The sequence below is a fragment of the Paramormyrops kingsleyae genome, chromosome 11 (assembly GCF_048594095.1).
Source record: "Paramormyrops kingsleyae isolate MSU_618 chromosome 11, PKINGS_0.4, whole genome shotgun sequence".
Classification (NCBI taxonomy): domain Eukaryota; kingdom Metazoa; phylum Chordata; class Actinopteri; order Osteoglossiformes; family Mormyridae; genus Paramormyrops; species Paramormyrops kingsleyae.
The window spans coordinates 10,568,702-10,695,424 of NC_132807.1; the positions used below are offsets into that span (position 1 = coordinate 10,568,702).

At 42.7% G+C, this 126,723-nt stretch overlaps 5 protein-coding genes, 2 long non-coding RNA genes and 2 pseudogenes across 13 annotated transcripts in view; 3 read left to right on the forward strand and 6 right to left on the reverse strand.

Moving 5' to 3' along the window:
• Window positions 1-1,088, reverse strand: part of LOC111840989 (sorting nexin-1-like) — a 12,806-nt gene extending 11,718 nt beyond the window's left edge. Inside the window, exon 1 of the mRNA XM_023806393.2 lies at window positions 920-1,088. Within this exon, the coding sequence (XP_023662161.2) occupies window positions 920-1,036 (117 nt within the window). The 5' untranslated portion in view covers window positions 1,037-1,088. The remainder of the gene's footprint in view (window positions 1-919) is intronic.
• Window positions 1,089-4,084: 2,996 nt separating this feature from the next.
• On the reverse strand, window positions 4,085-14,366 carry LOC111840293 (cytoplasmic polyadenylation element-binding protein 1-like; annotated as a pseudogene).
• Window positions 14,367-15,920: 1,554 nt separating this feature from the next.
• On the reverse strand, window positions 15,921-51,864 carry LOC111841468 (AP-3 complex subunit beta-2-like). 6 transcript variants are annotated; one of them, XM_023807242.2, is made up of 29 exons: window positions 51,648-51,864; window positions 40,930-41,005; window positions 38,866-38,940; window positions 38,436-38,531; window positions 36,437-36,597; window positions 35,739-35,805; window positions 34,479-34,661; window positions 34,225-34,404; window positions 34,052-34,149; window positions 33,556-33,610; window positions 33,281-33,352; window positions 33,005-33,067; window positions 32,720-32,852; window positions 32,524-32,633; window positions 31,983-32,159; window positions 30,445-30,631; window positions 27,617-27,735; window positions 26,551-26,610; window positions 25,625-25,663; window positions 24,712-24,826; window positions 24,262-24,430; window positions 23,799-23,973; window positions 23,481-23,553; window positions 23,097-23,206; window positions 22,294-22,525; window positions 20,806-20,890; window positions 20,386-20,483; window positions 18,846-18,984; window positions 15,921-18,295 (listed from the first exon to the last, which is right to left on the reverse strand). In XM_023807242.2, the coding sequence occupies exons 1-29, from the start codon at window positions 51,758-51,760 to the stop codon at window positions 18,145-18,147; spliced, it is 3,411 nt and encodes a 1,136-aa protein (XP_023663010.2). In that variant the 5' UTR covers window positions 51,761-51,864; the 3' UTR covers window positions 15,921-18,144. The 6 variants fall into 6 exon arrangements, with proteins under 6 accessions (XP_023663010.2, XP_023662983.2, XP_023663018.2 ...); XM_023807215.2 differs by lacking the exon at window positions 51,648-51,864 and adding an exon at window positions 47,344-47,567; XM_023807250.2 differs by lacking the exon at window positions 51,648-51,864 and adding an exon at window positions 41,532-41,798.
• Window positions 51,865-54,820: 2,956 nt separating this feature from the next.
• On the reverse strand, window positions 54,821-63,187 carry LOC111840361 (RNA-binding protein, mRNA-processing factor 2a-like). The gene is made up of 8 exons (XM_023805105.2): window positions 62,593-63,187; window positions 60,279-60,356; window positions 59,774-59,812; window positions 58,504-58,566; window positions 57,706-57,856; window positions 56,337-56,476; window positions 55,860-55,930; window positions 54,821-55,382 (listed from the first exon to the last, which is right to left on the reverse strand). The coding sequence occupies exons 1-7, from the start codon at window positions 62,644-62,646 to the stop codon at window positions 55,865-55,867; spliced, it is 591 nt and encodes a 196-aa protein (XP_023660873.2). The 5' UTR covers window positions 62,647-63,187; the 3' UTR covers window positions 54,821-55,382; window positions 55,860-55,864.
• A 2,380-nt stretch (window positions 63,188-65,567) lies between these two features.
• LOC111840368 (uncharacterized) lies at window positions 65,568-73,433 on the forward strand. The gene is made up of 4 exons (XR_011993777.1): window positions 65,568-65,803; window positions 67,210-67,299; window positions 70,663-70,730; window positions 72,905-73,433. It is a non-coding gene; the product is annotated as an uncharacterized lncRNA (long non-coding RNA).
• On the reverse strand, window positions 73,408-83,404 carry LOC111840589 (uncharacterized). 2 transcript variants are annotated; one of them, XR_002837454.2, is made up of 3 exons: window positions 83,374-83,404; window positions 75,075-75,161; window positions 73,408-74,587 (listed from the first exon to the last, which is right to left on the reverse strand). It is a non-coding gene; the product is annotated as an uncharacterized lncRNA (long non-coding RNA). The 2 variants fall into 2 exon arrangements; XR_002837455.2 differs by having other exon boundaries at window positions 73,408-74,702; window positions 83,374-83,403.
• Window positions 83,405-88,562: 5,158 nt separating this feature from the next.
• Window positions 88,563-96,303, forward strand: LOC111841331 (ornithine decarboxylase antizyme 2-like; annotated as a pseudogene).
• Window positions 96,304-99,751: 3,448 nt separating this feature from the next.
• On the reverse strand, window positions 99,752-104,679 carry psma4 (proteasome 20S subunit alpha 4). The gene is made up of 9 exons (XM_072718033.1): window positions 104,572-104,679; window positions 103,679-103,717; window positions 103,386-103,428; window positions 103,018-103,180; window positions 102,844-102,921; window positions 102,630-102,718; window positions 102,412-102,542; window positions 100,246-100,369; window positions 99,752-99,999 (listed from the first exon to the last, which is right to left on the reverse strand). The coding sequence occupies exons 2-9, from the start codon at window positions 103,679-103,681 to the stop codon at window positions 99,845-99,847; spliced, it is 786 nt and encodes a 261-aa protein (XP_072574134.1). The 5' UTR covers window positions 103,682-103,717; window positions 104,572-104,679; the 3' UTR covers window positions 99,752-99,844.
• Window positions 104,680-111,806: 7,127 nt separating this feature from the next.
• LOC111841246 (cellular retinoic acid-binding protein 1) lies at window positions 111,807-120,553 on the forward strand. The gene is made up of 4 exons (XM_023806854.2): window positions 111,807-112,122; window positions 114,094-114,272; window positions 117,911-118,024; window positions 120,256-120,553. The coding sequence occupies exons 1-4, from the start codon at window positions 112,053-112,055 to the stop codon at window positions 120,304-120,306; spliced, it is 414 nt and encodes a 137-aa protein (XP_023662622.1). The 5' UTR covers window positions 111,807-112,052; the 3' UTR covers window positions 120,307-120,553.
• Window positions 120,554-126,723: the final 6,170 nt, after the last annotated feature.

Below are 126,723 nucleotides of genomic sequence, written 5' to 3' on the forward strand. Positions count from 1 at the left end.
GGCACAGGGCGCAGAAACTGAGCATTTTAAGAACATATTCTATATGGAAGCCTAGGACTACTCAACAGCTGCCGATTATGAAAGCAGCATTAAAAACTGCTGGTCAGTTGCACAGCCTACTTGTCACTCATTTTTGTTGTCACTCAAAAACATTTAATTTTGTGATATAAATCTTATATGTTTAGTGTTACGGTCTGTGTTACTTATCCGGTTGTCATTAATGTCTTGTTATTGTTTTATGTACCGTCAACTGACAGTGTACAGAAGGCATGCAAGGGTCTAATTTCAACGACTAAATGTAAGCAATAAAATTCATATAATCTGCTATAGAGATAAACGTGTATCAGAAGATGCTAACGGATTTTTAGCAAATTGCAGAATATAACCTAGTAATACTCATTCTAATGTATATAGACAATCATCAATTAGTAGAAGCATTTCAACAAGTAGTGTAAAGGCACGGTCTTAAGAAGGATTCACTGACCCTGGAGGGCTACAAATGTCTGCCGATACCGGCATGATCTGCAAAAGTCGCGGCTCTGTCTGTAAGATATATAGCAATAAAAACTAATTCGCGGAGAAATATCTCATTATACTACACGGTTAGCCGGCAGTCAGTTGACTACCCGTTTGTTTTGTGCCACCTTTAGGCTTCCAAACACCACACCTGCACAGCGCGGTGCGATGAACGCACGATGTCACCTTCCTCCTTCCTAAACCCATAATGAGTCGCCGCGGCGCCTGTCCAGCATCACCGAACCGAAGGTGAATCCCGAACGATCGGGCCCTGCGAGCCGAGCTGGCGGGCTGCCTCCATAACACGCTACAATGCAGGTAACGCCACTTAACCGGGGTAACTCCGCACGTACGCCGCTGCCTTTTTAATGCCATCGGGAGCACAGGAAGGCGTACTGCTTACGGCATAGGTGAAGATGTCCTCTCCTTCATCGCTGTCGTCGCCTGGAGCGCCGGGGTGCTGTCCGTGGTCTGCGGCGCCGGCGGAGGGAGCGAGACCTCGCTGGGAGCTGGCCGCCATCTTTACGCGGAGCGGCCCGGACGGAAACGGCGGGGATTAATAAATGTACCGACATCTGCCGGTGACGCTGGCGCCCGGTGCGTCACATGCACGGTACCGTATTTACATATGAAGGCATAGCCGAGAAACAACAACAAAACAGCAACAACAACAACAACAACAATAATAATAATAACAATAATAATAATAATAATGTTTATTATCGTTTAGTCTATATTCTAAATTGCTGCTTTAGCAAACTATATCTCTAATATTTATATACATACAGCTAGAGGGAGTTAAAGTTGTTAAGCATAGTAAGTTGTTAAGCATTCAAGGTCATGGATGAAAAGGTGGTAATCGGAGTCATGGGATGTCACTCAGTTCTGGTGGGAGTTTGACTTGCTCTGCTGTATTAATAAACCAAGAATTTTTCTCTTTATAGTTAAGTGTAATATGGCCCAATCAAATGAGATTTCGGGGGACCTCAGACGAAGAACTGTTTAAGCTCATGAGACTGAGAAGTACTACAAAGGGATAGGACTAAAGATTTTTAAAGACATCCATCAGTCCATGGTCAGACAGGTACACCCAACAGAAATTCAGCACTGTGACTTCTCTCCTTTGCGGTGTCTTTGTTAATTATAAGTACAACTTTATGTAGATCAGGTCATATTTTATGAGTCATTCATATCGAAATCTAATCAATATAATAATGCTAATGCATGTTGATCCTCATTTCTATATAAACATGCGTTCAGAGTAGTAAGCTTCTGTAATTCAACTATAATAGCTTAAATTTATTAAAATCTTGTCTATCTCTGATTTAAAGGACCCCAGGGTTTTAGCTTGCGCTACACTAACAGAAATACTATTCTATACTCTAACCACATGCTGTGTAAAGAAATGCTTTCTCCAATCCAGTTAAAAAATGTCTCCCGCTAATTTCCACCTATGGCCACGAGTTCTTGTATTTGAACTAATATCGAAGTAACTATTTGGCTGAACAGCATCCAGACCTGTTAGAATCTTATATACCTGGATCATGTCCCCCCTTAGTCTCCTTTGCTCGAGGCTGAACAGATTCAGCTCAGCTGACCTCTCCTCATAAGACATTCCTCTAAGACCAGGAATCATTCTCGTAGCCCTACGTTGACCCTTTTCTAAGGCAGCAATGTCCTTTTTAAGGTATGGTGACCAAACCTGCACACAATATTCTAGGTGGGATCAAACCAAGGAACTGTATAATCTTAGCATCACCTGCCTCGATTTAAACTCCACACACCAAGAGACGTAACCCAACATCCTACTGACCTTTTTAATTGCTTCCCCACACTGGTGAGAGTGGGACATAGAAGCATTAACATAGGGTGACCAGATAATCCATGTCAGGGAGGACACTTTGAGCTACTTCGGGTTTTACAAACTACTTCCAAATTAAAAGGCTCCTGTGCTCGGCTAAAGAGTTCAGCGCTTCTTGTGCTTTGACTGGTTTGTTTCCTTGACTGAAAGACTCATCCAGCTGTTTTACATTAGCATTAGTGACACATGCATGCTTATAGGAAACTGACCAATCAACACACAGCAAGAACTCGGTGCTCAAGTGAAATCCAGGTCCGTTTAATTGAAATGGTAATTTACAATTCCTGTCCTAGCTCAGAGTGTCCTCCCTGACATGGATTATCTGGTCACCCTAATTAACATAAACACCAAGGCATTTTTCATAATCGGCTACCTTTATTTCAGTGGAACCCATAAAATATCTGTACTTTGTATTTCTGCTCCCTGCATGGATGACCTTACATTTATGTACGTTATTTCCGGCTCGTTGTGCCAGGTATCAGCCCAGTCGCTAATTAAATCAAGATCCCGTTGTAGCCTCTGTGCTGCATGTTCAGTATCTGCTACACCACCCACCTTGGTGTCATCTGCAAATTTAACCAGTTTACTGTACGTATTGGTGTCAATATTGTTAATGTAAGTTATGAATAAAATTGGTTCTAAAATTGAACCCTGCAGTACCCCACTATGAACGCAGGCCCACTGTGACATTGTGCTTCTGATAACTACCTGCTGTTTCCTGTCTGTTAACCAGTTTTCGATCCAAGCTGCTACAGTTCCTAAAATCCCTGCAGCTTTGAGCTTAAGCAAGAGCCGTTTGTGGGGGACAACAACAAAGGCCTTCTGGAAATCTAAGTAGATCACATCATATTTAGAGTAGTGCTAGTTTCTATATTCAGAGTAATGTTCGTTTCTGTATTCAGATTAATGTTAGCTTCTGTATTTAGAGTAGTGTTAGCTTCTTTATTCCGAGTGTTAGCTTCCGTTTTCAGAATACTGTTAGCATCTGTATTCAGAGTGATAGCTTCTATATTCATAGTAGTGTTAGCTCCTGTATTCAGAGTGTTAGATTCTGTATTGAGAATCTATGGAGATAGAAGTGTATGGAGAAGATTTTCATAAACATGAAAAATTTCTATGTAATTTATTTGCCTAGAAACAAAACCAGTATGGTAACATTTAAGGCTGAAGTTGAATTTGCAGAATTCATGAATTTAAATAACTTGACTGGGGTTGTTCAGGTGGCAGAAAACAGCAGAGAAGAGCACGACTCTGTTAGGTTCCCTCTTCATTCTATGTTTTATTTATACACACTTACAATTCCCCGGAACTGGTTGGTAGCATTAGCCACATACATGAATCCGTCAGGCTGGCGAATCTCACTGTGCAATAACAGTGAACATTCATAGCTAGTGAAAGTGACAATGCATATGCTGTGCAAAACATTTTCAGTGCGGGGCTCCTGCTAGAAACCACCAAAGGCGAGGCGAATGCTTCCACACTTTTATTGTGCCAATTCACATCATCCTCCAGATTTGTAGGTAAATGCAGCAAGGACAGTAGACAACAATGAGGTAGAGACTTTGGAAACTCTAAAAAGCAGCTGAGGCAAGTGACACAAGCGATGGAAACAGTCTGAGGGGAAAAAAACACCAGGTCTTTGGCACACAGCTTCATAGATGCAAAAACAAGCAGTGAGGGGGTGGGGGGGGTGGGGGTGGGGTGTGGGGTAGGGGGTGAAGGTTAGGGAGGTTAGCTGCATAAGGCCTACTCTGGATCTTTGTTCACTCTAGCGAAGTTAGTGTTCTCTATATTAAACAGGAAAGAAACCGTCATAACCAGGGCTGAGCCCTTGATAATACCTGCCCTTCTGCACAATTACAAAAAGGAAAAATGATTTAAAAACATATTTTACCCCTTTTTGAAGTGCAAATTAAAAGTGCAACAATTTAAAACTGTACAATCTCAAAGATCAACGTCCATTCCCATTTCAGAGGCATAATTTTAACTGGTTTTAAAACTTGATGGTCACTCAGGTGAACTGGCAGCCAACAAAGATTGTTAATATTAACTAACTGGATAAATAATGTAAGCAAATAACTGCTTTAACACTTTTTTTCTTCTTGTGCTGGAGAAAAGACTTGATTAAAAACCTACACCAACAGCTTCAGACAAGTGCGCTGAGGGGTGGGGGTGGGGGGGGGGTCATTTAAAAGCCACCTCTCCGATTTTCAGCGTCACGACTTAAAACCGCTTGTGTACAAAATTAGTTAAAAACTGCATCACAATGTCTGAAATGCAACCGGTTAAATGAAGCATAACTCATTTTCTCAAAGTAAGAAACTCCAGCTTGCTACCTGGGAAAAACAGGTAGCCAGCTGGGGAAGAAAAAAGAATGCGAAGGCACTAAATGGCCAGAAGGCCACTGAGAAAAGGCAAATGGGTCTGCAGAGGTGTTTACCAACATGCAAGGAATGTGAAACAAAAAAATACACAAACAAAGAAAAAAATCATTAAAAAAATCAAGGAGAAGGTGGTTTTTTTTTTGTCAACACCTTCTGAACCCTGACCTGAATCACCTTTCTCTCTCTGCTTACACCCAGGGCTCTGTGATCTGCATAAGTGGTGGGTTCAGTGAGTCATCCTGACGCCTCGCTGTGCATAGTGCCACCGGGGACAAATAGCAAGTGCAATCATGAACTTCCGACGGCATGCCCCCCCCAGACTCCACGCTATTGCAGCCAGCTTTCTAGTTCTGCTTCCTTTTTTTGAGGGGGGGGGGGTAGGGTATGTGGGAGGAGCGTTGTGGGTTTCGGGGGAGGGGGGCGCTTGCGAGGTCATGAGTGAGCTGTGACTACTGGGCAGCTGCTTAGCTGGAGTCCTGGTTCTTCTGGTTGCGCATCATAGGCCGGTGGCTGCTCAGGGCGTCCATGGAATGCTGCCAGTGCCAGCAGGAGCGGCAGTAGTACTTGAAGCAAGCCTGAGGAGAACATGGAGCACATTCACCTTGCCAGCATCTGTATAGCCTAAATTGCAGCAGCCATTCCTGACCCATAGGAGGTGCTCAATCCTCGGTCAGATGTACAAAGTTATCGTAATTAACTATTGGTGCATTTCTCTAAGCATGTTTTTTGATGGATTTTAGTGAGCCGACACACTATTTAAACTCATTAGTGTACATTTATGTAAAAAGCCATAGTGACGCCCCTGCTAGATGGCAGGACTTTTTTGGGGTTTCACGCACCTGGTCTCTACAGAAGAAAGGTCCGGGCTGCCGATTGCACACGTGACACATAGAGTCCTCCAGATACGGGTCGATCTGAACCTGATAGAGAACAGCACCAAACTTTGATCCCCTTAAAAAAACTAGTGGCCCATATTGGCCACTTAGATTTTAAATTTTCTCATACCTTCTTGGTAAACTTGGGCGTCTTGATCTCCACAAACGCTGCGCTCACCGCTTTCAAGTAGCTACGCTGGTTGTTGAAGGTCACACGTCCAGACCCTGTCACAATAAATGCCGGCTTTAAATATGACGCGCATTTTGATAAGCAGCGTCACAAACAGCGACCGCTCGGTGAACAGGGGCTGCATTATTTATGACGAGCATAGCGCTAGATGGCATCCATATCATGTGTCGTTCAAAAATAAAGCGGCCACGCAGACGTTTCGTAGTGTGCACTTAGAACAAAACCGCAGGAGCTCTGTGTCAGCCTGCATTCATCCACAGATGTTCAGGGTCAAAGATTTCTTACTGGGTTATTTTCCCAGTCTGTCCACTCTGAGCCTGTGCCACACGCTGCCCTTTTCCTCACCCGTCTGCTTTGGACACGGTGAATTCCTCAGGACTGGGTGTAGCACGTATCCAGTTTGGCTGGCCTTATCACTCTGCTCTGCTCGGGCTGTTTCCTCTACATCCTGTTATTTGTAGTAAGGCTATAGGCATCTCATAATGCTTCTCATCAGAAGCTCTTCCAAGGCTGCACCTTTCATGATAAATCTCATAATAAAATTCCTGCTGGTGGAGTTATTGGGATCCAGCCCAAAATCCCTACATGCAGGAGTGTTAAGTACACTGTCAGACAGCTGAGAAGGTTATTCCTATTGTAGAGCATTCTCAGGGTTGGACCACAGCTCTAACTTGTTTCTGCTGTTGCTGTCTCTTGACTGACTAACTGAAATGAGGTGTATCCCTGGTATATCTTTGGTGTACCCCTGGTATATCCATGTTGTATCTCTGGTGTATCCCTGGTGAATCCCTAGTGTATCCCTGGTGTATCCCTGGTATACCCTGGGTATGTCTCTGGTGTATCCCTGGTATATCCATGGTGTATCTGTGGTGTATCCCTAGTGTATCCCTTTTGTATTTCTGGTGTATCCCTACTGTATCCCTGGTATATCCATGGTGTATCCCTAGTATACCTCTGGTGTATCCCCGGTATATCCATGGTGTATCTCTGGTGTATCCCTAGTGTATCTCTGGTGTATCCCTGGTTCATCCTCGGTATATCCCGGGTGTATCCCTGTTGTATCCTTGATATATCCCTGGTGTATCCCATTGAAACAAGCAACATGTGTTGAGAGCAGAGACCATTGTTGGGAGTGGATTAGCTGACGCTTTCGAATTGCAATTAATTGGAAGGTTGGAAGGTAGGAAGAAGGTAAATGTTCCTTACCTATTGGATATTTGTGTTTGTCCGTATCAATCCCAGCATACATCACTCCTCCGAAAAGGGCGTTCATGATCATGGCCAGTGCCTCAGCATTGAGCATGCCATGCAGAGCTCCCACAAACACTGTCTTACTGGGGTCCAAGCGTTGTGATGGGCAGCGCACATAGTTACTGTCTGAAATCACCCAGGGAATCACTTGTACCTGTTGGGAAGACCTTATCAATGATTGCCACTTTTACTGCTGTTTCACTGCTTTTTCAGGGTTCATTAAAGTCCAAGACAAGGTAGTGACCTGTATATCTAGGTCCATTTGGAGCATATTTTTTTGTAGAGTAATTGTATGTGATAGGAACAGGCTGAGATCTGTTTGGACGACCCCACTGATCAGCACAAGGTGCCATGCAGACACTCACATCCTTGCATCGCATCCTGCGGCTGGACATCCTGAAGTAGTACTCGCTATAGTCCTCTGGGTGGAGCATGTCCTGGGTGCAGGCCTGCAGCAGCCCACGCACGGACTTCTCCGACTCAAACACCAGGTAAACATACCCTGCAAGAACAGTCAGTAGAGGCCACACAGTGCTTACAGCACAATCAAAAACATGGGAAAAACAATGCTGTATGAATATAAACGATATGAGTAATGTGTTATGTTTTGTGGGGAATAATAATAATGATGGACCTGTGACCCTGACCGTTAGATGATTGTTGGAATATTATAATAGAAAAATTGTGCTTTAAGAATGACACCATTAGATCACCAGTAATGCCTAGCAGTGTCCGAGTACAGGAAGTGCCCATGTACAGTGCTGCCTGGTAGTGTCCGAGTACAGGAAGTGCCCATGTACCGTGCAGCCTGGTAGTGTCCGAGTACAGGAAGTGCCCATGTACAGTGCTGCCCGGTAGTGTCCGGGTACAGGAAGTGCCCATGTACAGTACTGCCCGGTAGTGTCCGAGTACAGGAAGTGCCCATGTACAGTGCTGCCCGGTAGTGTCCGGGTACAGGAAGTGCCCATGTACAGTACTGCCCGGTAGTGTCCGAGTACAGGAAGTGCCCATGTACAGTGCTGCCCGGTAGTGTCCGAGTACAGGAAGTGCCCATGTACAGTGCTGCCCGGTAGTGTCCGAGTACAGGAAGTGCCCATGTACAGTGCTGCCCGGTAGTGTCCGGGTACAGGAAGTGCCCATGTACAGTACTGCCCGGTAGTGTCCGGGTACAGGAAGTGCCCATGTACAGTGCTGCCTGGTAGTGTCCGAGTACAGGAAGTGCCCATGTACAGTGCTGCCCGGTAGTGTCCGGGTACAGGAAGTGCCCATGTACAGTACTGCCCGGTAGTGTCCGGGTACAGGAAGTGCCCATGTACAGTGCTGCCTGGTAGTGTCCGAGTACAGGAAGTGCCCATGTACAGTGCTGCCCGGTAGTGTCCGGGTACAGGAAGTGCCCATGTACAGTACTGCCTGGTAGTGTCCGGGTACAGGAAGTGCCCATGTACAGTGTTGCCTGGTAGTGTAAGGGTACAGGAAGTGCCCATGTACAGTGCTGCCTGGTAGTGTCAGAGTACAGGAAGTGCCCATGTACAGTACTGCCTGGTAGTGTCCGAGTACAGGAAGTGCCCATGTACAGTGCTGCCTGGTAGTGTAAGGGTACAGGAAGTGCCCATGTACAGTGCTGCCTGGTAGTGTCCGGGTACAGGAAGTGCCCATGTACAGTGCTGCCCGGTAGTGTCCGAGTACAGGAAGTACAGATGATCTGGCCATTCATATAAGCAGTACATTCAGCATTAAGCCAGAAGCACTTACGCTGAAAAGATCCTCATACCTTAGGACTGGACGATATGGCAAAAATTTATATCACGATATATTTCTTAATTTTGGTCGATACGATATAATTCCGATATCGATATGGACAATATTAAAAAGCCTCAGGAAAAAACTGCCGAGGACACACACAATGGATGTCTGCAAACTGAATTTGCAAAGTCTATAATACCTCCAGGCTCCTCCTATTGAAATTATATAATTTTTTTTAAAAATAAAAACAGTACAAAAAAAAATAAGGTTCACTTTTTATTTGTATTTAGCCTTTACAAACAAGAAATGTGAAATAAACTATCAAATAAATAAAACTCTCAGACTCAGCTTATTAACAATAATATATTTCCATTTAAACTAAAACAGGCTGATTATTCATATACTGTATATTATATGATACAGTATATATGTATATCGAAATATCGGAAATGTGTTTAAAAATCGAATCACCGTTATTGAAAAAAATTATATCGCGATATATATTGATATCGAATTATTGTCCAGCCCTATCATACCTACAATGAAATATTGTGGTGGAGGCTTCTGTATTTTTTAGTATCTACTAAAAAAAAGTCTGGGGTCCTTATTAAGGTCAACAAAATCATGGTCTTCAGGAAGCAGTGAAACATTTTGCCAAATAGCCTGACTCCCCTTCGCCAAGAAGCTGAAACTTGACCCCAAATAGATCTTTCAGTAAAATGATGACCTCAATATCAATGAAGAAACGGTTACCTAACCACAAAATTACTGCTTTGTAATGGTCGTCTCAGGCTCACACACGGAACCCGATCAGCCCCCCCGGTGTCTTCAATGTAACGAACACCGTGGAAGATGACTAAACTGCAGTGGGCGGGGTGCCGAGCAGGATCCTGCCCCAGCCCTCGCCTGATGTTCTCTGAGGCTCCGCACCTCTTCCTCTCTGGCTTTTTTGCACCTTACCTTTGGGTGGGCAGCGCGGGTGCTTGCCGTCCTTCCCGGGCCACTCGACACTCAGGGGCCCGTATGCGCTGAATGTGTTTATCAGTCCGGCTGGAGAAAGAGCCAGGGAAGCTTTAGCGAGAGGCAGAAGCTTTAGCGAGAGGCAGAAGCTTTAACGAGAGGCAGAAGCTTTAGCGAGAGGCAGAAGCTTTAACGAGAGGCAGAAGCTTTAGCGAGAGGCAGTGCTGAGTGGCGAGGGTGGGGCACGTACACAGCCCTGACTCACCTTCGGTGACGTCCCAAGGAACGCCCCCCAGGAACACCTTGCAGGAGTACTGGGCATTTTTATTGCTCCTGGAAGGCAGCTGTCCATTCCATGTCAACGTGGCCTCATTCACAGCTGGAGGGAGCGCAGGGATAGGTGATTAAGGTATGTCAGAGTAACAGGGGAATAGTCAGCATTTACCAATCTCATGTGCTCTACATGCGCGTAGCTTTGGTTTCAACACTAGTAGGGATCAAATCAGCCCCGAACCCCTGCCCCCCCTACACACACGGTACTCTCACAATATTGGTAGGGACATGCCCCCACCCTCCATACCCAAATCAATGCCCTTGCTGCTGTATAAATGTATAGTTTATATATAAATAACAGCATTTCTATATTATATCTATATCCATCCATCCTTCCATTCATCCATCCATCTTTCAAACAATTTATCCAATTTCGAAATGCCTCTGTAAAGGATTTTAGGTAACACTTTACTTGAGGGGGCACAAATAACTTTGTTACTACTTAAGTAAGAATCACAGACAAATATATTAACTCATGAAATGCATTAACTTTTATGATGTTTAATGAAGAACGAACATGGGATCAATGTGTAACTGACACTTAATTTTTGTTTCATTAACACATTAAGTAAGCGTGTACTACTACATTATTTGTGTCCCTTCAAGTAAAGTGCTACTGGATTTTATTTCCATGTTCTGAGTACAGAAAGGTGCAATATCTGTTTGGGAATTATGGATAAAATAATTAAATATTTTGAGAAAATTTCTTGGAGGCTGCCGATTTCAGTGTAAATTTTTTTCTGAAATTTGAAAACACAATGTTGAAATCTACAAAAATAATCGTAATGTAAGGAAACATCTGGTAATCCCTGCCAGTGCAATGAATGACTTCAAATAGGCTTCAAAGCAGAACCATTATGCTGCTTAAGAACAAATTCAACTACAGCCACACTGTGACTCTGTATGTTTTAAAAAAAACATTTTAGAAAAATATGTTTTGTTTGCGCAGGCATCCTAAAGACGGCTTAATTGTGACATGTTGAAAGTAGGTGACGGCTTTGCAGTGAAAATGTGGAGCAGTGATTTTTTTGTCCCTCGAGTTAAGAACTAAATCTCATAAAGGAATAAGCATGTCTGTCTGCCGCTCTTGGCTGCCTGGTTTGGTTTGTCTCACAGATGCAGCACAGAACCCAAACAGCATTATCTGAGAGGTCCAGGGCAGCAGTTTCAAAAGCCATGTTACCAGCAGCCTGTCTGTGAAGTCGAGCTTCTCTCTCAATGCTGAACGGATCTTCTGTTGCCTCCTGGATGTCCGGGCCTGGCCACACAGAGGCGCCAGGCCACCGCTTAGGTGGGGCGTTGGCGTATCCGGGGCTTGGGGAGGGGGCCAGAAGGGAACTGTCCTGGTCCAAATGAGAGCTGACAGCCAACTTGAGGGCATCCTTTTGCATGCTGGACATGAGGAACGGCAGTGGTGGGGAGATCCTCAAGGAGGACTGTGGGGGCGAGTAAGTAACATGCACTGACAGATCTTTGTACAAAGGAAAATGACAAACGGGGAAATGCATTCTGTAGACATGAATAATCTACCTGGGCTTGAGACAACGAAACAGACTGCCAGCTCTTTGCTTAGGCGAGCATCGACAGGGATTTTGGCACTGTCGAATGCTGCATCGCACACACTCTGACAGGACATGACTCAGCAGCCGGAGGACTAGAAAAGCCAGCTGATGTGAATCCAGAAAAGCAAGGAGAATTCCGCATTTACCAGCAAGTCGCAGAGGTGGTCGGACCCTGAGCTGAAGCCACTAGTCTCCGAGTCCACTGGGCTGCTTGAGCGGGAGTCCAGCAAGGAGTGGGACTCCAGCCGCGAGCTGAGCCGAGCCATGCTGGAGAACCTCTCCTGGAAGTCGGGAGTGCTGACGGGTGCGTTGAAGGGGAAACCGAGGGGTTTTCCCAGGATGTTACCCAGAGGGCTGCTGGGCATGCCTAACACTGAAAGGGAATCAAATTAGACACCTGGGCTATTCTGAATGGGCCCTACACTTGCCCAGATTCCCCCTAAGATCCTGTGAGTTAGTCTGGCAGCCATGGCAATGCCCTGCGATGCTTCTAGAAGCATCACTATTACTTTTAGCGCTACATTCCAAATACGTAATAAGTATATTTTAAGTTTGCGTGCAAATAAGTGGAACCTCATTAAGGTGGTAGCCCACCTCAGGTCAGTTAATCAGACCTTAGTCAAACCAGCGTCGTGCTCCTGGGTGGTGGTATCTGGCCAGAAGGACCAGCATGGTTTCACTAGCATCTTTTACCTTTTACCTACGTGACTCATGTGCCAAAACGAAGGCCCCATCGCCCGGCTAAGCTGTGGAACAGTGAACTCAGTGTGTTGGGTCAGCTGTAGGGGAGCTGCCTCCCGGCGGCTCAGGCTGCCCAAGCAGCGCACTCAGGCCACAACAATGTGAAGCATTTTACTGTGGCCCAGTAGTTGGTGGTATTAGCCAGGCCCTGTAGAGCTCAGCCTGGCAGTCAGATCCAGCTCTGAAATCCGCAGGCCGCTCTGCTGCCTGCCTACGGCAGTCGGCTCATTCACACAGGGCAGATGATAGGTGTGATGCAGCATATAGCCCAAAAGTGGGTCAGACCCAAACCAAAGGGCAGGAAACTTTTTAAGGACGTTTGGACATAGGAATATTTCACATTCTACATCTTAACAGAGGCCAGTTTCCTCCAGGAGCTGGGAAGCAAGTGCTGACGGTGATACTTGAGCCAGCAGCACCCATGCGAGCGATGACATAGATCACACCTGCATTTCACATATTTATGGCTGCGAATAATATGACAGAGCCAAGTCACAAAAGGCACCAGAAAAGAACAAATTGGAACAGAAAGACATCGGATCCACTGTAATGAAACTGAGGAGTGAGCCGTGGTCAAAGGACAGCTATACGCAGCAGCCAATAAAGCGCTCACTGCGTGACCCAATAAGCTCGAGCTCAGGCGATGAAGTGTAAAAGTCACTAAATTTTATATTTCCTTTGAGCACGGGGTGCTTTTTCATGTCCTAAAATATTAATTAGGTCAGCCATTTTGTAGCATCTCTGCTCCTAAAAACAGATGACAAATTAGCCTGAAGAACCCTTTACATATAGGCTTACGGAGGTCATGTTGCAAATTACCCTGCACAGAAAAGGGACAAGCTGTCCCAATTGTTTTTGCTCGGATTAAAAGGGCACAAAGGAACAAGCGAGTTTAGACAGGTGAAAAACACTGAATTGGCACGTCAGAATTGTAAAAGTTTCACGGTATCAAGGGCAATCTTATATTTGGCGTGAAGGGCTAATCCTCTTTTGCAGTTACGTTGGGAAGGTTACATTTTGAGGAGAGACGAGAATTATCAAGAAGCATGTTAGAGGAAAGACTGTAAAAGCTACGTGTTCCTGAAATAAGCACAGTACACAATTCCCACACACCCCGAAAGACAATACAGTCTCATATTCCATAGCATTTTTAGATTTTAGTTTAATAACCTGGTTATATCTATAAAAGATGGTTTAGCCCCATGGGCGACAAAAACAGCTAGATGCATCTCAAATCTTCCAGAATGGTCCATTTTAGAGGACCAACAGCTGATGCACCACGCAGAAGAGTGAGGCAAGTTAGAGGCAAGACCCACTTCTTTCTAGAAAGAGGGCAACAGGGAACTAAACCCTGTCGGAGCAGAGATCTATGGACAGCTGCTGATTATTTGCCTCAGAGCCTGGAAGTCACTGCACATTTGTTGTGGCTATCTGAGCAGACATAGGCAAGGCTTTGACAGGCTCCTGTTTTCCCCGACTGAAAAGTTTACTCACTGGAGGGGGTGCCCTTCTGCAGCGACGTCTCTGTGCTGTGGCTGCTCCGGGGGCGATCCCACCCAGGCAGGCTGAGTGAGTGCAGGCCCCGGCCGCGGTCCCTGGCATCGGGCAGCACCCGGGCAGAGTCCTGCGTGTTACTGGGGAAAAGCATCCTGAGCAGAGGACTGCAGTGGCGTCCGAGTCCCGCAGGTCTGTGGGCGTGGGCTGGGGACTGAGGACAGCCTGCAGGCGCTGTTCTCCAGCCGAGGATGCAGGGGGAGGACGAGGCTCCTTTAAATACCGCGGACGAAGGCAAGCGCACTGCTCCTGCTCCTCAGGTACGCCGGAGAAGTCTGGGAGACAAGCTGCAGCCACGCCTGCTGAGACTGCCATGCATTTCCATTTGCATCACTGACCCATCGAGCATGTGACCAGGCTGCTGATGCGCTCTCGTCCTCCTGCTAATGACATCACCACCCCCCGCCCCCCCCATGCACACACCCACCCCCCTTGCCCCACACCCTACTGCCCTCCTCTTTCACTGGCTTCCGAAAAGACCGAAAAATTCCGGTTGGAAAATTCCCAGGCTGTCAAACGGCACGGCACAGATCCACAGAAACGACAGCAGCTTCTGCTAAGGGCTGGTGGAGATAGAGAGAAAGCGAGAGAGACAGGGAGAGAGAGAGAGAGAGAGAGAGGGAGGGAGGGAAGGAGGGAGGGAGCTGCCCGCTCGTGTCACAGACGGCAGACAGCGGCAGTGGCCCAATGATCAGACGCTGGGAAAGGAGCCATCGGAGACCCGCTCCCCGCCACTGGACGGCCTCCAAATGCTGGCGACAGCCCTGATTCAGCAACTGCCGTCGGTGCAGCATGGGGGGGGGGGCTGGCACGGCCGCTTTGGGCCGAGGGTGTCATTGCCTGACTGACTCTGCATTGTTTACCAGGCAGCATCACGCCACTCCCCAGAGGCACAGCTGCCATTGTCACGGCTTTGGGTGGGGAACCGCGGGACAAGGTGACACTGGAGGTGGACTGTTCCTGTTTGCTCATCCCTGCTGCACCTCGACGTGAGTGCGGCCGCAGTACAAACAGGCCTGGGCTGAGACCAGGCCAATTCTCATCCTGCTCCTGCTGCTAAGTTTGGCTTCAGCCACCATTCTGCTACATACAGATATTGCACTGTTTCTATTACATTTTCAAAGGACCTTTTAAGAGATATTTTTTCGGTATTGATGGGATTTTTAACTGTGATGCTATTAATAAGCAATGTATCATTTTCACATAGTTACATTATTAACTTATCTTCTTCAAATGTTTCATATCAGAGAGAGCCATTAGTGAGGACTTGTGCACTATGTAGTGCATTGTACAAAAATGCCACCATTTCCCAGCATGACGACAATAATAATAAAATAATTATAATTCCCAAGTAAATATTTCAAAATGCAAATGAGCTGACTAATGACTCAGCTTTGTCTAATGCAGTCAATTTGCAGATTGATTTATGAAGCTTTAGGGTAGCTGACAATCAAGTGACCATGACGGGTGTGTCACCTGGATAAAGCAGGCGGTCATAAGCAGTAGTGTCCCATCTCTGTTCTACATAAAGAACCATTGCCGGAATGTTCCGAGTGCCTCTGTGCAAGTTCCTCAGCAGGAGTTGCTATCTTGGGACGGCACGATATCTTCTACAGAAACTTCAGAAAGTGGAGTTTAAATCAGTCTGAGGTCTAGGGGGATAATTCCATTACATGATTCCATTATATTCCTGCAGTGGTGTTCTGGAGAGGTTACACAGACCTTCATTCTCAATATCAGACTGTGGAAGCATAATGGCCTCACCTTTAAACCATGACATTAGTGTTCCGGCGCATGTAGCTGGCTCATGGTTTTGTAACGTGTTCCAGGTGATACATCATAAGTAAACAGCTCAAAGGCTGAAGAAAGAACAATCATATACTATATATAATTTTAAATAATGTAATGGAGCACATTCCATAATATTACCCAATCACTGTAATGATGGTGGTCAGTCCATATTCACCTTTTATTAATATACTGGTTTTTCGTCATAAAGCTGTACTCAGACACATTTTCCACAATCACGCAGGGGTTTACTGACACAATATACTCTCACTCTTTCAGGAGGAACTCATCAATTTCCTCACCTGGGGAAAAAAAACTCCATCCACATGAGAATGCGCATAACAAAAAACACAAGTAGCAGATAATAATAATAATAATAAATATTATACAATCTGATGCTAAGCTAATTACACTAATGTACATTTATTTCAGATTTCAAAGGGTTGTGATTTTTACTGAGCCTACAAATCTTACATGTAACTGAATCACACAAAAGCTTTTTGAAGACATCTTCATGACAGAGTAATGTCTCCACGCTGCTACAGCAGGCTCAGTCCCCTCCTAGTTGCCTCTGCAGAAGATGCATCACAGTCTGCGTCACTGTAAACTGCAGGAATTGAACTAACGGGATTCTCTTTGCTCCGAAGAAACAGAATCGTCTTGAATTATTCAATGTAACATGGCAATACAATTTAGGGTTTGTAGACCATATAAAACAAGTAGTATTAAAAAAAAGAGGCATGTGACATAATTTCCTGTTTAGAATTGTTCTAAAGAACATAGAATTTAGTATTTATCTATTATTTTAATACAGTTATTAATGGTGATAAAAAATGTACAAGGTCATTGCAGGGAAATAGAGACAGCACTGCACTGAACGACCAAAACAGTTAGGAAAGGAAAAAACCACGAGAGTGAAGCGTCAAGCAAGGGCTATGTGAGGGGAGGGGCACGCTGAAAGGTCCTGCCCCTGAAGGCAGGGCCGTGTGAGGGGAGGGGCACGCTGAAAGGTCCTGCCCCTGAAGGCAGGGCCGTGTGAGGGGAGGGGCACGCTGAAAGGTCCTGCCCCTGAAGGCAGGGCCGTGTGAGGGGAGGGGCACGCTGAAAGGTCCTGCCCCTGAAGGCAGGGCCGTGTGAGGGGAGGGGCACGCTGAAAGGTCCTGCCGCTGAAGACAGGGTCGTGTGAGGGGAGGGGCACGCTGAAAGGTCCTGCCCCTGAAGACAGGGTCGTGTGAGGGGAGGGGCACGCTGAAAGGTCCTGCCGCTGAAACGCACCGAGTTAGTGGACGCAGAGCTGAGAAAGGGGCTAAAAGTGGATTAAACACTGAAATGCTGCATTTTCCATAAGGGCAATCGAAAGAAAAGAGACATTGTGACATTGGTCATAATGAAGCTGCTTGCCATAAAAGGGCTCCTTAAACGATGTGAGGCCAGTAAAGGCATCAGCCGTGTGAGCTTAGAAACACAGTGCGATTACATGAGGCTGTTTTGCACTGGTCCACATGCTACATTCAGGCTGGCCTCACAATGAGCGATTCAGGCTCCCGCTCAGCGCAAACAGGGCCCCTTTCAGCCGTCACATAATACTGCATATTGTGTACAAGATGCAGATATTTTTTTAACCACATGAAAACATTTGTAGGCAATAAGTGATTCTACTTTGGGTGAGATTTATAATGCAATAGAACAGTTGTATTTGAGTCATTGTACTTAAGAAAAAATGTATTCATTTATTCTGTGGGTTTAAATTTAATTGGCCAATAAGTCTAATTTAATTTCACCTGCATGTGCTGTTTTGTATAACAGCAGAATAATAATATAATTATTAAAATGTGAGATTTATGTACATTCTAGTACAGGGGTGGCCAATCTTACCCGCAAAGGGAGAGTGTGTATGCAGGTTTTTGGGACGACCTTTAGGTCAACTGTACAAACCCAGGTGTGAGGACTCATCAGCCAATCACTCCTCTGATTAGTGATCTAATTAGGGACCTGCAGCGAAAACCCACACAATTAACGGCTCCTGAAGGGTAAGACTGACCCCTGTACTATCTATTTAATATTATGTTAAAATCTCCCCTGCTGGTTGTCCGAGTTCAAGGAACCTCGTGCTTATCTGAAGCATGCTTTCTACCGTCTTCCATAGAATTCATTTTTTTGTCTCATAATAAATAAAAAAGGAAATAATTTGTTTTTATGGGAACATTTTTATGTAGGAATGAAAGTAAGCACAAGAAGTGACATACGCGATCACACAGGCACAAAGCGAAGCCGTTCTCAGGGGGAGCTGCCAATGGGGGGGGCGGGTGCTTGGTGTTTGGGCGCAGAGATTTGGGAGCAAGATGTGAGGATGAGGGCAGACGAGAGGGGCCCTCAGTCAGGGCCGTCACTGTGAAAGGGCCTGGAGGATGTCCTTCACCAGCATCGTGCCAATCAGCATCTTCTCGCAGTTGACTGTCAGCTGGGCCACGAGCTGCTCTCTCGTCACAATCGTAACGAGTACCAGGCTGCCGCTGGTCACCGTCTTACCCGCGAACCTGCATATCGGCGGTGGGGGGGGGAACAGGAAGGAGGTTGACATCAGGTCAAGATTGGAAAGGAGAGCAAAAATGGAGGCAGAGAGTGCATGCGACCATTAGTCGGACATCATTACATGAAAAGAACAGAATAAGTTTACAACTATGAAGCAGTTTTTCCCAGCCTGGTCCTCGGAGACCCGCATCAGTCCATGTTTTAGCTTTTACCGGGAGCTGGGAGGGAGCAAAGATGTGGACTGTCTGGGAGGGAGCAAAAATGTGGACTGTCTGGGAGGGAGCAAAAATGTGGACTGTCTGTGGGTCCCCAAGGACCGGGCTGGGAAACACTACAAAGGATAAAGGCGTTGATCCTCCAGCTGCTGGGTAACCAAAGCAGTGTAACACATGTCACAGAGACGCGCTCTGCAGACTAAAAGTCTCCTGGGTTTGAATTCAGCACACATGGAGCAACATGGCTGTGTACACAAAGTAGCTGCAGATACTGGATACCAGATACAGGGAGGATAGGCTTTCCCCCGCCCCCCAAGACCTCAGAAGGCCGGTGTCTCACCTGCACTCCATCTCTGAACCACAGGGCACCCGGCTAAGGCTGGCTGTAGAGGTGACCCTCTGCACAATGGCCGCATCGCCCTGGCACGTCTCTCCCAGGGTCAGCTTCTCTGTGATCTCGTTCATGCCCGTCAGCTGGCCTGCGATTAAGGACACGCCACTGTGTAACTAAGTCAGCTCCCGCTGTCTGAGGCATCCTGAGGATATCGCATCCGGCGGCCTGCTCCACACTCAGCCAAACACATCACTTTGTCATTCACTTGAAAATATTTTGCTTGTACAATATATAACCATAAAAAGCTTTTACAAAATGGGCAATTTTCATTTTTTTAAATTACTCAGCTAAGCTCTAAGCTCTAAATACTGTGCAACTTAAAGGATTGAAAATAACATCTGAATATACAGTGAATTGTTCTACTCTGGCTTTGATGGTCATAATGGAAAGAAGTTACACAATCCCACCACAAAGGTGTAAAACAGTGACTTGTTTTTTGAATCGGCTCCAAGGCATCTTATTTTTGCTGAAATACCAAGAATAGATGAAAACTCTGAGGGGTTTGCTTCTGCTATAAACAACCATGCACGTTTCTTTCACCCATGGTCTATTTTGGTTGCTCTTCATAGGTCAAAAATAGCTTTTCCATGCAATAAAAATGATGAAAAACATTTAACTGCATGTACTGTAACATGTTTGGCTATGTGCTGTCGCTCTCCTATGGCTACGTGTTGTCTCTGTGTTCTGTTGGCGTGTGCAGTTGCGTGCTGTTGCTGTTGCTGTATGCTGTCACTGTGCTCTAGCCGTGTGCTGTCACCGTGTGCAGTTGCATGCTGTCGACGTGCTCTGGTAGCGTGCTGTTACTATGTGCTGTCCCTGTGCTCTGGCCGCCTGCTGTCACTGTGTGTTGTGGATGTGCTGTCACTGTGTGGTGCACAGTGCTCTGGCTACATGCTGTCACCGTGTGGTGCACTGTGCTCTGACTGTGTGCTGTCACCGTGTGGTGCACTGTGCTCTGACTGTGTGCTGTCACCGTGTGGTGCACTGTGCTCTGACTGTGTGCTGTCACTGTGTGGTGCACTGTGCTCTGACTGTGTGCTGTCACCGTGTGGTGCACTGTGCTCTGACTGTGTGCTGTCACCGTGTGGTGCACTGTGCTCTGACTGTGTGCTGTCACCGTGTGGTGCACTGTGCTCTGACTGTGTGCTGTCGCTGTGTGGTGCACTGTGCTCTGACTGTGTGCTGTCACCGTGTGGTGCACTGTGCTCTGACTGTGTGCTGTCGCTGTGTGGTGCACTGTGCTCTGACTGTGTGCTGTCGCTGTGCTGTATGGCAATTTCCCTCCTGATTGTCTCAGCCCTCATAAACCAGCTTCCCTGGGTCATTGCTGTTCCTACATGGCGTGTATTGCTCTGTGACAGACTCAGCCTCCTGCCCTGTGTTTCCTGTCACAGCCTGCAGATTCACAATAACCAGCTCCCACGTCTTCACCCCTGGCTCCGCCCACATTCCACCCTTGTCTCCGCCCACCCCAAGGCGCTCTCACCTTGCTCCTTCTTGAACTCATTCTCTGTCATGAACACTGGCATCATCAACTCCCCCACCGGTGGCTGAATCGTCAAGAAGAACTTCCTGGTGTGGGTGCTGGTGGGGCAGTACAGAGGACATGGAACAAATGCTGAGTCAAGACATGCACACTGTGCAGAGCCCATCACTGTAGTATAAATGTTGCACCATATATGATGTGCACACTCATGTGTCCTTACTGCCAGACATACATGACTCACTTGCACCTCTAAGGGTCACTGTCTAGTGTTCATTAGTTATGTATACACTGTCAGTTGGTGTTTGTACTTGGGTTTAGCTAAATGAGTAGTAATCTGCTGCACTTAGCGCACACGACTGATAAAACATGGTGAAGCTCCTGCGTGCAGCACGCCATGGACGGAGGGCAGTGTGCACTTACCAGAGCTGGAAGTTGGCGGCCTGTGTGGAATCAGAGAAATCGATCCCCATAACCATGGTGACTGTCTCACCTGGAGGCAACACATCTGAAGACACATAGGAGGCAACTTCAGAGAAGGTCTTAAAGGCCTTCAATCATGTGCCCGTTTAAGGTATGTCAAGGTCTCTCAGGATTATCATATTTCTATAATTACAGAATACATTAACCAGGGCCTGTGAATCTCATTTGGAAAATACACTATGTAGACAAAAGTATTGGGACACCTGGCCTGACCCACAGGACACGGCATCCCATTCTAAATCCATAGGCATCAATACAGCTTTACAGCTGTAACAGCTGCCACTCTTCTGGGGAGGCTTTCCACAAGATTTTGGGGTGTGTCTGTGGGTATTTTTGCCCATTCATCAAAAAGAGCATTTGTGAGGTCAGTCACTGATGTTGGATGTGAAGGCCTGACTCACAATCTCCATTCTAGTTCATCCCAAAGGTATTTGATGGGGTTGAGCTCAGGGCTCTGCATGGGCCAGTCAAGTTCTTCCACACCAAAATCATCCAACCATGTCTGTGTAGAACTTTGCTTTGTGCATTGGGGTACAGTTATACTGGAACAGAAAAGGGCCTTCCTCAAACTGTACCCACAAAGTTGGAACCATAGCACTGAAAATGTCTTTGTATGCTGAAGTATTAAGAGTTCCCTACACTGGAACTAAGGGGACTAGCCCAACTCCTGAGAAACAACCCCATACCATAATCCCTCGTCCACCAAGCTTTACAGTTGGCACAATGTAGTCAGACAGGTATTGTTCTCCTACCATCCACCAAACCCAGACTCATCCATCAGACAAAGAAGACCACCAGACAAAGAATCCTGATTTGTCACTCCACAGAACACTTTTCCACTGCTCCAGAGTTCAGTGGCGGCGTGCTTTACACCCCTCCATCTGACGCTTGGCATTGCGCTTGGTGATGTGAGGCTTGCATGCAGCTGCTCGGCCATAGAAGCCCATTCCATGAAGCTCCCGGTGCACAGTTTTTGTGCTGGAGTTAATGCCAGAGGAAGTTTGGAACTCTGCAGTTATTGAGTCGACAGAGCATTGGTGACTTTTACACACCATGCACCTCAGCACTTGGTGACCGCGCTCTGTTACTTTACATTGTCTCTGCCACTTTGTGGCTGAGTTTCTGTTGTTCCTAAATGCTTCTGCTTTGCAATAATACCACTTACAGTTGACCGTGAAATATCTAGCAGGGAAAAAAATCACAAACTGACTTATTGCAAAGCTGGCATTCTTGAATTAACTGAGCTCTTCAGAACAACTCATTCTTTCACAAATGTTTGTAAATCTGACTGCATGGCTAGGTGCTTAATTTTATACACCTGTGGCAATGGGTCTGAATTGAGAGGTGTGTCCCAATACTTTTGTCTATACAGTGTATCTGTACAGAAACACAGGTGTGGTATAAAGGGACAGGGCTGCCATTCCTGACCGATCTCTGGGAACTCTGCGATGCGCATTCCAGACTGCAGCTTGGGCTCCTGGATGCGTAGGTTGCGTGCCTCCGTGTCGCCGTTGTTGGTGAACTGCATCTGCACGGAGACCATGTGGGGATCATGGCTGAAGGGCTGTCGGCTGAAGCAGTAGCTGACAGAGAGGCCCTCGCCCGTGATGCGGTGCAGTAGCTCGTAGCTCTTCACTGGGCCCGACGCAGGGCTGACGGCCTGTTGGGACGCGGAAGACAAAAACAGCTTCCTCTCTCATACACACCAGCCTCACTTTGAGAAAAAATTTATGGCCATTTCCACACGGCAAAGTATTTGCTAATGAAATGAAAGACTTTGCTGAGGGGAGTGTGGCATGCTGGCCTATCTGACCAGTAACGGCATCTTTTTGAGAAGTGCTTAGTCATTCTGTCTCTGCTACTTCGTCTCTGAAGGCACATCAATTACCGCCTGGACAGTTAAATCAGGACTGACTCAAATCAATTCACAGTGACTACAGAAGTATTTTTTCCTGCTAGTAAGTGTTTATTAGGGAAAAAAAAGCTTGTATAAGCTCTAAGCAGCTGTAAAGTCCCGGGCAGCTGGATCCCAGGTTTCTGGTTCTCTGTAGGGGAACGGCTCTGTGATGTGTCACTTGTGTGGAAAGTTAAAGGCCCGTGGCCGATAGAGGGATCATATGGCCTTTGGGCCTGGGATACACACTGACCCTGCTCTTTGATCCTCACTGGTATGTCGCTTCGGGCAAAAGTGTCCTCGGAAAGTCTACAGGTGCGTAGCTGAGCTTACTTACCGCCGGGGACAGTGCCGAATCCGACAGGGACAATCCCTCAAGATCTGTCACCAGACTGCTGGACACGAAGTTATTCACAGGGGTCACCTGTGGGGATGGTGTGGGTTCGACTGTACAGTGACAGTGACACAGAGGCAGAGGGTTGTCAGGGCAACGGCCAGAAATGACACTTAACACTGGTCACAAATAATGCAGATTCTCAAGTGTGTCTTTTTAATTCATTTTGTTTAATTAATATGTATAAATATTAATGCAAATATCTTGGAATCTTGATTTAGACAATATGTATTCCATGTTCATGTACATTTCAATTCATTAATTTTTTTTTTACATGAAAATATTTATAATTTGATAAAATTTTAGTTTTTATATAGATACACTTACAATCATCAAGATCAAGCAGAGACATTTCCGTCTCTTTCTTCGGTTGTCTTGGGGGTGGTTTGGAAGCACAGGTCTGTGAAAAGAGTGGACAGAGATCCCTGAAAAGGCTCTGTAAGCATCTGTGATGCAGAGAACAGGGCACCTCGTCACTGACACGTCTCTCAGTGCTTTATGTCTCATAAATGGCAGTTCCTGTTCTAGCAGGTCAAACAGGGTGAGTGTGAGAATCACGGATGCTAACATAGACCGTCACTGCGCTGGTGGTTTTTGAAGGTATCTGGCTGTGTTTGCTGCCTCCGCAAGCTGAGCTTCCCCCACCTTCTGCTTCATCCTGGTGTCTGTGTCAGACTCCGACTCCCCCTCGGACTCGCTCTCGCTGCTCTCCGAGGAGCTCTCCTCCTCCTCTTCCTCCTCCTCCGACTCGGAGTCTGACGCAGCCTTGGGCCCTTTGCCCTTTGGCGGTTTCTTCCTCTCATCCTCGCTGCTGGGCTCGCTGCCAGGGAGAAGGTGCCGTCTGTGAGCTGCAGCCATCTCCCCAGACAGAGTGACTACTAGCAGACAAGCTGGGAACTCAGCCGTGGCCATGTACTTAAACCGGCTCACGTTGCTCCCCATAGTTAATCAACATGAAAAAAGCAGAAATACTAATTATATGAATTGAGAAAAAGAATTATTACAGTTTATACTGTAAATGAACTGCAAGCCTCACCGTGAGGATAATGCGATATTCTATATTAATATTCATTCTCTGCTGACTGCTTGCTTCTTAGCCAGTCATTACCTTCCCTCGCTTTCCTGTGTGCTCTTCTTGGCTCTGCTCTTACTCTTCCTCTTGTGTTTCTCCTCCTCCTCCTCCTTGTCTGACTCCGACTCGCCCTCGCTCTCCTCGCTGCCCGACTCTGAGCCGCTCTCCTCGCTGCCGCTGCCAGTCCCGCTGCCCGTGTCCGAGTCTGGAGGGGAGAGCGGAGGCTGGGACACACACAGACACAACTGCGCCCCCAGCCCCCACCCCACGCATCACCCCTGCTCGTGACCTTGTACTGCGAAGGGCTCACAGCGCATGCAGGTTAAAGCAACATGCTTATGATGTTAAGAAAGAGGTGCTGAATATGGCAAATAAAACACAAAATAAAAAACAGAAAAATCCCAAAACACAAGCAGCTATGTGATATCTGAGGCCAGCAGAACATGGCAGACTCTGCTGTCGCTATGGAACAATGGCCTCAGTTACCGCTGTCTGCCGACTCTGTGGGTCCGGACTCTCCCTCTGAGTCCGAGTAGAAGGGCTTTTCCACCTTCTTCTCCTTTCTCTTCTCACGGCTGCTGCACTTGGTCCACTCAGGAACCTGCAGGCAGTGCAGATGTGGTCAGCACCTGCAATCTCCACGGCCTTTTTCTGTCAGCTATGCAGCCTAGCACAGCCCCCCCCCCCCCCCCGTGACCCTGTCAGGATAAGCGCTTGGAAGATGGATGGATGGATGGAGAGAATAATAATAATAATGATAATAATAATAATGAGATGACAATAGTAAGGCTAAAAGCATTTCTAAATAAGTGGCCATGAGAGTCTGACTCAGGGTTACCAAAATGGACCAGGATGCACCTGTGAAGAATAACGTAACAGGTCTTTAAATTGATTGGTTCTTCTTTTTAGCGATACAGATCTAATGGATCCAGCAATCTGAGTGATGTTCATTCAGAGTTCAGGGACACAAGCAGCATAAAAATGAGAACCAGGTGTCACCCTCATGGCCAATTCTGAGTATTTTACCAGGAGAGCTCCAGCGGAGACATGGGTCATCATTGAAAAGTACTTAAAGTTCTCTAGTTAACAGAAAAAAATGTGCGCGTATATAAATAGAGCAAGCCAAACAAACCACACATTAAAACCAAAGATTGCCGTATGTGGACATACAGAACTATATAGCCACTTCTCAAAATGGCTTGTTGTCCACAAAACAATGAAATTGATACGTAATTTGAAAAGAAAGACAAGGGCAATAAGGTAAGAGAACACTAAATACTTTCAAGGAAATAGCTTTTGGCAAATTAAGCACGAAGGCGGAGTTCTGCAGTAAGTACTGCGTAGGGTGGGAAGGAGCTGCAGTGACTGCTGCCCTGTGCTGTGCCACTGACTGACTCACTCTGGTTAAGGCTGTGACTCTTTCGAGCAGCATAATAACCTGCCAGATGGGAAAGAAAAGAATGGCATGGAATTGAAATGAATAGTCAAAGAAAAGACAGTACAGAGAAGTGCACGGTACAAAGGACGGGGGGTGGGGGGGTTTGTCTGGCGGTCCCGCCGGCCCATGTAATTACCAGGCGGGCTCACTAGCGTGGACCTCTTTACTGAAACACACACAAGCTTTACTGCAACCACAGAAAACAGTGCAGCGGCTGGGAGACTTTCAACTTTCAATACTAAGAAGTTTCTTCCTGTTATTGTGCCACAAGATGCCCCAGATGAGAGCGGTACAGCCGGCTTCTGCAGAGACACCCAGGGGTCCTGTGATTCTACGTGATCAGAGCAGCAGTGTGCGAAACGCTCGGGGACCGAGCTCGCTTATGTGGCCTGAGAACACACACGGACATAAAAGCCATTCTAAACCAGCAGCAGTGCATCTGGACATCTGCAAGTCAAGTCAGCAGTCAGCCGTGTTTCCATGCAGCTCGGCTCTTACGTACTAAAGCACAAGACCCACTCACACCATTAGTCAGTGCAAGTCAGAAACATGTATGAAACATCTCACAGCATCATTTCATCATATCTGTAAAAACCCATTCAGACTAAATAACAATATTCCATTTACAACCTGACCTACAGATACCTGTGGTAAATTCCTTCCTAATAATTATTCAGTTGGTTAAGAGAAATCTGACTTTCTGAATAAGGCTTGTTTTTTCCTGAGACCACTTATTCATTAACAGCCTTGAATGTACGTGATGGAATTTATTAAGTTGTTAAAAAAGTTAACTTCCAAAGGCGTTTTCTGCTCTGTATGTGTCTGTGTTCTGAGCCTCCCTGGCCACAGGTAAAGAGGAGGAATCAGACAGCAATCCCAAGGGGCACCTCTGGCCAGCCTCCTAGCGAGCCGATCCGCCCCCTGCTGGTGGAAATGACCTCCTGTAGCTGCAGGCCAGGGCAAAGAGAGAGACGGTCAGCGAGAGAGGAATGACACACGGGGGTGGTGGAGGGGAGGGGGGGAGGCGGGAGTCGAGGAGGGGAGGGGAGGGGGCTTTCATATCAGACACACAGCGCTCCGCCCTGTCTTGGCCTCACTGGGAAAAGTCTGCATCGTCTACAGGACGAGACAACCCACAATGGAGGAGAGGGATGAAATCTCTGAGAGAGGAAGCACCCTGCAGAGCATCAGCCAATCAAAACCCTCAGACACCCAATGAAGAAGCCAACCCAGAAGGTTTCAGGTATTCCGGGGATTTGAACAAAAGTTTTGATTCGATCTTGGATCTTGATTTATCACACATGGAGATGAACAAACAGCGCAATGAACACAGACTAGGTGGCAGACCAGGCCCGTGTCTGACTCACAAAGTGTTTCTGTAAGGCTGTGAGGTTTACAGAGAGGACGGTTCTGGGGGCTTTGTCCTACAGAGCACAGGACAGGGCGTGGTCTCCTGATGCACACTCTTCAAATGCAAGGAGATGACAGGGCCAAGCGGATTCCAGCAGACTGGAATTTCACAGCATCTTGAGCAAAGCTTGGTGTGATTCAAAAGCCATGCCGATTCAACCCGCGTAGCCTCAGCCCTCAAAGACATGACAGTATCTCTGCGTGTTTCCATGGACACCACTTCCCTCCTTTCATGTAGGAAGATAATCGAAAGATAAGGTGCATTCAGCTACAACCTTGACTAGAACAGGGCGCCATTATTCTGAGGAGCAGATGTTTCTCAGCATGTAACTGGGGGAAGACAATCTTACTGGATGGGCACTTGTATTTGGCAGTACTGTTCTAGAAAAGCATGGAGGTGAACAGAATATGATGCAGGTGTCAAGGGGTGCTTCCGTATGGGGTTGGTGAGACAGGAATTGAGGTTGGACACAGACAGAGCTCCCACAGGACTGTGCCGAGAGCGTCGGCGAGCGTGGCCGAGGACACGGCCATAAGCGTTACCTCCACATTGCGCACAGATGGATCTGGGGCCACCTCGGGCCAGTCGGGCAGCTCCTGGTAACCGCCGGCCTTGGCGTTCAGCAGGTGGGAGAGCGAGCCCAGCTGGAAGTGATCCCGGTCTACAACAGCGACACACAGGAACAACACTCCGCTTAGCCAGCTGCTCCAGCCATTTCAGTCTATAACAAATCATTAGGCTTTCTGGCAATTTCAAAGCACTTAATTACACTCTACCGAGGTTTATCCATGATCCATATGGCCAAAACACAAAATGCTGATATTTCACTGCATTTACAGTAATGGCTCATTCAAAAATACACTCCTATTAAGTCAGCTATTATTATTACTATTAGTATTATATTATTATTATTATATTAATGCACAGTGGGAGGAAGCTAGTGCAGGGAGGCAGGCTTCATAAGAGGCTATTCCTGAGTCTGGGTGAGCGGCCAGGCAGGCTCCCATATCTCTCAGCAGATGGCAGTATAGTGAGCGCAGAGTGGCTGGGTATAAGAGGCACTAAGAGCCCTCCAGAGGCTGCTGTTGCTGTAGATGCCCTTAATGTCTGGCAGCTGTAGACCAAGGATATGCCCGGCTGACTTAGTGACTTGCTGAAGGGCTTTTTGAAGAGCGGCCCAGCCATGGGCGTAACACCCTTTTACACACTGGGTCAGGATACTACAACAGCCTGCCTTTAAACATGAGGCAAGTTGGGAGAACAGTGATTCTTGGCAGTGCTGGTACACAAGGCACTGCTCACGCAGGGCTCTCTTTAGCTCTTCAAAGGTTTCAGCCACTGTGGCTAACAGTACTGGTTTCTTAGCCAGGCATAAAACGTGTTAGCCATGAAATCATTCTCACACTGAAAGCAGGACTGCTTCTACAGACACAAAAAGGTCAAATTTGTGTAGCTGTGATACTGTCTCTGTAGACAAGAAGCCTGACATTGTCTAGCAATGTTTCCATTGGCATCATGCATTTTGGTGCGTATTTTATTCTTCCTTGCACACAAATTCTACCAATGCATCCTTTAGTTCTTAATTAACCTAGAAACCACATATAGCATGAACAGGTTTATATCAAACCTAGAATGCATGGACTGAAATTTAATATCCGGCAGCCTGTGGCCCGTAATCGCCCTCTGTAGCACGCCGACCTGCCCTATAGCATCGGCATGCTGAGTGCTGTCTCTGCTTATCGGTATGAATCATGATGTCAGACAAACTACTGAAGCTTTTTGAACCCTTTCTCTCAGTGACGCCTGTATGATCTTTATCATAGTCGTGGACTGATTAAGAGCATGCTTTCCTGCTTAGAATAACATACAGTGCACTGGATTATGAGCATGGCTGTATTTCTGAATAAAGATAATCTTTATTGTCATTGTCACTTGGACATGAAACTGAAAATGCAATTCGACTCAATGTGAGGCATAAAAAGAGTAATAAAATATACTCCCTTATCCTCCGCAACATGAAAAGGCTGGAAATCGCTGACATTCATTAGCCAATTCCTGATCTATTGTGTTTTGCTGGAGTCACAGTCTTCAGCATAAAGTGGCTCAGAAAAACATATGGAATATCAATAAACAAAAAAAACAAACTCTTAGAGCCGTCTCGTTCACAAATGACCCATCAGGTTGGGAACCGACAACCGCTATGGTTGGGACTGAAATGATGAGAAATAAACTCACCACACTGGCTTTTTGATCGCCGGTGGAGACGTGGCGAACGGCTAACGAGAACCTAGCTTATATGAGTGCACACTCCCCCTCCTTTGCTTTTGATGAAGTAAACCATTGTATCAGCGATGTAAGCCAAGTAGTGTGCCAGCTCAATAACAACATCCGGGATGTTGCTGTTTACTGTCACCTCACTGTGAAAATCGTTTTGTGCAAAGAAATTCTCAGCTGGAATTCAATGATCTTTCTGATTAGCAACCGGGCGTTTGCTAGCAGGAGGGGCCTTAAGGGGGTGGGGCTCCGTAGCCTGGCCTGAATCTCGTCACTCTTCCCTCGCTCTTGCTCCTTTAGCCTGTATCACCTTCTCGCTGACATGGTAAGCCACCTGTGCTCCGGTGAGCGTCAGCTCATCTGGCATCTTCTTCAGTTCACAGGAAATGAGCTGAAATTTTGTTTTCTAATAATAGGAACTTCCTTATGTCCATATGATATGTGCGCTCAGTACACAGACTTTAAAGACTTAAGGCTAGCTAAACAGCACTAAACAAACACACAGTATGTGCATAGCCTCTGTGCCATCATCTCTATACGGTTATACAGCTGTTCTCCTTATTCTTATAGCTCTTATAACCAAAAGGTACATAAAAAATGTATATTTATGAGGTCAGATCTCACGTCAATCGATGAGATGCTTTTCAACAAGAAAGGCCCGTGATTTGTAACTATTAAACCTGAGGTACGCTGATATATAAATGTATATATGTGGTAAAAGACCACAGCAAAGCCTGTAGCCCTAACCCTATAAAAAGCCAATTCAAGAAGCCACCTTACTTAGACCTATAAGCCAACAAGGATCCTCTACCAATAAGGGAGAGTGCACACAACGGCAAGGCATTAAAGGGGACAGCAACCAGTGATGCTCATCCATTCTGTACCTGCTTATACAACACAGGGCTACGGTGAACCTGGATGCAGCCGGTCCATATGAGGAGAACATACAAGCCCCACACGCAAAGCGGAACCCGACCTACCAACCCTGCACGTGTCAGGCGCACCCACATTATGAGAGGATAAAGCTAAATGCTAAGACGCCAAGTGTGGGAATTACTGCGGTATGGGGGACTTGAGAGGGGCGTTCCTGCCCTACCTTTGAAGGGAGACTCCAGCACAGGGGCTGGCTTGAGCGCCAAGAACAGCTTCTTGGCGTACTTGCTGAGCGCGCCACTCTTGTCAGTGGGCACGATGAGCTGCCGGATGAAGCGAGCCCGGTCTCGGATATCATAGTTCTGGTCATACTTGGCCAGGTTGAGCACGTACTGAGTCAGCAGCTTGGTCTGTATGGTACACAGGAAGGAGGAATACTATAGAAAAACACTGAGGGGAGCAGATTTACTGGTAAGAGGTAGCAGTGGCTGTGTGTGTGTGTGTGTGTGTGTGTGTGTGTGTGTGCGTGTGCATGTCAGCTATATATATATTACATTGTGGGGACATTTATGTTATAAAAACCTGTTATTTTGACATTGCAGGGACCATTTTTCAATCCCCACAAGAGGAAACTCAATTTAATAAAAATCTGTGAATGTGATCAAAAAACTAAAAATGCCAGAAGTCTTGTATTGTTTGGTTCCTCATGGTTAAGGTTAGGGCTGGGTAGGGATTAAAGCTGTCATTGTTGTGATACAGTAAGGGTTTTTCCCATAGAAATGAACAAAGAATCCTGATAAATATATGAATACACACGTGTGTATGTGTGTGTGTGTGTATGTTCATGCCTGTGTATGTATGCATGGATTCACCCCTGGTTTTCCATGGACATGTCCACAATGACAAATGAGGCCCATCCAGAGAAAATGCAGGCTGCAGATTACATGCCCAGAGCGCCAGATTGTGCCGCGAGATTAAAGGCAAATACCTCACTGCATCCCCCTGCTTTGATCGCCACACCCTGGCATTTTCATACTAATTATCCTCACCCCTGAAGTTGACATCACTGCTCAACTGTGAAAATAATGTGCTGCTGTTTTACGAGGGCCTATTATGGCTGAGAGTCTCAATTTCAGGACCATAGACAGCTCTACGCAGGGCCTTCATGGAAGAACAAAGCATGAGGCTTTAATGTTGAAAACAGCTGAAGGTCACCTGCTGTGTCATTCTCTGGGACACAGACAGGTTGTTGTGCAGCCTGTTCAATTTTGCATTTAAAATAAAAACAGATTTATCGCAGAGATGCTGACGGAAGTCAGCTCTGCCGTACACGAGGCCCTTGATCATAAAGTGCACTCGGCACATTAAAGTCACAGAGCACTCTGGCTAATTACACAGAAGGTTTACCCTGCCTTTGCAGGATGCTAGCATTTGAGAGGCAAATTGGTAAGGGCCATCTGCGACAGGGCTGCACAGAATGGCAACCAAGCGGAACTGAGGAGAGAGAGGCTGTAAAAACAGACAAACAACCCCTCCACCTGTCTCGCTGGATTCCAGCACGTTCCACGGGTTTGATTTAGACCATATGGCTGCTTCAACACAACCTTTCCTTGATGAGGATCTAGAATAATCTGCTTTCCCCCTGTGTGTTTCTCTCTGCTACCTATCCAAACATGGATGTTTTTCACTCTTTTTAAACCACAATACAAACCACTATTTAAACCCAAAGTCAAAGTCTCCTTAGGTCACCGTCTCATTCACCTGCTTGGAGTTGGTCAGGTAGAGCTTGGCAGCCAGATTGAGGACCTGCAGCTTGACAATATCCTCCTCATTGGTGAAGGACTTGGCCATCTTCCTCAGCACATCGGGAGCGATTTTCGGGATGTGCTCGCAGTACTCACCGATGAGCCACAGGATACTGGCTCGGGCCATGGGGACCTGGACACCGGGGAGAAGGTGTGCGACTGGTGAGGATTCCGACTGGAAACCCTGGGATGAACTCAGTGGCCTAATTAACGGAAGTCAGTTTCAGCTGAGACCCTTTAATGGGCGGCCACCTCCGGCCCTGGGAAACTGTAGGGTGTCTGTATTATGGTTTTATTCTCTCGTTTAATTAAAACCATTATATGGTCAGGAGTTAGCGTCACAGTCATACACATACGCTAAGCGCATGGATCTCTGACTCAGAGACCCGCAAACAAAGGTGGGTCCTTCTCCCCACTGCTCAATGTCCTGCTGGCCTCGAGCTCACTCGCTTCAGAGCTCACTGGCTGAGCCGAGCAGGGAGACCCAGCCGCCTTACCTGGATGTTGTCCGTCAGCTTGGCCATGTGCTTGATGATGTCGCTGTGCCTCTCAGGCTGCATCTGCAGAAGCTTCTTAATCACCACAACTGACTCGGCCACCACCAGCTCTGTGACAATGGAGCGCAGAAGGGATGACAGTCCATATCATGTCATTCCGCTGGGAGGCTTGGAGAACTTGGCCAGGAAAACTCACCATCCCGGTTGGACAGCAGCTGAACCAGCCCGTTGAGACAGGTGTCCCTAACCTCCCCAATGCTGGTGGCACAGCGGCCAATCGCTTGGATGGTGGCAGCGACAAAGTCTTTGTCCATGCTTTTAATATAAGTCTACAACCGGAGGAATCAATGCGGGACATTACACAGAGCATGCATGTGCATACAGGATATAACTATGTAAAAACATCATGAACGAATGTGTTGTTACATAGTCTGAAAAAGAAACCGAAATTCTAGAAATATTTCTAAATAATATGCCAAACCTGAAATTCTCTCAGAATAGTGGATATGTTGGTTTCATTTGCCAGGTTGGTCAAAACTTCTAACTGCAAATACAACAAATAAGTCAGGTCATCATGTGCAAGGAAATCCATCCATCCATCCACCTATAATTTAACAGGGTAAGGGGGCCCGATTTTCTAATTTACAGTGGTGGCACCTGAATACATTTGGCTACTGAGGGTGTCACTAATGGGCCCTATGAATAACTCACTGGTACCAATGTATCTCAGCACAATCTACAATACACCTGCAATTACCTTGAGGACCTTGATCTGGGTTGGGTCTGTGGACCGGATATAGAAGCTCTTCAGATAGGGTTCAAACATCCCCTTTGAAAAGAGAGACACACACATTTTCTTTTATATATGGAAGTCAACTTCACTTTTATAACATAACTACAAAAGTCTCACTCGAAAAGTCAATTCAACGGCAACTTGATAAGTACATTCACAGTATTTTTTTGTTTCAAAATGAATTCTCCTAAGAGCCTGAGCGTGTAAATCAATTGCTCATAAATGAATATTCTACTTACTCTTCGCTTGATGGACATGGTTGCCACATTCTGCAACACGACGTACTGGACTTCGCTGTCGGATAAGTATAGCATTCAGTAATCTCGCTTCATTTAGGGGTGACGGTCTGCTTTACTACAAAGCTCCTTCACTGGACTGAATAAATTCGACAGAATATGCACCAGTGACTAGTAAACATACCAAACAATGTAGGAATCCATGAAAAGCAAATTTAACAAAGCTGTTGCATGATTTACTGCTGGCTGCTGCTCCTATATTTCAGTACATTGACTGTGAAATTGTTTGTTGCAGAAGAGTTTCTGCTTTAACATCAGTCCCTCGTTCACACTTACAGGACTTCACAACCACATGAGGAAGGAAAACTCAGCAAGCCCCCCTAGAACATTCTGCGGACCTCGTCCCAGTAAGAGAGCAGCAAGCTGGCCGGTAGCTGGGAGGGGAAAGGTAATAGGTGGCTTTTCATTCTTATGAAATGGTGCCCCTCACAGCACCTACCTGTGGCTCCTCATGAGGCGAACCAGCGCCTTGGCGATGACCCCAACTTCTGCTTTGGGGGCCAAGTGGAAGTACAGCTGGGCCACAGCCATCACCACCTGGGGATGGATGGTAAAAGGATGAAGCCTGTCTGGAGCTGGTACTCCTTCAGACCAGGTTCAGGCGGCACTCACGGCTGCATTACGGCTCTGCAGAAGGGGCTTGGTGTTGCGTAGCAACAGCCTGTGGTCGGGATCCATCACGTAGGGCTTCCTCTTGGCCACCAGGGCGGCAGCTTCCACCTTCTCCTCCTTCCCCTCGTCTTCGTCGGAGCCGTAGAAGGCCTTCTCCGTGCCCTCCTCCAACAGGGACTCCTGCTCAGAGAGGGGATGAGATTACGGGGGCAATCCCCTCTGGGTGGGCACAGTGGGAAGGTGGGCACACTCACGTTGGCGTTGGGGTTGAGGAACTGCGTGCGGGCGTAACGTGTGAGCATGTTGATGATCACCACTTGGCCCCATTCCTCCACATCGATCAGCAGGTTGCAGAGCTTGCGGTAGTTCTTGTGGATGAGGTCTATGCGCTCAGGACAGACCTCCTCGAATGCCATCACCACGCTCCCCGCCACCAGCTGGGGGCACAGAGAGGGACGATAAGCAGCCTGACCTTTCACCTCCAGGCAAAACTCAAACATATCAGAACGGCAATGCTTAAAAGATTACATTTACGTGTTACTACATTTGAATATAATGAAACCAAAGTACGCAGAAGGATTAAAATATCAGATATGAAAGTCAACTGATAATTTTGTTCGTGGATTTAGTTGATTTACTTTTCTGTTTATTAATATTATTGTGCAGTTTTGAATACATAATATGTTGAGTAAGTTATTATACATTTTTGCCTTGTTCACATATTTTCTGTATAACTGCATCAGTTACAATAAATGTGAATAAAAAGTAACACAATCATTCCAATGTGACAAAATACAGCGTTCTTCATCCATCTTACACCCTACTCCAGTACAGCTCTGTGGTGGTGTCTATTCCAGGCATCACATGACACAATAAAAAACACCCCGGATGAAATAGCAGTCCACTGCAGAGCAGGCAAACAGCAGCTTAGAAACACCACACACATGCACGTCGTTGTACTGCAGGAAGAAAACTCTATACACACAGGAGGAGGGGCAGGCATGGAAGCTCACACGCCGGGGCGTGAGGTGATGGCGGTATCCACTGAGCCAGGACACCGCCGGCCCTTGGTTCCTGTTCGATGATTGCAGTCAGCAAAAAAAGTGCCAAAAAATAACCCATCTCAATGGGTTTAATGAGCGTGAAATGATTTCTCTTTATATTAAATATGTACTTATCACATATGTGCAATTTCAAAGGCTATATCCCAAAGATAGCTAATATAGGCTTACATTAGGAGGACACAGCTACAGAAATACATCCACAAAAACACACTACACCAAAAGACAAATAATCAAATATCTCAAAAAGTTGATATAAATCTGACAAACAGTGACTCAACGTTCATAAAATCACCAAATATTAATTAGATCAGTGTTTCTCCCCAGACAGCCCCCGTTTTTGCTCCCTCCCAGCTAGGCTGCCTGTGGGTCCCCAAGGACCCGGCTGAGATAGTCTGAATTAGACATCGGCCATAAATATGGCAGAGCGTTTGGATCAAAAGATGTCCTTACCGTAGTCTTGTCAGCGAGGAGTTTCTCGATGACTTCGATCAACTGGTCTTTCTGGTCTGGGTCTAAGCTAAACATGGTGAGAACAAGGAGGGAAACAGTTTAAGAAGATGAGTTAAGAGAGCAAAGCGAGAGCAAGGAGTATCAGGTGTGCATGGAATATCAGGCCCCAGCCAGATGGGTCTGTTCTGTGATGACATGGCAGTGTGTGCATACACACACACACACACACACACACACACACATGCACACACGCACACACACAAATAGGTCTACCCCTGTCCGCTGAAGATTCCTAAAGCAAATTGTGTAAAACTGTTATCAGCATTAGGCTGGAGCATGCAGTCTTTAAGACAGTGGTCTGCAGCAAAACTATAGTGGGTTTGTGAATCATTAGCAACACATTTTTGTGAAATTGTATAAAATATGTCTGCAAATAAATATTAGATAATCTCAAACCAGAAATAAGTCAAACCAATGATAAATAATGACTCTCACATGCTCTATGGATTACACACACACGCCTGGTTGTCATCCAGATTCTTTATTCAGCTGACATGCTGGCACGGGTGCCTCACTGGGACAGCAGAGACTAACGTAACGTAAGCTGAAAACACAATGCTATACCAGTATAATTCACTGAGGGGAGGGGAGGGGAGGGGCCCGTACAAATGTGAAAGGAATGTGCGCATGATTGGTACCTGTAGAGCTTGGGGATGGCGTGGGCGGCGGTCTTGCGTACATAGGGCGACATGTCTGATGCAGCCTCCCTGATGGCCAGCATCATGATGGGCACAATGATGGTGACCCTGATGCTGGAGAGGACCCGCAGAGCGCTGGCTCGGATCAGCTGGTTCGGGTCCTGGAGACAGAACAGGCAGGCATGCCGCTGGTAACGCGCCCACATCAATACGGCATCAGGGATTCATCCCTGAAATTGCTGTTGTGGCTGTTCAAGGCTGAACATTTTGATTTATTCATTTCTATATTTTTATACCAACATAATAAAACCAACAGTTACTCTTGTTTTACTGGGTTTCTAGTTATTTTCTTTACCACACAAAACAGCAAAGATATTCATACAAAACATACACAACTTAAATTTATGCACAAATCATTCTTGATGCTTCATGACGTACATCAATCAAGGTACAATTATGATGAACCTAAACATTTTGAAACGGATTGTTACTGACATTATTTAATTTGACTTTAGGTCTTACATTAACCCTCTGGGAACCTGGGGTAGGGAACACACACTCACTGACTGGGGCAGGATCACACATTTCTTTCAATATCATAAACTTAATTCATGGCAAATAAAGTATTTCTTATATATTTGTTTTGCCATTACGCTCATCTTAAATGTATCTTTAATGTATATTGTAAATATGTCAGATTTATGTTAAGTTTGTAATCTGACATCAAAGTATAGACATTGCAAAATGCAGTTTGGAACACTTGCAGAAACATTATAAAAGTACATAGTAAACAATGGTGCCAGTTTGTTTTGATCCCAGATATCTGATCACCAAAGTCTTGGCTACATGAAGATGACTAAATGGTGTAGTTGCAACATTCAGATGGATAAATAAATAAGAAAAACCTAACTCATGTCACTATTTCTGGCCTCCTTCCAATGAATATGTAGGAGCTCTCATGTGTATGAATGAGCCATTGACACCTGGCCACGTCCCTACCCCCCTTTTATGGTGCTGATGGGGATGTATCTGGATCACGTTTCACCGTTGTGTTGTTCATCAAATTACCATGCGAATGCGATTTGAATACGCGGTAAAGCGGCTATTTAGTATACGAATGGCGATCTTCAAGGTGAGGGTGGCACTACACGCCCCCGATGCAGGTAAAACAAAGAAATGTGACATGGTTTACTTTTTTTGCCGATTTAACCTAATTTAAAAACTTTAATACTTCCGACAATGGACGTTTTGAAAAGAAGACAGATTGCAGATTTAATCAGCGTTTTTTTCATAATTCTACATAAAGATGTAAGTTAGAAATAAACTGAAATAGACACGAAAAATATGTTGCATTGCCAACGATGCGCTTGTCCCCAGAGTGCAGTCACTCTGCCAGCCACAGGATTTGAACTCATGACCTTCTGGTCACGGGTTCAGAGCCACACACCACCTTTCTGTGACAGAGATCAAAAGCCAAGTGTAAATTTGTTCTGTACCTCTGCCTGTACAATCTGAATAATGTTCAACAGCCTGGAGTCATTGCTAAAAATAGCTGGAGTGACATTAGAACGTCCTCTTTGCGATCTGGAATGAGCAGATATAAATGCAGGTAAGTCTCTGTGGGAGACGACAAGTCCTATCCAGAGCATCAGGCGAGACAAACGTCTGTGATGACGAGGCCCTTGTGTACACAGATGTCTCCGAGGGTTTTGTTTTCAGTCCCTCAGTGCACAAAGAACAAAATTGCTTTGGTGAAAACAGCTAAAAATCGCCCAACATCCAGTTTTACACTAATCTCTCTGAGGAAGCCACAGGAAGTCATTTACCATATCCTGTAATCTTCAGCGAGTTACAAACACAACATATTGGAAAAAATCACAATTGGGAATGTGCGTGATTGTTCGTTTTATCTGCTAGCCGTTTAATTCAAAATGTGATCAGTAACCTAATATTCCACATATAACCCATTCTTAAGGTTATTTAACTTCGCGAGACTGACCTTTAACCCCCTCTGGAAGGTGGAGATAGAGAGCAGTGCAAGGTCCTGTTGCTCCTCAGCATATCGGACCAAATACACATAGACCAGCTTCTTCACCTGGAGCAAAAGGGACAAACCCAGGCAATCATAGACCAGATAGATCATCATTTTTATCTTTTTGTTACAAAGAGAAATTGGAGAAAAGGCTGTTCAACCCTGAAGAGGAATGTAAAACTTCCTAATCTCTTCCAATGTGAAACATGGTCATAATTTTGGAAAAATAGCATCTATACATTTTTGCCAAGACATAACAAAATAGTGCTATATACAGGTCATCGTATCTGGAAAATGGCCAACTGCAGAATGCATTATTTTAAGTGTTACATTCAGTCACTAATAATTTGGCAGGAAACAGGCATGCGAAATAGGGCAGTCCTGCTCAAGAGCTCACCTCGATATTCTTACAGGCCACATTCTTCACCACTGCCGGGAAGAGGTCTGAAGCGTTTTTCCCCCTGGCTATCATCTAAAGAAAATGCATAAATCGGTAAGCAGCTCCGATTGACGACTACATCCACACAATAATCTCCAGCAGAACCAGATTTGTTTGCAGTCATATGGAGCATGTTAACAAGCAAGAGGACATAAGAACAAATACATTCACACTTACTGTTACATTTTTACACTTCACTTATTTAGCAAATGCTGTTTCCAAAGCATACATGTACTGATTACATGAAAAATGTGAAAGCTGGGCACTGTAAAATGTCTGAGCTTATACAAGCCAGTCTGACTTGAGAAGCTTGAATAGGGACCTTCTTAGTGAATAAGTGACTTGTCTGCACTCCTGAAGCTGGACGCTTAACACATAAAAATGTAAGACCTTCTCTGTGGCTGCCTCTACATTGTTTTACCATGTCCTTTATAGTTTGAGCACCACTAGAAAATATATTGATCTTTCCAGCTATAAATACATTTCTCTGAAATAAATAATTCAGCCATATGCACCTTTAAAATGAATCAGTTGACAAATATTTAACACTGGACTGTTCATTCCCTTTCAATTACAGTTGATTGTCACATTAATGAGTCTGCAGACATCTTTGCAATCTTCCCTGGTGTGTCAAGAGGTTCAAAGTACAACAGATCAATTGGGGCCAACTGTCAACATGAAACCTACTTCAGAACTAATGGTCTAACTGACACTTGCTAAAAGACTTCCTATTCCCTTGCTGTTCATTACTTCTGCCAAAATACTGTGCTTTAATTAAAGCTGAATTGCCGTTAATTAATTAGCAGAGCTTTCACATACATATAATGTGCATAAACAAGTATAACACAGAACAATTATAATGCAGAATCAACAAGTACAATTTATTAAATCCATGAAAATTTAAATTCATGGGCTTAATCATGGCACCTGACTCTTGTCAGTCTTAAGCATAATCATGCCAAGGGATGAGCACTTTGTGAGCTGTACCTGCTGGCCAGTGTTCCCATGGTGCCACTGCAGCTTTTGGGTTCCCTACCAGTACACAAATGACTCCAAACAGTAACTGCAGCCTTCAACTACCTTTGCTGCTGCTGTGCCTCCCACCTTCACTGTTGTCCACTGGTTAATGGCATCCTGTTTATTCCTGTTTTTCTTTTGCTCATGTTGAACCACTATCACTGGTTGATGTGCTTCCATACCTACTTGTCCATCACTATGTCCATCCCATTAGTTCCACTAGCTTCTCTCTCACCCCCTGGTTACTGCCACTACCTTAATAGGCATCCCCATGGAAACCAGCTGTATTAAGAAGAGGCGGGCCAAACGTCAAAATGATGCTATAACGACCGGATGAGAACTCATTTAACTTCCAAAAGAAAGGAGAATAAGGTAAGGTACAGACCTTTTCAGACTGACTTCAGCACCAATTAAATAAGTCACATGTGATCAATATGTGCAAGTGACTTAAGATACAATCTTACTCAATTAATACTGTACAACTGGCTTTAAATATTATCCGTTAGTCTTGTGTTCGGAAAGGCTACACAAGACCGTGATTTAAAATTCGGTAAGGGAAATCAGACTGATGTGAGTCTGCTCAGTGCCTCCTACTTCAAACAAATCACCGTGAACTAGTTTAGTATTTAAAAAAGGAAACTGCGCTACATTTACTGGAGTGTGGCAACTGGGTGGGAATTGAGTCCCTGGCATCTGTGACACAAGAAGCAGCTGCTGAAAGTAACAGACTGGATTAAAGTTTGCAGGATTATCCCAGTGGCTGGCTGACCGATTGTCTTTCTGGTATAAATGCAGCAGGGCTAGGTGGCTGATACAGTTTCATGGGTACACCTTTTACACTCTGGGGCTGGTTCAGTCATCCTTCATCACTCTGACCCACCAAATGACACCACTGGGTGGATGCACTTCACATAATAAAAATTAATAATAATGACCTGGGAAATGCATTATGGTTGGCACTCACTCCTTGTTGCTACTCAAAAGCCGGCATAAGGGGGAACTTACTGCAACAATCCTCTTCATGGCCTCGAGCTTCAGGGAATCTTTGTTGCTATCCAGCATTTCCTTCAAGTCATCATGTCTAGGGGTAAGAATAGGCGTTTCAATTTTTATTCACTTATCTTTTCCTCATGCACACACTGCAGTCTGTTACATAATTGGTTAGAAATGCTTTCAATGCAATGACATGGTTTTTTAATTTTCCTTTGTTATTCACTATCCATGTTTTCTACACCACCTTCATTTCTAAATTTAAACATTACAAGGAAAAATCCCCAGATGTATGCCTGAGATACAGGAATAACGCACATTTTGTTCTGAAGTATTTACATGAATGGAATTACTCTTTCTCATGAAGTACACGAAATGGAGATGTGAATCTCTCTAAGTTACAGTCTTTCATCATGTCTGATTCCGCATGCTGTGTCCGCGGCGTTTCTTAATAGTCTATGCGGCATCGCTCCATCTGTACAGCAACACACTGGGGGAGCAGAGCATCTAATGCGCCCCCAGAGCAAAAACATGGCCCATGGAGAATTCCCAGAAGTGACCATAAAAAGCAGGACTCGGGAAGGGAACCGGTCATTCCTAACAGTAATGGACCGTACCTAATGTAGCCCTTGAAGAAGCACTAAGTTACTATGGTAATGGGCACTGATTCAGATTCGGTGGCTAAGAGTGAAGCCATTAGCGGGCTCCTCCATTTAGCTGTGAGTAATAAACGGCAGATTTCTGCGCGTTATTTTGTCTCCCTGCAGCACCAGCACCTGCTCCATCCCAGCAAGCACTATTCACTAGCCGTGCTATGCTATCGTGTGTGCACTAACGGCTATTAGCCAGTAGCCATTAGCAAAGCATCAGCGGCGCGAGACCTTCTCGCGAGTCACGTGACACCGGACGGCGCGTGAAAGCGCGGCACGGTAAAAGGCCGTCCGAAAGCGTGGCTGAGCCAGGGATGGCAGGTTCTCACTCAGGAATCACAGCCGAGCCAGGGATGGCCGATTCCCAGGTAGGCATCCCAGGTTGGTATATGATTAAAAAAAAAAAAAAACTTGCCGAGCGCGCGCGTGTGCGTGTTGGGGGTGTTGGCTGCTCGATTCCCCTAGTGTATGCCCCCCATGGTCAGCCCTGCCGCCTATAATAATAATAAATAATAAACATTTAGATTACTAGGTCATAATCCATATTTTAAAGTCTGAATCGATTCGATTCTGAAAATGAAAACATATACATCAAAAGAATCGATATTTCCGCATCGATCCGCACACCCCTTCCCGGTGTTATGCCGAAAAAGGCATCCCTGCCGTAGAATGCATGCCGGTGTTCTGACCAGTTGAGCTTTTAGGGTTTTTTTGGGGATTAGGGTTTTTTTGGGTTAGGGTTTTAGGGGTGTTTTGGGATTAAGGTTAGGGCTATCGATTAGCACTACGGTAGCCTAACTCGACAAAGTAGCTCAACTCGTTTCAGATCAGCGACCAATCGGTCATTTAGAGACAGGCATGCATTCTATGGCGTAGGGATGCCTACGGCATAACACCTGCGCTACTTCGGATACCTTAATCAAGTCTGTGCCATATAGGTCTGTTGAAAAACTAGCCTGTTTTGACGGGACCTAAGCTAAATTATTTTTAAAAAGGAAATTGATGACGTACCACATGACGGTCGAGGTCCCAGCTGACCGGAGCCATACTTAAATACAGCATATCCCATATTATTCTCACCAAATTAATCATTTATTTATATATTACCCACGTACATGATAAAAATTACAGATATAAAACTCAAAAAACGCAAATAGTAAACCAGAACCAACAATCTGTTAACAGATGCAATACCTTCTTGCCGACGTCGATCTGCTCTGCGCAGGTATTTTTTGTGCCAGTAGGCTCACGCCAGACCCAGTAAGATTACCGGGCAAGGATGCTTCCACAAATCACCTGCTCAGCCTAACTCGGATTATTAAAACGTGAAGTTAGAAAGCCACAGTCAAGAATGCTTTCAAAGAATGTGGTTGACTAGACAATTTATAATTCAACAGCTTTATTCTTGTATATGGAGTTACATCCACCTGGTGAAGGTTGTGGTGTTACATTCATAATACAATATTACAAATAATATTCTGTAAGGTTTTTTAGCAGTTGTTACTGCAGAGTAGTAGGAATCTTTGAAGTTTTTGCAATTAATGGCTACAATACTGCAAGACATCTTTAATACAAATTACACAAATCATTTCTGATAGAAGAATTAACATTTTGTCCTTAGTAAAACTGCTTCCTCGGTTGCCGCCCTGTTCTGGGTTGTTCCCAGCCCTGCAGCCATAGTTTCTGGGATAGGCTCCAGACCCCCACGACCCTGCACAGGATTAGCGGGTATGGAAAATGGATGGATGGATGAAACAGCTTCTATAGCTGTTTAGAAAAAACACCTTTATATCTTTAAAGACGACAAAAAAGAGTAAATTTCTTGAGTCATCCACTGTGAGATGTTTTAGTTGCAATTCAATAATGTAAGTAATGTAAATGTAGACATTTTTCTTTCCTGTATAGAAATTCGCTGATTGTTTTTGTTTCCAGTGTATTTACAACCTCCAGTAATGAGAAGTAGGTTTGAAAAACAACCTGAAAATAGCAAAAAAAAAAAACAAAACTGAAAAACACTGCAATACCTAAAACTTCACCATGTTTCTTTGCTCCAGTATTTTTCGTCTGCTGATATGGACGTCATTAAAAATATAATTTTAAAATCCTCCTGGGTGCTGAAATTCCAGAGTCTACCTGGAGGAAAACACCTTTTAAAAGCTCCGGTTTGCAATAGGTTTCCAAGGCAACAGAAATTAATAAAGAGAAATCAAAGAGTTTTTTTTTTTCTCCCCAGTCATTTCAGAGTGATGTTATTTTCAGGATGTTAGTTTAAAAATGGAAACATACAGAAAAAAACAATTTTCTGTATAAACCTGAGCGCTCTGGCCATTTTGCAAGATTTTCCCACTATCTGTCAATGCAGTGGCATGTAAGACCCTTGCATCTATTGCCTCTTCTACAACTGATATAAAAAAAAAATGCAGAAGACACCCCAGCCATGGATCACAGAGGGCTGTCAGGCGTATTAAACCATTAACAGGAAAAACGGCATTTTAAGTCTGTAGCAGCAGCTAAATTATAATAACTTCTTTGCTGTGGCTTACGGACCTTTGGAATAAAATTACAAAAAAGTGACTTTCTAAAGTGAAATGAAGAGAAAGAAAGTGCAAAAAAAAACAACTGAAAAGTTTTGCTGTGAAAACACACTGCACTGGTCGCATGACACCTGTGTGGCTGTTGACTCATTTGGAGAACTTTCAGATGCAGAGTCGAGTGTTTTTGCTGCTTTCCCCCAAAGTGGGGACAAAATAAAGTAAATTTAAAAAAATGAATTGGGAAGCAATTCTGAAATGCTGCTCTTCCTTATGAGGGTGAGTGCATATCAGCTGGCCACGATAAGCATGTTAAACTACACAGAATCAGCAAAGTCAAATATACATATATAATCAGTTACTGCAGCAGACCAGACCACATGTAACAGAGAGCATAAACAGGCTACAGTCAGTGCTGTCATTACGTGTGAAGACAAAGCAGTGTTTCTCCTACCACTATATTTGGGGGGCGCCCCACCCCCCCTTGAAGGTCAAGTTAATTTTATTTTATTTTATTTTCTATATAGTGCCAGATCACAACAGAAGTCATTTAAGGTTACCTTTCCTATATAACAGGTCTATACATTGTCCTGAGAGCACGCATCGGTTAATATGTCACGTCAACCACCTGAAAAGCAGACAAAAATATCTGCGTTTTTTTTTTATTGCTGTCATTAAAAGAAACACATGAACACCATGAATCCTGTCTGTGTCCTTCTGTCCCCCCCCAAGGCTGTAAACCTAGGGGAAACACGGCACAGGTATACTGCCATAGCCACAAGACATTAAAAGGCAAACTGAAAGTGACATGTTGTATTATACTAAACCCAAATCCACCTTAAAATGTAATATACTGATATACTGCACATATATTTCTCTTCGAAATAAGGAGGACAGTGAGACTGTGAAAGAAAACGTAATAAGACCAATGGAAAAGAACAAGATGTCTCATAAAAAAACAACAAGCAACCTACTGGTATGACACTGGACCCCCCCCCCCATCGGGCTGTCTGCGTGTCTGTTTATCACAGAGGCTGAATTTCATGTCTACGGCAAATAGTAGCTGCCCAGTAGGCCGACATAGTCTCTCCTCTGTGCTCTGTATTAAAGTTTTGTGGCATCAAACACCTACAGCCTGCAAAAGAGCTACGCCCACCGAAGTCCTCTCATACTCTGAGGAACAAGAACTGACTTCAAATATTCAGGCTCTTAATATGTACTTTAGGTCTGCTTGTCTCAATATTAAGACATATTCTTTAAATCACAGGCAGAATATATAAATCACAGAGTAATCCTTTCTGCTGAATTACAATGCAATGACTGATGCTAGTAAAAACACATCTATTATTGTACGGAACTGCTATCAATTTACTAGTAAAATTTATCCATAACTGCTTCATCCTTTCTATAAATGAGGGCCCTTGAAGGTACAACCTGAAATGTTCACGCCACCTTAAAAATTTCACCCACACCTTAATCTATAAACGTAAATAAATCCCTATCAGGGGCAACTTTATATTTTAATCAGGGTTGTCAAAATTAACGGGTTAACGCAGATTAATCCATCATCATGATTAATCTGATTAAAATTTTTAATGCAATTAGCCCATCTGCAGTGCAGAATGACTCAAAATCCCCGAAATGTCTCTGTCAACCCATTTTGGGCAGTTTTGGTGAGTTCCATTTGCCCTAGGAACTCATAATCCGAGCCGGATTCCGAGTTTTGAAGCCGGAAGTGACGACATGCGCGCTCCCGTTTCTCAGAGATCCGCGAAATATCTCGGAGCAGCACAGAGGATTCCAAGTTCAGAATCCAAGATGGCTGCGCCTTTTATCAACAGAAGGGAAAGTTGTAGTTTTATACTGTTTAAGCACTACTTCTCATTTGTGGCTCATTAAATCGGTCGCACACACTATACCGTCCAATTTATCTGTGGACGTGTTGCTACGGAGTTTTATGCGTAAAGCACCACACGTAATGTGTTATCAACTGATATTGCTAACAATGGCAATTAACCGGGCTAGAGTTGGATTTCATGATTAGTTGGATTATTTGTCAGATTTACAGTAGTTCGGGCTAAAATGAATGAAGATAAAGACCATTTAAACTGAGGTACCTTAAATCCGACAAGTTGTCCAGCTAAGCAAAAAACATTGCTTTTTGATGGTATTGCACTTCTGTGGCAGATGGAATGCATCCGACTCGTGTTCAAGATGTTCAATAAACATGTTAAGTGCATATATATTCCCTTTTTTCTTGAGTCTGTTTGCTCATGCAAAATGAAATGCGATTAATATAGATTAAAAAAGAATATTTAATCGTGATTAATCGAAATTAATCCACAGCAACCCTGTGATTAATCTGATTAAAAATTTTAATAGTTTGACAGCACTAATTTTAATGCTGCTTTCTGGTAAAAAGCAAAAAAAATGATGTGTGCCATGTGGTATACTGTGGTATTATACAATTCAACAGGTACTGGATTATACTGTGAGTTCAGCCTGTGGCTTGGGCAGTGGAAAAGCATGGATTTATATAAAATAAAAGAAAGCAGTGTCACTTTCACACTGTGAAAAATACAAAAAAAGTTGTTTTTCAAGTCCTATAATGAAACACATGCTCTGCACTGCATTATCTTAACAGGGCTGAGGAGCGCTGGGCAGAACGAAAGTTGCCCTGCACTGCATTATCTTAACAGGGCTGAGGGCCACTGGGCAGGACGGTATTTGCCCTGTACTGCATTATCTTAGCAGGGCTGAGGGCCGCTGGGCAGGACGGAAGTCACACTGCACTGCATTATCTTAACAGGGCTGAGGGCCGCTGGGCAGGACGGAAGTTGCCGTGCGCTGCATTATCTTAACAGGGCTGTGGGCCACTGGGCAGGACGGAAGTCGCCTTGCACTGCATTTTCTTACAGGGCTGTGGGCCACTGGGCAGGACGGTATTTGCCCTGCACTGCATTATCTTAACAGGGCTGAGGGCCGCTGGGCAGGACGGAAGTCGCCCTGCACTGCATTACTGCTGAGAAGCCTCATCAGCACCTCACCACCATTACAGACTCTAATTAATTAAAGTTGTCAGGAGCAAAACTTTAACCCTACAATGTCAAAGGCTTCCCTTAGAGTTTTGGCCACAGAGAACAGTAATGTCTTGTGAAGAGCCCCATGTCAGCTCCTGAGGCTTGTGGACAGTCTCAAGAATGACGCCTGTGGGGTCGGCTGGCGGAATCCCCCCCGTGTCGCCCTACCGCAGAGGCTGTGCCTGGGCGCTGGAGCTTCTCTCCTCCGGCGAGCACTGCTCTTCCTGCTCTTCCTGCTCCCTGGCCTCCTTGGGCCGCACGGTGCTATAGCACGCCTGCTGGAGGCCGTCGGCTGTCAGCACCGGGCTCCTGGCCTCCTCCTCGCCCTGCGTCGCCTTCACCATGCCGACCGCGTTCACCGGCAGCTGCAGCAACCTCTGCATGGGCGTCATATTTACAGCCCCCCCCCCAGCCCACCCCACTGGGCCTGTGGCACTAGCGCCCTCTGATGGACAAAGCTACTTTCAGGGATGTCGGTGCTTGTTGCCGCCCTTCTCGTCACGCCTCCTCTCCCGGCGACTATCCTTCAGAACCGACTGCTTCCCTCCCTCTGCTTCCCTTTGTTCAGCACTGCTCAGTCCCCCACTGCCCACACCCGCCACGTTTACAAACCCACCCCTCTGCCTCTCTCATGTGCCTCTTTCCCTCTCTCTCTCTCTCTCTCTCTCTCGTTCTCTGTCCTGTCACCCCTGCCCCCCCCCCCCCAGCCCCTTCTCCTGGAGCTTCTGCAGCTTCCTGACATGACTCAGCTATCGTCGACTTTTGCTGGAGTGAGGGCTCCTCCACAGACTGTGACAGAGGCAGTGAATGTGACAGTGACCAGATTCCATTCAAAAGACTCAAAGTCACAGATAATATTGCACTGTTTGCACCAAACAGCCTCAAACAAAGATATATACCAACAAAACAAAGCCATCATCTGTTTTCTACAGTTTTTCATTCGGCCTCTTGGAATTATCAAAAAACCCCAGCCCCTACCAGCTCGGCTCAGAATCTCACACTGGGATGTGGGACCGGGCAGCCTTTTGCAGATGGACAGAGCAGATATCTGCTACCACACAGCACAAACAACAATCCACCTATACATCCCTCAGTTACAAAAGCAGTAGTACAGATTCACCTTTGCCTCACAGGGCTGACAGTGAAACAGACACAGGCACAGAAGAAAAATGAATCATCACTAGCAAAGTGCATTTGTAGGAGCACAAGCAGGGAGGAGGCAGCTGAATAGAGAATCTGCTAACAGGTTGGTGCTTCATTTTATTACAACACTATGAAATGTCTATGAAATTACGAGGTTATCTGAGTGATACATTTTGTATTTCCAAGGAGGTTTGAGGTGATGATTAAATTTCTTTCATATCACAAGGAGACAGTGCTAAAGAAATCACTTTATGGTCATTATTATGTGATTTTAGTTATTAAAAAGGGACAAGTATCGTAAAATGTATTAGATTTACAAAACTGCTATTTTAACATGTCACTTTAACTCTGTCACTTTAAAAGCATTGAAGCAACAGTGTAAATTTTGTTTCAGCTAACATTACAGATCAACAAGGCTTTACAATATAGGGCTGCTCAATTATGCCAAAAATCGTAATCACGATTATTGTGGTCAATATTGAGATCACAATTATTTAACACGATTACTCAATGACTGGAAATATTATGGCATGTACTGAACTAAAATAAAAGGGGCTGGAAAGGGGGCACTGGATTTATAACACAAGACAAAAGGGGAGCATCACTGCAAAACAAAATGCCGCACAATAGCAATTTTATCAGTTATTTTGGTTTGATAATCGCTGGAAGCCAAAATCGTAATTAAAATTAAAATTTGATTAATTAATTGCCCAACCCTACTATAATACAGCTTGCATTCTTCATGATTTTGTCATTGAAACTTGAATAGGTCATTAAAAGCACACGGACTAAATAAAGAACAAGAAAGTTGTTATTGTAAGTTCTTTAAACTAATATTTCTCAAAGACTTCTGCCTTATTTTGTATTACAAATGCGTGATATACATCACTAAAAATATATACCTATTGTCCATTTGGTTAGCCTCTCGGCTGTAGCCTGGAGCATGATCACTCACCAACTGGCTGCTTTTTGAAATCTGATTCTGTGCTACATTATCTCAGCCATGGAATACTCCTCAAATGACTTGTAGCAGCTGCTTGTGGCCAGGTGCACATAAAGCAAGCAAACAAGGTGTACAACACTGCCCCACCCTGGTTCCGATATGCAGTGCATTTATATCCTGTGTCAATAACTATAAAAGAAATGATATGAAATTAATATCACATATCATTCATACAGGCTACTGAATAAGCTTATGTCCCATCCAGTATTTAAATGCTTAAACAATATTTTTTTAATATTTACTGGTTAGTATATATATTATAAATATTATATAAATATAATTAATTATAAGCTTTGTGATTTATGATAACAATTAAGCTCCTGTCTAGCAACTATATACTAGTTTTAAAAATATGGCTTAAATCATGCATATAAAGATTCTGGCCTCATTCTAATGTAGAATTCATGACTTACTGTCATATTTATGCAGAACTGGTTTATAGGGTTTTATCCAAAATATTCACAGCCACGGACTTAAGAGAGGGACTGTACATAGGTCATTCTCACTGCCGGGGGCCTGTCCGGAGGCCTGCAATCTGTTCCATCACACGTTTCATGGCACACGGTGGTTGCTGCTCACAACTGTTCTCAGAATGAGATGTGACCTCAGGAGGAGGACTCGATACCAATCAGACGGTCCTCTTTTGTGGCACACTAAAGATTTTATCATGGGATTTGTGTACTGACAGAGGCAAAAGCTACAATACAGACATCTGTATATCAGTCACTGAACTTCAAATGCTCTCAAAAAGCGAGGTGTATTCAGATGAAGTGATGCAAATACAGAGGTATTAAACAGGCCTTTCCAGTGTGGACTGGGTTCCCATTCATCTCCAGTGCAGGGAGCTCTTTGCCTCTTCACACACACATACAGCAGCTTCTAAAAATAGCTGCGCCACAGAAATTGGCAGGCCGGCCGCAGCACCAAGCATGCAGATAAGGTTCAAATGTAAAAAAACGAATTATTTCTGTAATGAAGAAGAATAAAACAAAACTCCACCTGACTCGTTTTACAGTAAGAAATTTTAGATTTTTTATCTGAAAAGTCTTATTTACATCAACGATCCATCCATTTTCCAAGCTCTTATACAGTTCAGGGTTGCAAAGTATCATCGAACCATGAATAGTGTTTTATCATTTTATAAACAAACAGACATAGATAAATAGATAGATAAGAATATTTGGTAAAAAAATAAACCAAAATCTATCATTACATTAACTTCTCAAATATTTTTGCAAAGTACAATGACTTTCAAAGTACAAAACGCATTTAATTTTTACAAATGACCTCTTGGTATATCAAGTTATACAAAGAGATGATTTACAGGCACTGATTTTGATAGCAACCAGACGGGTGCTCCTCCTAGGAATGGAAACTGCGGTTTTCTGGCGATCGTTACATATCCGTAACTACCGCGTACGTGCTCCCGTTCTCACGAGAAGGTCGGTGAAACTAGATTATTTAAAACGCAGTGTACATCAAACGAGGCTAAATCCACGATTTGCTTAGTTTGACCTTGGGTTTAACAGATCTGTATCTATGCATATAACATTTAAGTAGCTTGGCACATTTTTCATTTCAGTTGACATGATTATCTCCTTTTCTCAAGGTGCAGGGGATATGAATATGAGCGTTTGTGGCTGTCAGTGGCGCTCGCCGGGACGCGGTCTGTGCCCGCGGAGTCTGCAGCAGCGCTGCGCTGTCCAGCCGGCGGTCCTGAAAACGCACCGGGCCGCCAGCGAGGGCCGCCCTTCAGCCTATAAGGCTCAATGCAAGTATCTTATTACCGTTCGCTTTTACCAGAGCAATATGTCGCATATTTAAGCCTGTTTCATGAGGCCGACGGCAGTTTTTTGCTGTGATTTTGGTTGGGAAATTACCACAGCTTTTCGGATTCATAATGTGGGATGTGGCCTATTAGGCAACATGAATCAGTGGCAACACACATAGTTTACTCATTTTAAAGTACAAAAGGTTTACAGAATAAACCACATAGTGCGTTGTTTGATGTTGTTTAGCCCAGTATTCAGCATGGTGGCTACGCTTCTGCGCGAAGCAAGTCGCCAATCTATTTAGAACGAAGGGACATGCTTTGAAATCGCTGTTTAATGACTACCATTCCTTACCAACGCAGGTCTTTGTTTCAGTTTTTATTTTGCAAACGACACTGATGTCCACAACATAAGCCCTCCGCCAGCACTTCCTCCACGCCTTCACTGGCAGGAAATCGCCCCCCCGCACCTCCCCCCATCAGCTGGCCATGATTTTTCATGTGATAGAATAAAACGGAGCCCGCTATAAATACCCGCCGCGACTCCGTACTTACCTCTTGTAATCAGAGGAGAAAATGCCGCCGCTAGCAGGATCGTGCCCGTATTCGGGCTCCCCGATGCTGGAAGAGCCTCCCTTATCATCGTTGAACGCGGAGCTGGAAGACATGACCACGGCTTTCTTATGGAGCACAATGATGGAGATTCAGCGCGGCGATCCGGCGCTTCTTAAAGGAACACGAGCAGCTTTTCGTTTAAATGCTGTACAGAAGCACAGCTCCTTTACTGATGCTTCAATCACGTGATATTTAACCCTCCCCTCCACCCGTCATAATCATTGTTGTCGGCTTGGGCAGTAGTCTGCGTTTCAACAGTGTTTCCACAAAAACAGTTTACAATGTTTCAACAGAAGCTCTAGTGCATTGCATGTATTTGAAATACCAACTGAAAACTAGTATCGGTCTTTTTTCCAATTACTTCCTTGTAGAGTTAATGACTTGATACATTTTTTTTCTGATACATGAGTCAGTCGTGATCCAGGCATTTCACACGCCTGCACGGAATGTCATATCTAATCTTTGTAAAAGATTCGTCTTGGAAAAAGACACATCAGTGTCTCAGCAAAAAAATAATTTGCTTACATGGTATTGGAAAAAGGGGGGAAAGCATCCGCAATGTCATTTAAAATAAAATGCTGAAATGTTCACCACATAATAGGAAATGATTGCAAAAATGACAGCACGTCAGTATAAGTGCATTATTTCTTTTTAATATATCTCTATAAGGAAACCTGATGTTTTCTTAATATATCAACGCAAAAGTGTTTTCTCAATGAAGATAAATAAACATTTTTCAAATATAAAGCAACCAAACCAAATAGTGGTCGACTTTCATTAAACGTTTCATATCGTTTATGGTGATAAATTCCTTAATAATTCGAGTCTGTTTTTTAAATTCCAAACTAAGGGGCCCACGCTGTTTGAACACAGCAATATTTTTTTATCCAACAGATGGCAGACTTGCTCCGTGGCATGACTGATTACGTGGCTCTTACAGTGTTTCTCGATTCCTTCGGAGTATTTCTCAAATGACAATTAAATTTTGCAAAACAAGAACTGTAATCCCCACACCATAATGTCACTTCTGCACAGCAGAATGTCATTTCTCATTGTTTCACACAAATCTCCAAATGTTTTTGTACATATGCGCAAATAGTTTTGTACAATTGTCATTTGTCAGTTTTCAGTTGCTTCTGTCTTGTTGGTAAAAATAGATTTTTGGTCGACAGAATGTAGTTTCCCATGGTAATAATTTTACATACAAAACTATACAGCCCTGGAGAAAAGAGAGACCACAGCAGCATTTTAGTTTCACTTATTTCTCAGCTTATGGGAATGTGTCTGTGTAAAATATACATTTTTTTGCAAACTCCAGCCTGGCTCTTCCCTGCTTCTCTTTGATGAAGGGGTTCTTCCTTGCTTTATGGGTCTTTAAGGGCTTCTAGGAGTCCTAACTATCGTAGCAGTGCACTTCACACCACTTAATGTTTTCCATTCCTTTTGAAGGTCACTTGAGGTCATCCTCCAATTCATGAGGGACTGCTGGATATGTTGACGCCCATCTCTGACATTAGAAAGTTGCTTCTGCCCTCTATCTGGCTGGTTTTTGGTTATTGCCAGTGTCATCAACTTCACCTAATTCTTGTGTACTGCTGTCTTAGAATATTTATGTGTATATTTATGTGATCATATGCCACCATATGCAAAACAGTTAAAGCTGTTAAAATGATTAAAAAATATATTGCATAAATTGCAGTGACAGAGCATTGTTGTGTTTTTGGTTCCCATAGTACATGATTTTGTTGTCCTTTTGTTCTTGCATTGCCGTTTTGCTGTTTTTGTGTTACACAGCGCTGTGTGACTTGTTTGCTATTGCACTGAGATATGAAGTTACATGTGCATGCGAGTGCTTTCTCTTACCAGTGAACTTTACATACTGTAATGTAGAGCCTTGCAGTGTTTAAACTGGTGTCATTGACAAGAATAAGTTAGTTTGCTAAAGAAAAGTGATCAGTGACAATGAGAAAGTGGGACTGAGTATCATTCAGAATTGTGGAGCTCAGGAGCATACTTACACTGACATACTTACAGTATATCTAAGCATTTTGACATTTAAATGATGCTGATTGTACTTTTCATTGGCACGGAGTAATTCATTGGTGGAATCATTTGCTTTTGAGACACGAGTTAATCGTTTTGGGTAAGTTACAGACGTTTGTAGCTAAACATCTGCAATATGCATGAATTGTTTTGAGGAATGCTCTTATAGTCTTGAGAATGTTAAATATGTTTCATGAAATGTGCCAAAGCAAATCGAGAAAAACTAATATTCAAAACTATTAGAGTATTTAAAAGGTTTACCCACTTCACTACACTGCTTGAATGTGTTTGTTGCAATACACCTGCCCTCTGCTGGTCTGGTGGAATATCACTGCTGTATGCACGCACCAACCACAACTGTGTGTCTGAATCCATGGCACAAGATTCTGCTGTCAGAAAAGTCCTAGTGGAAATGTGAAGGAGGCGGAGAAGGGACAAATCGGGGGGTGGAGGAGTGGTGCTGGCTAGGCTGAGACACCAAAAGAGACTGAGGAACATCCAAAAGGTACAAATAACAATGTACCCCCAGTGGTACAAAAATGTTCCTCACGCCATTTCTGTACCTTAAAAGGTATGTTTACCTACAGCTGTAGAGAACAATTGGCAGAACCTTCAGGGTATAGCCCCAGTGACAAGCAAAGGCAAATTGGACTCTTTCCTGACAGTTAAGGTATTAGGAGTCCCAAGTGACCATCATTATTAGTGGGTAGGCTACAAATCACAGAAAGCCGTGGGAAGTGCAGACAAACCTAGCGGAGGGCCGGGCTGAGAGCGCGAGCCGGAAAGTAGCACAAACATGACGGCTTCATGGGCTTTTAGATACCCTCTACTGCAGCGTCAAGCTGAAGCATACTGCTGGGGTCTCATTCACCATTACTAAAGTACATTTACAAATTTACCAGACAGCATCCATTCAGGCAATTTATTTTCACCTTCTGGAAGAATCCACTAATCTTGACACCCATTCAATTTAATTCTCTCAACTGTTAGAAACTAGTCACCACCTCTAATAACTGCATTTAAATGCCTACAAACATGAAACAAACCACATTAAAAGAGACTAACACATATTTAATTGCACATCATAAATATTTATTACAGCCAAATACACTCACTCTTCCCACAGACATTTTGACAACAACAGGTGGTTATAGGGATGCAGACTCGATCCGTCAAAACAATCACTGAACCTAACCCAGTTGTTTATTTCAATGTCAAAAGCACTGGAGTAAGGGATTCCAGCACGAAAAGTGGTATCCATTTCGCATTTAACATTACAAGCAAGGGGTAAGACCACAAATCTAGGAAGGAAGTTCAAGTAGACCAAGACTAAATTTCTACATGGAAAAAATACTAATGGAAGGACGAATGTCAGAGTCAGATTCATGCCAGGTTTCTGAACATGCAGTGATTGATGAGCTCTGAGCCCATAGGATTCCACCCTCATTGTGCCATATTCCTTCTGTCAGTAAACTGGACATATTTCTGTAGCAACTCCATGTGCGTGAAGATGCGATATCCAAAGACTCAGCTGTGCCATTAATCCTCACTTGCAGCCCAGATTGAGTTTCTGGTTTCCTTTGTCCATTAAACCTGACTGAATTTGCTGCAGAAGTTCAGTATCTTGCACAACTGGGATGGGAAGAGAAAGGTGACAACTTACCCAGAATGTGTAAAACCAAATAAACCATCATTAGGCTAAACTAGCCATTGCTGGGTTGATACGTGTTAGACTTGTGCTGATCTATATAGAACTTTGGTCCGAGAGAAACGCCGTTTTGTTTTTAAACTAACTGCACTAACTGTGTATGGTTAAAAATGACAAAAGACCTACTTGAATTGTCTACTTGACATTGACTATGTATTTTAATATTCATGTAAAATGGCCAAACATAAAATGAATTCAAATCCCCCCCCCCCACACGGTAAATCACTGCAGCGTTCAGCATGAAGTCGCCATCCTTCCCAATGAAGGATTATGGAAAAATTAAGCACATCCTGTCATTTCACCTAGACTGCATTGCCAATTTAAAAGGAATTGACCAGAATGATCACTTACCTGCACTAGTGTTCAATAAAATCACTAACCCCAACTTAAGAAATACTTACTAGGACTAACAGAATTGGCGGGACTTCCATCCAGATTGGGATCCTTCAGATGGGGGTGGATACCAGCGCATCTAAGACGAGATCCAAAAGCCGACAGTGTCAGTCTCACACTGCACAGACACAAAGGTACAAATGGACCGTCATGCAGTGGCCCATTCGACAGCTCAGATTAAGGCAATTAAAATCCGGCGGTTTATCCAGGTGTGTCCCAATGACCACCGTTACCCCCCCCATTTATGTTCCACATAAGTGTTCTGCTTAACATTACCTACAGCAATTCAGAGATGTGCCAGAATTTAGGCTGGGTGAGAAGACAACCAGCTTCCTCTGACCAGCCACAGTCATGTGCAGACTTCTGCCTGCAGGTGGCAGTGTCTCACCATTAAAGCCTGCAGTCACACTGCAGTGCCATGGGGCAGATTCCCAAAAGCACACCAGAGTGGGGTTGCAGGTGGGCGTGAGTGTGAGGCCAGGTACCTGAGCGTGTAGGGCGGCCGCGGCTGCGGGGTAGGAGAAGGCAGTGTGCGGAAGGCCGGGGGTTAGCTCCGTGGCGTACAGCGGGTAGGGGGCCCAGGTCTCAGGGGATGTAGGAATCAGAGTGGCACCCGTCAGATCATCTGCAGAGTCACAAAACCAACGGCGCCCCCAAGGACATGTGAAGTCATACAAAGGAACTCAAATGCCAAAGTACCAGCTGATTAAGTGTCACCTCTTAAGACCTTACTCTTTTCCAGAGGGCACAGTGACAGCCAGATGCTGTCAGAATGACTATACTTCCCAGATGCCCCACCCCCCCCCCCCCAAAAATCAAATCCCTACTCTACCCACCCCCAATCTCTAACCCCCTATACACACTCAACTTCAAAATCAAATAATCTTTAACAGCTCAACAATTTAAAATCATGTTCACCAGACCTGGGCCTGTGGCCGCCCTTTCACAACCACTAGGTGGCACTACTTCCATTTCACAATGTGTCTCAAAATGAAAAGGTCCCAGGTCACCTATGACACTCCCAAGCTCTCCTTAAGATCCAAACACAGTTTCTGTGTTCATAAGATCAGCCATCTCCTGCAGCTCCCTTGCCCTTCCTTTGCTAATGCTGCTGCTGCTTTGATTTTGGTGCGATGTCTCAAAAGTTGCTCAGTTCCAGAGCTGGTTCTATATAAAAAGTTCCTGCAAAGTCTAAAAAGATCTAAACCTTGAAGTATCACACTTACAAGATCAAGAGTCAGAGGCTGCGCTTCTTTGGCATCACTGGGGTCGTTGCTTTAATTGCGGTGCAATTTGTCACTAAATTTGATCTTTACCCATACAATGAAATCTACAAAAGTTCAAAAAAGTTCTTAAAATACTTTTGAATAATTGTGCTAATAAGAAGCACCTGCTTTGGTTAATTCCAGTTAAGGGATAAATATGGTTTAAAAGGGAGCCTCTAATTAGGAGTCCAGGAAGCATGGAACAGTTCAAAACTAATGCCAAAAAACAGAAAGTCCACCTGACTATTAAATGCATTCAGAAACATACAAGCCGATGTTACTTCAGAGCACTGCACAGGCCTGGGACAGCGGCTGCATCAGAGGCCCAGTCTTACACTAATGAAGGTCCTTAAGGCAACACAACCCACTTATAGGGAGCAGAGATGCTGTGCTGTATCACAGAACCCTGAAGAAGCAATTTCATCAACCAACTGCTCAGTCATGTGATCCAGTGGTGACTTTTGGAGGTTTGAATTATTAGGCCTCTATTAGCAGAGCATGCATGTAAACTTCAGCTCAGCACCCAGCTTTAAGGGCCTCGCTGCAGTGGTGGGTGCATGTGGGTCTTTAGGTGCAGCCTTTCACTTACATGGGTCCCGTGCAATGAAGTGAGCTCCTAGAGCTGGGTGGATGTTTGTGGGGTTCGGCGTAGCCATCAGCTTACTCTTTGCCATCTTCGTGTTGGCTTTAGCAAACTCTAACCTCAGGGTCTGTGGGTTTTCTGGGTCAAAGCGGATCCCCTGGAGAGAGACGGGCACTGTGAGGGGCTGCTGAGCGGGCCAGTGGGAGCCCAGTGGGCCTGTGTGATGTGGCCTTGCTGTGCTGAGTGACGGGCCAGTGGGAGCCCAGTGGGCCTGTGTGATGTGGCCTTGCTATGCAGACATGCAACTAAAACAGGTCTGTTTGAGGTGCCTTAGCATGGATCGGTGCATATGTGGGTATTCGGGTTCAAATTACTCCAGTGCTGCTGCATTGTTTAAAAATGGCTTAGGCAAATATGCCGGTATTGCAAGGGGGACCTCCTCCATTAAAAATATGAAATATTCATGTTGAGCAGAACTTCCAAGAGCTTATTCGCTAAACAGGCCACAGACTGTAAAAGCAGACATAGTAAAGCTATACCATCAGAAAACTTAATTTTAGGGCAGTCACCCGACACAGGCCACCAACACTTACTTTAGGAAGGTCACTGAGCAATGGCAAACTGCCTGAAAGAGACAGAGGCTTCCTGCAACTTCCAGGATCAGGCTTAAACTCTTACTAGTTAAAGGACGGCTTCACTCCGTCAGGCTAATAACGCAGAAGCTAAGCCCAGCTCATCTTCAGGAAGGATTCTGCCCATAGAATGGCCACTCGCATGCCTGGTCAGAGGTGGCCGTTTGCTTACATTTAATGCATTCTTAGCTGCATCAGCACCGGATCGGCAGTCAAAGGTAACAAACCCCACAGGCTAGAGGGAAGAGGGAGAGAAAGGACATATGAAAAGGAGGGAAAAACCAAACCCATTCAGGGAAGATGTACAAATGCAGGGGGGCAGACAAGTGCAGGCTAACCCTGCTTCATTTGGCAGCTCCAACAGTGGAGTCGCCATTCACCTACATTTCACATATCTTGAAGATGACACCCCCACAGCTTACGCTCACTTAAGGCGGTTTGTAGCACGATAATTTACGCCATCAGCCATCATCTCATGGAAAGCCTGTTCCTTGAGGTAAGGCACCAATCGATCTAGCAGAGTGAATGTCTTACCATTTATGACATCCATTAATGGAAACATGACTTATTCACATTTCTTTTTTTAAAAAAAAAGTTACTTATAACTTGTGCAAAACCTTATTGAAAGCTGCTGAGGCTCATTACGAAAGCCTAGGAGGACATCACCTTGAAGGCTACAACCACCCCAGTTCCCAAAAAAACTTGAAACCTACCCAAACTTCTGGAGCCAGTGTCTCAAAACTTAATCTGGGTTAACATTGTCTGGCTTATCTAATCTCCCCTTTACCTATCTAGCTTCAAATAGAGCACAGTTTTGTCATCCCAGTTTCTCCCCTGCAAACGTATTGGATAATTCTGATCCAAATATCACAAGATTGGCATTTGGAAATCTACATGTATTAGAAGTTAATTGTCACCTGCTTCCTTTCAACTTAAATCTGTAAATGTACGGTTTGGAAAAGCATTTTTCATTTGCAAATATTCTCTTAATACCAACAGGCACATTTGATTTTAAGACATGTTTAGTACCCAATTGAAAAATGATAATTCCTCATAGCATTTCTAATGGCCCCTCCAGCTGCAGAGTGATGCGGCAATGGGGTGGGGGTCAGGGTAAGGTCGTCTTCTGGGGGCTGAGTTTGAGCCCAGTGCTCATTTACCTAGATTGTAGTAGAAGCTCAGCTCTTGAGGTACCCAAAATTAATAACAGATACTTTATTGATCCCTGTGGGGAAATAGTGTTCACGCCTCCCTCAACTTGCTCTTTGTAGAGTAAGCTGTCTACGAAGGGCAGCCACCCGTAGCAGCACCCAGGGGGCTGGGGGTTAAGCCCCATTAACATCACTGACATTCGGAACGGTCTCCCAATACATGTATAAGCTGGACACAGGAAAAAAAAAACCCACCTATAAACCACAGTGGCACTGATGAGAGGACCTTACCTGCTTTGAAGTCAACTTAATCAGAGAACCTTCATAACCCTGTAAAGAGAAAAACTGTTCATATTTTGGGGGTGCAGATACAACTCTTATGGAAAAGATCTCGTTGGCAAAATGTCTGCAAATTGACCATTTTAAAAGATGCAAATACATTTGGACCAAGCAATCTTTTATGTAAAGCTTAGTCATGCAAGTTTCAGGAAACTTCCGACTCATAGCAGAAATCCCAAGCTAGGCAAAGCGTCATGTCAGCAGAGGTCCAGAGACTCCAGTACCTCATTATTTTATGGCAACACGGCCTCCTCAAGACAAATAGGTGCTGCTATTCTAACTGAGCCAGAACATTTCTGCAGCAGAGGGTCCAGCCCATAAAAGGTATTAACTTTAATGTCAGTTAGTCAAGGCTGTTGTTATCTAAAGACTGACTTGCATGTTTAGGATAAAATAAATAAATTCAGTCAATGTAGCAACTGTTATAGGAACAGGTATGAAGGAGAGGCAGCTTCACCTTAAAGGGTCTGAATAAGAGATAAAGCTCCCGGGGTTTGATGTCGATGGGGAGGCCACTGACGAACAGCGTCCGCACCTTGGGGGGGGGAGGAAAAAAAGGCAATTTAGGAAAGGGGGGAGACACTGCACTGTCTGCAAGCTGCTGACTAGTTTCAGCTTCAGCTTGTCACACATCCATTGGGGAGGGCGGCGGCATTTATGATTAATCCTTGTAGCTCCATAAAACCAAAACGCTCATGCATTGTTAATGTTACTACATGGTTATACATTTCAGAGAAATTTCATTTCAGTTGTTGGAGCCCTAAAATTAAGGTAGAACCAAGTCCACAGTGTGTGGAGGTAGAAACACCCACATCCTGAATAAGGGGAAGGTTTTCCACTCGCCCCCATGACCATACAGTGGAAATGTCACAAGTAAAAGATCGCTTTGGTAATGTCATCAACCAAACAACCTTATTACTGATCTTAAGTTTGGCTTGAAGTTCAGTTCCCCTACTACAAATACATGTGCACTGAGTCAGGAATCACATAGATTAGGCGAAAAAAAAATAGATTAGGCGGGTTTGGACACAGACTTAGCATTAATGTGAAACATTCTAGACACACGCTGCCATTAAGTTTGACGCACTTTCCCTACATGAGCGCACAACTCAAGGCCTTTTTGGCAGGGGGAGCCTATTTGTAGCCAGTGGGAGGTGTAACAAGTCATGAGCTTAATGCTGTTACAGACTGTTGAAAATGGGCATGTTACTTGAGCTAAAATGAAGATGCAGCTTCCCATTTCCCCGGCTATACTGAATGCTAAACTAGCTATCATAAGTAAAAAATAAAATAATCCACAGCAAACAATGACCAGTGACTCACATTAATTAGCACGTTGCTCAAGAAGTTCTGTTAACCTACAGCAAGATAATCACGCTGCCAAAACATAAAACACCCTCTGAAGAACTTGACATATGCACCACACAAACTGAACCAAAATTCCACTTGTCTGGAACATAGTAGTTTGAGAACAACAGATGAATTCTCCCATCCAACATAAACAGTGGCTCAATAAATAGCTGTTCCACATGACGAGTCTGAGGTACTAGAATTCCCGGAAAGTTTAACAGTTCAAAAAAAATTTTTATTTCACCTTTAAATACCATCGATCATTTTCACAAGGATCACAATCATGATACCGTTTCCTTAATATTTCACTTTATGCATAACAATAAATGAAGAGTGCCTTTAAAAAATATCATTCAACACTAGTGGTACCACATGCAAACGGAGCTTAATGACTTTAAAACTAGATGCACCGCCAAAATTACATTTCGATTTTGCGCTGATCAGTGGGTCACAGAAGGTACTGCACCTCGCCTGGATTCCAGATATGGACCATTTTTACTTACCAGAACAGAAAATCTCTTTGCAGTTTTTTTAGCACAAAGCAAGCTTCACAGTCTTCCGCAGACAGCTCTGCAATGACCAGACTCCACAACCACCTAAAATGTCTATCTACTGCGAACCAGAGCTGTAAAACGTCAGTTGGGTGTATGAACACTGGCATTTAGCACGACACCCGCAGATCAATCACTCATCTTTAAATGCAGACATCAGCAAGTCATCAGCAGCACATACATCTGCAGTGCCAAAATAAGCGTTGCAAATGTTTATGAAAGCCAATTTACGCTTATGGGAGTACGCCATTGACAAACGAATGAATTTTAGGGACAAATTAGTTCGTCAAACGTGTATTCCACATTTATTACAACAAAGTCAGGACACAGTTTCATCTGAACAGGAAATTCCTTAATGTGGCCAACAAAAATTAAAGGAAGGGGGGGGCGAGTGTCGCAGAAACAGTCATGAATAAAAGTTAAACTACGTCTGATGGATGGATGGATAGCACGAAGCACAACCAAAACACGAACTGAATTTGCTTTTAAAAAATAAGTAGATTGGCCATTTTTTGTCTAGCATTAAAGTTTCTATAAATTCCCAGTATGGATCAGTTGTTTCCTTTCCGAAGCGACGCTTAAGACTATATTAATACTAAAATACTGCCCACTAATAAATCCCCTCCAGATTAATAAAGGGTCTTCTCCAACCCCCTCTCTAACTTAATTACACCAATGTGGTGTTGAACCTCTAAATGTAGATCAGCAAATACTTAAAATACATTATTTCCCCCGCATTTTACTATATACGTTGCAAACTTTCACAGTGAAAAGTTAAGTCGGTGTTGTAAACAAAATCAGACAAAAAAAGTTTCCACGGCACGAAGCAAACTTCTGGAGACCGAGAAGCGCTTCAGACAGGTCCCTTACCTCCTCTTCCATCGTCACATTGTTGTTCGGCTCAGAATCGGATTTTAGACTCATTGTAGAGCTGAAGTAATTTCTTTGAGCAAGGAAAAAAAAGGAAAATAGTTTTACTACGTTCTAGTCCGTAGACCGTTAGGTGTTTCAAGTTGGGGGGAGGATCTTTGTGCAAATTAGTGAAATTTCAGGCCAAATGTGTGGTGTATCCGATTTACCAAACGTAAAAAACGAAAGGTGAACTGGTGAAAAGGTGCACTGTGAAGGTGAGAAAATGTGAAAAGACGACGCTGTTATTTCATTTTGGCCACATCAAGCGTGTCCGTTTTAGAGTTAAATTTGGGAATGAAAAGCTGAAAAATCGGTGTTACACACTAAACCCAGTAAATTCCCGGCTCATACTCCTAGCGTTTTAAAATTAGTAACCAATTATAGCAGCAGCCCAAGACGATGAGTGGCGTTCGTGTTGGAAATGGGTCTCAGCTGGGGAGAAGCCCAGCCCTCTCGGCACAGCCGCTACTGCATCACCGTGTCTGTGCAAAACCTGGCCCAATCCGATTTTTTTTCTCAGATATTCTCAAATAACTGCAGTTGGCTAGGTTTAATTTAATGACCAACTTAAGCTCTGAAGCCTCTGAGGGTAAGCCTGTCAGCGTACAGCCCCCAATTTAAAAGGAAAATTTGCCAATTAATAGTGTTCACTGGATATTACAGCATTTTTTAATTAGACAGCATCTTCTAATGTAACACTAGAAACTTGTAGAATACTTCCCTAGTGGATTGCAATTTCTATTTTAAAATATTTTACAATATACCTCAGAGTATCACAATCAACTGTCTGGCCATTTAGGCTCTTCTTTGTGTATATCATACGCGTTTTTAAGGACGATATCATCGTCAAATTTTCCGTTTAATCTAAAGATTGCACGTGTTTTAGTTACTTCCACCTTCAGGAGCTTTAGATGTAGCTCTGTGCTGTTTATGGTTTTGTTTTTGTGGTGTAGACTTTTAGCTGAATTCTAAATACAACACATTACAGAAATATCTAAAAGAAAAAAAAGTCATATTTCGGTTTATAAACCAATGATTATATTGTAATTGTAATTTCATATTGTTCTCATTTTACTTTCCCTGATGCATGTTTTTGCTATCTTAAAGGTTATATAAAAGAACTAGGGTGAAGTATGCAAAAGTACGACACTTTTTGGTAAATGATTTAGAAAAATCTCACGAAAGCCATTTGCTCACACTAACATTTTTTCTATTAGCTGCATGTCTCGTTAGATGTGGACATCTAAACAATCCATGTAATATTTAATAGTTATGGGATAAAACATAGAGAGGCAAAAGCAAGCAAAACACTAACACACACACACACACACACACACATATATATATATATATATTTCATATATATTTTTTTCAAAATGTGCTTTATTTTTTAAAATAATCTCCAGCCCTCTTTTAGTAGCCTAAAATACAACATCTTAAACGATATACCTCATTATATGCTTCTAGCAGCCTTATCTTTCGACAGTTATTTGGTTTGTCGGTCCACTTGCGGTTGCGCTACACATTGTGTCTTGGCATTCTGAACACAGCCATGATAAACATGTCACACCAATGAAAAAAGCTGGTGACGACCAAGCCCCGTTGTAGCATGATTTTAGCGCTATTTGTTTTCATTGGTGGTTGATTTTTTTAAAAAGCAGCATAGGGCAAAGCTTAAATGTCCCACTGTTGCTGAACTCACCTTTTCGAAAGACCAGAATCGTCCAAAATACAGGAGGGTAATGTTTGACTAAAATAGTGCTTTTAACCATTAAGTATTCCTTTAAAATATTACATTAATGTCTGGCGTACAATTTTGTCATTTTGTAACGTGCTTGGATTTGAACTGACAGCAAAGCTGTAATATTTCGGTGAAGGATGAGTGAAGACTCGTAGAATAAGGTATTAAGCAATTGTATCTACTACATTTAATATGTGGTTAACTTTAAGTATATATTAATTTCAGGTTTATTATTCTATAGACGTAACATTACAATAGCCCAGTATTAACTGTGATATAATAGCAATAGGTCTATTTTAAAATAAATCTAGTTATATGGACCTGTTGAACATGTTTGGATTTAATTATTGTTAGTCAACAAAAATCTGCGTCGCACGAGGGAATGGAAACCTTCAGTCTTTCATAAACACTGACGTCGCGCTATTCTTTACAGTGTAACTAAAACTAAAACTAGCCCCAAATGCGCCAATATAAGATTCGGCTTTCGGTCATTATTATCAGACTTAAGTTAAAATGGAATTAAATTCCCAAGCTTTTCGTAATACTTGAGAACGTGTATAGTTATGAAACACGGCAATAGTCGTTAGTATTCCTGCTGGTGTGCTTTTGATCCGAAGAAACTAACAGAGTCTATAGTGTTAATTACTTTGCTAATTTTAGTTGACATGGGTTTACATTAAGTCACTTACTCGACACGCATATTTTAATGACATTTCCTGCTCTTTCTACACATTCAAGCCAGAAGTGCACACAAACAGCCCGCTTATATCCTAATAAGAGCTGCATTCTATGGTAATGTTTTACCTTATTTAAATTTTATTTAATTAAAAATACGGAATGTCATTGTTCTTGATTCTTCATAGATGTCTGACAAAGCGAAACGGAATTGGCTCTCCACTACGTGACAAGTGCGGGGCTGTTTCTAACCGCCTTCCCTAGGGGCTGTACCCCATTAAACCATTAAAACTGAACGCTGCGATTGGCTAATATTTGTCAATTTATTTTATTTAAAAACAACAGCCAGATAACATATTTTAAAATACGGTTCTGAGTCTTTTCATAATGTAAAGCGCAAATATCTGCCGTTCCAGAATATGCGGAGGTATATTCATGCACGGGCTTTACTGGGCTGGAGCGCAGGGGCCTCGGCTTGTACCGTCGCCGCTATGACAATTAGGCAAACGGCCCGAGGCCTCTGGGAACAGTATGTAACTTGGTGGTTTTTAATTGGTATCATTAACCTCTTTTAAGTTATTTTACCTCCTTTCTTCAACTATCAGAATTAATATATTATTCTTTTAAATATGAAAAATATTTTGTAAATCCTGCGTTGGGCTGGCCCCCCCGTCCTGCGTAGCTTCTGGGATAGGCTCCGGACCCCCGCGACCCAGAAGGATAAGAGGTTTGGAACATGGATGGATGGATTTTGTAAGTCTTGTTTGAATCTTTTTTTCTTATTTCCGTGTATAACAATAGATCTACAAATATAAAGCCCCAGAAATGTACTGCTTTGATATTTGCATTTAATGGCTGCAAAATAGAACTTAACTATAATATAACAAGAAAGCCAGAAGTAGAGGGCAGTGGTACAGTATTGTCAACTTTGGTCAGCTGGCTGGCAGGAGATCTTCAGTTGGAGACTGAAGTCTGCACACTCATTTACAAGAATGTAACAGTTTTATTACCTTGTAGTTAGTTTGTATGGTTTACAGACTACCCCAGTGCTTTGGATGTAGCTAATTTTAGTATTATAATGGAATAATATAAATTTGCTGTAAGATTTCATGCCTGTGCGTGACAGTCAGAAAGCGTGAGTGTCACACCAGATGTGTGAGAGCCAGCAATCCTGGTGACAGGAATCTTAATTCTGCTTATGGAGATTTGTTTTGTTTTTTTCCTTTCCTGATACATGTATAAGTGACTGTGACCTCTGGACAGAATCGTGTCTTTGCCCCCCCCCTACCCCCACCGTGGTTCATTCCTTTGAAATAACTGCTGCAGCATGAATCAACCCCCCTCCCCCCAATGCCCTGCACATCACATGATCTTGTGACATCACTTGTCTAGTGACGGGAGATTTCCTGGTCTTACATGGCCGATACAAGGAATGCTATTTATTTTAGCGGAACATCCTGCAAGGTCAACATGGTGGCAAAGAAAATAATTATGTAATGGAGGCAGAACTATAAATGCAAACAAGACAAACCCAAGTAGCAGGCAGAGCTGGTGATTCACTAGGCATGTAGCTGATCCTACACTGTACTGTGGGAAATACATACACAGGTGGGTTCTGTTTGGAGGTGAGTCGAGAGGTTGGAGTCAAGTGACTGAAGAACCAGGCTTGATTCCTATGCAAGGAATGCACTTCTGCATGTCTTTATATGTGTTAATCGGGCAGGTTCCTTAGCAAACTTGAATTGTGCCTCAAAATACATAAAAGATCAGTAAAAAATATTAATGTAAACTTCCTACCTGTAACCCATAGACCAGAGATGTCAAACTCCAATCCTGGCATGGCAGAGCCCAGTGTAGCTTAGTTCTTTACCTGTTTCCACCGTGAGGGATGTTATGGTGTTCTAACATTTTACAACGCTAAACCCATCTGTGCAGGGCAGATGCATGTGTACATGTGTAAATTCCCCAGTGTGACTTAGAAAAGTACTGCATTGCAATGGTCCATAGGGTTTGCCTGTGTGACAATGTGTGCTTGCATGAGGATAAGTAGCTGTTACAAGATGGATAAGACAATTTCAAATAATTCCTTCTCTTTTTGTGGATAGTTTTAATTTATCCTGCAATTACAGAGGCATAACAGGTTTTATTTTGTCTTACAGACTTCTCGGTTGTGACCATATCAGGTGATTCACTATTAAAGAAAAGGCACTACATTACAGAAGCAGGATGACTGACATCACAGCACCAAGGTAACAGGTGCACTGTAACCTGAAGGCATACACTGCTGACACACTTCCCATAAAGGTACAGGGCACTATGTCAGTGCAGAATGCATTATATTTCAGACTTACATCCTGACAGCCCTGAACTCTCCATTGATTTTTGTTTTTTAGCCAATGCTTATACACATATGTGTCAAGCTTTAAGACCTGCATTTATATTTTAATGATTGCTGGTTTAAATTCAAATATATGCTCTATTGCTGTAATATGAACCAAAGTCACAGTAAAACTAGATGCAAATTTTAATATAATTATTTTATATAATAATATAGAGTCATTAATTGGAAGGCATAAGCAGTGAGGGTCTATATCATCAGTAGCTGGAGTGGGGATGAATAGGTGGGGTGGGGGTGAGCGGATGGGGTGGGGGTGAGCGGATGGGGTGGGGATAAGTCGTTAGAATGGGGATGTGCAGATGGTGTGGGATGAGTAGATGGAGTGGGGATGAGTAGATGGAGTGGGGATGAGTAGATGGAGTGGGGGTGATTAGATGGAGTGGGGATGATTAGATGGAGTGGGGGTGATTAGATGGAGTGGGGGTGAGTAGGTGAAGTGGGGATGATTAGATGGAGTGGGGATGAGTAGATGGAGTGGGGATGAGTAGATGGCCACCTACTGATGCTTCTCAGCCTCCCAGGCTGAACTCGGCTGTCCGGCCGCGTTGCTGAAGGACATGAGCCTAAGCTGCCAGGCTGGGGCCCTTGATGGGTCTCATGTTTTATTTGGGAGAGCAGGGCCCATTGTCCCACAGGCCACCTTGCACCGCACTCATCCCTCCGCGCGGCTCGCTGGAGACGTCTGGTCGGATCAGCGTCACTCCTCCCTAAAGCACTTTATGCTGTCTGCCCATGCCCTCCATGCTGGAGTGAATCATTCATTTTTAAACATGGGGAAACGTTCACCTCTTCAGCCTGTGAAGGCATGCGATCACCTCGCCAAATCAGACAGAGTGTTGAATGAAACCCACAGCCTTTTCAAAAAGGTATGTGATTAATTGTAACATTCTCTAACTCATGGAACAATACAGCACACTTTCCTGTCATGCAATTATTTCTGAAACTGGGCTGGCGGTGGGATACCTCTGTTTGTAAGGACTAATAACTCACTCGTGAAAAGCAGTCAAACCCACAGCCCTGCATACATGCTTGGCACGGCAGTCACCTTACAGCACCAGCATTAATTAAGCATGGCCTGGCTACATCATGTGTAGTTTTTTATAAATTGGGAAGAAAAGGGGGGTTAGGAATGCATTCCTTATCTTTCATTATGAATTTGCCGTTACTGAGGCCAATTTCCCACGCATGCAGAGAGCAAAAAGGAAACATATACCTCACAAAGATTGTAATTCTGTTTTAGACAAAATAATTTTATCATTTGGATCAGTTATTTTGTTATGTTACGTTTAGTAGTGAAACTGCACCATAAGCTGTGTTAGTCTTATTTTAAATGATGATATCCTAATTAATTTTGAGTTATTTAAAAAGATTTCTCGCATCACATCTTTTCACAATGTGACTGCTGCTAATGTGTCCATTGCAATGTTGCGATATATACATCGCAACCCCCCCGGCCAATTTGGCCCCCCCAATGTCAAAATCCTTCCGCGCCACTGATTGCATTAGCTATTTAACATATTTATTCCATCCGCCTTCCTGACACATATTCAAAACAAGTTTGCAGACCCTGTAAATGACTTTACTGCATCTTTATTAAAGATGAATTGGGACAAACACTTGACTTTTTTTCTTTCATCATCCCAGTTTTCTCAGCAGTGGAAGCTGTAACTCTCCAGATGTCAGCAGAAACACACACAGAGGGAAAGCTGGGGGTAGCGCCCCCCCCATGCCTCTTTAAAATGGCACTGAGCTCCATATGGATGACCGTAAACTATTTGATTTCTAAAGCTTTCCTCCTCAGAAAATGTGATAGATGAGACACTAATACTTGTGTATAGAAAGACTATCTTTACATTCAGGGAGAAGTTATGCATTTAAAAACAATGGTGGGTCATTCTTGTGTTATAAAGAAAACTTGTTTCCTTTAAATGGGCCTGAAATCATACCACTCTCAGTACAAAAGTAAAAATATAAACTTATATAGTCAGACTGATGGGATGACAGTTTCACAAGATTGTCGGGCACGTTACAGCATGTCTGGTGGGACACAAGGCCCGAAGCACAAACCCATTCAGTACATCTCAGCCCTGGGGGAGTCCGATCTATAAGGAGCGAGAGCACAAAGGGGTCAAGAGAAAAAGCAAACAGGCAAAGTGAACAGCTTTCTGCTGGCAGCCAGCCTGCCTGACTGTCACATCACTGATGGTGGTAACATATGTGTGGCATGCTATGCTAAATAAAGACGTGTGTGAATCTGCTGGTGGGAACCTGGGTATGTACACCTGGGTATGATGATGCCCTTAACATGCAGACCTCCTGCTGATGATGCTCATAACATTCAGACCTCCTGCTGATGATGCCCTTAACATGCAGACCGCCTGCTGATGATGCCCTTAACATGCAGACCGCCTGCTGATGATGCCCATAACATGCAGACCTCCTGCTGATGATGCCCTTAACATGCAGACCGCCTGCTGATGATGCCCATAACATGCAGACCTCCTGCTGATGATGCTCATAACATGCAGACATCCTGCTGATGATGCTCATAACATGCAGACCTCCTGCTGATGATGCCCTTAACATGCAGACCGCCTGCTGATGATGCTCATAACATGCAGACCGCCTGCTGATGATGCCCTTAACATGCAGAGCGCCTGCTGATGATGCTCATAACATGTAGACCTCCTGCTGATGATGCTCATAACATGCAGACCGCCTGCTGATGATGCTCATAACATGCAGACCTCCTGCTGATGATCCCCTTAACATGCAGACCGCCTGCTGATGATGCCCTTAACATGCAGACCGCCTGCTGATGATGCTCATAACATGCAGACCGCCTGCTGATGATGCCCTTAACATGCAGACCGCCTGCTGATGATGCCCATAACAAGCGGACCGCCTGCTGATGATGCCATTAACATGCAGACCGCCTGCTGGAGGCTGATGCTGGGTAAATTGCTGCTCAGTACTGCATACAGCCTATTACTCCATGTTGTCAGCATCATGGCAAATACTGTGCTGCAGACATCCTCCCTTTCCACATCCAACATTGATGTTAACCCATATTATTTACAGTTCCATTATCGAAAAACTACCATATTAAGATATATACTTACAAAAAACTAAATATTCACACTTACAGTTTAAGGTTTACATTTCCATGTCATGGAGTCTGACTGAATTATTTATGTACATACATCCTTCATAGGTACTCATCCAGTAGAAGGTGACAGTGAGTCTGGATCCTGTGCCAGGAAGCAAGGGGACTAATACAAGGTACAACTAATTGCAGTTGTTGGGACCATGGAATTAAACCTGTGAAGCCATGTAAACATAGTAAGAATGTGAAAACTCCATGGCAGGGTGATAGCCAAGAGACAGGTGGCAGATAGTCGGTAGATGATAACTGGGAGATAGCAGGGAGACAGACAGGAGATAGCCAGGAGATGATAGCTGGGAGATAGCAGGGAGACAGACAGGAGATGATAGCAGGGAGACAGACAGGAGATAGCCAGGAGATGATAGCAGGGAGACAGACAGGAGATAGCCAGGAGATGATAGCAGGGAGACAGACAGGAGATAGCCAGGAGATGATAGCAGGGAGACAGACAGGAGATAGCCAGGAGATGATAGCAGGGAGACAGACAGGAGATAGCCAGGAGATGATAGCTGGGAGATGATAGCTGGAAGATGATAGCTGGAAGATAGCCATGCGATAGCCGGGATATAGCTAGGAGATGATAGCTGGGAGATGATAGCTGGGAGATAGCCATGCGATAGCCGGGATATAGCTAGGAGATGATAGCTGGGAGATGATAGCTGGAAGATAGCCATGCGATAGCCGGGATATAGCTAGGAGATGATAGCTGGGAGATAACTGTGAGCAGGAATTGCTGGAGGTCCAAGTTATGTTGCTACCTACTAACCCACAAAGCCACCTGTTCTAAATTACAATAAATATACAATAAATAAATATTCCTGCTGCAGGAATATTAAAAGTGCATTAGATAAATACCAGAGCAACCAATGTTATTGAAACAATTCTGTTTTGCTTGGCAGAAAGATTTTTCCCTATTGCAGATCCTGACAGGTACTGATGAAATAGCAGGACACCTCATAAAAAATTCATAAAACATATAACAGCACCATGAACTGACAGAAAATACTCGAGTTGTTATAAACACTGGATCATAATAGCTTGCATGTTGTTTCAACAGTGGAACTTATTCGAATATGTGTCAAAACTAGTGTCCGATGTCCAACAGCTGTGACCTGGGCACCAAATCAGGCACCTGTAATGTCATTCAGGTCATTGTTAACAGTATTTATTTATTTGGCTTCAGCTAACTGTTGCCTAGACAGCAGTGAGTGTCTTGCAGGTTTAGAGCTACTGTAAGTTACCTTGACAAGAAGATAAAGTGCCTTTCAGAATGACACCGGATGCAACTTGCATACTGTACTGCCTCAGATGAGAACTGCATACTGTACTGCCTCAGATGAGAACTGCATACTGTACTGCCTCAGATGAGAACTGCATACTGTACTGCCTCTGATGAGAACTGCATAAGGAGAGGCATGGCCCCCAAGTACCAAATCAATAAGTAGCAGCCAAAACATCTCTAACAAAAACCCTCTGGCCAGTCTCTCTGAATCCCTGCAATTCCTCTCTTTTATGGACTGATTAACCATCTTGATTTTATTTTCTTCTACAGAATAGTTTGAAAGTATTTCGTACTTGGTTTATGTTGAAAACTGTCGAACAGCTTCAGTTTCGATAATCTGTAGTATAATGTATAATGTTCCCTTATGTTTATGTCATTAAATCCATTAAAATGATGATAAACTTGTGATTAATGTAGCTAATCTCCAAGCCTAGTAACACATTGTAACCAGTGCCCATCAATCAAACATCCTGATGTTTGCCACATCTTATCCTTTTCAATGAGCTTTTAGATGGTTAGGTAATGTCTTTAGGCTTGTGCTAGCAGTTTACAGTTTATTTTATTTTACTTCTTTTACAAGCCTTGCTTTGCCATTAAATGCTGCCAAGGTTGCTCTTCCACAGCCCAGAGACACATGATGCTCGCTGGGGCTCTCTGCTCTGACGGGGAATTCCTGCAGGCCCCTCCCCTGGTCTCATCAAGACCATAAATCAGGGGCCCACAGTCCAAACACATTCTCTCTATTTAGATCATTCACACTCAGCGTTGTAGCAGAACATTCGTGGCTCTTGACAAATGGAAAATAGCAGGACACCGCCGGTGACGGTTCACAGACCTGCTTTGTCTCAGAAGGAACAGACCTTCACTCCAGAGTGATTCTACTTCCTGCCTGCAGTTTTTCTGCAGGAAGTGTTCACACCTGTTTTAACAATAATGAAAGGTTATTGATCTCTGTGGGGAAATCCTCTTTTCACATTCCCCATCTTGCTCTCCCTGACATTCATGTAGGTGAGATCAAGTTTGGCAGCACAGGGCAGCCGCCTGCAGCAGCGCCAGTGGAGCTGGGGGTTAGGGGCCTCACTCAAGGGCCCACAGATGCGACTGTTCTGCTGAAGCCAGGCGCAAACCAGCAACCTTCCTACCATAAGTCCAAAGACTTATCCCATTGAGCCACACACTGGCCCAATATGGTGTTTTAGACTATAGAGGGATATCACTGCACAATTCATTTGTATATTTTATATTTTCAGATTGTTTGCCTGAAATGACTGAAGAACGCCTAGAATTTGACACATGCTCTCTTGGTAACCTGCATTTCCTTTTAAAACACAAAATGAACAGAAGTGTTGCTCCATCCATCCATCCATCCATCTTAACCTCATGGACCTACTTCATTTTTTTTAATTTCCATAAAAGTAAACATTCACATATGATCTGAGCTCCAGTCCTTATCTAAGTTGATTTGTGTTTCTTTCATTATTAATTCCAGACGACAAATGAAATGGTCCAGAAACAAGGAATTTAGGAACATTTATTTTTAGACAATGTCAACAGTGCTTCCACATAGAGGATGCTATAGGTTGTGAGAAGTTGCCCCCATGGCAGAGTTACACAGCCACCAAAGAATCAACACAGGCAGGTTCTGTTGAAATAGATTCCTGGCGAGGGTATGACACATTGGGGACTGGCTGCGAGGTGTATCCCCCCCAATGGACAACAACACAGACAATGGGTCCATCACAGAACTGGTTCTATGACAAATCCATAGCATCTCTATTTAGGTCTTTGTAAGTCATCAGCTGAACTAACACTGCAGAGCCAGTCAGCAGAACTAATGTCATAAAAAATGAAAGGTTTGGGTAAACGGCATTGGCTGGGGAGCGGGTGCACTGGTATCGGAGGATGGAAGGCATGTTAGTGGCCTGGGAAATGGACAGCCCAGTCTTTTTTTTGGGGGGGGGGGGGGTGTTCTCCATTTTTATTCATTTATAGATCCTTTCACTAATGCATGTTGGTGGTTTTAAGTCTTGAAAGCAAAAAGAAGGCAGCATAAAATGCACTTTCCCATTTGAATGACTTGGAAAAGATGAGAGATTCATGCTCAGAATTGTTAGTTAATGTTTATGTTGTGTTATAGTTTATTGTTTATTTACTACCCCCTTTAAAACCCGAGGCAACTCTTAAATGTGCACATTCATCAAATGTTTCATATAAACAGTTTGTAGCTTTGATTTGGTTATTCTGCTGACTTGTTCTGTCACAGGACACATACTCCAGTGTGGTCCAATACAGTACTGCAACAATGGTTGTTATTTTTGCATTATTAACAGTGGTGGGAAAAGTACTCAATTTTCATACTTAAATTAAAGTACAGATACCACACCAAAATGTTGTTAAACTTAAAGTTATCCAGCGAAATACTGCTTAAGTTAAAATAAAAAGTATCTGGTTTTAAAAGTACTTAAGTATAAAAAGTATAAATTACTACACATTCAAATCTGTTGATGCTACAAAAAGCAGCCTATCCTTTTAAATTCACTCAAGACAGGATACAATACAGCACTGTAAGTTACAATACGGAAATCTGAGTCACAAGAAGATAACTGGATATTTTAAGATGTTTGTATGTAGCTTGGTCACAGTCGGAGGCCACTGCAGTGCCAGTCGTGATGTCTGCCTATAGCACGAGGCCTGTATGAAATGACGGTATTATGGGTAATCGACCACATCAGACTAGCAGCTCTGTGTCGGTATCTGACAACGACTAAACTGGGATTATCTCCTTTGTCGGTGAGGTAGGCTCAGGCTGCACACAAAGCAAGATAACAGAAAGATTTATAAGAGATTTATAAATTTGGCTTTCAGCTCAGCCGTCTAGTTTATGTTTCTCACACCCCCGACAATTTCTTCAACACTACAATACTTTCTAAGGGTATACAGTGTTAATCACTACTTTAGACGTAACCCTTTGACCTTTTTTCCAGTTTTATTATTTTTTTTTTACTGTGTAACAGATCTACTGGAAAATAAAGTACAATTCCTGAAATTAATAATAAAACTACTGTTAAGAAACTTAAGTGCAATTTCAAACAAAAAAAAAGTAATGGAGTAAATTTACTGCATTACTTTCCTCCCCTGATCGCTAGTAATGTGGTTAAACATGCACTGGTTTCCCTACCTGCCTTTAGCACAGATATCGGTGACGTCAGCCTCCAAAATGAAGACTGAAGCTGTTCGCTGTCTCTCTGCAAGCAGGAGTGTCAGTCTGCAGCAGAACAGAAACATTTCATTTCCCTCCCCTTGAGGACCCAATGACCCTATTTCCCAGGCAACAGGAGCTAGGGTAACTGAATGCGTAACATGTTGCCAAATCTCCCCTTTATTGGCAATACCCCCCACCCCCCACCCCACCATTTCCATTCACACAAAATCCGTCACACGCTGACGGAAAACACATCAACAGCAGAATCTCACAAAGGGGGAGATCTGCAGAAATTAATCTCCTAAAATTAACAGGCAAACTGGTAAATGTATGAGTCTGCACGCCGTTACAGAGGGACCTGCACTCAATGGGGGAGTGGAACATTCCTTAATCACTGCCTGAATCAGGCCCCCCTCCCCCCATGGGCCTGACGCATAGCTCCGCAGCCCTTCGCGTCTAATCAGCCCAGATGCCTCTGAGACCTACTTAACGGGATAAATCTTTCATGGGCACCTTCCCCTTGACTGGCCACTGCCACTCCGGCTTTGCCCGCTGTCACCCTCCACAGTGAGCCTACGTCTGCATAATTTAGGGTCCGCCCACTTGCTCCTCTCGTCTACAATGTAACTGGTTCAGAGCTGGCTGTGTGCCTACAATGATGCTGACATCTCCCGATTGAGAGAAAGGCCACGGATAACGTTTATTACGTCATCCATAAGCTTCAGCTTGGTCCGTTTTTCACTGAGGAACATCTATCCACTAACTAGTATCCATCACTCTATACATTTTCTTTTACCTGTTTTGCTTAATTTAATCGTTTTAATAATATTAAATTGAAAATTGTCGCAATATTCAGAAAATTTGCTAAAATTTGTTTGCACCCACTGATGACCTATTAAGGGTGGCTTACATGACAGTTTGCAATAATGATTATATAACTGCATTTTTAAATTAATTTTAAGGATACCATAGTTTTCAGGAAAATTTAGGAAAAGTGGTTAATCTGGAGAGCATTTCAAAATAACTGATGCTGGTTTACAATGGGGAAAATATCAGAATGAATATCCACAGTAATGTGAATTCATTTTGTTTATTATCTAATTTATTACCATATATCACTTTGTTTTTCAGTTCAAGGGAACCATGAACATTATTTTTTCAGGCCCCTGCTCAGCATTCTGGGGGTGTTTTACGTTAGAGAGAAATATGGATGACAGAGAGAAGATGTAAGAAGTTTAATTCATCAGATTACTGGAAATCACGGAATTGTATCCACTGTGAATGTTCTTGCACTTTTGTCAACAACATGTATAGAAAAATCAGGCATAAAAATGCAAAAAAATGAGTGCAAAAGTCTACCTATCAATAATATAAAAATGAAGCCAGTGAAGGGGATCATTCCTTGTCTTCAGATATTTGTGTTGTTCTTTAAAACTGAACGTTGATGGATTTCCCTGGCAAGTTCTGCATTGAACGTCATATTGGCCACTGGTTACCTTTAGAAATAAGCCCTTGTTTGGAGGTCTTCCACCATGTATTAAACGAAAAGTCATGTCCTAAGAAGAAATAAACAATCAAAGCATTTTAAGAAGACGAATCACAGGTATTCCCCTTGATTAATACCACATATGAACTATACGCCTTTCTTTGACTGAAACACGCACTTTCCCTGAAGTTAGGTGAGAGAGTCCCTGTGCTCTTCCAGCACACTCCTCTCTCGGTTATCGCTGAGGTCATCAGCCAGCTACAGACAAATCAACATCCAATTCTTCAAAGTCGTGGAGATGAATGACAAATATCCTAGAGTGCATTTTCCTCTGAAAGTGCGGTCAGGACCTTGAGCAGGTCACAACAAGGTCACCTGGGGGGGGGGTTTCCAAACTTCTGGGATATCAGCAGAAAAACACAGGACCTTGCTTAGGGAATAATGCTGAAGAGCTGTCTCATTCCTCCAGTGTGTTATTATTACCCTGTGGGACAACAAGCACTCCCTCCCGACTGAACACAGCTCTTTTTAAATGTTTAAGGGAGAGGCAACTGGTTACATTGGTCCTATACTTAAACTGACAACCATTAATGCAGGTCTGTTAGGTTTATCAGCAGTTCGGGTAACAGGGAATTTCCGGCAGACCTGATATTCACAGGAAGCCAGGAGAAGGCGAGCTGGGATCTGGGCATTAATGCTCATCATTCTGCTAGTTCACAGCTGATATTCCCTCTGTAACTGCTGATCAGCACATTTAATAAGTCAATAGAGGCGTATTTAAAAGCAGTGCCATTCAGAGACTTTTTGGGGGAGGTGGGGGATTGCAGGGGGAGGGGGTCACTCTCAGAAAATTTTGCATGAGGGACAGAGTCAGACGCTCTGAAATGGGGCCCTATAATGCGGGGCCCCTCATCACTGCCCTCCTCTGCACATGCATGTCTTATAGCAATTGAATCACAAACGTGCAAACGTGCATACCCCTATTCCACTTTGAGGATTAAAGGTCCAGTTGTGTAACATTTATATTTTGCCTCAGTATATTATATACATACAAATTTTATTAAAATACAAACGCAGAAATATTTACACTCAGTGGCCAATTTATTAGGCACACCTAGCTAGTACTGGCTAGGACCCACTTTTGCCATCAGAATTGCTTCAAAGGTAGAGGAGCTGTGTGTCTGAAGAAGCCATTCAGTACACCATAGTTACTTTGTGACCCTCCTGTTACCTTTAACAAGTCCAGCCATCCACCTTTAACCTCTCTAATTGTACTCCCCGGAATACATTACAGCAGGATTCCCCAATTCCGGTCCTGGAGGGTCAGCCTGCAACACAATTTACAGGTTTTGCTACTCAAACATACCTACTAAACCTGGCAATTAGCTGGTGAGCTGAATAATGTGTGTTTCAGTAGGGTATAGAGTCCCCTGTGAGGTAGGGGCTACTTGTATACCGTGTACTTGTATACCATTCGTAATATCTGGAACACTGTTTTGAGGACATTGGCAGCACTTTGTATTCATGTAGGATACTCTGAAGATCAGACTCATAAAAAACAGCTCTAGAAATATCACTAGAAATAAGATTACTAAAACTTAATTAAAAATATATAAAAACTAAACAGAAATACGCCATTAAAACAAAAACTACACTAAAAAATAACTAAAACATAACTGGTTTTAACATAAAAATTGAAAATAATATACATAAAAATGAATTTTAAACTTAAAAATAAACTTAAAGTAAAAATAAAAGCAATTTAAAAATCAAAACTGTAAAAGCTACGATTCTGGATGGCACTTTTTTTTATGGTTTAGGTTTACTCACAGGAGCACTTTCACACACTTCTACATATCATCACATGGTATATGTCCTATCACATAGTACTACATATCATTACATGCTATATATCCTACCACATAGTTATACATATCATCACATGGTACTACATCCTATTACATAGTTCTACATATCATCACATGGTACATGTCCTATCACACAGTGGGTGCATTCGACTTGGGCTTAGGTCTGTCTGCAGCTGACGTGACGTGGAGTGAGATCTGCTGGCGGCTGCAGGGGTGGAGTATTACCTGACTGCAGTCAAGTCGGACAACTTCTACTCCTCATAATGTGTGAGACCTGACTGCAATGGCAGCACTGCCAGAAGGGTGTAGATAAATCTATACAAATATCACCTGCATGCACATTAAATTTACAATAAGCAACTCCTGATCCAAACTGTTAGCAGTGAAAAAAAACTTTTGTGTATAGTGGCCCTGTGTAAAAAGATAGCTGCCAGGAAAAAGATCAAATACATGTATTTCAAGGAATCAAAGTTTTTATTGTCATGTACTCACGTGTACTATGAAAGCATTTATGTCATTTATCTAAACTTTATTTTACCAGGTAAATTAACTGAAAACCAGTTCTCACTGCTTTACGTATTTTTCGGGAGAAATAGTAAATAACGCATCGGAACTGCCTGGGATTCAAACGTGATGCGTGTAACTAAATTCTTTAGCCAATAAGGGCAAAGTTGTGCCGTCATGGAGGCGGTTCCAGTTTGTGCAGCCGGCTGAGAGGTGCTGCATGATCTGTCTTAAGTCATCTTGCTTTTGCGAGGGTTTTTTACCTTGTGACATGGAGACAAATGGTCACGTTTTGCAGTGCCGGCTGAAGTCGGACAAAAAAATCTAACCATGATGCATTGCGTCAGGACCAGAATGCATTGCTTTAAGCCAGCCCTGTAAGCGGCTGCATGAAGTCAAATGCACCCAGTACTATGTATCATCACATGGTATAAGTCCTGTCACACAGTACTATATTTTATCACATGGTACTATGTTCTATCACATGGTACTATGTCCTAGCACATAGTACGGTGTATCATCACATGGTATATGTCCTATCACATAGTACGGCGTATCATCACATGGTATATGTCCATCCACAACAAAAACTGTGACACTTTTAGTGATCCCTGTGGGGAAATTCTCCTTTTGCCTATCCCATCTGGCTCTCTCTGACACACAGACACATAAGCTTGGCAGCAAAACTGGTCCATAATCAACACTACTGAGATCCAGAACACGTCCAGCAAAAATCTCCTGGAAAATAAAACAGACACACTCGACACCAACCTGGAAGGCAGATGCAAAGCATAGTGTTCTAAAAGTAAGATCCTCTAAACAAATGTCCTGACTGAGGGGACAGGGACGGGGAACCTGGCTGGATGAACGACTGCCAGGCCCAAAACTACAGAAAAGGACCCTGACCAGCTGGCAGAGTCAAAACAGCAGCACTGCTTGCAGATTCATACATATAGAACATGCGCCACCTAGAGGTCAGCCCAGGTGTTTCATTGAAAATCTTCCCAAATTCTTACCTAAGGAACCCTGACTTTTTTATAGCAACATAAATTCCCTGGAGGATATGTATGATCGTATTTTAAAAAAATCATAATATTTAAACAATGATAATATTTACATTAAAAAGATGTTCCAGTTATATTTATCAGACAAGAAGGAAATGTGGGAAATGCTGACTTCACTGGAAGATTGCCTCACCTATGTATTTTCTGGCCAAAAGGAGTCATTTTCAGTGACACTGTGCCAAACAGAGCAGCCCATGTTCAGATAATACGCTCAAAGGCCAAAGCAGCTCTTTTTCATATGCTGAGCTTTGCTTCTTGGTGCATTCCTCTGTTGGGAATGAGAACAGCAGAACGGGCAGCTGCTCGACCAACCGTGCTACAAAGCTGAACTACTCCCAGCTCACTGATTCCTGAGGAAGGCTATGAAGATGTCCTCCTGGAACCTTCACTGCAGACCTGACTCTACAGACCTCACGCTTAGATGTCCTTCAGTTACCTCCTCTGCACACCTCACGCCAAGAAGTTCTCCAAGAACCTCTGCTGCAGACCTGACTCTGCAGACCCCACGCCTGGATGTCCTTCAGGAACCTCCACTGCAGACCCACCTCTGCAGACCTCACGCCTAGATGTTCTCCGGGAACCTCTGCTGCAGACCCGACTCTGCAGACCTCACGCCTGGATATCCTTCAGGAACCACTGCTGCAGACCCGACTCTGCAGACCTCACGCCTAGATGTTTTGCAGACCCCACTCTGTTGGCTATTCTTCTCCGCAAAAAAGAGTGCAGGAAATGAGTGGATTCATGCCCCCCAGCCCCAGCTAGGCCCTGTCTCCTGTTTGGATAAGTAAGTGGACACGTCAGCTGTGTGCTGATGTATCTCACCTGCCTTAAGCTCCCAGTCTCCTTTGGCAGTTTTCTGGTACCTTCCAGGGCTGTGTTTAGGTCACAACTGATTGGACCGTGCCCCCTTTCAGATACACCACCGGCAAGACAAACAGCTGTCTTACGTCACTCCAGGCAGTTGCTGAACCTGCAGCCGCTGCAGCTGTGCGGGTGCTGACCTTTGTTCACCTTCTAATGGTTTAGGCACCTTATTACACATTATGCTAAACTCATGGGCTTGTTTTTATTTAATGAGAAATTTTTACAATACAATGACTCTGATTGTCTCATGTCCTTGATGTCTGAAACGTCATATGCCCTATTTACTAAGACAAAAACATATAAATATTTATATTACCTATAATGGTTAGATGCAGGGGTGGCATAGTGGCGCGGCGGTCTGCACTGTTATCCCACCCTTCTGGGCCCAGGGTTCGAGTGTCTGCCATGTCTACATGTGTGTGGAGTTGCATGTCCTCCTCATGTCATCGTAGGGTTTCCTCTGGTTTTCCCCCACAGTCCAAAAACATGCCATATTGCCCAATGGTGTGTGAGTGTGCCCTGCGATGGGGGTGTACCCCATCCTGGGCTGTTCCCTGTCTTGTGCCCAGAGGCTTTGGGACACCCCCCCCCCCAAAAGGACAAGCAGTTACATCCATCCATCCACTTGTGATATTTAGGGTCTCGGGGGGAGGGGGGGATATTTTCCATATTTTCAGTAAAACCATTGCCTATTTTGTCTTACATTAGTCTTTGAAAATAACAGATCAGTATTGATTCATCATATTTCTCTTTAAATGCTGAATTAAAATTGTACGTATGTTTCCTATTCAATCTGCTTGAGAATTAAGGACGTAATGTTATACTTCTAACGCTACTAAAAGATTAGGAGCTCAACAGAGACATCTAGCGTAAAAAAGGGATATCAACCCTTTACAGTACATACTCCTTAAAGGGAGTAAGAAAAGACCGACTGGATCATAATTAACTGTCACCAGTAACATTTAAATTTCTTATATTTTTGTTAATTTTTTTACATAAAATCATATGTTCAAAATCAACGTGTAATTTTGTAATTAATTCATGGCACTAAGTTATAAAGACGGATGACTGGATTCATTAATGGTCCATGTACTACGAAAATCAAACAGCAGGTGGCACTCATAAAAGATTTGAAAAAGATCCCATATCATTGGCTTGTACTGTTGTAAACAATAATAAATGAAACGCTGCGATCCTGGGTTATTCCATGCCTTACACCTGAGCTTCCAGGAGTCTCTACAGCAGGGGTGTCAAACTCCATTCCTGGGGGGCTGGAGCCCTGTGTAGCTTAGCTCTTTCCATATTCCACCACAAATTATTCGGCTTAAGAGCTGTGTGATAATTAGCACAAGGAGTTGAACCCAAGGGGAAACCCAAAAATGTGCAGGGCTCTGGCCCTCGAGGACTGGAGTCTGACACCCCTGCTCTACAGGATGGAGTAGGGGGCATATTGAAAGGTGGGTGCGTGGAAAGGTGACGTATGCTACATCGCAAGTGTGCCAAAAAGGCTGTTTTGATTGGCGGAAAATGCTGTCAGTATACGTTGTTGGGAGGTGATTCAAGGGGGTTTCAAGGGTTTTACCTGTCGCATGCAATGTGTACGATCAGAGCATAACCTGCAGTGAAATGCAAGGAGGACGACTCCAACATATAAACAAAGAGTGACAGCAGAAAGACATTTAAAGCAGTAATATTATAATACATAGATAGAATATAATTAAAGTTATACTGAAAAATAAACTGTTATACTGAAAGAAAAAAAGCAAAGGTTATACTGCAGAAAAAATAAATAGGCTGAGATGTGCAACACAGTTCGAATAAAATGTGAGGTGCAGAGATAGGAGGGGAGATGAATTAAAGTGTCAGTCTGATGGCCTGAGGGTAGAAGCTCCTCCTGAGCCTCTCAGATCTCACTGAGAGACAGCAGAAGCGCTTTACCAGCCTCAGCCTGGTGATACACTTGTTGTATGGGCTGCCAATAGCTACTGTGCCATTTTCAAATTCAATAATTTTGCTTGAGCTGTGCTTGGCCACACAGTCGTGCATGTTCAATGAGTACAGGCTCAGAACACAGTATGGGTGGCGACAATAGTGAGGGTGATGGCAGTTGGAGGGAAACCACCTGGGGCCTGATGTGGGAAAGCCTAGGACCCAGTCACAGAGAGGGGCATTCAGACCCCTGACCTTGAACTTGGAGAACAATGTAAGGGGGACTATGGCATTGAAAGCTGAGCTAAAATCTGCAAACAACAATATCACATAGTTCTCTCTTCCACTGACCAAATGGGTGAAATTGGTATACAGGACATAGGAGATGGCACAGTCGGAGGACCTATCTGGACGGTAGGAAAACTTTGCAGAAAGAAACCAGATACTTACCAAACATGTAGGTCAGGCAACGACTGTGATTACCAGATATCTATAATTAAATGCTTGTTTTTTATTTGTTCATAAGGCAAAATGCATTTCCTATGCTTGTTTAGACTTACCGCCATACTTCCAGACAGCGCAAAGGAAACCACGCAAGCGGTGTCACTCCAATGACGTATATTCACGCGACCTGCTATCACGTGACCGTAAGTGCCTCGGTCTGACAGCCATGTTGGAGAAGTCGAAGCTGTGCGGCTTTCGGCTGCAGAAGCCGGCTTGAGTCTCTCCTCCAGGGACGTATCGTTTATTCATCATTGCATATTTCTATATTGACAGTCGTATGAAATTCCCTTGCAACCATACATTTTTTAATATTCGGAACAGCGCTGTGCGGTGTTCATCCCGTATACCGGTTATAATTTTCCGTACTGTATGATTTTTTAATATACCGACATACCGGAGCATAGCTGAAACGACAGCTGTGATTGTGTGTATTATTGTAATAAAAATATTCTGAAATAGGAAAATAGTAGAAACCATGACGAGTCAAGTGCTGGGTATGACCTATGCGACGTAGTATTCTTAATTGTTTGACGTGCAGAATTTTATTTTGAAGAGATAATGGATTAGCCACAACATGTCAGCTTTTGGACCGCCGAACGCGTTATGTTTTAATTATTTATTTTGTGCAGTGGTCGAACCTTATCAGCCTTTAAACTGTTTGACGAGAAACTGGAGTACTTGAAGGAAACCCCACATTGTACTTAAAATGACAATAAAGCATCTTTATAACGACACAGAGAGAACATGTACACTTTACACCCATGGAGCGATGGCGGAGACTTGAACCCAGGTTCTACAGGTGTGAGGGACCACTGCTAACCACTGCGCCGTCCTGCTTCGCCCCATCCTTTTGTCTTCCATCTTTATACACCTTCTCGATTAAAAAGCATCATTGCATAACAGTATCATTTTAAAATCTCGGGTAAATTTTTTCATCTCGGTGTGACCACAAGCTATTTCGTTAGGCCTACAAGATAAATATTAAAGATCTCTCAGGTTTAATTCAGACATGGTTAATTATGCCATATTTCATTTCACTTAAAAGATAAGAGCTTATAAGATAAGAGGCAATAACTAGTTGCTTTTTCAGAAAATTATACTGAAATGTATACAAATAGCAATCTGATAAGAATGAACTAATGCAGTAAAATAAGATTATTGCCTCTATCTTCTAGGAACAAACTACTTTAATGGTGGGTACGTAGGTGACATTCTCAAAAAAAATCATATATTTTTATTTATTTATGAATAAATCCTTACAAAAATCCTTTTGTAAGGCAGGAACTGTATGCTTGATTAATTATTCTGATTAGTAAAAATTAGTCTGATTAGTATAGAAGTCCATTTCCACCATGCAAGGACATTCCTGGTGCATATGTTTCTCTAAATGGCAGGACGCTGGATTACATGGCTTGTAACGGCTCAGTATATTTTAAATAGCGTCACCACCTCGTCAGCCCTTTCTCTTGTTTCCCTCTTGCTGCTTTCGACCGCAGATAAAATGTCATACATTTGTGTGATGTATGATGTAACTGGGGTGAAGTTTTCACTCTGTCTTCTCACACAGATATCTTGGCATTAAGCAGTAGGTGCACCGGTTAACTGAAAGAGTTGTTCATTACCACCTGCATAACAATATCAATGTCTGATTTAGCTGTTTTTTAATCCTTTTCTTTATAGTTCAAAAGTACCACACTCCTTGCAGCAATTTCATGATGTTCCAGATTTACCCTTATTGCCCGCAGAAACCACATCCATTTTTTCACTTAAGCTGTTCCACATTTTCACGATACACTAGATATAAATGATGAACATTTGACAAACATGCTTTATTTGCCATTTGCACAAGTACAGGTATGTCGGAATGCTTCCTTTCGCTGACCCCATCTTGCTTTCCATAGCCTGGGGGTCACAGCACAGGGTCAGCCAACGTGCAGCGCCCCTGGAACCGGAGGATAAGGGCTTTGCTTGAGCTGACGACCTTCTGATCACAGGCACAGAGGCTTAGCCCCCTCAGCCACTTTTACGACTTATAGCCTGTAGAGTTTCTGCTACACATTTGATCATTTATTTGCCCTCAAATATGCAACACTGTCCCAAAATACATAGGTGTGAGATTCCTCAGGCTTGTCTTGCCAGGACTGGACAGCATACAGTGACGAAGATTGGAAAGAAGTCCTCCGTGTATGCTAATGCTGCTGATGTGTTCTTGCCCCAGTTCTTGGTTATCTTGCATTACTGTGGCCCAGCTCAGGACAGTGTTACTGTACCAGTATAGTTAGTGAGGAAACACACTGGCCACATCTGGCATAGCATCCCAGTGACTCACTGTAAAATCACAGGTCATGACAATAAAGATACTGAAAACATTGGATAAATGCTTGAATAAATAACCCACTCAGTGGCCTAGTTACCAAGATTGTTTTCATGTGATGGTTTAGATTCAGGCTTCACACCTTGTCTCCCTTGTAATAATCCTTACTTTGGGGTGCATGTTTGGGATGTATTATTTTTCTTGAATTCAGATTGACCAGAAGTAGAACTAATGAAATGAGAATAGATTTGAAACAGGCCAAGACGTTAATCAAATGTCAGAAAACTTACTGCTGAAGGTCAGAAAACAAAACAAACAATATTTTTAAACAACTATCAAGATAGAGAGGAAACATGCTAGATAAGCAGAGGAAATTTACATACACAATTACTTTTCGTGGGAAAATGTTTCTGCCGTGCCTGGGAACTGGATGTTTTTCCACGGCCTGTGACGCTTAAAGACTTGGCATCGCTGCAGCCGGTAGATCCCCCCTCCAGCTACCCACACGGCTGCCATCTGTGTGAAATTTCCAGCATTGCATTGTTCTTCAGTTTCCTCTCAGCTCCTGCTTCTCTGGGAGATTAATACTTTATGTTTTGAATGTTCACTCCCTAGACGCAGAACGGTGACTGTGTAAGTTGCCGCTGACCTCCTGCACTTCCCCATCTTTATGGGATATGAACAGCACGTCCTCTGCGCTGGAGCAGGATGCCAGAAGAGGCTCAATCCCCCACAGAGATGGTTCACATTGAACAAACAGTCTGTGGTCCTGAACATAGCATTTAAATACAGGTCTTTATTTTTAGCTAAGCTTAGTTCATAGTTAATGTGCTGGTATTTCTTCCCACAAAATATGTATAAATATGGAAGCAACTGGGGTGGGAAATGGTCAAAAGGAAATGTAAGCATAGGGCAGTCTCACTCCGTTTGCATGTTCCGATCGTCAGCAGCAATAAATCGTCAGAAAGCTTTGGCATTACCAGAAATCGATCTCTTCAGTGTTTCTGAAGCCTGAAAGCTACTGAAAAATACACAGTCTCTTCCCCTACATTTCTGTCTATTTCTCTTGAGTGTGAAAATGAGTCTAATTCTAAATGTTTTACTTGTGGTTCCTTAACAGCATAACAAGCTGGTCATCTTGTCATTAGAATAACTCTCCCCATCAATGGACATCTCAGACCCATCTTTTCTGAGAACACCTCTGCAAACTCATCTGACCCCTGACCTTCACCAATCACACTATTGTTCTTAATCCTATCACTGACTTCAGGTTGAAAATACTGTCCAAGCCACAGAATGCATTTACAATAAAATTTCAGTTTAGTTTATCAAATCACTTCCATTTGGCATATAAATTGTTTTTTTTTCCTGAACCAAAACATTGATATGCAAAAATAAAAACAAGTTTATCTGCAAAACCTTTCATAAACCTTAACACATAGTTTCTAAAATAATTCATAAAATACACACATATATAACATCATAAAGCTTTGTTACACAGCTGTTGACAATTAAACACATTTTTTTTCATGTACCAATATGTCTTACAATTTGAAGTCTACATATCATCACAACTAATAAGAGCTCTTGGGATTAAAATGCCAATTCCACATGCAGTAAAAGGAGCTGGAGAGAGTTTTTCATTTCTTTGTGACGTTTCCGTGATCACTTACAGATTCTCCATGTATGCTGTCCCTTAAAACACCAACAGAAACAACCAAATTGTGCCAAGCTGTTTATCCAGATTCCAGAACACTATCTGCTTTTTAAATCTGTTCTGACATCAGATTCACAGCAGTACATCAGCCAAAAAAATAAAAAAGGTACATATTAGCATATTCAGATCCAGGCATCTCTTGCCAAATAGGGGTCTCTGGGCTGCAGACAGACTCAGTCTGAAGATGTATGCAACAGGGGTCTGCTTGCAGAAGATTTACTTTTTTGCATGAAAATGAATCTATATGTATATTTAAAAATTTCCTTTTCAGCAATGATAACATAATTTTAGATAAAAATGGGCAGAATGGGGGGGGGGGGGCTATTGCGTAACATTGCAGAGAGTCACAGGGCATGTTGATGACACTGCCAGAAATGAAGGTGCCTTTGCGTGTGTTATGGACTAAACAGTAGTTAGCAGTGCTGGAGCATATAGTCTGCCAAATTAAGCGAGTTCTCTTCCCACTGGCAGACACAGCTTTCGTAAAGTGTGTTACATAAATCTGCAGCTCCCTTTTACATAGAGCACAGAAGGGAGAATACAAGTAGCCTTGAGGTAAATATTGAAATGAACTGTTAAGTATTCAGGACACATTGAGAAAAGGTCAGAATTAGATTGCAGTGACTTTTCATTACGGATTATTTAAATTCTTAGTGTCTATTTAGATAAATGGCCTTAAACATTTTAGATTAGATAGATAAAGATGCTTTAGATTTGCTAAAGATAAATGATCAGTCAGTGACAATGAGAAAATGGGAACCGACTGTCATTCACAATTGTGGAGTTTAGGAGCATACTTACACTGACAGACTGACAATATATCTAAGCATTTTGACGCTCATGGTTAAAACGATGCTGATTGTACTTTTCATTTTGGTGGCACGGAGTAATTCTTTGGTGGAATTATTTGCTTTTGAGACACAATTGTTTTGGGCAAGTTACAGACGTTTGCAGCCGATCCTGCGCTATATGCATAAACTGTTTTGAGAAATGCTCTTACGGCCTTGAGAAGGAAAAGCAATCTAATAGCAATCTACAAAATATAGCTAAAATAATTTTAAATGAACATACGTCCTCGCTAGTAGCAGCGGTGGGTGGCAAACGTATCGGATATTTGCTCGGATGCAGAACAATGTGTTCAGCATATGTTTGCCCTCCTATGCAGAAGGTGGCGATATGACGCTACATTAAAATAGCGATATTTAATTTCGTAGAAGAAGAAAATAGCAATTCTGCTGTTTTAAAAAGCTTTGCAGCCACTAAGCGGCATTCCAGTGTCGGACGACAGGTTTGCCTCTGGAGGATAAGATACACATCGAGATACTGTAGGCAGAGGATACTTCCAACGTTTCTTAAACAACTCTTTGTAGTATTAATTTAAAAAGTTATTGTTCTTCAAAACGATATGTCTGATTTTTATTTTACAGAAGTGATCATGATAAATACTCAAGAAAGGTAGGCAAGAATTAAAAAAAAAATATTGGGGCTATACAGGATCCCGTAATCTAAGTGTTTTTTCATTATCTTGTTTTTCCTCAAACTTTTAATTAACCTGCTGACATTTTCGATTACTTTAGGCATAAACAATTAGTCATATTACTCCTTATATAATTGTAATTAAAAGGAAACTTTTATTAATAAAAGCCAAGAACGGATTGTGTATATGCACCTTGAGTATTAATATCTACATCAATTTCAGTGTAAAACTTTATAAACTTGCAGCTGTACTTTTACTTGCGGAACTTGCATTATTTATGTCATTATCTGGTTTTGAACTGTCTTCTGTTTTCTTGATATTCTCTGGATAGTGTTTAGTCACAGCATTTTCTTAACTTTTTAAGAAAATCCTTAATTTAGTCTTGATTTTTCCATTGTCAGCCTGTCGCATTGCAACCTCTCATTTTTCTAATTTCAGATAACAACAGAAACACTAGTCACATGCTGATTACCCTTACAAATCTTGCACGGTTAGTTAACTACTGTCTTGAATGAAGATTTAATTAACCGTAGCCTCATTTTGTAGAGAGACGGCAAGAATTAAATGTTCAAAACCTGTTTCCACCTATGGTGGTACGTTTTATTACTGATTTTGCGCTATCCTTCGGTAGAATATCATTAATCGCGATGTATATAATATCCACTGTCGGGTACATTGAAAACAAAAAGTCGTGTACTCGATCTGCCGTAAGGCATAGGTTGCTATTTTATGCTAAAAATCGGTTTAGCGATAATTCACTATGAAGAATAAAGATCGCTACACAAAACGCAGTGTTCTTTTTTTAGTGTTTCCAAGATAGGTCAGTACCCTATTTAAAATGTTCTCATGTCTCGAAAGGTCTTGAAGTTATCCTACACGGGGTCAAATAATATATCTCTGAATCGTTTAAATATAGGCTACTGTATTGCAATGTATTAGTGATAATAACCTTGAACATTATTCATTAAGCCTTTTTATCGTTATGCATGGCCATATAAAATGGGACATTTTTGTTTTGAATAGAAATATCGTGTTTTCATGTGTCCAGCAGGAAGATATGAAGGTATTTAAAAAACAAAACAAATGAAAAACATTTTTGTTGTGCCTCCAACCAGGCGCTTTCCGATGCTGAGTACAGATACGCCTGTCAGCTGTGCATGTCAGGGCTGAATGCAGATCTTGGCTGCCCCGGATCACACAGCCATTACGTAATCGCTGCCCGGGAGTACCGGCTTTAGCCCCGGCAGCATAATATTCCCGTTTTTACGGGTCAAAATCTCACTTAAAAATAAACATATCGTTAGGATGCAGCAAATAGAGTTTTGGAAATTTTACTTGACCTTTTGATCGCTCCATCCATCCATCCAAACCTCGTATGACCGCTTATTCTGATCAGGGTGGCAGGGTGTTCATTTTACATTTGCAGTTAATTACACAACACAGTATTACTGAATATAGGTTTTGAATGTCACATTTTAAAAGACTCATGCTATTTGATATGGAACACCATAATACTCAACATGTAATAAATAAACATACATATAAATGAATAAATAAGTAAATATTTCAACAATTAGTTCAATTTGTCCTTTTATTTTTAATTTCATAAAAGGTATATTTCATGATATCGTTTGTCTTCTAAATATAATCTTTAAATTGTATTTCGTAATAACGTTGATTCATTAGACAGTCATTATTATAAAAATATTATTTCACATAATGCAAATGTGATTACTGAAATTATTCAAACTGTATTTCACAATAAGTTCAGCTTTTCACATTGTTATATTTCCGAATGACGGTTTTCCGAACCAGATTTTTAATTAATAATGCCTCTTTTCAAAATAATAGTGCGGTCGGTTAATCACTTTGAAGGGGGTGGGATTGAGTTTGTTATTTGCTAATCCTTTTTCATCCATTATTCATCAGATTTAGGAAGTAATTCGAATAGTCGCAGGAAGCAAATTTTATTTTACAGGGAGTTTCGGAAATTCATTAATATTCATGAAGAAGCGCTACCTGATTGGCTGGTGAACGTGATCATCGACATGTGGCGTTATGGTAGCTTGTGTAGAGTTGCGTTACTTCACTAAATGGTGTCATGTAGTATTTCTGCTAAATTTAATATTAAGAATAAACTGCACTGTTTTACTAGTGACCGTTCAAGCAGTCCATCTTTTGAGCAAATGCTACCTAGAGCTTTTGTGCGTCGGGAGAAAGGTTCCACCTGACAGGCCAGGAATTGTAACTTAAACCCCAGAAACACTTATTTCTAGGAACCAAGTTATTTACAGATGTGTTTATCCATGGGGAACCCAGACCACCTTATCATTATAGGAAAAATATGTCCATTGGCTAAAGTGATCATACAGACCCAGTGAACTCAAAAACAGGTGTTTTGTAAAAATAACCCTTTCCCAGTCCATGTTATGAATGTGCCATATACGACCTGTTCATGCTGTTCCAACTTGTTAATTTCACCTATGAAATAAGGACAGAAAAGAAGGAAAAACCAAATCTTTGCAACATTCTAATTTTCAAAATGCATTTGGGGGCCATATTTATTGTGGGGAAAAAATCTCATTAATTCAGTCAGTAATCACTAAATGTCACTGTTACTGGGTCGTATATGGTACAATGGGCTGTAAAGCAAAAAAAAATTCTTGATGAATGGGTTGAATGTAAGGCAGAAATAAAAGGAAGGGTCATATATGACCCTGTGGGTTCCCCAGGGTTAAAGTGATGATATGAACATGGGCTTGTTTATGACGTGTCATTACTTCTGTCAACAAGGCCCAAGATTCAGGCATGCTTTTTGTCCCATTGAATTAAAATTAATTTTAGTGTTATTGTTGACATACCAAATACCCAAAAGGATCATTTCTTTATACTGATATATCTTGAATGTATGTAATACAGCAGCAGGATTCTTTATATTGTTGTTCAGATAAAATAGTATGCCAAGAGAAAGATTAATTTAGTATAATTTGTTAATGCATGACTATTTCTTCCTGTTGCCAAGGAAAAGGTGGAGGTGTTTTTAACATGGGGATAAACATAAAATTCAGCTTCGTGGCACCATGGGACTCTCAGGGCTTCCTGTATCCTAGTCACACCTGGCGCCATGGGAATCTCAGGGCTTCCTGTATCCTAGTCACACCTGGCGCCATGGGAATCTCAGGGATTCCTGTATCCTAGTAATGCCTGGTAGCATGGGAATCTCAGGGCTTCCTGTATCCTAGTAATGCCTGGCACCATGGGAATCTCAGGGCTTCCTGTATCCTAGTAATGCCTGGCAGCATGGGAATCTCAGGGCTTCCTGTATCCTAGTCACACTTTGTGCCTGGGGAATCTCAAGGCTTCCTGTATCCTAGTCACTTCTGGCTCCATGGGACCCTCAGGGCTTCCTGTATCCTCTTTACGCCTGGCTCAGGCTCCAAGGTGTAGGATGGCTCATAGAATTCTCTCGATGGACTGAGGGGGTGTTTGAGTGTAAGAGTTCAAAATTTTTTATGGTTGTTTCTATTTACATAATATTTTTGGGTTGTTTCTATTTACATTAACAAAAGATATTTGTGATGTTTTGGCATTTGCCCAGACTTGTGATTGGGTGGGCCAGGCTCCTCCCAGTCACCCTCATGTTTAGTTTAAATCAGTCCTACTGGCACAGTGAAAACACACTGAGCAGCACTGCCTCACTTTTCACCTGCTCTGGGTCCTCTTTGAATTTCTCTCTTAGCAGCAGCCCTCTGGCGGATTCTGCCGTTAACTGCTCCAGCCACCAGGCTCCTGGGCCTCTGTGGTGCTCCTGATGTTCCTCACCCACTGTTTAAGATCCCCGGTGGGCGAGGGACGGGCAGGGATCACTCCTTCGATGCACTCCTTCACAAGGTAAGACCATCACCTGTATTTCTTTCGCTGTTTCATTGCTATAATCTGTATAATACAGAAACTATATATATATATATACTGAAAAGCAGTGCATCTGTTCACAGCATGCAATTCACCTGCAATTCATCAGTTTAATTAGTGAAGCTAACTTTTTCGTTAGCAGATTATTGTTTCTGTTAACTGTGAAAATCATTAGAAGACCTTAGGTTTCAATAAATCTAGTTTCACTGAAAATCTGCTAACATTTTTTCACAAGTAAAGTGAATAAAGTTTAAAGGTCAAAAATGTTTGTAAACCGTAAAATCATACATATTTGTTCCTGTCTGTTATGAGCATGCCTGCAATAATCTATCTGGCTTGCTGTTGGCTGACTCCGTGTACACACAAGACATTATGAGTCCATAACTTGTTGGATTTAAGGTTTTAAGGGGATTTATGGGACCTGTACCACAAAGCTGAATTTCTTGCTTAGCCGGATAACTTGTCGGATTTAAGGTATCTAAGTTTAAATGGACTTAATCTTATTCCATTTACATTTAGTCCAAACTACCTTAAATTGAAGCTGAGACCCTCCTTTCTAGTTCTGGGTACATGGTGCCATGTTTGTAATCCTGAAGCTGTGTCACTGAGGGAAAAATGTCAGCACGGGCCTGGTGTGAAATAGAGCTCCCACAAAAACACTTATATCTGACAAGTGGAATATCATAGAAAGTACATTTTAATGCAGATTTATTCCAGAGACTCTACAGAATCCAACATTATTGATAAGGTAAGTCATAAATATCCCCAGTTAATCACTCTAGTTTGACAGATGGGACTTCAGGGTTAAACAGACTAAAATTTTAGTTCTCTAGGTATGTTTTTAAGGGTTTCAGAACCAAAAACCAAACCGAAGCTAAATTCATATAATAGAAGTTAGAGGCTATCATTAGCCTCCACTATTTTATTTTATTTTTTTTGTGGTTTTTAAGTTTAGCGTTATTGAATAAAATTTTGCACTTAGTGGATTAGTGGTTATCTAGCTGTAGCTCACCAGTAGGACTAGATAACCATAAATTATTTAGAAACTGGAGATACAAATTCAAGTAATGAATCAGCCCTTCATTTTTTTGGCCGTTTCTCTACCTTCGCCCTTATCTGCGCACTTCAGGATGACAGGCTAACCGTAACACAGACCACCCCAGTGAATGGGAAGCCCAGCGTCCTGCACTTCCAGCACCGGCTGACTGAGCACAGAGCTTCCTTCTGGGAAGGTGTGCTTAATGCAGACAGCCTCTTCCTGCAGGTCCCTGAGGGAGAGCTCTTAGAAGGCAGCAGGGAAAGGTATGAGCTCATGCACATAACGTACTTCAGTCCTCAAGTGGATATGCAAATTGGAACAAAGAGCTATGGTGTCAAGAGCTGTATATTTGTCGTACATACTGTATGTGTTCAAAATTAGGAATATGTGTTAGATTCATTTCTATGGCTGTCAGTTACCAACGTGATTAGTATTGATATATTTGTCCCATTACAGATACATAATCATTCTCATGTGTTGCATTTCCTGCCCCTTGTTTTACAGCCTCACCAGTCTACTTCAGTTCACTGAAGAGAATTTAAAAGTCAGCTGTGTGTTCCTTTGGTTCCCCAAAAGCAGGGAAGATAGATGTAAGAGCAATCCTTTAAATATAATTGCAACACTTTACTTGAGGTGGCACAAATAATGTAGTAGTAGTAGTCTTACTTACTTCATCAATTAACCCATAGCTGTTAGTTACGTACAGATTGTTCATTCATCAGTAATCAGTCATGACGATTCATGTATTTCATGCAGGAACTATATTTGTTCATGATTTATTCTTGAGTAGTAACTGAGTAACTAAGTTATTTGTGAGCCCTCAAGTAAAGTGTGACCATCTGATTTTATGTTTAAAAAAAGCACACAGAAATTATACTGAATACAGATTCCTTCCTTGTAGATAATTAGCTGTGCTCTGTATTCAGAGAGGGGTCTATTCAGAATTTTTGCAAATCTGAGTTGATATTTATTCCTACACATATTAGTTATGCTTTAGGTTTGTGTTTTGTTTGTATATATATTTTTAAGTTGACAGAAGAGAAGAGACTTGCCTTGTCCTTGTGTCTTCCAGTGTGGATTACAAAGACCTTTCACTATATGGGCTTTGAAATCGTGAAGCCAGGTCACCCTCTGGTACCGGCTCAGGCTGGCCTCCTGTTCATGGCCTACTCGCTGGATCCTTGTGGCCCCGATGAAGAGTGAAGACAGCAGAACCAGCTCAGGGCGTCCTCTGGTCCTCCGCTCCGTCGTCACGCGCATGTGGGATTCCCATGCATGGTGTGTGTCATGGGTCGGTCCCTTGGTCTTTCAGTGAGTCAGCCAACCAGAGGTGCTCAGTGAGGTCAGATTAACTGAGAGACCTCCTCAGTCCATCCTAAATAAGCAGCCTTTGCCAAGGAGGAATTCACAATTGGTTCATTTGGTGCTATATGTGCTGCACGTTCTCCTAAGCCTCGCACCAACTGTCTGTGTCTGTATCCTTATGTAGAAGTACTTTTCACAACAGATACTGTCTACAAGAAGAACCAAAAAGGGCAAGAAAGAGGTAAAAGAAATATAAACGGGAACAATATTATCAAGTTAATTACCAGTACTGCTGGAGCAGCGCACCAGTTACAGCAGGCTCTTCTTGAGTGATGTTTCAGAGCAACAGCATCTTATCACATCCTTTCTGTGACACTTCAGAGACTATCTGTATTTCATCCATACAAGCTTAGTATAACCAAAGCAAAAAATTAACATTAAATTGTTGTTTATCAAAGGTTAACTAACTGGTTTAATCTTACTGTAGATGTTATATAAACATAATGGAGCAGAAGAGCATCATTTCAGAAGCCCCAAGCCTGTCTGAGAAGGCTGCTGTCTGTCTAGATGGCTTAAGTCGGGAACAAGACTGTGGCTGTACAGAGTGATTACGTGCCTCTGCAAACGTGTAACAATCACACGTCTCAGTTTTACTGTAAAATGCCCCCATTATTCAAACCTTTTCTTACCGGTAACTAAGGAGTAGTACAGTGGCAGTAAAAGTAGGTGCATTGATGTACAAAACTGGCCTTTTGGTTCTGATTCACACCTAGTGTGACTCCCTACTTTTACAGGTTTGTGTTTGTCGTCACCTGCCAACTTCTGAACTTTCCAAGCAAGTGATTCTTCCACAGAGCAGCTTAATCAATCCCATACAGATCACATGTGATACACACAGTCATGTAATCAGAAGGATTTGGCTCACATTTGAAGAAAGCTACTGTTGGATTTGTAAACTTACTATGTTTTTTTATGACTGTCAAATGTAAAACATTAAGATCCACTTAGCAATACATGTGTTTATTTTTAATAGTCTGTTTCTTCCTGTCTGTACTATAATTACATTGCCAAAGTATAATTGAAAAAAAAGTGGAGTAGCTCTATATTGCATTGTTATCAAGGGTGGAAAGACTACTGAAATTCCTACTCAAGTAAAAGTAGTCTACTGTTACTTTAAAAAAAACAACTCTGGATAGAGTAAAAATACCTCTCCTAGAAACTACTGAGTACTGAGTGAAAGTGTCTTTCTTTTGTAAGTAGTGAGATTCTTCATTATGTGTTTTCCCCTCATTGTAATTTACAAATATAATCAACCTTCCCTTTTGCTTTTCAGAAGTAATTGAAAAAGAAAGGCATCATGTAAGTTAATTGTGGCTTACAATTAATGCAGTACAAAGACCCTTCAAACATAAAAATAAATAAAACAAGCACTAGACATTAATCAACTCAGTGTGTCATGCTGCAATATTTTATGTGCTTAGGCATACAAAAATAAATCAATAATCTCAGGATTGCACAAACTTTACAGCATTGGCCAGAGACACACATGGTGTGACGGTCCAATCAAATGTTACAAGTACTTAAAAATAATATTGTGACTTGTGCTGTGCTTATTTGTGGACATTACATTTTTGGTTAATAACCTATTGTGAGAATGCACTGATTTTAAGTTTTTTTTTTTGGTATGACTGGCTACATAAATTCCTCTCAAAGGAGTCAAAAGGCGGCAAAAATTGGAACCAATAAAATCAGTAGGCTAAAACTTAGGTAAAGTTAGGGATACAGTTGACACACCGGGACTGTAAATAGCTGCACAAAAGTGCACTCAAATAAAAGTGAGTAAATAGTTAGTACTGTTACAGTACTGAAAAGTGTACTCAAGTAAAAGTGCACCAGTTTTAACCTAATTAATAAACAAAACATTCTGAAAAAACTACAAGAGTATTTGTAGTTTGTTACACAAGACAAATACAATCTGAGTCAAAAGCTTGGACATTCCAAGCTGCCTACAAAGGTGGGTGAAACTGTCACATCACATGACCTGGCCACCTGATCTAAACACAGCACAAATGGTTTTGGAGGAGTCTGACCAGAGCGTGAAGGAATAGCGGCCAATGGGTGCTCAGCATATCTGGGACCTTCAGGACAGCTGGAACAGCATTCCAGGAGGCCACCTCATGGAACTGGCGTAGAGGAGACAGTAGGGTCAGCCAGTCCCTGGAGCAACTGGGGTTAACACTTTTCAAAAATGAATATACATACACACACACACACACCCTCTCTCTCTTTCTCTCTCTCGAAACTGAACCCTACACAAACAGGCAGTTAAAACATTTATATCTGTCATACATGTACCGAAAGGAACGTTGATTGCATTAAGTTAACAGTCTGAGTTTCTCACTGCTGAAGTGGTTGTCTCCTACATCAGCGCCTTCAGCTAAATTTATATACAGTGACAAAAGTGAAGCAACGTTACGTTTTCTCCAAGGCTGTGGGACTTTGGTTGAGATACCACCTTCTCATTCTTCCTTGACTGTCACAGCAGAGCGTGACCAGCCAGCAACATTTAATACCTCCAGACAGCCAAGGAATACAATCATATTCCCATTCTAAGCTGGATCACACAGCGTCCCTGCAGCAATGCCCGTGTGCCCATTGCGGCATCAGAATACACACACACTCATGTCAAACTCCTTCCCACATTGCCGGTGCAATATGTTCCCTTTTAAACAACGTTCTATATTTGTCAAATTTTCCACATACAGTATAGTGGACCCTTGACTTACTAACTCAATTCGTTCGCGAGGGCTGGTCGTAATTCAACACTATTTTCCCCCGTAAGAAATAATGGAAATACTCATAATGCGTTATGAACCTCCCAAAGCACCCCTTACCTAACCTTTTCATAATAAAAAGGGTTGTATAATACGCGTAATTTACGTATATTACGTGCAACTAGTTTTCGGCAGCCCCTTTATTAGCACTGGTTGCTTCACCATGCCTAGCTACGCTATGAACTCCAGTTCTCGCTTTAACATTGTGAAACCACCCCTTACTGGCACGAAATTGCCATTATCACTCGTTGATTGCTTATATTTTATGAGATCTGCATTTATAGCCCTAGCTTTTTCACAAATTATCGACTGCCATCTGCCTTATCCACACTAATAATAGCCTTTCTACCTCGAGCGGCTGTTGATCATGACTTACTAATTGAGTAACACCTTTAGCAACGCTAGCTTCCTTATACAAATCTTTTCTTTGTAAGGTTGTCGAGATGGTGGATTTCGACATGCTGTACATATGGTAATAAACCTAGAATAGCGTTAGAGGCTGTAAGGAAAGAGTAGACTACCACAAAATGTCAGCTACGATTACAAAGGTAAAGTTTTACTAAATACAATTCATGCAGCGACCCCCCGGGTCAGGACTGGGTTCACGTTACAGTTCTGCACAGTTATCCCCCCCTAGCGGACAAACCCTTCCAAGCGCGTATCGACACACGTCACCACACAGTGAATCTCGCGCCACGCAGCATACCGGTTAGGGCACTGCACGCAAATAGTACCACAATGCACGTGAAAGCCCACACTCCAGGTCAGGCAAAAGATCCGCGAGCGTGTGCAGTGCCTTTTGATCCCACCCCGACCATTAGCTGGCCGCACTGCCTTCTTAAAATACATAGAAAACAAACAAAACAAGGACAAGATATAAACTTAGCTTTCCCCCGAGGATCAAGACCCTTCCCCGGGGTCTAAGGTTTAGCCCTGGCCGGACCTTTTCAAATCCAGGAGGGAAGGAAAGTTGAACACCGATCCAGCCCTTTGCAGACTCTGCTTTTCACGTCTGTGGAGAACCTCTGACTGAGAAGCTGCTGTCGCACTCCTAGCCCCCCAGTCCACTGTCGTCATCCTAACCCCCTCCGGAACCTGACCATGCAGCCCGCTACCTGTCTTCACCGGTCTCATATTTCTGCACAATTTGCATCTTCTTTTCAATTGTGATTGCTTTCTTTACCTTCTCTTCCTTCCTTAGCTTCTTTTGTAGCTTTTTTTGGGCTATTTTGATAATTAACTAAATTGATTATATAAAGCACTGCACTGACCAAAATTATGTCCACAAACAGACGTATCTGGGCTCAGACTGATGCTTATGGACGCCTCTCGGCTCTTTGTTTACAGCCGCAAAAGTGGATACACGTTTCGGCCTGGACCGGCATTTGGGTCGTAACCCAAGACTTTGGTTGTATGTAAATCTAAAATTTTGGTTGCAACCCAAGTTGTAGTTCATAATTCGAGGGTCCATTGTACAGTCATTTACCAACAATGTTAAGCACAGAGACATTTCTCTTGATAAATCACATAATCTATGATGTATTTGAGAAACCGGTACAACTCTCTGATGTCTTCACCTGAGGTCAAACACGTCACAGGTCCTGGGCGCCTAGACCTCTGGCTCTGTGTGATCTAACAGCCACGCTCATGTTCGAGTTCCATACATCACAACAGTCCCAGTCCAGGGATAAGGCCCCGATGTCTTTAGAACCCAGCAACGCCCATGCCTGAGGTACACTGCTTAAAAGACATTGTCTTAGCCTTTTTTGGCTGTAATAGTGCATCTGCTCTGAGAGAATAGAGTGGGGATCATAGATTGGGACACCAGCCAGGACGTCGTACACCAAGGTTTTATTAAAGAAAAACACATACAGATAAACTAAGTGGCGTTCTGATGATGCAGATCCATGGGGTTAGAAAAGGGACACATCACTTCTCCTTCTCCTTCTGCTCCTTCTCCTTCTTGTCCTTCTCAGCCTTGGCCTCCTCTGCCTCATGTTTCTTGATCAGCTCCTCCACCTCCTTCTGTTTGAGAACCTTGATCCTGGTCTTGCCATTCTCACGGGTCAGTGTGGCAATTTCCACTGTGATTTGGCCAGGGAAACTGTCAGTCACGGCTAAGGGCCACTGTCAAATATGTAACACTCAAAAGCACTTAGTTAATTGGGCTGTGAAAGCGTAGACCATACCATATAAATATGGGGTTCATTATATCCCCCAGTCGCAGGATATCTGACTGAAATTATCCATGTTTATGAAGGCAATCATCCATTCAAATTTAAGCACACACAGTACAGAGAATTATGAAGGTTTGGCGCTATAAAGCTCACCTTTCTCAGCAGACAGCTTACTGACATCCATCGTCTTGTTCAGCACTTTGACGGCTAATGCCAGGGCAGCAGAGAGCGTCATCTCTCCTTCTTTGAAGTCCTGCTTCAGCATAGACACAGCTGCCTAGGGAAGCACAGATGATGGCTTTTAGACACTGGGAAATAAGTTAATACTTATCAATACACAGTGAGCTTTTGATTTTTGTCTAATTCCATTTAAAGCACTCAAATTACTGTATACATGTGTAAAACTGTCATTTCAAATCCCTGGGTTTACCTGCAATTTTACATTTCTCTGCAAGCGGCATCAGTGTAACTGTATGTGGAACAGAATCTTGAACCTTCAATCAAAGCCTGAGGCAAGAATTGGTTTGCGGTACTTAATGGTTCAACACTGCCACCTAGTCTCAAACCCTTGCATGACTTTGTAAATCTACGAGAGCTAGTTGCTGTGGTGGATCACTGCATGATTCAGGTTTCTGTTTCCTCCAATGGAATCAATTTCTGATTCCAAATGACAAAATGTGTGTCATTCACTTTTAAGATTTAGTCTTTGTCCCCAAACAAGAAATGTGTTTACCATTTCAATTTGTACTAGCAGTGATTACACTAGACTGTACACAAAAAAAAATCACATCACTAGATCCTTTTTACTTTGTAGACAAACTAGGACCTTAACAGCTAATCAATAATGTTGACAAATTGCAATAAAAATAATTATGAGTTTGAGTTGTCACCTATTGATAACATTTTTGCAGTTTGCTGAGTATACTGCACATTATGTAAATATGTAAATGTAAATTATTAGCAGATGCATTTGTACAAAGCGACACACAATTTGGCAAAAAGCACATCAAACATATGTGCCGTCAAGGAGCCAGCTAGCATTAGGTACAGCTAGGCTGGTGTCGCAACGGTAACGGTGGTTTAACGTAGAATTGTTAGCAACCTTAATAGGGTGCAGATCAATTCTGTCCGGACATGAGACCAAAGCATCAAAAGTGTGGAATCGCTTTAATCTTGCATCAAAGAAGTTAGTACCCTGCACCATCTGCCAAACCAATATATTAAACAGATTCTTTTTGGGCTTTAATGGTACTTGCATGACTCATGTGCCGCTCAGTTATACCATTTTCGGTTGGGTACACACAATGAAACGAATTAATACATTTACTGACATTACCAAAACCTAAATCCACAAGTAGATGTTCAACACGGAAGACCCAGGAGAGCCTATGAACCCTCCTGAGTCGTGTAAATCAGTCATTTGGGAATACAGTTTCCCAGTAAATTACACCAATACCGGAGTTCTGAACGGATTAAGTTCGAGTTCTGAGGTACCACTGTATTAGTCTGCTTTGTTCTACTCAGTAACAATTTTCACAAAAAAACAAATATTAAAGTGCAAATTGTGCAATTATTGGTAAATGAAATAAATCATAAAAATATCAATGTATAGTACACAAGTCTTACAATAGCACTCAGTGAAACTTAAGTAGTAATCAATCAACCTTTAGAAGGAAAGGACATCTACTTTGCATCATTTTACTGTGATCAGCACTGGTCATACATACATGCACTCAGAAGTTTTGCTTTCTCCATCCTTCAGCGTAAGACACTGTAATATTTCCCACACAGCCAACATAACTCCGACACACTTCAACTGACACTTGTTACTTCCGGCTACACCTATTCTCGATAACAAATCAGAGCAGTTTTTTTTAACTCCTCACCCATTAAATTTTTTGTCAGTAACGGCCCAATACCAATAGCTGCTACTGGTTCAGTGCCATCTCTAATAAAAACATCAATTTCAAAACAAATGGTGCCACTATATCAGAATTGCACTAAAACTGAGGGGAGTAACGAAGTGTAAATTTCGTGAACCATTCTATATTTGAATGCTAGACTCTGCATAAAGTTAATTAAATGTGACTTAAAATACCTCTTGATTTTTTTTTTAATAAAGCATTTGCACCTTTTTTAAAACCTTTTAATTGATTAATTGCTTGATCACATGATTAACCAGTTAAAATAATTTTTGGCAGCCCTAAAACGCAAGGAAAAAACTTGAGAGATCTATTAAAGAATTAATGTATTACGTACAGCCTATTACAGGTCACAATTACAGTACAAAATTAAGCTGAGACCAAACAAAAGACTTACTGCACTATTGTTGCCTATGCAGGTGGCTTTCCAGCCTCCGTAGTTTCCACTGGGGTCGCTCTGATACAGCTGGAAGCCGTAGTGTTTGTCCCACCCCATGTAGAGCAAAGAGACCCCGAATGGCCTCTTCCCTGTACGGCAGGAAAGACACTGGTTACAGTCAGCTCTTTTTAAATAAATCATCCTGAGAGAATGTGTGCTTGCCGATTCCGCTCTACCTCCAAACTGTGTGTAGGCCTGTTTGATGTCACATAAGGCTGTCACCAGCTGCTCACAGGGAATTGGCTCCTGGTATTGTAGCAAATACCTTAGCAGAAAAGGGTAGGAAGGTGAAAACAGTATTTTAAAAAGTATGCCAAGAAAGAAGCTTTAAAAATGGGAAAACAGAAAGAAAACTAATTCTGCCACCTACCCAGCCCCCCCCCCACTTACCTCTGTGCTATTAGCCTCAGCTCATTGGTCAAAACATTGGCGTCTGATGTAATTCCAGCGACACTGCAGGCCATGTCCCTGCAAGACAAAGCAGCACAGGCCAAGTCCTTATCTTCGTTTTCTTTGTGAAATGGGAGTTTATAATAGATTTTCAGTAGATGTACAAAAACATACTCATTAAGTTTGTAGATCTTTTCTGAAAAGAAAACTTCATCAAGCAGCTTGTGAATGTTTCGCCTCTCTGCCGCCAACAAGACTCCATCATTGGCCAAAATGCCCAGGCATGTGCCAGCGTGACCAATGGCTTCCATGGCATATTCTACCTGGTAGAGCCTTCCTGCCAATCAAAAAGAAAGGAAAAAAAGTTTATGGAGCAGCTTCCTGCACAGCGATATGGATATGATTAGAGGAGGTCTAATAAAGAAAAACTCCACTTTCACATAATTTCTGTAATGAACTTCCTGATAACTACTGCATTACAAAAATAACAATGAAAAATAGATCACCACTAAAACAAATAATTGATAAATCGAATCTCTTGCCTTCAGGAGAGAAGATGGTTGTCCGTGAATCATATCTACGAGACTGGAATAAAAGTCATAATATGCAATATCATTACATGTAGAAGGGAAAGGAAAGAAAAACAAAAAACTAAAAACCATTATAAATGGTTTCACCCCTAAACAATTCAATCTTTTGTGTGACTAATTTACGGATCATAAATATTTTCACAATAACGTGTTTAAACACCCTCACTCAGGAAACTTATTAAATTATTACTTAACATTTAATATAACCATTCAATTCACCAGAGTAAAAAGTACCACCCACTTACCATGACTGAGTTGCCTTACAAAAATCAAAAAAAAAAAACCTGCGTAAGCAAAAACAAACGGGTTAGCCTCTAATCCAAATTCCACACACAGCACGATATACTATTTAGTATATTAAAACTTCTTGATCACGAGAATGAACCTCTTGAAATTTTTTAAGCAAATGTAAAACGTTAGTGTGGTATCAACCTCTAGTCAAACATGGACTTTCTAAAAATGTAGACTGTTAGACAAATGCCAGATGGTTCAGACTACGTGTACTGTTTGCTGCGGGGTCCCATATATATTATTTTGGCCAGAAAATTACATCATCCTCCATCAACCGAAAGACGACCGATTCAAATAAAATATAAGGTGCCTTCCTATAGTCATAATAATCGGGTAAATCTAAATATCAAAATTTTAGATACAGAATACACTTTTTCGAAGGACTAGCCAACTAGAAAAAACATTGAATATTAAGGCAGGTAGCTAGATACTGGGACGATTCAGAAGACAGAAAGGCTATACAGGTGAAGTGAAAGTGAAACGTAGCCCATATAGAGGGCAGAAAGTTACCTAGCCTTTAAATACATAACGCTGAAATTAAAAATATATACATTTTGAGCATTTAACTGCAAATTTTAACTGAACAGTAACCTAGAGATTACCAACATGAAACATATATACAGTCATTGTACAGCTAGCTAGGGCTAACATATTAGCTAAAGGGGCAAGAATGAAGCAGCAACTTTCGAGCTAGTGAAGCAGGCCAAACCGCTAGCGAAGCACCGGCTGTGCTCCCCCAAAAGCATATATTTTAAAATAATAAAATCAAGTGAAAATAATCATTTTAATGAGGCGTGGAATAAAACCATTTAATATTCTGGAGAAATAAAAGCAGCTGTATTATTACCTTATTAAATTCAGTCCCGTCAGTATGTTGTTGGAGGAAACAGGAGACCTGGCCAAACGACTCCGCTAGAGATTAGTCAACGTGAAACAAATCCAGACAGAGCCTAGATATGGCCCAATATTCAAATAGCGCCCTCCGATGTCAAGGAGGTAAAATGCACAAAAACGAGTAATTCAGCTTGTACTGTATTCGGGTTGACTCTTGACTGATAACACTTTCAGCTTTCTGTTGCTGTCATAAATGGGATATGTCACATGATGTACCACAAACAAACAAAACAAATAAAGCCATTTGAAAATATAGCATGACAGATTTAGGGGGCCCAGCACTTCCCCCCGCTTGCCAAAATCAACTGAGTGATTGAAAGTGCGGGGCGGAGATGTCTAGCTACTCCCCTGACCCGTCATGCTAATCCATAACTGTCTTTCTGTCAATGGTCTACCGATACATTAAGTACAGTATATATTTTTATTTTGACAAAATGCATAATTGATACTCTCATGTGTTCTATGTGTCACGTGATATACAAAATACCAGATCACTTGCTCTCAAGAAAAACATCCCTAGAGAAATTAACAGGGACCCCTTGCCTGAGTTTGTGGTTCATATCAGAATCAGAAATACTTTAATTACCCTGACAGAAATTGTTTAATACATTAGCTATTTAAAAATGACACATAAGTGGTTTTATGTCTCAGATCTATTTTCATTCGATGGTTCCTTGTTTTAAAAACGAACATTTTTTGGCATGTTTATTTTGCCTATAGAGGGCGCACTTGGCAACAAGATAATATATTATTCAACCTTCTCATCTGATCTAGATAGACACAAGTTAACTTAAATAACACTTAAGAAAATTCATCTCATAAGCAACATGTATCACATATCTGTATATATAACACTAATATATGATTGAAGGAGTGGTTTAAATCAACATGTTCTTACAATATAACCCATATAAACAAAATATGGTTAGAATCATAAAGTAAAACACATTGCTGCCAGATAATAACCATATGAATGTTCTAAAAAGCAGAACAAATTAAACAACACTACACCCACAAGCATTTTTTCTCTCACCTTTCACAGACTTTATGGATAGTATGCAATAATTGGCTCAACTTGCCATGAAAATGATTTGTTGGAAAATGAATCAAAATGATTATAGTTCAAAGTCTGGGAGCACAGAGACCCCCTGTGGGGGGTTTCTCCGCCCGGGCCCCCACCCCTACCCATGCTGTACCATTTGTTTCAGATTTGCTCTGATTTAATGCTGATTTGGTGATACCCCATGTTATTGCAGCTGGAAAGATCCAGAACAACCCAAAGGCATACTGGGATACACAGATTCACAGGGTACCCTCACTCCCACGCTTTACCCGCCATCAAACAAAGACACTGCGCCCCATTTCATTGGCTGCTCAGTTTACACTCATACCAAGAAAGATTGTGGGTCTCAGATTAACGACATTCCCTGTTGTATTTTTGCTTGAATGATTCTGACCCTAAGCCCTTCAGATCAGCTGTGATCAAGCCCACCTACATTAGCACCAAGACTGTTTGACGGAGACTGACTGCTAGTCTAAGGTACATTCAACACATTCCCTTCCTTTGACATTTGTTAGCAAAGAGGCAATAAAATTCTGTAAATGTTAAATGACAATGTAAACTATTACCCTCATAACCAGTCTGACAGTACATAAAATTCTAGCAGGTTTATATTGAATGTACAGATCAAATCTGAAAATAAATACTTCCAGGACTGAAATTTGCAACTGGTCTCATCCATTCAATCCAGATGGCAACAATATTGATGCCTGTTTGAATATGAAGGAGAAAATAGCTGAAGAATGAAGTCATACTCTATTATGCTCAGAAAGAGCAATGTGAGATGCTAAAAAACAAATTGCTAATGTAAATCTGTCTTTGCCCTAGCAGGTAAGTGAATGGTGAACTAGAACAGGATTTGTCACCCAAAGCTCGCTGAATCAAGGCTCTGGGCTAACTGTGCTGCTCTACTTAAGGACAGGGGGGAAACACCTCAATAACTCCTATAAATGACTAAAATAATATATGCCACTTTTTTGTAAAACAACAAAATAAGCAGAGACATTCAGTGAATTGTGGTAATAATGCAATCATGTTAATGGGTAACACAGGATCCTAGTGCTGTGAAGAGACTGAAATCAGTAATTAAAGAAGCATCTCTGGAGGGAGAAAATGTCTCGGGGAGTAAAGGCTCCGAGGAGAGACAGCCGCCAAGGATCACAAGCCTCTGCTGCTCCCATGCCTTCACTGACTTCTGTAAGACATCATATTTTCCAGCAGAATTATCCTCAATGCATCCACACTCAGGTTCATCTTAACAAAGCACAATGCCAAAATAAATAATCACAGGTCCAGAGAGATAATATTTTGTCAAATTTTCTATTCTCAAGGACACGTTTAGTTGAGTAAAACTTTGACTGGTAAATCTCATCGGTCTCTCAGCCTGCACGTGCCAGAGTCACGTAAAAGCATCAACCGTGTTGTGGGCCAGGCACTCAGCTCCTTATGAGGGAAACTTCATGAGGGATATGAGGGACCTCCATGGACGCCCCTACAGCTGGTGACCTTTCAGAGTGAAGCCAGCTACTAGTTTATCCTCTGACCGAGACAGGCACTGTCAAAATCTGGGAATGCAACTCCTTTAATCATTGCAACTCTCATTTAGTGTCTGTGTCGAAAAACAAACATCAAAACACTTAATAAAGGCGATAAAATGATAAGCTACTATCTGACTGTTCATCAGACCATCATCAGAACAAGACAGCTTAGTGTAGAGGTGAAATTCGTGCCATTTAACAGCTCTGTAGTACCAGGGGGAGCAATTCTTACATGCAGTTGGTAGCCAGACTAATAGCCAGTTTGGTTTATGTGATTTGGCAGGACACCATTAACATGTGGGAAAACCTTTCAAAATATTTTCCCACCAGCAGTGACATTGGTGCTCTGGATTGAAATAACTTAAAAAAGAGCTCTCCTGCAACACTGATTAGTTCTGCAGCGATAGTCTACACCCTCATCCCTCCTTTCATTTGGCTCTGTAGTCGTCCGCTCCTTGCTGTCCACTTCAGTACTGTAACTGTGCTGACTGAGCAGTGCAACATGTACTCACCACTCCCAACTCAGCTGGCTATAATATGTAAATCGGAGAAAATATAATAATTTTTACGAAGACCTGGGAAGGCGTGGTGACGATTTACTACAAAAAGTATATGAAAGAATTAGGAATCCCAATAAATGTTGAAGCGTACATCCATTCTCAGGTGCTTAAGAAAACCTCTGAAAGCATACCTTTTAAGCAGAGATGTAATCTCGTTTTAGTGAATGACTTTGAGGAAGATGTAAATTATGCAGTTAAGACGTATGACAGAGGTGTGCGACGGACTGCCCCATTCACATATAGCTAAAGAAATGTCTAAACGAAAAATAATAATATTAACCCATAAACAAATAATTTATCTTTACGAAAGTATTATAATATGTTAAGACATGAAAATGTGAATGCGTCTATCGTCACGAAAAGAGCCACATCCACGTGGTAAAAGACTCGCACGTGGCTCGCGAGCCGCAGGTTGCGGACCCCTGCTTTAACAGGTCCAAAACAACAATTCTGGAAGCATTCCTGGGCCCATGAATCAACCACCAGTCCATCTTCTACAACAAAGAATGACTTCAATTAGAATCTAGTAAAATACTCAACGAGCCTCTGGGATTTTTTCCTGCCTGCTTTCCGCTTACATATCCTCATATATTACGCATCCTCATATATTATATATCCTCATATATTACAAATTCCCATTAACATTTCTATGTATGTGGTATCACCAATATACAGTATGTAATAATTAGGAAAAAATTGCAGTGGAAATCAAAACAGATTTAGTATAAAGATCACTATATATATAAGAAGTAACTCTATTCTATATGAAATAAGTGGCTGTAATTTTAACAATTTGTGTATTTAATCATGTGCAAATAAAAATATTCCAAGAAGCAAAGAACAGGGTTTAACCCTGGATGAGAAGCCAGCTCATAGCAGGGAACATTACTTGCATACATTCTGGTTAATGTTAGCAGGATATGCATTTAGAAGCCGGATTGATGGACAGACAGATGAACAACATTTTTTAAATGATTATATTTTAATAATTGAAACTTTACGGCAGATAAACCTTTATAGTATATCTTACAACGGCCCAGGGCAGGTCTGCCATATACCATGGTAAGATTAGAACCAAAGACAGTCGAGGTTCTGGACCATTTGAACTGAGGGGACCAGACTGGGGCCAGTTGTTCTGTTGGGGGTGGGGCAGATGTAGTTGAAACCAAAGTTACACCCTTGCCGCCAATTATTACTTACACTTGATTGCTAGCATTAAAAGGAAAATGACAATTTTGAAAACCGATGTTTTGCAGTTACATTTCACAAGTTTTACAAATATGTAACCCACTCTGAGTTCTTGTTTAGACTGTCTTACTTCCACAAGCTTGATTATTTTTTTTCTGTAGTTAACTTTGCTTTTCACCAACAGAAGCGACTCGACCACCTGCCCATGTTGAGTCCATCAAGAAAATGTGCTTCTGTTTGCGTTTCACCTGTTCCCAGTCCACAGCATATATATATACAAATGTGAATGATAAGAGCAATAATACATTTATTTCAGACCCAAGTAGAATACGTATTTGGGGGGCTGACCCTGACTAAAGCTGGTTTTGCTGTGGTGGTGGGGTGGGGGGGATGACGACAACTGAGACCCTATAATCCCACGCTGTGGAAAACGGCACAGCAGTCCCACCACATTCCCACAAACTGCTTTCTGCATCGATTACTATGCAAAACCACACAGTAAATGTAACAGTTTTTGTCTGGTTATAATGAACGAAAGTGGTTATTCTTGAAGTAAACAAGATTACATATTAAATATATTTGGAATCTATAAAGCTTTATGCCAGTGAAAATAGGACAGCTGCATCTCTAAATGTTCTGTTCCTTTCTCTGACACATCTGAAGCTGTTTCACATTTGTTTCTATCACTACTCTGATAGGCCTATCCATCCATCCATCCATCCATCCATCCATCCGTCCATCCATCCATCCATCTGTCCGTCTGTCGCATAACCAGCACAAAAGTAAAAGAGCAGAAATGACTCAATTTCTTTTTCTGCCAAGTGTATTTACTCCACTGGAGAAATGCTGAATTAATTACTCGTGCAGGTCACACAAAGAATATAGCTTCATTTTGGCCATTCATTCATTTTGACCACAGTAATAATATAATATAAATATAATTAAATTAACACCACCAGAAATTGTTTAGGAACCAAAAGTAGCGGCAGCCCAAAATATGCATCAAAATTGTACCCATACAAAATATTTAGCTAGAAAAAGCTTTAAAACCACTAATATCCATCCATCCATCCATCCTCTCTCTAAGCATTCACCCTGGTGCGGGTCAGAGGGACATATGTGTCACGCCAAATGAGATTGCATTTTCCATTCAGACTGGGAACATTATCAAAATGTCGCTCATAAATTGCATGTATTCTGATGCTATTAAAATTAAACTATGAATTTTTTGGTATCCTCCAAAAGTCCAGCTATAACTGGAGTAACAGTCATCAAATCAACAGACAATTTCAGTTTAAAGCTGATAAAGGACAACAAACGCATGTGCAGAGCTACTCTCCTGCTCGGCCAAATTCAGGTTTGCAGGAACTCAGGCTGCCACTGGTGTCCCAGCTGCCCTCTGGGCGGAGGGCAGAGCGAGTAAATAGGTAAAGTGACTGATGCCGCCAAGAATGGCCAAACAGGCAAGCAGAATGAAAGACCCCTTCTGCAACACTTCCCAGGGAGAACGACAAAGCCCTCCCTAACCCCGTCTGTAAATTAATTACTGCCTGTCTGTGGGGCCCTTGATGAAAATCCGTCAGGACAAGACCTAATTACAGCTGACGGAAAGTGCACACAAAAACGCGGATGTGCTACTCCTGCTCTCCAGGAACACCAATCTCCGTGCTGCCCAAGGTACTCTTGGGAATTAATAGCTCTTTGGGTGATGCGGAGGGTTCCAGTGAACCGCAGTCATTTCTAGCCAGGAGTAGCACCCCCCCCCCTGATGGGGAACAGCGTGTCAGTGTTCCCTTTTCTCAGGCACAGCTCAGGCCTTGTTTTTTTCTTTTTTATGAGGAGCTGTACTAGCAAGTCAACAGTGCGCACATTTATTCAGCACTGAGGGCCTGTACTCACTCGCATCATCAGATGAGATACATGCTCTTCACCGAAGACGACAAAACCAGAAGGATTTTGTAATATCTTACAGAGATTCTAACCCACAGTTTTTTCACACAAAGCACAACCAAGAATCCATAATAGTCATTAGTCAACTAGTAGAGCAGGTTACTGACAACATCCAAAAGATAATTCTGAGAAATTCATTTATATAATTATTAACGCTGTCCATGCATACACGTGTACTTTTTGAGCTTTTGAAAGTTATACATCACAGCTACATAAAAATTCCTATTTACCTGGCTTACAGTAGTCCGGCATCCCAGCGTATGTCTTGTATATATTCAAAGTTCCTTATTTCCTTTATTTACATTTTTAGCCTTCTAAAGGAGGAAGTGCAGGAAACCTTAACGAAGTAAAATAAATTATTATTAACATCCTTAGTGGAATAAAATAACCCTTCAGAAAGGTTTGTGTCTCACACCAGTGACCAGGGAAATGCATTGATCAGTACCCTGGGTCTACTTTAATACATTTAACTAAAATGATAGTGAGGTGTGTCTCATATGTACATAATTGCCTCACATACGAGCATGAATAATGTCAGGAAAATGAAATTATGTGACACACCATTACTGACTCTTTTTGTTGATAGGCAGGTAGGCTTAAGGACAATATGTGTGCATTGGGGCAGGTAGCTCATGTCTCATGTCAGAAGATGTGGCTTTCACCAGGCCTCAATTCTGGACACTTAATTTATTGAGCAGATGCTGTCGTCTGAACTGACAGACAAGCAAGACACATAATACATCACAATAGGTACTGGCACAGGGAAGGGCAAGACAAAAAGAAGGGGAGAAAGTTATGCAGGAGAGAGAGAGAAAGAGAGTGAGAGGGAGAGAGCCACAGAGAGAGAGAGAGCCAAAGAGCGAGAGAGAGCAAGAGACACAGACAGACATAGAGAGACAGAAAGAGAGACAGAGTCAGAGAGAGAGAGAGAGAGAGAGACATAGAGCCAAGGAGAGTGAGAGAGAGACAGAGACAGAGAGACTGAGAGCCAGGGAGATAAAGATAGATAGATAGAGAGGGAGAGAGAGAGAGACAGAGAGAGAGAGAGAAAAGTGGGAGGGCAAGCCGGAGAGGTAGCCCCGAACAGGGAAGTGAGCACTGAGCACTGAGACACAGTCCTGCCAGACACTGCGAGAAAATGCCCAACTTCACAGGTACCTGGAAAATGAGGAGCAGTGAGAATTTTAATGAGCTCTTGAAAGCCCTCGGTAAGTACTTTGTAAAATTACTAATATCTACAGAGTATGAAAATCTTATATATAAATCAACATCGCTGGCATTTTATATTCTTTGTCCGATGGTGCAAATTGTCCAAATTGTCTCCACCCATCTGAAAAAAGTACTTAAAATTGCTATATTGATGCAGGGGTCATCACCGTGGTTAATTCTGATGGATATTTTGATCAAAATGCATTTTTTTTTACTACAGACAATATTTAAAAATGTATCCTACACAGTCAAACCATTTTTCCCACGGACACATTTGTCTGTGTATGGATGGGGTGACGATACCTGTGCAGATGGAAAGTGGTCATAAGAGACAGGAAGTAACATTTCAGAACAGTTGCTTAATTATTTTTAAAATCTGTTATTATAAAGTTAAAAAAAAAACATGATAAACATTCTACTTAACTAAAGTCTTTTCACTGGAACTGAACCTATTCAAACAGGACTGTTGGAGAATCAGGATTTTAGAATACAGAAAATAGTACATAAATATTAGAAGCATTATATGAGTCCATCATTTGACAACGGTATCTTGTCTCGAGTTGGATATACATATGAGGGTCTGGCCCCTATGCATCTGAATGCTGTAGGTCAAAGCTCTGCACAAACGAGGGAGCATCCCCCCCTGAGAGTGGTGGTTAAACTGTCAAAATGTTGCACCAGCTTGTTTTGGTATGCCGAGGTAAAAGATCTGAACTGGAAATAGAAGGACGAGCCGTGGCAACAGCAACAGCAGATAATCTGACGAGGAGACGCTGGCTCTGAGACCTGCCATTGACTTTGATGGCCCAGATTCCTTTCCTGGCAAACAAAGACAGATGACAGGCAGTACTGGAATCAATTCTGCTGGGAAATTCAAAGATACAGGCTTTTAATTGGATCATGAACAATAAGCCTTGAAAAACCTTTCCGAATACACAGAGGACACTGACCTTCTAATATGAAAGAATGGGTTAGGATAACTGAGATATCTGTGACTGCGGTTCACTTATTGCACTAAAATTAGGCACTAAATTTGGATTAAAATGCTTTTTTGGATTAAACACTTTCATTCATTCCTTTTTTAAAATACCGAAACATGCCCAGGTACCTATCATTTTACTCTGGTGTATAACTCAAAAGCCACGACTCAAAATTTCACAACATCACCTGGACTCTCTTTATTCAACGCCTTGTGATTTCATTAGGTAACGTTATACAGTAGGGTAATAGAAGCCTACACTGCAAATTGCAAACATATGAAACACAAAGACACTCCACTACTCCAGTATTCACTCTCAGTCTACTGATGGCAAAAAGTAAACATTATTTGTGTATGAGCCAGAAAAACCTCTAATGTAGCTCAGGAACTGTTCTTCTGGAAAGGTTCCCAAGGCAAAGCGTACATCTTCCTCCTGGAAAAAAATGCCATGTGGGACAAAGACAGATGTAACCCTAACCATCCCAGGATAGAGTAAAAAGCAAGACAGGAGAGAAGATGACACTGTGTGTACACACAGAGGCGGTGACACTCAGGGTCAGCAATGCCAGGCACTGACTCGCAGTGACTAGAGTTACAACCGCAAACCTCTTCAATTCTCTCCCTGGCCAAAATCGGGTCAAAATCAGTCCATCCTCCCAAATTTCCAAAATCCTGTATCATGTATCAGCGTTTTTTCTTCAGTACTCTGTTACATCTGAGTAATCTTTTAAAAATCTGTTTTAATAATAGGTAAGGTTGAAAATGAATTGACTACACCCATTTCTTAATATATTAACAAACTGGATTTTCACAAGAAATGAAATACATTAAATTGCCTAAATTGAATAAAGATGTGGCTGAATTAACAGGCCAAGTGTTCTTTACAGAATTGGGCAGAAATTTTATTGATTGTCACTGAAGCACAAGGAGATGCCATCCGTGCTCCTGTCGGGTCGGGCCTATAACCCCCCCAAATGCACCCTGCACCCAGGTGTGAACGCCATGCTGAGGAAGGTGGCAGCAGCCGCAGCCTCCAAGCCCCAGGTGGAGATCCGACAGAGCGGCGAGCAGTTCTACATCAAAACCTCCACCAGCGTACGCACCACTGAGATCAACTTTCACATCGGGCAGGAGTTTAATGAGGAAACAGTGGATGGGAGGAAGTGCAAGGTGAGTGTTTTTTCTGTAACGATATTTTTCTCAAATTTAACACTCATTAAACTGCAAAAGAAAACACAACAAAACCAGATTGTGCCAAACATATGATTAAACGCTCAATTAGAGTAACCAAAACAGCCATTACGAAAGTTCCAGTACCAAAAGTGCCAGTAGGGAACTCTTTCGGTACTTTAGGGTGGGACTTGAAACGCTTTCCTTCTCGATCGGTTACACAAATAGCCTGCCTCTGAAACACAATACAAACGCCACCTTGAAAACAACGATAAACGAGGTAAAAAAAAATAGTAAAAATAATAATAATGGATGTATGGACAAATGAAGTGATTCAAGCTTTAACTGCGATCTGGTCAGAAGAACCGGAGATCAGTATAGCATAAAAAGAAATGAAGTATTTGCATAATACAGAAGGACAGGATGGTATTGGGAAATCTTTAAGTATTGCAATGTGATTTTGTAATAAATATTAGGGCATTTATAAAACAAAAAAGGAGTTCAACAGAAATTTCTCACGAACCTGTCTAGGAGTGATTTAAAGGGGCAGCGTGTGTCTCAGTGTGCCTGTAATCACAAGGCCGCCGGTTCAAACCCAGCCTCAGCACTTCTGTGGGTCCTTGAGCAGGACCCTTAACCCCCAGCTCCCTGGGTGCTGCTACGGGTGGCTGCCCTTCGCAGACAACTTACTCTACAAAATAAAGACAATTTCCCCACGGGGATTAATAAAGTATCAATAATAATAAAAACCGCAAGGATGAAAATGATTATGATTGTCTCGAAGAAAGCATGCAACGGTCATGCAAAAGCAATTGAGGTGAATTTTAAAGTGATTTTTTAACTTATACTTGATAATCGTGAAAATGAATAAGAATTAAAATTGCAAAATGACAGTAAAAGAGAGTAAAAATGTTTTAGCAAAACCTAAACTCCCTGTGCTACAAGTCTGTACACAGAATTGAAGGTAAGCTTATCTTAATCTAGCTGACTGGTGAAGAATGAATTGCATATGTACAAAATGCAATGTTGGTATTAATAACGCACATCATACAGCCCTATAATTTTTCAAATTCAGTACAAAATACCCCCCCCCCCCCACACGTTATGATGTTGTTCAGCACCAGTACCAGTTTTTACACCAGTGGAAGACTTGAAACACCGTACTTTTGGTACCTTGAAGTAGCAAAAGTGTGGTACTTGGTGCGGTGGGAAAGCACCCTTTAATGCAGAATTATCTGACGCTTGAGACTCTCTGGGGAAAAGTAGGAGTGCTTGCATTTATCCAGCTGATGTAATACAATGCAGAACTGTTGTAGTTTAGAAATGAGATCGCATAGAGCTGTGAATCGAGATTGCGTTTTACGATTGTAGTTTAATTCTATTTTGTATACATGTATATACTTTAATATCTGTCTTGCTTGTCTGTCTTGGGTGTAATTGTTAGTGCAAGCACCGTGGGGTCTGAGAGTAATGTAATCCTCCGTGTGTCCTGTACATTTGGCAGAACTGACAATAAAGACTTTGAATATAAGAAAAAAAATCACCTCATTAACATTCTTTTTTCATTATTGTCCTGAATCTTCATTCTAAACTTAGATGATGTACTAAAATACGTAGCATTATTTGTACAATAAGTGCAGATTCTGACCTGATGTATCCCGTGAGATTGCTTATACAACAGCTGCACTCTGCTTTTACAGAGCAGCAGATAACTAACACATTATGCGATGTGACACAGTCATTATGCCCACAGTCTGGGGCACCGTAAAGCAGGGGGAGAGATGGGACAATTCCTAAAAAATTTGGAACATAATTGGATTAGCCTGCTTCAGGGGCCCAATATGATTTGCTTTCATGTGGCAAAAAATCTCTAGCAGGTACAAATTCAGAAGAGAAAATCACATGTTTCCACACTTAACTGATGTCATTGTCATAATTCAGAGCGATTTTGTGGCCAGGCCACGTGGATACTTTTACAAAATTCCGGTACCTGTCTCAGAGGAATTCATTCCCTTTGTGCTTTCAGGTTGTCTGGGAATATAAGAGAAAAGGTTTGATTTCTTGCCAATCTGAAATATAAAGGGATCTCAGGAAATTCCCAAGATATTATTAGACAAGTGGAAAATTTTACCAATGTCCTGAAATCTTTACTAAAATGGAATTGGGAGGTTTGTAGAAAATTGAAAAATGACAGTGAGTGTCTAATATAATTTCTCATATTGGTCCTGTATTATTTTTGAACCATTCTCAGTAATTTCAGACCAGTATACATTTTAGCATAACCTTTTATGGTTTGTGGTTTAATGTGCAAATTACCACCCTTAATGTAAATGTAAAAGGGCGATTTATGCCAAATGGACACAGGATCTGGTTACAAGACAGATGGCGCAACTCTAATTGGTAGCTGTTATTTGTTTCAGCAAGTAGCACAATATTTAAAAATAAAACTCTTAAAGTAAATACTTGTGTCACATGCAGAATTTTAACGTAACAAATCACAGGCACATGCCAATCGCCATAAAGAGCAGATTGTACAGATGAACCCACCCAAGGTACGTTAAGCAGGCTCGCACTTTCCAGTCCTAGTGTGCAGAGGGGCGAATCTGCGGCCTAAAATCCTCAACTCCTACCCAGCCCTAACCTATTTTGTAAACAAAATATAAAAGTTTTTGCATTTCTAGTTTTTTTAATTGCAGTGACAGACTTAGTCTGACAGAGTTTCCTCTTTTGGGGCCTGAAAAAAATGGTCCCCACAATGTCAAAATAACGGGTTTTTATGAGATTGTGGACACACACACACGCACGCACACACACAGTGAGTTCCATAAGGCCGTGCCGCCTGCTGGACTTAATATATCGGAAAATGTGACATCCTGCTTTTTAAAATTTTTTTTATTTTAGCTTGCAAGGCAGCAATATCATTTTTCATTTTCTGTACAACCAACTACACTGCAGATGGTCTTCTTCATTATTGTTTTATGAATGGAAAATATGAAAATATGAAATCCAATCCATATGAAAGCCCTACTTAAATTTATTAGGGAAGTGCCATGGAACTTGCCATGGAACTTGCCCCAGGACGTGCCCCGAGACGTGGCCCATGACGTGCCCCGGGACATGCCATGGAACTTGCCATGGAACTTGCCATGGAACTTGCCCCGGGACGTGCCCCGAGACGTGGCCCATGACGTGCCCCGGGACATGCCATGGAACTTGCCCCGGGACGTGCCCTAGCTCCACTCCCCTCACGCTGGGGCCTGGGTCATCACCCTATCAAAGGGGTGAAGGGGAACCTTCATACCTGTAGGGAGGTTAAGCCAAGCTTTGAAATTCAGCTACTACTGTGACAACTGCAGAAACCTTTAGTACATACCCACCAAGCTATACTGTTACTACCTACAGCAAATCAAGGCTTTAAAAGGTGGCGGGGGTGGTGATTTGGGGAAATATTTCACAATATTTCTTCTGGCGCCTAGCAAATTAGTTACTGCACCCAGAGTTAAGCTGGCACAAACCATTATGTTTTTACACTAAAATAGACAATGCTATAAATCACATTCTCTAAACACAGCAAAGCATATACGCTCATCAGAAGGATTCACAATCTTATATTCTAAACCTTTTCCTCCATCCCAAAGAGCTTGGCTACCTGGGAGACTGAAAACAAGATATACTGCAAGCAAACACTACTGGACGGACATGGACCCCGGACGTACTGGACAAGGGAACTGAAGGGGGACGAGCTGGTCCTGGTGAGGAATAGATTTGTGTATTATATACTACATACAGCCACAAAATTTAATATTTAATCAATGCCTCAAATACCAATTCCACATTGATTATAAAAAAAAACATTGACTGTAGAGTACAACAATCACCGTAATTAATCAAACCGTCTAACAATGGTTTGAAAATAATTTAAAGTTTAAAAGTCAACTGACAAGGTTTTTATTGGACAATCTAATCCCAATTTATAGCAAGGCAATGTTTAAACCCCACTGTTCCTACTGGTGTTCCTTATAGCAGGAATTAGCAGTTCAAACAGGCATTTGTGTTGGTCACCGTGCTCAGCCTGGGCGCTTCCTCATAGTCTTAACTTCACTGAACAACATTATTTTCCAAGAATTGTACAAACTTTCTTACTTGACATCCAACCATCCATCCTCCATCTGCTTTTCCTGGCATAAGGCTGGGGTACATCCTGGAAACACATAAGAGATGCAAGTTAGCCAAGTGCATGTTTTTGGATTGTGGGAAGAATCCTTCATGACACAAAACAAGCAAATCCATACCCCAGAGCAGAGATCGCATTTCAGCTTGCAGCCTTGGAGGTGTGAGGCTACTCACCGAGCCATCGTGCCACAACAAAAGGATGAACATAAAAAATACATTATTTATACAACAATGAACCAAAACATTATAACCACCCCCATGTGAAATAAATTATGTTGACTATCTAATAAAAATGATGTGTGTTAAGGTCTGGGGTATATCATACAGTAAGCTAACATTTGCACAGAGCAACAGAAAAGCTTTGTTAGTGTTGAACAACGAGAGTACTGTCCCGAAACAGAGGACATGGAGCGCGGCTGCCTGCGGGCGTGTGGAGCCATAGGACGGCCAGAGAGCACCTGAGGGCGTGTGTAGCCATAGGACGGCCAGAGAGCGCCTGAGGGCGTGTGGAGCCAGAGGACGGCCAGAGAGCGCCTGAGGGCGTGTGTAGCCATAGGACGGCCAGAGAGCGCCTGAGGGCGTGTGGAGCCATAGGACGGCCAGAGAGCGTCTGTCGACATGTGGAGCCATAGGACGGCCAGAGAGCGCCTACGGGCGTGTGGAGCCAGAGGACGGCCGGAGAGCGTCTGTCGGCGCGTGGAGCCTTAGGACGGCCAGAGATCGTCTGTCGACATGTGGAGCCATAGGACGGCCAGAGAGCGCCTACGGGCGTGTGGAGCCATAGGACGGCCGGAGAGCGTCTGTCGGCGTGTGGAGCCAGAGGACGGCCAGAGAGCGCCTGCGGGCTCCTGTCCACTGCCGGAAGTGCCAACAATGGGCACGCAAATGTCAGAACAGATCCTTGGAGCAATGGAAGGTGGTCGTCTGGTCTGATGAATCCTGTTTTCTTTTGCATCATGTGGACAACCTGTCAAACATCTGTGGGATTTGTTGGACCAACAAGTCTGATCCCCAGCTACAGAGTGCCATTTCCAACGTCAAAATTGTCTGCCATTTCTGCCAGAGGCCCTTCTGTTGGTTCGTATCAGATCGGATAGCCTTCATTCACATCCCACATCGATAAGTTCTGGCTGCCCAATAGGGTGGGATGAAATAATCAGAATTTCCAATAGCAATTTCCAATAGTGCAGAAAAGTTGTCACTGGACAGGTGAAAACTTCGATTGTGTTGCGGAACCTGAAAATATTAACCTATTTCAAAGATAATTCGCACGTTTAATAACGAGGTCCAGTGACAACTTTTCCACACTATTGAAAATTGCTATTGGAAATTTTGATTTTTTTCACCCCACCCTACTGCCCAACCCCCTGTTGGCAGTTCATGGTTTTTCCTCCTGGGACCACTCTCAGGAGACACTCAGCAGGACCGACCATGAGCCCCACAGGCCAGGCCATTGTGGAGATGCTCTGACCCCGTCATCTGCCTATAATGATTCGGCCCTTGACAAAGTCACTCAGATCTTCATTGCTGCCCATTTCCTTTGCATTAAGTGGGAGGCAGAATGTAGACTGCAAACACCAAATGGTAGCTTACCATCTAATATACCCCAGACCTTGATACGTCTTTACAAAATAGTTAAAATTATTTGCTTCTCATGGTCATGCTAATAATGTTTTGGCTCAACAGCATACATATAAATATACTAACTTGAACTGTAGCAGCTGAGTAGTGAAGTAAATATGCATAATCCCTGCATCCAGACACATGGCTAATACAGTGATGACAATGGAAATCTGTCTGTTCCCTCTAGACATTTGGAGCAGACGATGTTGTGTGCACGCGAATATATATTCGGGAATGAAGTACCTGCAGTAACACCCAGACAAGAGGACACAATCATGACTGGGACCTTCCCTATGCATTCGCCGCAAACTTCACACGTGTCCCCACACATGCAGCAGTCACATTTATTGATGTTGAATCATGATAGCTTAGCGATTGCTTTTTCTGGCCATTTGTACAGCTGGATGTTTTATCCGAACATCGGAGGCACCTTGCTGAAAGGGTATAAGCAACACCCAGACAAATAAACTGCTACCACCCCCTGCCGGCCAGACTTATGTCTTTAGTTGTTTGCGTTATGTTTGCCAATCATGAAAACTATAATCACAAAATATAAAAAATGCGCCTATTACTGATCAAGTTGCCTATCTGTGTGAGAACCTCCACCTACAATTAGAATATAACCCAAACTAGCAGGCATGCAGAGGGCTGAACTAGGCAGGAGCTCAGATTGAAACTTTTCTTTGATGTGCCACAAAATATTGTCATCAAAGATGACAACTTTAAGACAAATATCTCTGGTCTCTCTGGGCCATTGTGGGGAGGAGATGTATTAAAAAAGCATTGGTGTTCAGAGATGTTGGCATGCCACAGCAATGGTACAGTTCTCCGATTTGCTGTAACACCTTATTCATGCAGTTCAGTCTCCACTAAACCAGGATTCCAAGCTTGCTCTTGGTTTGGCTGCATCAAGGGTGGGCATCTCCTAGGCTCTGGTGCATTGACGTTCTCACATCACTCTCTTGGACAAAGATGTTTAAGAAAAGCTGCAAAAACAGAATCTCAGATCTGTTTTCCTGGCAAACCAGCAGATTTGCACCATATTGCAGATGGAAAGTTCAGCTGTTCATAAGAGAGGGAGGAAAAAAATCCTTGCAATACTGTCTGTGATCCACAGTCCCTGGAATAAAGAATACAAAGCTGTACAGAGCTCACATAAAACAGAAAAACCATTTCAGGCATTCAGTATATGAATTTACATTCAGAACAAAAGGTCAACAAGATACTTGAGAGGGGCCTCATTTGAATTAGAGCTAAAATAAATGTTATGGAACCAAACTTATCACATAACACATAGAATGTCATCATTATTTCATAATGAGTTCCTAATATTTTAAGACATAAAGCTGACAATAACTGAGTGGAACTAATCAATAAATAAAAAATAGCTGAGTGGAATTAATAATAATAAAAAAAAACTATAGAAAATTGTACATCATTGTACAGCATCGTGCTAAGCAGGTAGCAAGCCTTAATACATCTAGCTCACTGGCTGAAAGCTGTGCTGTTCATGGGCAGTACGCCACAGCACATGGAACAGGCAGCAGGATCAATGAAAGGTTCATCTGTGGGTCTCCATGGGACAGAGGTGATGTTCTTAAGAACATCAGACCAGGAAAAGCAGCACCTACTCCTTCAGGAGCTCTGCAAAGTCTGCCATTCTCTTCCTCGACGCTTCACCATACTTACACGATACAAGGCTGCACTCTTCCACCGGCAGGCACACGTTTGTGGCCACACAATGAGTAAAGCACAGGCCGCGGGGCCGTGTCAGGCGTCAGGGTACATGCTACATTTCCACTCATTTGCATTGTCAGAGTTTACCATGGCAGAGTGTTTATTTTACTTTCCAAAGCACAACTGGAAGGTCTCGCCAGTTTTTACGCAAGCAAAGCCAAGACGAATTCTCTTTTCCATCAGGCGAACTTTTCCGCTGTAGCATCAGCCAGTTAGCCACATCCTCGCAAAATTATCAGTCATCCACAAGAGGTCATTTTATTTTCAAAAGTTGTGGTCTTGGGATTCTGAAAAGGGCCGGAAGAGTAATTTGGCTGAAACTGTTTCTACCAATTTGATCTCTGTAAGGGTCTGCAGTGTTTCACAGGAGCGGGAAGAAATCTCTACACCCATGGCTTTGGCTTCTATGTAACATTTCTACATCCATTGAAAGCGCATGCAGTGAGAATACCATCCAGAGAAAAAGCTACGGTCAGCAGCAGTGGCAATAAAAATGAGGAAACAAAAAAACAAAATCAGTCTAAGTTACCACGCCTGCCAAGGATAAAAGGCTGCAGTGTTTCAGCGCTGATTCAGTGAGCCGTCACACTTTGGCGGTGCGGTTCTCATTCCTCAGCTGCCGGTTACAGTTCAGAAGTTTGCTTTTTGACCCGGTACTCAGTAAGAGAATGCATTTGCCCCTGAAAGACTGGACGTTAATTAAAATGGCAAATCGGAGGTTTCAAGCACCGCTCATGTCTGAATTAAGGCATTGTGATGTGCCTTCCTATGCAGAGGCGCTAGGGATTTGTCCCATGCCTGCCATTGGGTGGGGAGGGGGGGGGACTGTGGACTGTGTCAGTGACCTCATTGCCAGTCCTGCTCTGCACTCTTCACTCCTGTTGCAGAGAGTCTACAATGGGATCTGGATTTAACTAACAACTGGGCTGATATGAAATTTAACATAGATAAACATAGGTCATCCATGCAGGGAGCAGAGATATAAAGTACAGATATTTTATGGGTTCCACTGAAATAAAGGTAGCTGATTACGAGAAAGATCTCGGTGTGTATGTTGATGCTTCCATGTCCCACTCTCGCCAGTGTGGGGAAGCAATAAAAAAGGCCAATAGAATGTTGGGTTATATCTCTAGGTGCGTGGAGTTTAAGTCAAGGGAGGTGATGTTACATTTATATAATTCCTTGGTAAGACCCCTCCTGGAATATTGTGTGCAGGTTTGGTCACCATACCTTAAGAAGGACATTGCTGCCTTAGAAAAGATGTAACGTAGGGCTACGAGAATGATCCCTGGTCTTAGAGGAATGTCTTATGAGGAGAGGTTAGCTGAGCAGAATCTGTTTAGCCTTGAGCAAAGGAGACTAAGGGGGGACATGATCCAGGTCTATAAGATTCTAACGGGTCTGGATGCTGTTCAGCCAAATGGCTACTTCAAGATTAGTTTAAATACTAGAACTTGTGGCCATAGGTGGAAATTAGTGAGAGAACATTTTAAAACAAATTTGAGGAAGCACTTCTTTACACAGTGTGTAGTTAGAGTATGGAATAGTCTTCCTGCTAGTGTAGCGGAAGCTAAAACCCTGGGTTCCTTTAAATCAGAGCTAGATAAGATTTTAACAACTCTGCGCTATTAGTTAAGTTCTCCCCCAAAGAGCTTGATGGGCCGAATGGCCCCCTCTCGTTTGTAAATTTCTTATGTAAGTCACACAGCCTGCAATGTCAGCCATCTTGTAACACCTTACATCGTCAATAGGGGGTTTTCAGTAGCCCGGGCAACTCCAAAATGCTCCTCATTGCATGTGCCACATAACACAAAGATTAAAGCGGAAAAAAAGCTGAACATCTGACTCAAAAGAAGAAAACTGTTTAACATGTACTTTGATCCAGAAAGCCTAAAGTCAGATAAACGTTTGCCTCACCTGTGCAGGCAGTTTTATATTCTATGAACTCTCATCTGGGCAGAACATGGAGAGTGAAAACCAGAAGCGTTTCAGCGCCATCTTCTGTCAAAATGTAGGCATTCAACACAGCCCCTTGGTTCAGCCTTTCCTGTATCATCTGTTGGCTATCAGGTTTTTTATTTAACAGTATTAAATTAGCAGCTTATCATGGGTACTACTCCTCTACCTCCACACTGCATCACTGCTTTTTCAAAGGAAGGGGACTCTAGGCGTCCAAATCCTTTTTCCATACCTGCTTGTCCTATGCTGGGTCACAGAGCCCATCCTGTAAACTACAGGCACAAGGCAGGGGATAACTTAGCATGGCAATAGTTTCATCGCAGTGCACACACACACATGCATACCTATGGGTCATTTCAACAACTCCACATCACCTTGGCATGCTTTCGGGCTGGAGAACATGCATGGCGATATCCTGGCACTGACAGGTAACACTGAAATATTACTAGAAGATAAGCAGCTCCATTAAAAATAAAACAAAAGAAAAAAAGATGGGAGTTGCACTCAGTACTCAATTTAAAGACGAATACTACAAAGCCAGCACAGTAAAATGTGCCACTGACGAAGCAGCACAGCAAAATGACAAACCCGATACAAAACAAAGCACAGAGCTCAAAACGTTTCAATAGTATTTTAATGGCAAATACTGCACTACACTCAAGTAAACAACAGTGTATATAAATCATGTGGTGGCAAAGGGGACACACAAAATGGATTACAAAAAGCAGTCTTAACAAGTGCAGTTTTTACAAGCTAAACCCCCTCGCTTCTTTGTTTTTCTATACCTTATACAGTAAATATAAAAATAAAATCGCAGTCCTGGGCACAAAACTGTCCAAGATTTTTGTCCAAGATTGTCTATAGCTGGTGGCAGTAGTCAGATCTAGCCTCTGGGGGCTAGTCTCCCCCAGCTCAGGTGGAATGTTCTCTCCCTCTCTCTGTAATTTCCCCTCAGGGGACAACACTGGGGGGGGGTGTCAATCCAGGAATATCAGCCTCTTCTACAACGCTCCACACACTGGACTCTATCCTGGCCGCTCTGTAGAAGAATGACCCTCACGCGAGTAGTGTGGCCAGCTGGAAGTTCTGAGAACACTGACCATGTCTGGTTTGCTTTCCAGAGCTCACCACAGTTCACTCAATGGTCTCGTACTAAATATTTATTGCAGCTAAGTTTCTCCACTTGTAAAGGCTGGCCTTTTGAGAAAAAATTAAACTCACTGATTAGGAAGAAAAAAAAGTTGGCAAGATACATTTAGCACCATATTTTGGATTTTCTAAAGTCTGTTTTTCCCACTATTGTACAGTAATTAGTGTATTTTATGGTGCAATGTATTCTTGAATTGGAAGCCATAATTGATTTCAATAAACAAATTTGAAATGACAGAGGCTGGTGAAAATGCACAAATTTGACAGGTGTGTAAACATGACCATTTCACTGAGTACACCCTGAAAATTTCACCACCACAGCAATAACAGAAGGCCAATTAAAAATTAAACGGGAATGATTATTATACTCCCCCCACCTTGGTTTACCAAAATGAAACTACTGTGGTTTATCACACCATCAGCACCATGAGCCAACACTTCCAAAGGATCTCTCCAACAGACTTCACATTCACATGTACACTGCCAGGAAATGCAGGGGGAGATCATCACATTTAGCACATAACTCAAAATACACTAAAATAGTTTGGGCAGTGTGACATATGTAAGTAGAATAATGATACTAAAAAAAAAAAAAAACAACAGGAATATCACAACACTTAAAAACCTAAATACTACATACTGACCAACATACTGTCTATTGTGCATCCGCTTATTTCCTACACTACATTTGTACAAACGGGTGGCTGACAGCAGTTGCGCCAGTGGTCTCTCAAAACAATTTTATGGGAAAGTAAAGTAAAAGGACGCAAAACCGAGTACTTGCTCAGCTGTATTGCTCGTTTGTGTGTTATTTCCTGTTACTTCAGGAATCAGCCGATTGTTTCCATTTGATGCTTCCCCCCCTTCCATTTACACTTTCTAGCTTTCTTACAGACGGCATTTAAAAATAAAGAATTAAGAACGCTTTAACAAATACACATTAAAAATACTAGGGAAGTCGATAAATAGTGGCACAGGGATGCATTCCTTTGAACTCTACGGGACAATCTTTATCCAGGTTCCAACAACACAAGGTACAAGAAATTCTTTAATCCTGCAAAGGCCTCAATTAGACTTTTGATTGAACCACTGCAAAAACCTAAGTCTTGCTGCCATTTTCATAAGGGTGTTAAACAGGCAAGGAAAACCTGTAATCAACTAAGACGACGACAAAGGTAATGAAAGCACTTTGATTCCATAACCTCCGCTTAAAAAACGACCGATAACCTTAAAAACTGTTGCAGCTGTGTTTGTGCTTTAAATTACATTCCCTTTATTATGGTTGTTTATGGAAAAGCCACCACATAGAGTACTGAGCTTTAATACGGAGCTCCTGATCACTTAAGGGATAAAAGCAATTCAGAAAAAATAAAAGAAACAAAAAAAGGACAAGAAACCCTCAAACATGCAGTGGGTTTAAAATGGGACTTCTGCGGTTCATTCGATTGACAGTTTCAAAGTTAAGCTTGGAGCTTGAGTGGAAGAAACGCATGCACACAGTAGGTCGCAAGGCACAGGGTTAAGGGACATGGAACAGGTTTCTCGAACAGCCACAAAGCATGGATTTGAAGGCACAAGTTCAGTATGCCACATGGGGTTCTTCTGGGGATCTTTCCATAGAAGATAAAAAAAAAAGACTGCAGCCACGAACTGAAACCCCAAATGCAATGACTTAAAGATACGAGTTTCAAAACAAAAAAGATGCATTAAAAAAATGCAACTTGTTGTTACTGGCGATTAGAGGTGTGCAGAAGTGGGGAAAATATGCCACATAAGTACAATTTCTGTGGCGGGGCAGAACTACAATGAT

Bases quoted from the DNA above. Each gene is read 5' to 3' on its own strand.
- LOC111841246 (XM_023806854.2), top strand. From the start codon at position 112,053: ATGCCCAACTTCACAGGTACCTGGAAAATGAGGAGCAGTGAGAATTTT. The intron at 112,123-114,093 runs GTAAGTACTTTG...CCCTGCACCCAG, and splicing joins TGAGCTCTTGAAAGCCCTCG to GTGTGAACGCCATGCTGAGG. The intron at 118,025-120,255 runs GTGAGGAATAGA...TGTTCCCTCTAG, and splicing joins AGGGGGACGAGCTGGTCCTG to ACATTTGGAGCAGACGATGT.
- LOC111841468 (XM_023807215.2), bottom strand. From the start codon at position 47,567: ATGACGCCCATGCAGAGGTTGCTGCAGCTGCCGGTGAACGCGGTCGGC. The intron at 38,941-40,929 runs GTAAGTTCCCCC...CATTTTCTTTAG, and splicing joins CCATGAAGAGGATTGTTGCA to ATGATAGCCAGGGGGAAAAA. The intron at 18,985-20,385 runs GTGAGAGCGCCT...CCTTAATCGCAG, and splicing joins TGAGTTCAAGAAGGAGCAAG to GCCAGCTGACGGGCATGAAC.
- LOC111840361 (XM_023805105.2), bottom strand. From the start codon at position 62,646: ATGAGTCTAAAATCCGATTCTGAGCCGAACAACAATGTGACGATGGAA. The intron at 60,357-62,592 runs GTAAGGGACCTG...CCCCCCCCCAAG, and splicing joins ATGTGACGATGGAAGAGGAG to GTGCGGACGCTGTTCGTCAG. The intron at 57,857-58,503 runs GTAAGCAAACGG...GTCTCTCTCCAG, and splicing joins CAGCTAAGAATGCATTAAAT to GGGATCCGCTTTGACCCAGA.
- psma4 (XM_072718033.1), bottom strand. The intron at 102,719-102,843 runs GTAAGTGGGGGG...TTTTCTGCTAAG, and splicing joins CTGAGGCTAATAGCACAGAG to GTATTTGCTACAATACCAGG. The intron at 102,543-102,629 runs GTAGAGCGGAAT...CCTGCCGTACAG, and splicing joins GGCCTACACACAGTTTGGAG to GGAAGAGGCCATTCGGGGTC.